Below are 144,179 nucleotides of genomic sequence, written 5' to 3' on the forward strand. Positions count from 1 at the left end.
TCTTAGTTTGTTTTTCAAATCGACCAACATAATCTATTATGTGCCAAGCACTGTGCTATATACTAAAGAATCAACAGTAATCCGGAAAGACTTGGAAACAACTCCTTCTCCCATACTTCTCACTTTAAAGTCCCCTTTTCTGGTCTCTCCTACTGGTCTTGCCTTGGTTAAAGGGACAATCTCAAGTGCTGCACCTTCCAAGTCAAATGAGCAAGGAACCCCCCCCACCTTTTTTTTAATTTTAGAGACAGAGTACACACACAAGCAGGGGAGAGGGGCAGAGGGAGAAAGAATCTTAAGTGGGGTCCACACTCAGCATGAGTGGAGTCCAACACTGGGCTCAATTCCATAACCCTGGTATTATGACCTGAGCCACAATCAAGAGTTGGACCTTCAACTGACTGAGCCACCCAGGTGACGTGGTCAGGAAACATTCTTATTTCAATAGCTCCATATTATGTCTGTTACATTCCCAACCCTCTTCATCTTTGCTCCTAGAGTATATCATCTCCAGCTGAATTCTTGCATCTGGGGAATCTGCCCTTTCCTTCTTCTTTTATTTTTTTTAAGTTTATTTATTTATTTTTGAGAGAGAGAGAGAGAGAGAGAGAACGTGCGCACAAGCGCAGGAGAGACGGAGAGGAGAGACAGAATCCCAAGCAGGCTCCACGCTATCAGCGCAGATCCCAGTGTGGGGCTCGAACTCACCAACTGTGAGATCATGACCTGAGCTGAAACCAAGAGTTGGACACTCAACCAACTGTGCCACCTAGGTGCCCCTGACCCTTCCTTTTAAAACCAATAATCTCTGTGGCCAAGACTGTAGTATGTTTACAAAATGACCACATGTTGGGTATGGAGCACCGCCAAAAGATACCACTACAGACAAGAGAGCCCTCTGAAATCTACTAAATAAAATTTTTGAGAATTTTGCACTTTTCTAAATAAGCAGTCTTTTAATAAAAATATGTTTTAAATTATTTCCAACATTATCCTGAAAATTTCTCGTATACTAAGAATTGTATTTGTTAGTAAAAGAGACCTGAAAAGCACTTTAATTTTTCTGATATAACGAGAAGGCTAGATGTAGGTAGTGGTTGCCCTTGGCCTCCATGGTTGTTTCGACACAATATCTATCATCCAATTAAAAAATGCTAGATAGGGGCGCCTGGGTGGCTCAGTCGGTTAAGCGTCCGACTTCGGCTCAGGTCATGATCTCACGGTCCGTGAGTTCCAGCCCCGCGTTGGGCTCTGTGCTGACAGCTCAGAGCCTGGAGCCTGCTTCAGATTCTGTGTCTCTCTCTCTCTCTGACCCTCCCCCATTCATGCTCTGTCTCTCTCTGTCTCAAAAATAAATAAACATTTAAAAAAAATTAAAAAAAAAAATAAAAAATGCTAGATATGCTCAGAGATAAAGCCAGAAAACAGAACCATGGACAATTCAGATATTAGAGTTGGCAAACAATTTAAAATAGCTTTAAAATAGTTTTAAAATGTTAAAAACAACCAAACTATAAGGAAATGGGTAAGATAAAGAAATTAAACAGAACTGAAATCTGTAAAAAAGAACCAAATAGACAACCTACATCAGTAAATGAGGAAATTAAGAAATGAGGGCACCTGGCTGGCTTAGGCACAAGAACACATGATTCTTGATCTCAGGGCCGTGACTTTGAGCCCCACATTGGATATAGAGATTACCAAATAAATAAACTAAGAAGAAAGAAAGAAAGAAAGAAAGAAAGAAAGAAAGAAAGAAGGAAGGAAGGAAGGAAGGAAGGAAGGAAGGAAGGAAGGAAGGAAATTAAGAGAATTACTGAACTCAGAGGCACCTGGGTGGCTAAATCAGTTAAGTGTCCAACTTCAGCTCAGGTCATGATCTCGTGGTTAGTGGGTTGAAGTCCCACATCGGGCTTTGTGCTGACTGCAGGGAGCCTGCTTCAGATTCTGTATCCCTCTCTCTCTGCCCCCTCCCCCGCTCTCCAAAACAAATAAACATTAAAAAAATTAAAAAGAAAAAAGAATTAATGAACTGAAAGACAAGTCAAAAACAAACAAACAAAAAAATCCACATGAAGTAGAAAAAAAGAACAGAAAGAACAGAAGTGAGTATAAGACAAAAGGGACACAGTCCAAAGATTTACCATATATGTAAGTGGAGTGTCTGAGGAATAAAAGAGATTGGAGAGTAATAATTGTCTGAACTGATTAACTGATTAAAAGCCTCAACAAGAGTTTCAAGCTCAGCAAACCTGAAGAATAATAAATAAAAAGGAAAACACAGAAAACAAAAAGCAAAACCACAACCCGAGAAAAAAGTTTTGAAAGTACCCAGAAGAAAAAATGTTACCAATACCACTGATGAAAATGAGAGGGATAACACAAATGAACAAAATCAAGAATGAAAACGTGAACATCATTATAGATGCCACAGACATTAAAAACATAATAACACTAATAACTTCATGCTCTTAAATTTGAAAGCTTAGATGAAACAAATTCTTTTAAAAATATGCCAAAATGGACAAAACAGACAAAAAACCTGAAACATCTGAAGAGGTAAATTGATTCCACAGTTTAAAATCTTCCTATCAAGAAAAGTTCAGGCCCAGATAGCTTCACCAGTGAATTCTTCCAAATTTAAGGAAAACCTTTAATCTTACACATAGTGAATAGAAAAACACAGGGAACTCTTCTTAATTCATTTTATGAGGCTAATATAAGACTGATATCAAAACAAAGACATAAAATGAAAATTATGGGCCAATATTTCTCATGAACATACATGCAGAAGTTCATTAGCAGATCTAACCCAGTGAAATTGTTAAAAAGTTTAATACTTTATGGGCAAGTAAGATTTATTTCAGGAATGATAGGTTGGTTCAAGGTATGAAACTTAAGATAATTTACCACATTGATAATAATAGTAAAAAAATATCCTCTCGAAGACACAGAAAATGCAATTGCTAAATTCAGCCCCCATTAATGTAAAAATCTTAGCGAATGAGAACTTCCAACTTGATAAATAGCATCTACAGTAGGTGTTCTGTAGATGCTAGATACAAGGACAATATACAAAAAAAAAAAAAAAATTGTACTTCTAGCAATAAACAACTGGAAAAAAAAAATTAAATACCACTGACAATGTCAAATACCCAGGCACAAATATAATAAAAGATGTGCATTGAAAACTACAACAAATTATTGAGAGAAATTAAAGACCTTAACAAATGTAGACATATACTATATTTATTAATTGGAAGATTCAATATTGATAGGATGTCAATTCTCCCCAAATTAACATATAGATTCACAAACAAAACCCCAGCAAGGATTTTTCATTTTTGGTGAGAATTAACAAGTTGATTCTGACATCCAAGGGACTTACAACAGCCAAGACAATCTTAAAAAAGAAAAGAAACAAGGTTGGAGAACTAATACTATAGATTTCAAGACAGTGGCATTGATAAAAAATAAAATAAAATAAAATAGAATTACAGTCCAGAAAGAGGATGACAGTATATATCACCTGATTTATGATAAAAGCCTCTAGCATTTCAGATGTGCAAAGATGGTGTTTTCAATAAATACCATACACAAAAACTAATTCAAGATGGACAACAGATTTAAATATGGATGCTAAATCTATAAGAAAACATAGAGTATCTGCAGGAACTTGAAAATATAAAGATTTCTTTTCAAGATATGAAAAAAGCACTAATCATAAAAAACAAAGGGCTAAAAACCTGCTAGGAAAATGGGAGAAGACATATACATAGGCATAAGAAAGTACTCAAAAATGATGCCATGTTGAAAGGACACAGGAGCTAATTTGGAGTTCCTAATGGCCAAATCTGGGACAATTTGACCAACAAATTATATAACAATAACAATGGATTAAAACTCATAGAACAAAATAAGTATCCATTAGTTAATAAACAAGTAATTGAATAAACACATGAGGAATAATGGACAGCTTTTTACAGAATTTAATAAATATAGAAGGAATGATGGAAAGAGAAAACCACCACTAGGCACACACCACAGTAATAGTTGTTACAGACAAGAATTATCAATGGGTGAAAGTATGATGAGAACAGTATTTTTTTAAGTTTATTTAAGTAATCTCTACCCCTAACATGGGGCTCAAACACATGACCCTGAGATCCAGAGTCACATGGTCTTATGACTGAGCCAGCCAGGCACCCCCATGAGAACAGTAGTTTTGCATAGTCTCTAAAGCATCTCCCCACAAGATACTTATTAACTAAAAAGAGAAAAATAGTTTTACAAGGAAGAAACCTGGCAGATACCATCTCAACCAAGTGATCATAGTTAACATTACCAGTAATGAGATATACTGGTATCATTATATGACACATTGAGAAGAACATAAACACTATTTCTGTGATCTTTTAGCCAAAAATGCATAGTCTAAATTTAACCATGAGGAAAAAGCAGACAAATCCAAATTGAAAGACATTCTACAAGAAAACTGGCCAGGACCCTTCAGAAGTATCAAGGTCATGAAAGATGAAAAGAACTAAAGAACTATGTCTGATGGGAAGAGACAAGACAACTAAATCAATGAAGTATTTTATATTGGGTCCTGGAACAGAAAAGGGCACTGATAGGACAATTAGCAAAATTTAAGTAAGGTTTGTAAATTAGTCAAAAATCTTATTTCTGTGTAAATTTCCTGATTTTCATCATTGCACCATGGGCACCTGAGTGAAGAATACATAGGAATTCGGGGAGCCTGGGTGGCTCAGGCAGTTAAGTGTCCAACTTCAGCTCAGGTCATGATCTTGCAGTTTGTGGGTTTAAGTCTTTCCATCGCTCTCTGCCCCTCCCCCACTTGCACACTCTCTCTCAAAATAAATAATACACTTAAGGGGATGCCTGGGTGGCTCAGTCAGTTAAGCATAGGACTTTGGCTCAGGTCATGATCTCATGATTTGTGGGTTCAAGCCCTGCATCTGGCTCTGTGCTGACAACTGACAGCCTGGAGCCTGCTTCAGATTCTGAATCTTCCTCACCCTCTGTCCCTCCCAGACTCGCGCGTGCTCGCTCTCTCTCTCAAAAATAAATAAGCATTAAAAAAATTAAAAAATAATAAATTTTTAAAAAGAATATATAGGAATTCTTTAAACTACATTTACAATATGAAAATAAAAAGTTGTCTTTAAATGAAGACAAAAAATTTTTAAGGGCAGTGAGTGAAAACACCTGAACAGACACTTTAAAAAACAGGATAACTTCTGGGACGCAGCAAAGGCAGTCATAAGAGGAAAGTATATAGCAATCTAGGCCTTCCTAAAGAAGGTAGAAAGATCCCAGATACACAACCTAACCTTATGCCTTAAAGAGCTGGAAAAAGAACAGGAAATAAAACCCAAAACCAGCAGAAGACAAGAAATAATAAAGATTAGAGCAGAAATTAATGCTATCGAAACCAAAAAAGCAGAACAGATCAATGAAACCAGAAGCTGATTCTTTGAAAGAATTAACAAAATTGATAAACCACTAGCCAGTTTGATCAAAAAGAAAAAGGAAAGGACCCCAAAAAATGACATCAAGAACGAAAGAGGAGCGATCACAACCAACATAGCAGAAATAAAAACAATAAAAAGAGAATACTATGAGCAATTATATGCCAATAAAATGGGCAACCTGGAAGAAATGGACAAATTCCTAGAAACACATATACTACCAAAACTGAAACAGGAAGAGAGAGAGGCAAACCGTAAGAGACTCTTAAAAACTGAGAATAAACTGAGGGTTGGGGCGCCTGGGTGGCGCAGTCGGTTAAGCGTCCGACTTCAGCCAGGTCACGATCTCGCGGTCCGTGAGTTCGAGCCCCGCGTCAGGCTCTGGGCTGATGGCTCGGAGCCTGGAGCCTGTTTCCGATTCTGTGTCTCCCTCTCTCTCTGCCCCTCCCCCGTTCATGCTCTGTCTCTCTCTGTCCCAAAAATAAATAAAAAACGTTGAAAAAAAATTAAAAAAAAACAAACAAACAAACAAAAAAAAACCTGAGGGTTGATGGGGGGTGGGAGGGAGGGGAAAGTGGGTGATGGGCATTGAGGAGGGCACCTGTTAGGATGAGCACTGGGTGTTGCATGCAAACCAATTTCACAATAAATTTCATATTAAAAACTAATAAATAAAACCCAAATGCTATAAACTCTGAAAAAAAAAAAAACCTGAAACAGGAAGAAATAGAAAATTTGAACAGACCCATAACCAGTAAAGAAATCAAATTAGTAATAAAAAACCTCCCAAGAAACAAGAGTCCAGGGCCAGATGGATTTCCAGGGGAATTCTACCAAACATTTATGGAAGAGTTAACAACCTATTCTCTTGAAGCTGTTCCAAATAACAGAAATGGAAGGAAAACTTCCAAACTCATTCTATGAAGTCAGCATTACCTTGATTCCCAAACTAGACAGAGATCCCACTAAAAAGGAGAACTACAGACCAATTTCCCTGATGAACATGGATGCAAAAATCCTCAATAAGATATTAGCCAACCGGATGCAACAATACATTAAAAAAATTATTCACCGTGACCAAGTGGGATTTATACCTGGGACGCAGGGCTGGTTCAATATCCGCAAAACAATTAACGTGATTCATCACATCACTAAAAGAAAGGACAAGAACCATTATGATCCTCTCAATAGGTGCAGAGAAAGCATTTGACAAAATACAGCATTCTTTCTTGATAAAAACCCTCAAGAAAGTAGGGATAGAAGGATTATACTTCGAGGTCATAAAAGCCATATATGAAAGACCCAACACTGATACCACCCTCATTGGGGAAAAACTGAGAGCTTTCCTCCTAAGGTCAGTAACAAGACAGGGATGTCCACTCTCGCCACTGTTATTCAACATAGTATTGGAAGTCTTAGCCTCTGCAATCGGACAATACAAAGAAATAAAAGGCATCCAAATCGGCCAGGAGGAGGTCAAACTTTCACTCTTTGCAGATGACATGATACTGTATATGGAAAACCCTAAAGATTCCACCAAAAAACTGCTAGAACTGATTCATGAAGTGAGCAAAGTTGCAGGATATAAAAATCAATATACAGAAATCAGTTGCATTCCTATACACCAACAATGAAGCAAACGAAACAGAAATCAAGGAATTGATCCCATTTACAGTTGCACCAAAAACCATAAAATACCTAGGAATAAATCTAACCAAAGAGGTGAAAAATCTATACACTGAAAACTATAGAAAACTTATGACAGAAATTGAAGAAGACATAAAAAAATGGAAAAAGATTCCATGCTCCTGGATAGGAAGAACAAACATTGTTAAAATGTCAATACTACCCACAGCAATCTACATATTCAATGCAATCCCTATCAAAATAACACCAGCATTCTTCACAGAGCTAGAACAAACAATCCTAAAGTTTGTATGGAATGTGAAAAGACCCCAAACAGCCAAAGCAATCTTGAAAAAGAAAGCCAAAGCAGGAGGCATCACAATCCCGGACTTCAAGCTATACTACAAAGCTGTAATCATCAAGACAGTATGGTACTGGCACAAGAACAGACACTCAGATCAATGGAACTGAATAGAGAACCCAGAAATGGACCTACAAACATATGGCCAACTAATCTTTGACAAAGCAGGAAAGAATATCCAATGGAATAAAGACTGTCTCTTCAGCAAGTGGTGCTGGGAAAACTGGATAGCGACATGCCAAAGAATGAACCTGGACCACTTTCTTACACCATACACAAAAATAAACTCAAAATGGATGAAAGACCTAAATGTAAGACAGGAAGCCATCAAATTCCTCAAGGAGAAAGCAGGCAAAACCTCTTTGATCTTGCCCGCAGCAACTTCTTACTCAACACATCTCCAGAGGCAAGGGAAACAAAAGCAAAAAGAACTACTGGGACCTCATCAAAATAAAAAGCTTCTGCACAGCGAGGGAAACAATCAGCAAAACTAAAAGGTAACCAACGGAATGGGAGAAGATATTTGCAAATGACATATCAGATAAAGGGTTAGTATCCAAAATCTATAACGAACTTATCAAACTCAACACCCAAAACACAAATAATCCAGTGAAGAAATGGGCAAAAAACATGAATAGATACTTCTCCAAAGAAGATATCCAGATGGCCAACCAACACATGAAAAAATGCTCCACATCACTCATCATCAGGGAAATACAAATCAGAACCACAATGAGATACCATCTTACACCTGTCAGAATGGCTAACATTAACAACTCAGTCAAAAACAGATGTTGGTGAGGATGTGGAGAAAGAGGAACTATCTCTTTTGCACTGCCGGTGGGAATGCAAGCTGGTGCAGCCACTCTGGAAAACAGTATGGAAGTTCCTCAAAAAGTTAAACATAGAAATACCCTACGACCCAGTAATTGCACTAGTAGGTATTTATCCATGGGATACAGGTGTGCTGTTTCGAAGGGACACATGCACCCCAATGTTTATAGCAGCACTATCAACAATAGCCAAAGTATGGAAAGAGCCCAAATGTCCATCGATGGATGAATGGATAAAGAAGATGTGGTATATATATACAATGGAGTATTACTCAGCAATCAAAAAGAATGAAATCTTGCCATTTGCAACTAAATGGATGGAACTGGAGGGTATTATGGTAAGTGAAATTAGTCACAGAAAGACAAAAATCACATGACTTCACTCATATGAGGACTTTAAGAGACAAAACAGATGAACATAAGGGAAGGGAAACAAAATATAAAAACAGGGAGGGGGACAAAACAGAAGAGACTCATAAATATGGAGAACAACCAGAGGGTTACTGGAGGAGGGATGGGCTAAATGGGTAAGGGGCATTAAGGAATCTACTCCTGAAATCATTGTTTCACTGTATGCTAACTAATTTGGATGTAAATTTAAAAAAAAAACAAAAACAAAACAGGATATACAAGGGGCACCTGGGTGGCTCAGTCAGTAAAGCATCCAACTTCAGCTCAGGTCATGATGTTGTGGTTCCTGAGTTAGAGCCCCAAATCTGGCTTACTGCTGTCAGTGCAGAGCCTGCTTTGGATATTCTGTCTCATCTTTCTGCCTCTTTCCAGCTCATGCTCTGTCTCAAAAATAAACAAAGATTTAAAAACAAAAAATAAATTAAAAAAATTAAAAAAAAAAACCTTTGGAAAACACACACACACACACACACACACACACACACACACACACACACACACCAGAATATCCAAATAGCCAATAAACCTGTGAAAAGATGCTGAACATCATTACCCATCAGGGAAACAAATTAAAACTGCGATGAGGAGTGCCTGGGTGGTTAAACAACCAACTTCGGCTCAGGTCATGATCTCACAGCTCGTGAGTTTGAGCCCCGCGTGGGGGCTCTGTGCCCTCAGCAAAGAGCCTGCTTGGAATTCTCACTTTCTCCTCTCTCTCTGCCCCTCCCCTACTTGTGCTTTCTCGCTCTCAAAATAAATAACCTTAAAAAAAAAAAAAAAAAACTGTGATGAAATTCCACTACATAACCACCAGAATAATTAAAAGACTGGCAATCTCAACAGAGCCAATGTGGAGCAACTCTCATACGTTGCTGGATGGATTGGTACAACCACATGAGAAATTGGTAGAATCTATTAAACAAATGCCCACCATATTATCTAGCAATTCCACTCCTAAATATTTAGCCAAGAGAAAAGCATTTACATGTTCACCAAAAACAGAGAATGTTCATAGCAGCAATACAATCTGTAACAGCCAAAAAATGTAAACTATCAAATGTCCATCAACAGTGTAAGCAATTAATACATTGCAATACATCCCCATGTAATGACAACTAAGTACAACTACAGTGGACAACTTGGACGAATCTCAGACATAATGTGGAAGAAGCCAGGCATAAAAGAGCACATGCTATACAATTCCATTCATATGTGAAGTTCAAGAATGGGTAAAATTAATGGCGATAGACTTCTGAACAGTGATTGTGGGAGAAATAACTGGGAAGGGGCATGAGGGAACCTTCTGGGGTGCTGGCCATGTTCTTTAGGTTGCTTTAGGAAATTGTGTTACAGCTGTATACTTAGGATTTGTGCACCTTATGCTCTACCTCCTAAAGATGTTTTTTAAAACTGTGAGAATCATGTTTTGGTAGAAACATGGAGCAATGAGAAGTTTCAAATATTGCTGTGCAAGCATAAATGTGCACACCCACTTAGGTAATTATTTTGGTACTACTGAGTAAAGTGTAGGATATCATATGAGCCAGCAATTCCACTGTCAGGTAGAGAAACTCATGCACATGTATCCGCTGTAAAAGAATGCTGTGGCAGCGCTGTGTATAAAGTCGGAAACTAGAAACAATTCAAACACCCATCATTAATTGGAGGGATGAATAACAAGGGTATACTTCAAAGGATGTAATGCAAAGAAAACAAATGAACCACTACTATATTTAATATGACAATTGTCTAAAACATAGTTGTACAAATAAGCAAAATAAAAGACAAAAGATCATATGATAGCATTTGCAAAAGTTTTAAAACGAGGGAAAACCATAGTATAATATGTAGGTATACAACCTAAGTGAAAAAACCTCATATATTTATCCAGTCACCCAAAACATAATCACACGACCACCACGGGGACAGACAGCTAGCGGTAACCCATAACCAAAGCAACAGGGCCAACACCCTGGGCCTCAACGGTCACATAAGCACAACCACACATTTACCAAGAGGACATTCAGTCACAACCGCACTGACACAGGCACCACACGCCCGCAGATGGTCGCACAGTCACAATCACACTATCCACAGATAAAACCACATAGAATTCACAAGTACCCCCAACTGTACTCTGCAGCACACAGTCACAGAGTCGCACAATCACACGCCCTAACGGGAACAAACACTATTATTACATCTACTGAGTCACAAGCTCCCCACACCTTCACACACAATGCCGCACGTGGTCCCAATCACTCACTCTCTCCCTTTCTCTCTCTCACACACAAACACCACCGAGTCACATCCAATCACACCAGAACAGTCACGAGCTCCCAGACAGTGCTGCACACGGGTAATCACTGGAAGCACACACCACAGGAACAGCTAGTTACAACCACACGGTCATTCACTACATACTACCAGCCAGACACAATCACACAACTTCAATCTTACCTCCTCCGCCGTACAGAGCCGAGCCTCCGGCCCCGCCCTCTCCTAGGGAGCCTCACCCCGGGCCTTCCAAGCTTCCAAAACAGCGGTACCCTCCACAGCGCTGCAACAGTTGTGGGTGCAGACCTGAGGGTACCGCCAGCGCGTGACTTGGAGGCTGAATTCACGCGAGAATCACAACGATGCCGAGGAGTCCTCTGGGAAATGTAGTCAGAAACTTACCTGTGGCAGGCAAGATGGCTCCCGGTCGCCAGAATTTCTGTAAGGGGTTAGCTGAGGCCCTGCTTAAAGGATTGCGCCCCCTCATGGAACCGCGCACCGGAGGCCTCACAAAGGCTGGCACGGCCTTAGGCAGTGGCTTCCAAAAGCTACTCTGACGTGTTTGAAACGGGGTTCCTTCTCTGGCCCACCCTCCTATCCTCAGGAGTTGTACGGACTCAGAAGGAGGGCTAGTTTGGTTTAGGTAAGATAATTCGCACCATTGAGCCTTCTGGGAAATGTAGTTCGGAGCAGGGAGAGCGTTGGATGGACCCTTTGAAATTCGTCTTGATTCTTCACTGCTCGCGCCTGGCTACACTCCAGAGACTTCTTGGGAGGGTCATTGCGCCCAAGGAGTGCGCAGACTTCTTTGGTCGCTTTTTCGGCCTTTGTTCAGGCGGGAGTTTGGCGTGGGGATCCTCTGTGCAAACGAGTTGTGGGATCTGAGCTTCTGAGACTTGAAGCTAGGGTGACCGAAAGGGAGGAGACTGGAAACCTGCAACGGGATTGGGGAGGTCCAAGGGGAGGAATTGCTAAACGTGAAACGGGTTTGGAAACGCCAAAAGGGAGGGGTTTGCGACGTTGCAAAGGGGGCTGGTATTATTCTGTGCTATTGATTTGTGTGTGAAAGTCAGGGCCTGAGGAGAGTGATGGGATGGTGAGTCAGCCTTTGCGGGAAGCAAGTAATGGGATTCCAGGTGTGTGTGATTTAAGGTGTTGAGGGGTCGTGGGGAGAGAGAGAAACAGTACTCAGGATTTTGTGTCTGGGTGTGTAATTGGTAATTTAAATAAATATCATTGTATGACTGGGATTGTATCTTGGAGATAATCTCTGAGCCACAATAATAAAACAGTAACAAGGATAGATTTTCCTAGAATGTGTTTTTTCTTTAAAATATTTTTTAATGTTTATTTATTTTTGACAGAGAGAGAGAGAGAGACAGAGCATGAGTGGGGGAGGGGCAGAGAGAGAGAGAGAGGGAGACAGAATCTGAAACAGGCTCCAGGCTCCGAACGGTCAGCACGGGGCCCCACGCACGGGGCCCCACGCGGGCCTCGAACTCATAACCTGAGCCGAATTCGGACGCTCAACCGACTGAACCACTCAGGCACCCCTGTTTTTTTAAGTATTTTGGTGGGAGAAAGTTTACATAATTGAACTGGTAAGTGAGTTAAAGCCTGACTTTTGGGTAAAACCAGTAGCATTGTTATGGAATTGAAATAAAATTAGCATTGTTCTCTTAAAAGAGAAAGTATTTGAAAAGGACTTTTTTTGTTTATTTATTTTTAAAAATTTTTTTAACGTTTATTCATTTGGGGGAGGGGCAGAAAGAGAGACATACACCTAGAATCCGAAGCAAGCTCCAGGCTCTGAGCTGTCAGCACAGAAGACTGCTTGGGGCCAAACCCATGGACGGGGAGTTTATGACCTGAGCTGAAGTGGACCCTTAAGAGACTCAGCCACCCAGGCGTCCCTGTTGTTTTTGTTTTTGTTTTTTAAATGAACTGCTTGCTCCACTTAAAGTACAGACCTTGGAGACATAGCAGTTCAGTCTTCTGTGTTCTTTTAATGTCCTTGTGATGGGATGTAGGTCTAAAGGAGCTGATTTGTGAAATCCTGGGCTAAGAAATAAAGCATGAAGGTAGTGTGGACCATTGCAATAGCAGAGAAGTAAATTAGTGTCATTCCCATTTTATGAAGAGAAAAACTTGGCTTAGAGAGATCAAGGAATATAAGTTTATAGGTCCTTAAGGAGCCTACTCAGACAAGCTAATTTAGTAATTCCCTCCGCTTACCCTCAGACCAGGTGGATTTTATTAGGTGTAAAAATAGATTGTTCCTAATTGCAAAGATGCTTTATCCAGGTATGTTACTACAGTTACTTTTAACATTATTTTTTGTTTTGCCTTTTAAATATTTGTTTGTTTGTTTGTTTATAGTTTTGAGAGAAACAGTGGGGAAGGGAGAGAGAGAATCCCAAACAGGCTAAGTGCTGTCAGCGCAGAGCCCCCTGCCGGACTGGATCTTACTAACCATGAGAGCATGACCTGATGTGAAATCAAGAGTCAGGTGCTTAACCAACTGAGACACCCAGGCGCCTGTAAACATTTTATTTTTAAGTAATCTACACCCAACATGGGCACAAACTCACAACCCAGAGATCAAGAGTTGTATAGTCCACTGACTAAACCGGCCAGGCACCCAACATAATTTTAAATAAAAAGGAGAATGTAAGGTAGTTGGGTCTAAAATTCCTGTAAGTTTTATATATACAAACAAAAACTTAGAATAGGATAAAATTCTTCAGGATAATCTTAGCAAAAAATAAATCCTATTTAAGAAAAAGTTTAAAACCCTATGAGGATACACAAAAAAAGACTTAAATGAAAAATTATACCATATTCTTGAATAGAAATCCTTTATTATAAAAATGTCATTTAAATTAATTTATGAATGTAACATGATCCCATTGAAAATAATATCTTTCTCTAGATAGGTAGGGGTTATTTTAAAGTTCAAATGGAGGGGCACCTGACTGGCTCATTTGGAAGAGCATGTAACTCTTGATCTCAGGGTCATTAGTTTGAGCCCCATGTTGGGTGTAGAGATTACTTAAATAAGTATTTAAAAAATAAAGGTCAGGGTGTCTGGGTGGCTCATTGGTTAAGCGTCTGACTTCAGCTCAGGTCATGATTTCAACGTTCGTGGGTTTGAGCCCCACATCAGGCTTTATGCGGACAGATAGCTCAGAGCCTGGAGCCTGCTTCGGATTCTGTGTCTCCTCTCTCTCTCTCTCTGCCCCGTACCACTTGTACTCTGTCTCTGTCTCTCTGTCTCTCTCTCTCTCTCTCTCTCTCTCTCAAAAATAACATTAAAAAAAAAAAGTTCAAATGTAAAAACAAAGGCAAGAACAGACAGTCTAATTGGAAGAAAAAAAGCAGTGTGGGGCATATGGGGCTAGTCTTAAAACATATGCTAAGGGGCGCCTGGGTGGCTCAGTCGTTTAAGCGGCCGACTTCGGCTCAGGTCATGATCTCGCGGTCCGTGAGTTCGAGCCCCGCGTCGGGCTCTGTGCTGACAGCTCAGAGCCTGGAGCCTGTTTCAGATTCTGTGTCTCCCTCTCTCTGACCCTCCCCCATTCATGCTCTGTCTCTCTCTGTCTCAAAAATAAAATAAATGTTTAAAAAAAAAAAACATATGCTAAAACTTCAAAATTTAATAATACGGGATTGTCATCTGAATGGACAGACCAGTGGAACAAAATAGAGAATCCAAAAATAGAACTAAATGAAGGATTCTAGTGTATGGTGAATGGGGCATCTCAAATCAGTTGGGAAAAAGATGGACTTTTCAATAAAGGTAATAGGGACAATTTGATAGACTTTCTAGAAAGAAGAGGATGGATTATGCCATGTACTGAATCCAGAATTAATTCCAAATGGGTCAAAATTTAAAATTGAAACAAAAAACTTAAATTACAAAGACTGAAAATTCGAGTGAATTACTTTATACCATGGAGGAGGGAAAGCCTTTCTAAACTTCAAAAACTAAAAATCAAAACATAGAAGATTAATTATCCCTACTACATGAAAAAAAAGTTAAAGTGACGAACTGGAAACATATTTGCATTTTGTGTTACAAACAAATGACTAAGCTCCCTAATGTATAAGGAGCACCAAAAAAAAAAAAAAAAAAAAAAAAAGATTTAAAGAAAGACTAACAACCCAATAAGAATGGAGAAAGAGATTAACAAACAAAACATAGAACATAGTCCCATGTTCTCAAATATGTGAAAATACGCCCAACCTCATTCACAATCAGATAAATTCCATTAGACATATATGGAGATATTTATTCTTATGGACTAGAATGGCAAAAATTCCCCAAAGATGAAAACCTTTATTGTTAGAGGGACTGCAGATTGTTATAAACTTTTTTCTTTTTTTTTTTAATTTTTTTTTTAACATTTATTTTTGAGACAGAGAGAGACAGAGCGTGAACAGGGGAGGGGCAGAGAGAGAGGGAGACACAGAATCTGAAACAGGCTCCAGGCTCTGAGCAGTCAGCACAGAGCCCGACGCGGGGCTCGAACTCACGGACTGTGAGATCATGACCTGAGCCGAAGTCAGACGCTTAACCGACCGAGCCACCCAGGCGCCCCTGTTATAAACTTTTTGAAAGACAATTTGGCAACATCTTTCAAAATTCCAATTGCATTTAACTTTCACTGAGCAATCCCCTCTGGGATTTTATCCTACAGTTATGATGATGTATATCCAATATTATACATATAACAGTCTTCACAATGCAAAATATTGATAATTAGCCATAAATAAGCCATTGAACATGGTGCAACACTATGTAATTGGAGAGAAAACTGAGAACACCGTCTATGGCCTGATACAAAAAGCCTCCGAAATATATTAAATAAAAACAAAAAGAAGATGCAGAACCTTATAATATTCTGCTTTTTGTATAACAAAGGGGAGGAGTGCATATGAATAAATATTTGTGTTTGCATGAAGAACTGAAATTTGCAAAAGAAACTAGTAAAAGTGATTTCTGTGGCAGCCATTGGTGGCAAGAGGGTGGGTAGCGACAAAGAAAGGAGTAATTTTTCACTGGGACATACTCTTTATTTTTTATTTACTTAAAAAGATGTTTATTTATTTTGAGAGAGAGCGTGCTCATGAGCAGGGGAGGGGCAGAGAGAAAAAGGGAGAGAATCCCAAGCAGGCACCACACTGTCCGCGCAGAGCCTGATGCAGGGCTCAATTCCATGAACCATGAGATCATGACCCGAGCCAAAATCAAGAGACAGACATTCAACCAACTGAGCAACCCAGGTGCCCTGGGACATACTCTATACATAAGCTTCATTTATTGTCACCTTTACATGAGAAAGAAGAGTTGACTTCTTCACATTCTTTCCAAAAACATCACAACTGCATTCTTGACAATTTCCTTGGCTTCCTTGAGACCACTCTTTCATTTTTCTAATTCTAATCCTCTGATCACTAAAACAAATAACAACAGCAACAAAAACATCCATGAATTGTTTTTCCACTTGTCTTTTTTATTTTTTCTTTTTATGAAAAAAAAATTTTTTAACGTTTGAGAGAGAAAGAGACAGACCTTGAGCAGCAGAGGGCAGAGAGAGGAGATACAGAATCTGAAGCAGGTTCCAGGCTCTGAGCTGTCAGCACTGAGCCCCCTGTGGAGCTCAAACTCACAAACTGGGAGATCGTGACCTGAGCCAAAGTCTGACGCTTAACTGACTGAGCCACCTAGGTACCCCTTTCCACTTGCCTTTTTAAATTTAGGATTCTGTCATTGACCATCTCCTCTTATGTGTACTTTGTTTTGTTTTGTTTTCTTTTGTTTTTCAGCAACCATATCCATATAATAGCTTTGGCAATATTTACTGGCTCATGAGCATCAAATTTCCATTCTAGGACTATCTTTTTTTTTTTTTTTAATTGTGGCAAATTATACATGAAATTTACCATTTCAACCATTTTTATTTTTTTAAATTTTTTTAAATTTAATTTTTTATTTTTTTTAATTTACATCCAAATTAGTTAGCATATAGTGAAACAATGATTTCAGGAGTAGATTCCTTAATGCTCCTTACCCATTCAGCCTATCTCCCCTCCCCCCAACCCCTCCAGTAACCCTCACTTTGTTCTCTATTTTTATGAGTCTCTTCTGTTTTGTCCCCCTCCCTGTTTTTATATTATTTTTGTTTCCCTTCCCTTATGTTCATCTGTTTTGTCTCTTAAAGTGAAGTCATGTGACTTTTGTCTTTCTCTGACTGACTCATTTCACTTAGCATAATACCCTCCAGTTCCATGCACGTAGTTGCAAATGGCAAGATTTCATTCTTTTTGATTGCCGAGTAATACTCCATTATATATATGTATATACCACATCTTCTTTATCCATTCATCCATCGATGGACATTTGGGCTCTTTCCATACTTTGGCTATTGTTGATATTGCTGCTATAAACATTGGGGTGCATGTGTCCCTTCGAAACAGCACACCTGTATCCCGTGGATAAATGCCTAGTAGTGCAGTTGCTGGGTCGTAAGGTAGTTCTATTTTTAGTTTTTTGAGGAACCTCCATGCTGTTTTCCAGAATGGCTGTGCCAGCTTGCATTCCCATCAACCATTTTTAAATGTACAGTTCAGTGGCATTAGTACATTCACATTATTGTATTAACATCACCACTATCCATCCCCAGAAATCTTTCATCACCCTAAACTTAAACTCTGTACCCATTAAACAATAATCAGCCATCTACCTTCCCTTCATCCCCTTGTAACCACTCTGCTACTTTCTGTCTCTATGAATTTGACTATAGGTTCTGCTCATGTAAATGAAACCATACAATATTTTTTTGTGTCTGGATTATTTAACTTGGCATATAATATTTTAATGGTTCATTCTTGTAGTCTGTATCAGAATTTCATTCATTTTGAAGGCTGAATAATATTTCATTGTACGTTCATATCACATTTTGTTTATCCACTTATCTGTTGAAGGACATTTGAGTTGTTTTCATCTTTTGGTTATTGGGAATAATGCTTCAGTGAACATGGATGTACAGATAAGTTTTTGAAACCCTGCTTTCAGTTCTTTTGTGTGTATACCTAGAAGTGGAAATACTGGATCGTATGATAACTAAGTGTTTAATTTTTTGAGGAACTGCCATACTGTTCTCCTCAATGGCTGCATCATTTTATATTCCTTCTGGCAGTGCGCAAGGATTCCAATTTCTCCATATCCTCACCGACTTTTGTTATATTCTGGGTTTTTTTCTTTAGATAACAGCCATCCTAATGGGTGTGAAGGGTGTCTCATTGTAGTTTCGGTTTGCATTTCTTTGATGACTAATAATGTTAAGCATCTTTTTGTGTACTCATTTTTTAATTGAGTTGTTTGTTTTATTGTATTGAATTATAGTTCTTTATACATTTTGATCAGATACATGATTCACAAATATTTTCTCCCATTCTGTAGATTACCTTTTCACCCTGTTTATAGTATCCTTTTTTGCACAAAAGTTTTTAATTTTGAGGAAGTCCAATTTGTTTGTTTTGTTGCCTATGCTTTTAGTGTCATGTTGAGGAAATCATTGCCAAATTCAGTGTCATGAAGATTTTCCCTCATATTTTCTTTTAATAATTTTATAGTTTTAGTTCTTATGTTTAGGTCTTATATCCCTTTTCAGTTAATTTTTTTATGTGGTGTAAAGTAAGGGTCTAACTTCATTATTTTGCATGTGAATATCCAGTTTTCCCAGCACCATTAGATTATTTCCAAGCTTATGGTAACATATTTGTAATAGATATCCTGGTTGTTTTGAGGGTTCCCAAGATTACCCTAAAGTTTGATGATTCAGTGAAGGCATTACAAGACCCAGAAAAGCTGTTATATTCGTGGTTATGATTTATTACAGTGAAAGGATACAAATTAAAACCAGCAAAGGAAAAATGAGCATAGGGTAGAGTCTGGAGAGAATAGGCATAAGCTTCTGGTTGTTCTCTCCCAGCGGAACTGCACAGAGAACACTTAATTCTCCCAGAAATGGTGTGTAACAGACAGCACATGTTGTTGCCAACTAGGATAACGTGTTGCCAACTAGAATAACGTACTTGAGCCTTGGTGTCCAGAGTTTTTATTGGGGGTTGGTCACATAGGTATGAGCACTCACAATGAATGACCTTAGCTCTTCAGTCTCTAGCCTCCCCCCACCTCCCTCCCAGAGGTCAAACTGATGCAACATAGCTCAAAACTCCAGGCATGCAAAAAACAGGTATTCACCATAAATCACATTGTTAACATAAAATATCTGATGTAGCTTTTAGGTTTCTGAGATTCAAAGACACCCTTATTAGGCAGGATATTCCAAGGGCTCAGAGGCTGTCTCCCAAGAGCTAGTCACAGACCAGTCCTTTTTTTTTTTTTTTTTTTTTTGAAACATGTAAGGTTTGAGCATCCCAAGCATGCTGATGCTTTACTACACTCTTTACTACACACTTGTATAGATAGATTTGCATGTATGTGCTAGTTTATTTATGGTAAATCCCAAAATTGGAAGTGCTGAGCCAGAGGTTAAATGTATTCATAATTTTTTTTAATTTTTTTTATATTTATTTATTTTTGAGAGACAGAGTGAGACAAAGTGGGACTGGGGGAGGGGCAGAGAGAGAGGGAGACACAGGATTGGAAACAGGCTCCAGGCTCTGAGCTGTTAGCACAGAGCGTGACACGGGGCTCGAACCCACAGACTGCGAGATCATGACCCGAGCCAAAGTCAGACGCTCAACCGACTGAGCCACCCAGGCGCCCCTGTATTCATAATTTTTATAGAAAGAGGTGACTTGCTGTTCAAAAATGTTAGCCCAATTTATAGTCCTACAAGAAGATAAACGAAACTGCCTGTTTTATATTCTATAAAGTAGAATATTCAGCAAATAGATATCAACAAATAGATATGGAGTGCTATTATACAATAGGCACTTTTATTCAACAAATAGATATCAAGTGCTAATTATATAGGCACTCAAGATGCATCAACAAATAGATATCAAGTGCTAATTGTACAATAGGCACTCAAGATACATCAGTAAAAAAACCAGAAGTCCCCATCTTCAAGGGGATTTCTATGTAGTGTTGTCAGATAGTAGAGGGTGGAAAGAGACAGTAATCAAATATATAAACTCATATATATATATATATATATATATATATATATATATATATGAAATCAGATGGTAATAAATGGTATAGAAAACAATGAAGCAGAGAAAGCAATAATGAGAGGACAGATGCAACTTTAAATAGAGTTGTCAGGTATGATCTCACTGTGAAGGTCAAATCTGGCAAAGATTTGAAGGGGGAGAAGGGAGAGAAACATGGAAATTTGGGAGAAGACCATTCTAGGCAGAAGAGACAGCTAATACAAAGGCCCTGAAGTGGGGGACTGAACTTAAGGTTAAAGGCACAGCCCTCCAGACTTCCAAGTCTGCCCAAGACCTACATCAACTGCAAGTTTAGGGGTTCCATGGCCACTCTCACTTCAGACCAGCTGGCTACAAATTTTCAGGTCCCTTGGATGCCCTCAATTTTGATAACTCAGGGAACTTGGGAAAACACTGTACTTGTTATTGCAGTTTTATTATAGCAAAAGGATACAAATCAGAACCAGCCAAAAGAGCAAAATCTGGGACTTAGAAGGTCCCAAATGTCAAAGCTTCCATGTCTCCGTGGGTGTATTACCCTCCCAGTATCAATGAGTGGCAATACGTGCATGGAGTATTGCCAATCCAGGAAGCTCACCCAAGCTTCTATGTCCAGAGTTTTTATCAATGCTTCATCACATTGGCATGATTTATTGAATCATTGGCAATGTAAATGAACTCAATTTTCAGCCCTCCTCCACTCCCTAGAGGTTAGGCTGTAGTATGGCTCAAAGCCCTGAATGTCTAATCACACAGTTGGGTCTTTCTGGGGTGGCCAGTCCCCACGCTGAGTCATCTCCTTAGCGTAAACTCTTTTTTTAATGTTTATTTATTTGAGAGAGAGAGCAAGTGGGGGGGTGGGGGAGGAAGAGAGAGGGAGACAGAATAAATCCTAAGCAGGCTTCACACTGTCAGCACAGAGCCCGAGGCAGGGCTCAATCCCATGAACCGTGAGATCATGACCTGGGCTGAAACCAAGAGTTGGACGCTTAACCAACTGAGCCACCCAGGTGCCTCTCCTTAGCATACACTATTGAGGGGTCCACCATAAGTCACCTCATTATCATAATGCATCAGATGTGGCCTGAGGGGGCTTCCATGAACAGAACACTCCTATCATTTGATAAATTCTAAAGGTTTAGAGGTTACCTTCTGGGAGCCCAGACAAAGGCTTTAGGTAAAGTTAATTCTTCACTACACATCCTCTCACTAGTCTTGAGAAGAGTTATGTAGTCAAATGCAACAGGAAAACTAGTAGTTCAGTTTTTTTTTTTTTTTCCTGAAGACATTTCTCAAGTTTTTTTCCTACTACATTCTAAACTTGCTTTTCTTTATACTTGTTAGTTAGCTGTCATCCTAGGATATTATCTTATCATCCCTCTTGGGTATTTTCCTGCATTTCTCTCCTGTGTGGTATTTCTTCTGTCCTTGATGTCATCTCTTCCTTTCTCTTGAGCTACTAAAATTGACCCTTGAACAACACTGATTTGAACTGCATGAGTCCACTTATATGTGGACTTAAAAAATATATATACATTAGAGTACTGTAAATGTATTTTCCTTATGATTTTCTTAATATTTTCTTCAGTTTACCTTATTGTAAGAATACAGTATATAATATACCAAATAAATGTTAATCAACTACTTATGTTATCAATAAGATATGGTCAACAGTTGGCTATTAGTAGTTAAGTTTTGGGGGAGTCAAAAGTTACAGAGGACTTCTGGCTGTGTGAGGCCAACACCCCTAACCCCCACATTGTTCAAGGGTCAACTGCACCTCATTTTTGTGGAATACATCCTCCAGTAATATCCTGGATAAAGTATTTGGGCCTCTGAATGTATAAAAAGTCTTTGTTTTATCTTCTCAGTCGATGAATAATTTGGCTAGATTTACACTTTTAAGTTAAAATTGTTTTCCCTCAGAATTTTGAATGCATTGTACTAAATAGCTTAACATAAACACGGTGTCTATCCTGGGAAGTTTGTGACCTTTGGATACTTGTACTTTTGTATAGGATAGGTTTTTCCCTCTTTGTATTTAGGATGATCTCCTTATCCCCAGAATTAAGAAATTTAATAATGATATGCATTAGTGTGGGTCTTTTTAAAAAAACTGTTTTTGGACACTTGTGTGTTTTTTAATATGGAGACTCACAACGTATAGTTTTAGGAAATTTTCTGGTTTTAGTTCTTCAGTATTTTCTGTAATTTTATTCTCATTCTGGTTGTCTTTATTATTTATTATAAAAAAATTCCAAATATACCCAGAATTAAAGAGAACTATTTTTTGATAATTTTTGAAGCATTTTGTATTTATCCTCTTCTTTTCTTTTTTCTTTTTAAAGTTTATTTATTATTTTTAGTAATCTCTACACCCATTGTGGGGCTTGAACTCATAACCCTGAGATCAAGAGTCGCATGCTCTACTGAGCATGCCAGGGACTCCTATGCTCTTATTTTCTAATCTCCCCCCTACTGTTAGGGTGGCTGGTGACAAGGGTGGCAAGAATTGCACAGAGTGGAGCAAAAAGCAAGACAGAATTTATTCACTGTCCAAGAGAGGAGAAGGGCCAGACATCTAGACAAATGTCAGCCCCAAGTTTCTGTCAAGCTGGGCCTTTTAAAGGGTTCTGAAGTATGTTGAGAGGGTTGTAGGTGGGCCTATGGAAGGTGGGTGTGGGGAGGGGGTCGACTCCTGGCTAGATAGAACAGGAGGTGGCAGGTTTTCAAGGGGCTGGGATGTGGGTTGTGATCAGGCTAGAGAAGAATACATTCTCTGAGAACGTAGGGCCCCCATGACCTAGAAAAACAGAGTTAAGGCCAAATGCTGCACCTGTGAGTTTTGTCTGTAAGTGTGGCTGGGGAGAGGTGGGGGCTTTGAATAGATTGCTTTTACCTACTTTTCTAACTCTGTACTTTTCTGAATTTTTGGAAATTTACTCAACTTTTTTCTTCTTTTTTTTTTTAAACCTTTTATTTATTTCTTTTTTTTTTTCTTTTTCAAGTTTTTATTTCATTTCCAGTTAGTTAACATACAGTGTAATATTAGTTTTAGGTGTCAAATTCAGTGATTCAACACCCAGCCCTCATCACAAGTGCCCTGCTTAATACCTATCACCCATTTAACCCATCCCCTCACCCTATAACCTTCTTTCAAATTGATGATTTTGGGTTGCCTGGGTGGCTCAGTCGGTTAAGTGTTTGACTTTGGCTCAGGTCATTTGTGAGTTTGAGCCCTGCATCAGGCTGTGTGCTGACAGCTCGGAGCCTGGAGCCTGCTTTGGATTCTATGTCTCCATCTCTCTCTGCCCCTCCCCCATTCTCTCTCTCTCTCTCTCTCTCTTCCTCAAAAATAAATAAACATTAAAAAATTAAAAATAAATTGATGATTTCCAAAAATATATTTCTGTATAAGACATGATTATTTTCATTGCTTCATTGCTGCAGTATTTGCTGTTGGCTTTCAGTGTAGTGTTTATTTGTAAAGTTTCTTCTGGTCCTGGCATTATAGATCTAGTTTTCATGTTCAAGGTGTCCCTGAATTATTTTGTGATCATTGACTGTCCTTTCAAATTTAACATGACCTGGGGCACCTGGGTGGCTCAGTCAGTTAAGCTTCCAACTCTTGGTTTCAGCTCAGGTCATGATCTCAGGATTCGTGGTTTCAAGCCCCTCATCAGGCTCTGCACTGACAGTGCGGAGCCTGCTTGGTATTCTCGCTCTCTCTCCCTCTCCCTCTGTCCCTCCCCAGCTTGTGCCCAAGCTCTTTCTTTCTCTCAAAATAAATAAACTTAAAAAAATTTAATATGACCTAAAAAGTTGATTATAACATCTGAGTCCATCATTTGAAAAGGGATGGGAAGGTGATTTAATCCCTGTTTTCATCTGCCAGCTGCTTAGCCTCTTATCCCCAAGTCAGTTGTGACTTAGGTTTCTCTAGATGATAGATACCCTGTATCCTGCCAGAGTGATATTGTGACAGTCATCTTGCTGGGAAGGTTGAGAGACCCACAGCTTTTTTGCATTTTCCCCCCCAGCCACATTCTGTGTATGCTTTGTGAAAAATCAACTTTATTGAGGTATAATTTAAATATAATAAAATGTACCCATTTTAATTGTTCAGAGAGTTTTGTGTATGATTATCTGAGAACTCTTTGCCTAACATAAGGTCAGGAAGTTCTTTTCTGTTTTCTTCTAAAAGTTTTAAAGTTTTGGGGCGCCTGGGTGGCTCAGTCGGTTGAGCGGCTGACTTCGGCTCAGGTCATGATCTCATGGTCCATGGGTTCGAGCCCCACGTCGGGCTCTGTGCTGACAGCTCAGAGCCTGGAACCTGTTTCAGATTCTGTGTCTCCCTCTCTCTGACCCTCCCCCGTTCATGCTCTGTCTCTCTCTGTCTCAAAAATAAATAAATGTTAAAAAAAAAATTTAAAAAAAAAGTTTTAAAGTTTTACATTTTATTTTATTTTTATTTTTTGAAGTTTATTTATTTTGAGAGAAAGAGTGAGTGAGCAGGGAGGGGCAGAGAGAGAGGGCCTGCCCGAGGAGGGGCTCGATCTCATAACCACAAGATTGTGACGAGCCTATATCAAGAATTGGAGGCTTAACCAACTGAACCACCCAGGCACCTCAAGTTTTACATTTTAATTTAGACATATGACCCATTTTTTTAATGTTTATTTATTAATCTTGAGAGAGAGAGAGAGCGAACAGGAGAGGGGCAGAGAGAGCTGGAGAGAGAATCCCAAGCAGGCCTCATTCCCAGCATGGAGCCCCTTGTGGGGCTCGATACGCCCCTAGACATACGATCCATTTTGAGTTAATTCTTCTGTAAGGCTTATGATAAGATTTTTCATTCTTTTTTGTTTTGCATTTGATGTCCAATTGTTCCAACACCATTTGTTGAGAAAAAACTATTTTTTCTATATTTGAATTGCTTTTGCACTTTGGTCAAAAATCATTTGACTATATATAAGTACACTTATGTATTCTAATCTCTAATCTGTTTTGTTTATTTTTACCCCAATACAACACTACCCTTTAAAAATGGATTTACAGGGGCACCTGGGTGGCTCAGTCGGTTAAACGTCTGACATCATTTCCATTTTGATGCCTTTCCTTCTTCTTTTTAATTTAACTGTTTTTTTTTTTTTCTTATGTCACTGGCTAGGACTTCTGGTATGACATTGAATATGACATTGAATACATATCATTGTATTGTTCCTAATCTGGAACAGAAGGCATTCATTCAGTCTCTTACCATGCGTGAGATGGGTCCTCTATCAGTTTATGAAAGGTCATTTCTGTTCTAGCTTGCTGAGAGTTTCAATCATGAATAGACATTAAATTTTGTCAAATGTTTTTTTTTCTCTGCATTAATGGATATGATCATATTTTTTTGGTTTGTTACTATGGTGTATTACATTAATTAGTTTCCATATATTAAACCAGTGTTGCATCCCTGAGATTAAAACCAATTTGCTTTGATGCACTCTATATTGCTGTCTTTGATTTCTAACTTTTTGTTTAGCAGATTTGTGTCTATATTAATAAGAAACATTGGTCTATACTTTTTTGGGTATTGCCTTTGTCTGGTTTTACTTTCCGAGTAATGCTAGCTTTATAAAATGAGTTGGAACATTTGCCCTTCTGTGTTTTTTTTTTTTTTTCTAGAGATTGTGCAGAATTAACATTATATATATCCTTTAAGTATCTGGTAAATTACAACCACAAAACCATCTAGGCTAGAATTTTCTTTCTTGGAATATTTTAAACTATGAATTCAGTTTTTTTCTTTTGTTAATTGAAGTATAGTTGTTATATAACATTGTATAAGCTTAGGGTACATAACATGTTGATTTGGTGTATTCATATGTTGCAGTATAGTTGCCATTGTAGCATTGCTAGCACCTCTATCACATTACATAATTATAATTTTTGTGTGTGTGGTGGGACTAATTAAGATCTCATCTCTTAACAAGTTCGATGTTTATAATACAGCATTGTTGTTCATAATCACTATGCTGTGCACCAGATCTCCAAGATTTATTTATCTACTAGTTGCAACTTTGTACTCTTACACAATATACCTCTTATACCCCATCTCCTAGCTCTTGGTAACCACTATTTTACTCTCTGTTCTTATGATTTTTGGTTTTGGGGGTTTTTGTTTTTTTTAGATTTCACATGGGAGTGATATCATACAGTATTTATCTTTCTCTGTTTTATCTCTTTAGTATAAAATCTTCATAGTCCATCCACATTGTTGCAAATGGCAGGATTTCCTTCTTTCTCATGGCTGAATAACATTCATGTGTGTGCATGTGTGTGTGTGTATCACATCTTCTTTGTCGATTCATTGTTGAAGAGCACTTGGGTTGTTTCCATACCTTGGCTATTGTGAATAATGCTGTAATAAAAATGGGAGTGTACATCTCTCCCATATACTATTTTCATTACCTTTGGGTATATACCCCAAAGTGGAATTTTTGGGTCATATGATAGTTTTATTTTTACTTACTAGTCTATTTATAAGTGTTTATTAATTTTTGAGAGAGGGAGAGAGTGTGTGCATGCACTAGTGGGGGAGGGGCAGAGAAAGAGGGAGAGAGAGGATCCGAAGTGGGCTCTGTGCTGACAGCAGAGAGCCTGATGCAGGGCTCAAACTCATGAACCGTGACATCATAACCTGAGCCAAGTCAGTCGCTTAACTGACTGAGCCACCCAGGGGCCCCTATTTTTTTTTTTTTAATTTTTAAAGTTTATTTCTTTATTTTGTGTGTGAGAGAGAGGAGGAGTAGAGAGAGCAGGAGAGAGAGAGAATCTCAAGCAGACTCCATGCTCTGCTCTGAGCCTGACACAGGGCTTGATCCCTGACTGTGAGATCATGATCTGAGCGAAAATCAAGAGTTGGACACTCAGCTGACTGAGTCACCCAGGCACCCCATGATAGTTATATTTTTAATTTTTTGAGGAAACTGCATTTTGTTTTCCATAGTAGCTGAACAAATTTACATTGCCATCAGCAATATACAAGGGCTCCCTTTCTTCACCTCCTCACTGACTCTTGTTATCCCTTCTTGATGATAACCATTCTAACAGGTGTGAAGTGATATGTTGTGGTTTTGATTTGCCTTTCCCTGATAAGTAGTGATGTTGAGCATGTTTTTATGTACCTGTTAGCCATTTGGATGCCTTCTTTTGAAAAATGTCTGTATAGTTCCTCTGCCCACTTTTTATTTGGATTGTTTGGAGTTTTTTTGCTATTGAGTAGTATTCTTTACATATTTTGGATATTAAACCCCATCCAATAAATATATGACTTGCAAATATTTTCTCCCATTCTGTAGGTTGCTTTTCATTTTGTTGATTATTTCTTTTGCTGTGCTGAAGCTTTTAAGTTCTCTGTGGTCCCACTTACTTACTGATTTTTGCTTATTGCCTTTGCTGTTGGTGTCATATCCAAAAAAATCATTGTTAGACCAATGTTGTGGGACTTCTCTATGTTTTCTTCTAGGAGTCTTATGGTATGATATCTTTTTTTTTTTTTTTAAGTTATTTTCAGGCCTGGATGAGTTGGGTTTTTTTTTTTTTTTAAGTTTATTTATTTTTTGAGAGAGAGAGCATGAGCAGGGGAGGGGGAGAGAAAAGGGGACAGAGGATCCAAAGAAGGCTTTGTGCTGACAGCGGAGAGCTGGTGTGGGGCTTGAACTCACTAACTGTGAGATAATGATCTGAGCCAAAGTCAGATGCTTAACCAGCTGAGCCACCTAGGCACCCCTGGTATGGTGTCTTGTGTTTAAGTCTTCCATCAGTTTCTAGTTAGTTTTTGTGAGTATAACAGGAGTCCCAATTCATTGTTCTGCAGGTGGTTATCCAGTTTTCCCATTACCACTTGTTGAAGAGACTATCCATTTGGTGTTCTTAGTTCTCCTTTTGAATATTAGTTCACTGTATATGTGGGGATTTAATTCTGGGCTCTAATCTGTTCCATTGCTCTGTTTTCTTTTTTGTTTTTTACTCTTTTACTTTATTATTTTATTTTAATTCCAGTATAGTTAACATACAGTGTGATATTAGTTTCAGGTGTGCAATATAGTGATTCAACAATTCCATGCATCACCCAGTGCTCTCCTCAATCCCCATCATCTATTTCCCCCATCCCCCCACCCACTTCCTCTCTGGCAACCATCATTTCTCAATAGTTAAGTCTCTTGCTTGGTTTGTCTCTCTTTCTCTCTTTCTTTTCCTTTGCTCATTTGTTTTGTTTCCTAAATTCCACATATGAGTGAAATCATATGGCATTTGTTTTTCTCTGACTGACTTATTCCACTTAGCATTATAGTTTCTAGCTCCATGTATGTCATTGCAAATGCCAAGATTTCATTCTTTTTTATGGCTGACTAATATATATACCACATTTTCTTCCATTCATCTATAGATGGACACTTAGGATGCATCCATAATTTGATGTTTCTCTCTTTATGCCAGTACCATACTTTTTTATAGCTTTGTAGTATAGTTTAAAATCAAGATGTGTGATGCCTCTGGCTTTTTTCTTTCTCATGTTTGCTGTGGCTATTCAGGGTTTTTTGTGGTTCCATACAAAATTTAGGATTATTTTTTTCTGTCTCTGTGAAAGATGTCACTGGAATTTTGATAGGGATTGCATTGAATGTGTACATGGCTCTGGGTAGTGTGGACATTTTAGCAATATTAATTTTTCCAATCATAAGCATGAGGCATCTTTCTATTTGTATCTTTCTCAATTTCTTTCAACAAAATCTTATAGTTTTCATTGTACGGATCTTTTGCTTCCTTGGTTAAATCTATTCGTAGGTATTTTATTGTTTTCAATGTTATTCTGAATGGAATAGCTTTCCTTGCTTCTATTTCAGATATTTCTATATTTCAGTATATAGAAATGCCACTGATTTCCATATGTTGATTCTATTTATTTTTTATTTTTTTATCTTTTTTGAAAAAATATTTCTTTATTTTGGGGAGACAGAGAGAGTGCAAGCAAGGGAGGGGCAGAGAGAGAGGGAAACACAGAATCTGAAGCAGGCTCCAGGCTCCCAGCTGTCAGCACAGAGCCTGATGTGGGGCTTGAACCCACGAAGTGTAGGATCATGACCTGGGCCGAAGTCGGACGCTCAACCGACAGAGCCACCCAGATGCCCCTATTTTTAATTTTTTTAAAGTTTTAATTAATTTATTTATTTTGAGAGAGAGAAAGGATGAGCGGGGGAGGGGCAGAGAGGGAGGAGAGAGCAAGAATCTGAAGCTGGCTGCACTGTTAGTGCAGAGCCTGATGCAGGGCTTGAACTCATGAACCATGAGATCATGACCTGAGCCAAAGTCAGATGCTTAACCGACTGAGCCACCTATGCACACCATACATTGATTTTATATGCTGCAACTTTACTGAATTCTTTGATGAGTACTAACTCATCAAAGTTTTTTGGTTGAGTACTGGGATTTTTAATATATAAAATGTAATATGCAAATAACAGCTTTACTAGTTCCTTTTTGATTTGGATGCCTTTTATTTCTTTGTTTTGCCTAATTGCTCTAGCTAGGAGTTCCAGTACTATATAGAATAGGAGTGATGAAAGTGAGCATCCTTTCTTTTTCCTGATCTTAGAGAAAAAGCTTTCAATTTTTCATCATTGAGTATAATGTTAGCTGTGGGTTTCCCATATATGACCTTTATTATGTTGAGGTATGTTTCCTCTGTACCCAGTCTATTGAGGATTTTTCTCATGAAAGGACAGTGTACTTTGTCAAATGCTTTTTCTGCATCTACTGAGATGATTGTGTGATTTCTATGTTTCATTGTTTTTTTATTTTTAAAATGTTAATTAATTAATTAATTAATTGAGGGAGAGAGAGAGAGAGAGAGAGAGAGAGAACATGAGCAGGGGACGAACAGAGAGAGAGAGGGAGACAGAGAATCCTAAGCAGGTTCCATGCTATCAGTGCAGAGTCTGATGTGGGGCTCCAACTCACAAACAGTGAGATCATGACCTGAGCCAAAATCAAGAGTCAGATGCTTAACCAACTGAGCCACCCAGGTGCCTCTATCTTTTACTCAATTAATGTGGTGTGTCAGATTTATTATTGACATCTGGATGTTGAATCATCCTTTCATCCCAGTGATAATTTCTCCTTGGTCATGGCTTACAGTCCTTTTTAATGTACTGAGGTCAGTTTACTAATATTTCATTGAGAATTTTTAGATCTATAATCATTGGGGACATTGATACGTAGTTTTATTTTCTTGTAATGTCCTTATTTGGCTTTGGCATCAGGCTAATGCCAGCCTTGTAGAATGAGTTTGGAAGTATTCCCTTTTCTTCAAATTTTTGAGAGATTTTGAGAAGGATTGGCATTAATTCTTCTTTAGTGTTTGGTAGAATTTGCCAGTGAAGCTGTCTGGTCCTAGGGGTTCTGTGTTGGGAGATTTTTGATTACTGATGATAGTAAGTTGTGTGTTTTCTAGAAATGTATCCGTTTCTTCTAGGTTATCTAACTTGTTGGCATATCATTGTTCATAACAGCCTCTTATGATCCTATGTATTTCTGTAATATCAGTTGTAGCATCTCCTCTTTCATTATTGATTCAATTTATTTGAGTCCTCTTTTTATTTATTTTATTTATTTATTTTTAAATGTTTATTCATTTTTTGAGAGAGACAGTGGGGAGGGGCAGAGAGAGAGGGAGACACAGAATCTGAAGCAGTCTCCAGGCTCTGAGCTGTCAGAACAGAGCCTGATGCGGGGCTTGAACTCATGAACCATGAGATTATGACCTGGCCGAAGTCGGACGCTTAACCAACTGAGCCACCCAGGTGCCCCGAGTCGTTTCTCTTTTTAGTCTAGTTAAAAGTTTGTTGATTTTGTTTTCAAAAAGCCAGCACTTATTTTAACTGATCTTTCTATTGTTCTTTTCTGATTTCTATTCTATTTATTCCATTCTGACCTTTATTATTTCCTTCTTTCTGCTAACTTTGGGTTTAATATGTTCTTTTTTTCTGGTTCCTTGAGGTATGAACTTTGGTTGTTTATTTAAGATCTTTCTAATTTCCTAGTATGTTTATTATCATTATAAACTTCCCTCTCAGAACTGCTTTTGCAGCATCTGATAAGAGTTTTGGTTGTTGTATTTCCATATTCATTTGTTTTGAGATTTAAAAAATTTCTCTTTTGATTTGTTCTTTGACCCACTGATTGTTCAGAAGTGTGTTTTTTCATTTCCACATATATGTAGATTTCCCAGCATTTTTCTTGTTGATTTCTTGTTTCATACCATTTTGGTCAGAAAAGATACTTGGTATGATTTCAGTAATCTTAAATTTGCTGAGACTTGTTTGGTTGCCTGTCATATGATCTATCCTGGAGAATGTTCTTTGTGCACTTGAGAAGAACACATATTCTGCCATAGTTAGATGGATTGTTCATTTTTTTTAAAGTTTGTTTGTTTGTTTGTTTGTCTGTTTGTTTTGAGAGAGAGAGAGAGAAAGTGCGAGTCGGGGAGGGGCAGAGAGAAAGGGAGAAAGAGATTCCCAAGCAGCCTCTGCAAATCAGTGTAAAGCCCAACATGGGACTCAAACCCATGAAACATGAGATCAAGACCTGAGCCAAAGTCAGATGTTTAACCGAATGTGCCACCCAGGCACTCCTGGATGGATTGTTCTATGTATGTGTTTTAGGTTCATTTGGTCTAAAGTATGGTTCAATTCCAATGTTTCCGTGTTGATTTTCTATCTGAATGATCCATCCATTGTGAAAAGTGGGTTATTGCTCCCCTACTGTTGTTGGCATTACTGTCTTTCTTTAGATCTGTTAACACTTGCTTCATATATTTAGCTGCTCCCATGTTGGATGCATAAATATTTACACATTTTTAAAAATGTTTATTTATTTTGGAGAAAGAGAACAAGCAGCGAGAGGTGGAGACAGAGGATCCCAGGTGGGCTCTATGCTATCGGTGCAGAGCCCATCTCGGTACTCAAACTCATGAACCGTGAGATCGTTAACATGAGCTGAAATCAAGAGTCGGTAGCTTAACTGACTGAGCCACCCAGATGCCTTATTTACAAATGTTTTATCCTCTTATTGGATTGATCCCTTTATATTATATATTAAGCTTCTTTGTCTGTTACTACAGTCTAAGTCTTAAAGTCTATTTTTCTGATGTAAGTATAGCTTCCCTACCTTTCTTTTGGTTTCCATTTGCATGGAATATCTTTCAGTGTGTATGTCTTATAGCTAGCATATAGTTGGATCTTGCTTTTTTATTCATTCAGCCATTCTATGTCTTTTGCTTGGAGAATTTTGTAATTGTTGATAGGGGCACCTGGGTGGCTTAGTTGGTTAAGCATCCGACTTCAGCTCAGGTCATGATCTTGCGGTTTGTGGGTTTAAACCCCTTGTAGGGCTCTGTGCTGACAGCTCAGAGCCTGGAGCCTGCTTCGGATTCTGTGTCTCCCCCTCTCTCTGCCCCTCCCCCTCTCACACTGTCTCTCAAAAATAAATAAATGTTAAAAAAACCTTTTATTTATAATTTTTTTTAAGTTTATTTATTTATTTTGAGAGAGACAGAGACAGTGCAAGTGGGGGGAGGGGCAGAGAGAGGGAGACAGAATTCCAAGCAGACTCACACTGTCAGCTTAGAGCCCAATGTGGGGCTTGAACTCACAGAACCGTGAGATCATGACCTGAGCCAAAACCAAGACTTGGACACTTAACTGACTGAGCCACCCAGGTGACCCCTCCCCCCGCCCAATTTTTTAAAAATAAAAATAGATAAAATAATTGTTGACAGATTTGGACTTATTGCCATTTGTTAATTTTCTTACTGTTTTATAATTCCTTTGTTCCTTTCTTTTTCTCTTGCTTTAATCCTTTGTGATTTGATGATTTCTGTATGCAAGCCATAGATTACATTATCCTTTGTGTCTCTGCTGTAGGTTTTTGTTTTGTGGTTACCTCAAAGCTTACCTAAACTATCTTGGAGTTATAATAGTGTGTTTTAACTTTTTTTTTCTTTTGAAATATTTATTTTTGACAGAGAGAGGGAGAGTGTGAGCTGGGGAAGGAAGAGAGAGAGGGAGACAGAGGATCCAAAGCAGGTTCTGTGCTAAGAGTAAAGAGCCCAACCTGGGGCTCAAACTCATGAACTGTGAGATCATGACCTGAGCTGAAGTTGGATGCTTAACCTACTGAACCACCTGGGCGCCCCAGTAGTGTGTTTTAACTGATAAAAAATTATGATTGGATTTACATTCTTTTTTTTATAATGTTTCTTTTTCAGAGAGAGACAGAGTATCCGTGGGGGAGGGACAGAGAGAGAGAGGAAGACACAGAATCTGAAGCAATCTCCAGGCTCTAAGCTATCAGCACAAAGCCCCACATAGGGCTTGAACTCATGAACCCGGAGATCATGACCTGAGCCAAAGTTGGACACTTAACCTACTGAGCCACCCAGGCATCCCTGAATTTGCATTCTAAAGCTCTACATTTTTATTCTCTGTCACCATGTTTCATGTTTTTGATACCAGTTTTCATCTTTTCTCCTGTATCTGTTAACTTATTTGTTATAATTATTCATACTAATTCTGTCTTTTAATCTTCATACTAGGTTTATAACCTACTACCATTACAACAATAGATTATTCAGAATTTATGAATATATTTACCTTTACAAGAGAGATTTATACTTTCATGTTTTACTGTTACTAATTAGTGTCCTTTCTTTAATGTTAAAGAAGTCCTTTTAACATTTCATGTAAAGCTGGTATAGTGGTAATGAGCTCCTTCATAATTTGCTTGTCTTCAGAACTCTTTACATTTCCTTCAACTCTGAAGGACAACTTATCTGGGTAGAGTATGCTTTGGTTGATTTTCTTTCTTTCAGCACTTTCAATATATTGGACCACTGTCTCCTTGCTTGTAAAGTTTCTGCTGACAGTCTTAGGGGGGATTCCTTTGTTCATAACAAGCTCTTTTTCTTCTACTGCTTTAAGATTCTCTCCTTGTCTTTAACTTTTGACATTTTAATTATAGTATGTCTTAGTGTGGATTTCTTTGGATTTTTCTTTTTTTGTAACATTCTGGGCATCCTGGATCTGGATGTTTGTTTTTCCCCCATGTTAGGGAATTTTGCAGCTATTATTTCTTTGAAGAAGCTATCTTCCCCTTTCTGTCTCACTGATCTCCTTCTGAAACCTCTAAAATGCAAATATTGGTCTCCTTAATGATGCCCCTTAAATCTCTTATAAATCTTTTAAATTCTTTTTGCTCCTCTGAATGACGGATTCTATTACTCAGTCTTCATTTCACTGATCCTTTCTTCCATTTTACCAAGTCTGCTGTTGAATCCTTCTATTTAATTTTTCAGTTCTATATTTTATTTTTCTAGTCTGTCTTGTCTGTTTGGTACTTTGTTATATTTCCTGTCTCTTCATTCTCACTTTGTTCATGCATTGTTTCCTGAAGTCAATGGGCATCTTTATAACTATTATTTTGAACTTTCTACCAGACAGATCATTTATGTCCTTTTCATTAGGGTGTATTTCTAGGGTTTTTATCTTGCTCTTTTGTTTGAAGCATATTTTTCTCTTCTTCATTTTCCTTTACTTTGTGTTGGTTTCTGTGCATTTGATAAAACAGCCACCTTTCTCAGTCTTGAAGGAGTGACTTTGTTTAAGAGATGAACCATGCTCTTAGCTTTTAAGAAACCATGTTTCTTAAACCTTTGTGCTTTTCCAGGCAGCCTTCTTTGTTCTTAATGGCTCCCAGTTGTTGAGAGTGTGCCAAGACCTATCAGTCACAAAGGGAAGCATCTCAGTCAGCGCCTAGATTTGGGCTGATTGGAAGCCACACCCTCAGCAACAGCTTTTAAAGTATGCAAATATACCTCTTTCAGTGGAAGACTGGGAGATATGTGATTCTGTCTCCTTCCTCTGCACTGAGTCCCAGCCAGATAGCCAGTTAAGAACTGTTCCTTAATTTGCTACTGTCTGTTGAACCAATGAACACAAACCCACTGGCCACCAGAATCAGATTATCAAGGGGTGTGTCCTCTGGACTGCCTCCACCATAGCCAGAGTGTCAGTTGTATGCATAAGTTCCTTTCCTGGAGTCCCCACTGACCTGTGTTGTGGCAGAGGGACAGCATAAAGATTGTGCCTGCTGGTGTTCCTAGTCTCTTGGGAGAACTGTATTTGGCCTCTCGATGTTTGTCAAATTAGAAAACTGCCCCTCAGCTCACAGCTTCTAAGATGACTTAGATAGGCTTCTTTCGTGTTAAGACTGGGAGTTTCAGTCTTCTGCCTCTGTGCTGAGCCTTTGGGGGATAGCCGAGCCTGTTAAGTACTATGTCTTAGTCTGCTATAGCCAGTGGGTCTCATGGACACAGATCCTCATTTGCTTTCAGAGCTAGATATTTTGGGGAACTGTCTCTCAGGTATAAGTCTTTTATTTTTTTTTAATGTTTATTTTTGAGAGAGAGAAAGAGCACCAGCGGGGGAGGAGGAGGGAGAGAGAGAGAGAGAGAGAGAGAGAGAGAGAGAGAGAGAAAGACACAGAATCTAAAGCAGGCTCCAGGCTGTGAGCTGTCAGCCCAGAGCCCAACGTGGGGCTCAAACTCATGAATCGTGAGATATGACCTGAGCCAAAGTCAGACACTTAGCTGACTGAGCCACCCAGGCGCCCCTCAAGTATAAGGCTTTATAGTGGTGTGCCATACATGTGGTCCAAATGCTTTGTTCATTAGGGAGAAGTTGGGATTTGAGTTCTTTCCTGATGGTTTGTAACTGTGCTGGGTGGGGTATTTGCAAAGATTGTGTGTCATCCTCTCCTACCCAAATGGGTAGGAGTAGAAAAATGGATTTTCTCTCATTTGCCTGATGTACAGCAGTCACTCACCTAGTTTCTGGATTTTTTTCAGAGGGAATTATTCCATATGTAGCTGTAGATTTGGTGTGTCTGTGGGAGGTCTTATGTCCTCCTGTTTGCCCTCTTGAACCAGAACCATCTATGATTGGCTTCTTAATCTGAATCTACCTTCTGAGGGAGCTGAATGACTGAGCAGAATGTGACAACTGGAATGGTGGCTTGAGTGTAGCAGGAAGTGCTCATGTATCATTCTCAGTCTTCTTTCATAACAATTCCAACTCTTCCCATCCCACTAATACCCAATAAAAACCATTCCCCAGTGGTTTGAACCATCTTGGGTCCAAGTAGTCATTCATCCCGGTCTGGAAAAACAGATCATGTGTGGCAAGTCTGGATTTTCCTCCTGTCAAAAGTTACTTATGGAAATTACTAAAAGGCAAGAGCATAAAAGCAAAGTTAGTCTGAATATTTATATATCATGTTGTGTGTCATGTGGCATTATATGCTAGGGTTTCTGAAGAGGCCAAATATGTATCACTCCACTTTATGCCTGTGAGTTGTTATTTAACTGAGATTTAAGACAAAGAGTTAAGATGTATGGAGGCCAAATATTACTTTTATTACAGATAAAAGGCAAATTGGAGTATGGTCACTGTGGGGGTCCAAAGAGCTTTCTGACTGGACTCCAGAAATAAATAGACTAGGGGTGCCTGGGTGGCTTAGTCAGTTAAGCATTCAATTCTTGGCTTCAGCTCAGGTCATTATCTCATGGTTTGAGGGATTGAGACCTGTGTTGGGCTCTGTGCTGTCAGCCTGCTTAAGTTTCTCTCCCTTTCTCTCTGCCCCTCCCCGACTTGCATGCGTGTGCTCTCTCCTTCTCAAAAATAAACTTAAAAAAAGAAAAAAAACCATGGGGCACCTGGGTGGCTCAGTTGGTTAAGCATCTGACTTCAGCTCAGGTCATGATCTCACGGTTTGTTGGTTCAAGCTCTGTCTGTTCTGACAGCTCAGAGCCTGGAGCCTGCTTTGGATTCTGTGTCTCCCTCTCTCTCTGCCCCTCCCCTGCTTGCACGCTGTCTCTCTCTCAAAAATAAATAAGCATTAAAAAAAATTAAAATAAACAGACTTACCCGGTGAATCACGACAGTGGCAAGAACAGGCCCTCAATCTCCAGTTTCATGTTTTGACCTAGAGCATTGGGGAATGCATGCTCTATGCAGACAGGCAGATTCCACAGCAGAAGAGAAAAGAGGTAGGGCTAGAGCTGCTCATGCCTCCATCTTCTTCCAAATTACATATTAGTCTGGGTCTAATTTGAAGACAGGAAACTATATAATAATTAAAACGGGAAGTTTAAGGAATTATTAAGCAACAATAATAATGTAACTATTAAGATGGGAAGGGACTCTGAAGGGACTCCAGGGCTGAGGCAGAGTACCCAAGGAAGGACAAACTTAGAAGGGAAAGAATTCACACTTCATCAAAGACTACTAGATGGCAGAGAAGTTTACCAGTTTACCCAGGCCCAGATATGATTCATATTTATCAGGCAGTTAGGTGAGCAGAGCCTGATAGATAGGCATGTAGAGGGAGTTTGGGGCACCACTGTGGACACTACTGGGATCTGGAGCTGTAGAGACCTTTCTCTGCAGGAACCTAACACCTTCTCTGTGAAGAGCTTGGGCCAGAACAGCTCCAGGTAGCTTTGTGGGACAGAGGTTGGTGCTGCCTTGCATGAGTCCCCCAGTGCGCATGTGTAGGGATATAAAGAGTGTAGAGGGAGTAGAGACCTAGCTGGAGTATAGACACATGTTGTTTGAAGATCTCTGCTATGATGTCTCTGATGTGGTCAAGAATGGAGAAAGCACGGTGGCCAAATGCTAGAGAAAGCTGTGCTTCAGAGGCAGTTTGTACTGGAGTAAACTGTGGGGCAAAGCTGTAGAGAAGAGCCTACTGTCAGAAACCTGGACAGGGAGCCACTCCAGAACCAAGGCCAATTCCTTCCTTCTGCAGGTCTCTCCAGCACCCTCTAATCATAAAGCTTAACATTATGCCAGCTGGTAAAAAAATGTTTAAAAAGGAAACATTTGTTTTCACCAATCAAGCAGCAAAAGGTTAATTTGGACCTGAGAGGCAATAAATTCTCTAGCCAACTATTTTGCTCTGCCTCTCCAGGAAAGAAATAAAAAGTTGGGCAGTATTTAGGGAATATAATCTCTCCTCTTGAAAAATAGATGAATGGGAAAGATGCATTCTCCACTAACATTCCCAAGCCTTTCCTTCTGTCAATTCAATGAATATGGCCATAACTCTCTGAAATCAATAGTTTATTACTATAGTTTATTACTATAGTCTGGCCTGCATCTTCTTGAGACCAGTGCTTCCATACTAATCCTTGCCACCAGGGAGATCCTTTTGAACTGTAAATGGACATGTGTAATTTGTCTACAGAAGTCTCTGAAATGGGTCATTAATAGCATACTAATAAAATTAACCCCAAGGTCTTGTTTAACCCAAGTGCCAACAATTCATTTTTTTTAAGTTTCGTTTATTTAAGCAATCTCTACACCCAACATGGGGCTTGAAATTATGACCCCAAGATCAAGAGTCCCTACTGAGCCAGCCAGGCAACCCCCAGCAATTCAGGTGCCAACAATTCAGTGACAAAGATTCTTTGACCAAACTTTAGACTCCTGAACCTTCTCCTAGACCTATCTGTGCAATTATTTATAAAATCAAGATTTAGCAAGAGCCCTCAGTCAGTTTAACTGAATCCTCCACCGTTAATATGTGATCACCCTTGATGTCTGATCAGATTCCTCATCCTCCACCATTGCCCAGGTGCTGTGTGTTCATGCTGGCCTGTCTTCAGCAAGAATCCTGTTTAGTTGGTTTAGCCAGACCCTTACTCCTGGTGTTTCTCTTATAATTTTAACATCCTCTGACCCTCACCGTGCTCCCTGACTATACATTTCCACTTGCCCATGCTTATATTCAGGATTAAGCTTGGTTCAATACTGAGGTCTTTTTTTCCCCTATTGAAATTAGTCCTGAATAAAATCAATTTTTACCACTTTAACTGCTGTTTGGCTTTGTTTTTTCTTTGACATCAGTCTTACATTTTTTTCCACCTCAAATGATGTTCAACTTCATTTACTTGTCTTTTTGATAATAGTCATTCTAAGAGAGGCATGAGGTGATATCAGTGGTTTTGACTTCCATTTCCCTGATGATTAATGATGTTGAGCATCTTTTCATGTACATGTTGGTTATCAGAGGTTTTCTGTATACAATGGGATATTTTTCAGCTATAAAAAAAGAAGGAGGAGCACCTGCGTGGCTCAGTCAGTTAAGTGTCTGACTTTGGCTCAGATCATGATCTCATAGTTTGTGGGTTTGAGCCCTGCATCGGGCTCTGTGCTGACAGCTCAGAGCCTGAGCCTTCTTCGGATTCTGTGTCTCCCTCTCTCTCTGCCCCTCCTGGAGTCATGCTCTGTCTCTCTCTGTCTCTAAAAAATAAATAAACGTTAAAAAATTTAAAAAAATTAAAAAACCAAAATCCTGCCATTTGTGGCAACATGGGTGGACCTTGAGGGCATTATGCTAAGTGAGCTAAGTCAGACAGAGAAGGAAAAATAGCGTTATGATCTCACCTATGAGAAAAACAACAAACAAAACCAATTAAAACCCCCAACTCAGAGAAAACAAATTGGTGGCTGCCTGAGGTGTGGAGTGGAGGCTAGGCAAAATGGATGAAGGCAGTTTAAAGGTACAAACTTCGGTGATAAAGTAAGTCCTGGTGCTATAATGTACAGTGTGGTGACTATAGTTAATAATACTATATTGTATATTTGAAAGTTGCTAAGAGAGTAGATTTAAAAAATTCTCACCACAATGGGGCGCCTGGGTGGCTCAGTCGGTTAAGCGGCCGACTTCGGCTCAGGTCACGATCTCGCACTCTGTGAGTTCGAGCCCCGCGTCGGGCTCTGGTGCTGACAGCTCAGAGCCTGGAGCCTGTTTCAGATTCTGTGTCTCCCTCTCTCTCTGACCCTTCCCCGTTCATGCTCTGTCTCTCCCTGTCTCAAAAATAAATAAACGTTAAAAAAATAAATAAATAAAAAATAAAAAATTCTCACCACAAGAAAAAAGTGTAGCTATGTGTGGTCTTGGATGTTAATTAAATTTATCTTGGTGATCATTTCATAATATATGCAAATATCAAATCATTATGTTGTACACCCAAAACTAATATAATATTATATGTCAATTATATCTCAATAAAAGGGGAAAATGATAAAGAACTAATTATAAAGAACAAATCTGTAAAACTCTTGAAAGAAAATATAGTACAATGCCTTAGAGACTATGGATTAGAAAATATTTCTTAATATCCTAAAAGCAAACATAAAAGATGATTACATTAAAATTTAAAACTATTGGGGCACCTGGGTGGCTCAGTCGGTTGAGTGTCCAACTTTGGCTCAGGTCATGATCTTGTGGTTTGTGAGTTTGAGCCCTGCATCGGGCTCTGTGCTGACAGCTTGGAGGCTGGAGCCTGCTTCTCCTCCTCTCTCTGCCCCTCCCCTGCTCATGCTCTGTCTCTCTGTCTCTCAATAATAAATAAACATTAAAAAATTTTTTTAAACTATTAGGGGGTGCCTGGGTGTCTCAGTTGGTTAAACATCTGACTCTTGATTTTGGCTCAGGTCATGATCTCATGGTTCAGTTCGTGAGTAAGGCAGTTCAAGTGCTGCCTTAGGTTCTGAGCTGACAGCCTGAAGACTGCTTGGGATTCTCTCTCTGCCCCTCCCCTGCTCGTGCATGCATGTACTCTCTCTCTCTCTCAAAATAAATAAAACATAAAAAAATAAAACTATTACGCATCCAAAGAGATCATAGAGTGAAAAAAGTTGTAGTCTGAGAGTAAGTATTGCAGCACATATAAGTCACAAAAGATTAGTATCCAGAGTATATACACAGTTCACACATATTTATTTTTAAATGCAAAAAACAGAAAATGGGTGAAGAGTTATATGAACAGAAAATCCACAGAAGAGGAAACTAGATGGACAATAGGCATTTGAAAAGAAGCTTATCCTCACATATAATAAAGAAAATGCAAATTACTACCACAGTAAGCTACCATTCTACAATCAACATATTTGGGAAACTTAGTCTTTTTTTTTTAAAAGCACATTCTAAAGTTTATTTTTATTTGTTTTTGAGAGAGAGAGAGAGAGATCATGCGTACACACATGTTCGCATGCATGAACAGGGGAAGGGTAGCAAGAGAGGGAGAGAGGGAATCCCAAGGAGGCCCTGTGCAGTCAGTGCAGAGCCTAATGCAAGGCTGATCCCTGCATGATCCCATGAACCATGAGATCATGACCTGAGCTGAAATCAAGAGTAAGACACTTAACTGACTGAGCCACCCAGGCAACCCAGGAAAATTCATGCTAAAACAAGGGTTCGGGGCTCCTGGGTGGCTCAGTCAGTTAAGCATCCTACTTTGGCTCAGGTCATAATCTCACAGCTCTTGAGTTCCAAGCCCACTTTGGGCTCTGTGCTGACAGCTCCGAGGCAAGAAGCCTGCTGTGGATACTGTGTCTCCCTGTCTCTCTGCCCCTCCCCGCCCCCTTAAAAATAAATAAACATTAAAAATTTTTTTTAAAAAGGGTTAGTGAGAACACAGATTGGTGGGGATTCTCATACATTGCCAAGGGATTGTAAATTGGTACAACTACTTTTAATGCAATTTGGAAATATTTCATAAATCTACAAATATGAATACCATTTTTCCTAGTATTCCATTCATGAAGACACCATGAATCACTTGTGAGAAGAGAATAAAAAAGAACAGTAGAAGTCATTGCCATCTTATCCTGGGCAGATAATGGAAATATTTGTCAGATCTGAGATATTGTAGTTCCCTGAAAGATGATTACTGTGAATATTAATACTCAGAGAAAGGTGCAAAAATCATTGCTTCCAAAGTTTATGGACTTTCAAGTATATTAAGAGCTCTTGGAGAGATGACCATGAAAAAGAAAGGTACAGTGATTTGGAAAGAATATAACTAGATCTTCATATCAACAGAAAATGCTGAATTTCAAAATAACTACAAAAATTTCCCCTGACCTATATATAGCTTTTTGTTGTTCAATAAGAGTCCTGACCAGAAATCAGGAGTCCTGGGGATTCATCTTAGACTTCTATCAATTATTGGCAACTCATTTGTCGTGTTTGGAGGTGGGGTATCTACCTCCCTCCCTCTCTCTCTCCCTTCCTTCCTTCCTTCCTCCCTTCCATATTTTTTGAGCACCTTCTGAAGTCCAGAAACTGGGCAAAGAGCAGTGAAATTCAATTGTGAATACACATAAACATGTTTTCTGTTTAGGGAGACATATTTATCAGTCATACAAATACATGTAAATTTTATTGCACTGGAATTAAAACAAAATAAAATTTTCAGAAGTTTCATGTTGCTACATGATTTATATATTTTGATAAGCAGTAAAAATACCATTTTTGCCCTACTTGGGTATCTCAGAGATTACTTGCCTGAGAAACTAACCACCGCGCTGATGAGTCTGCATCAACTAGGTGAAGTGGGTGGGAACTGCTCTTAACTTGGGGATAGCAAATATACAGTTTCTGTTATACAGCCCTTGACCAATTGCACATAGGATATCCTTTGCCTGGTAATGATCTTTTCTCCCTTCTCTGCCCAGTGATGTCACTCTCACCTGTCAAGATTCAGCTTAAATTTCACCTTCTCTGAGAAGCCTCACCAGACATGGCTTTGAAATTTGTCATAGGCTCCTCTGTAGTCCTGCAGATCTTTTCACATGCTTCTGTCCCACAACTTTTATGGTTATCCGACCCAAATCTGTTTCCTGTACTATACTGTGTAAGCCTCAGGGAAGAGCGTATTTTATGTCCACTGGTCAACAACAGGACCTGACTTGATGGGGTCAAGAATCAATGATTTAATGAAAAAAAAAAAAACCAAAACAAAACAGATTAGAGTTTATGCACTCTGTATTTAGGACGTTTGGCAAAGTATATGACTGAGGCTTTTATAAAAACACACAGCTCCTTAAAGGCCTGGGCTGTAAAAAGATGTTCAATAAATGTCCCTATGTTTGCAGATGGGAAAATTGCTGCCCAACTGGCATACTCTTCCTTTTCCCATTTGAAGGATCACTGAAAATAGTTTCCATTTATGACTGAGGGTCTTTATGGAGACAATGCCAAATGAGTGCATTTTGGGTCACAGAATCTGGAATTATTGGAAGATAATTGTACTAGAGTAGGTAAGATTTACTCTTCCTGTACCCTATTTCAAGTTTCCTTAATGTTACTTATATTGTGTTCTTCCCTACATTTGCCTTCATTGTACGCTCTATCTGTATAAAAACATATTCTAGGGGCTTCTGGGTGGCTTAGTTGGTTAAGTGACCGACCCTTGGATTTGGCTCGGGTCATTATCTTACAGTTCATGGGACTGAGCTCCACGTCAGGCTTTGCACTGATTAGCACCATGCCTGCTTAGGATTCTCTCTCTCCATCTCTCTCTGTCCCTCCCCTGCTCACGTACGCACATGTGCTCTCTCTCTCTCTCAGAATAAAAAACTTAGGGGCGCCTGGGTGGCGCAGTCGGTTAAGCGTCCGACTTCAGCCAGGTCATGATCTCGCGGTCCGTGAGTTCGAGCCCCGCGTCAGGCTCTGGGCTGATGGCTCGGAGCCTGGAGCCTGTTTCGGATTCTGTGTCTCCCTCTCTCTCTGCCCCTCCCCCGTTCATGCTCTGTCTCTCTCTGTCCCAAAAATAAATTAAAAACGTTGAAAAAAAAAAAACCTTAAACAAAATCTTCTAATGTTAATTTTTATTTGTGCCTAAGACAAGACTCAGTATTGATCTTTACCTTGTCTGAACAAATATTACTCTTTTAATCGCACAGCTCAGACTGATTTTGTAGGATTATTGCTTTTCAACTTATTGGTATGAGACTTCTCCCCTCACGTACTATGTGATAATTATTATTATTAACATTTACTCATCACATGCTGTCAGGTAATATATTTACATTGTAGTAAAATACACATAACATAAAATGTACCATTTTAACTATTTTTGTACAGTGCAGTGGTGTACATTCACAATGTTGTGTAACTATCACCACTATACATTTCCAAAGCTTTTTCATCATCCCAAACTGAAACTATGTAACTCTGCATCCCCCCTCCTCCTTGTAAGTTATGTTCTAGTTTCCATGTCTATGAATTTGCCTGTACTAGGTACCTCATAGAAGTTGAATCATATTTGTGCTTTTTGTATCTGAATTATTTCGCGTAGCATAAGGTTTTCAAGGTTCATCCATGTTGTATCCATATTCTTTTATAAGGCTAAAAATATGCCATTGTATGTGTTTACTACACTTTGTTTATCCATTCATCTGTCAATGGATGCTTAGGTTGTTTCCACCTTTTAGCCATCATGAATAATGCTGTTATGAAAACAGTTGTACAGATACCTCTTTGAGTCCCTGCTTTCTATTATTTTGTTTATACACCAGAGTGGAATTGCTGGACCATATAGTAATTCCGTGTTTAACAGGAGCCACTGACTTGTTTTCCAGTAATGTACCATTTAACATTCCCTCCAGCAATGGACAAGGGTTCCAATTTCTCCACATCCTTGCCAACACTTATTTTGTGCTTTTTTATAATAGCCAATCTAATGGGTAAATGGTATTTCATTGCAGTTCTGATTCACATATCCCTAAAAACTAGTGCCATTGAGGATCTTTTCACTTGCTTATTGGCCATCTGTATATCTATCTACTTTGGAGAAATGTCTAGATGTTATAGGATTTTTTAAATATATTCTAGATATTAGTATATGCATTGCAAATGTCTTTTCCAGGTTTTTTTTAAGGCTTTATTTTTAAGTAATCTCTACACCCAACATGGGGCTCGAATTAAAACCTCAAGATTGTATGCTTTGCTGACTGAGCCAGCCAGGTACCCCAATTTTTTTGTCTTTTCATTTCACCCTTGATAGTGACCTGTAATACGAACATTTTTAATTTTGATGAAGTCCAGGTTATCTATTTCTTTCTTTAGCTACCTGTGCTTTTGGTGTCATATCCAAACAATTGTTGCCAAATCCAATGTCATGAAGTTTTCACCTATGTTTTCTTCTTAGAGGTTTTTGGTTTGGTTTTTTTTTTTTAATTTTTTTATTTTTATTTTAGAGAAGTGTGTGTGAGTTGGAAAGCAGGGCAGAAGGAGAGAAGGAGAGAATCTCAAGCAGGTTCTATGCTCAGCTTAGAGTCCAACACAGGGCTCAATCCAATGACCCTGGGATCTTGACCTAAGCCAAAACCAAGAGTCGGATGCTCAATGGACTGAGTCACCCAGGTGTCCCCTTCTAAGAGTTTAGGTCTTAAGTTTAAGTCTTTGTTCTATTTTGAGTTAATTTTTATATATGGTGTTAGGTTAGGACCCAACTTCATTCTTTTGTATGTGGATATCCAGTTTTCCCAGCAAATGCATTGAAAAGACTGTCTTTTTCACATTAAATATTCTTGGCACTCTTGTTGCAAATCATTTGACAATATATGCAAAGGTTTGTTTCTAGGCTCTCTACCATAGTCCGTTTGCTATATGCTTGTCCTTATGCTAGTACTATACTGTTTTAATTAATGTAGCTTTGTAGTAAATTTTGAAATCAGGAGCAAGAAATTCTCCATTTTGTTCTTGTTTTTCAGGATTCCTTTGGCTATCCAGGGTCATTGAAATTCTATATGAATTTTAGGATGGGTTTTTCTATTTATATAAAATGCCATTGGAATTTTAATAGGGATTGCTTATTAGTGTCCTGATGTCTGTCCCTTATGCACATTTCTTCATTCTGGTTTTTTTCTGCCCTTTAGACTCAATTTTAATGGTCTTCAAGTTCACTCGTTGTTTTTCTTCTGTCTGCTCAAATCTGATACTGAACCCCTTTAGTAAGTTTTTTTTTTTTTTTTTTTTTTTTTTTTATATCAGCTATTGTATACTACAGGTTCAGAATTTGTTTGGTACTATTTTGTAATTTCTGTTGACATTCTAACTTTGTTCATATGGTTTTCCTGATAGTTTTGTCTATGTTTTTCCCTTAGGTCTTTGACCATATTAAGACAGTTGTTTTGGGACACCTGAGTGGCTCAGTGGGTTGAGCATCTGACCAAAGCTCAGGTCATGATCTCACGGTTTGAGTTCGAGCCCTGCATGAGGCTCTGTGCTGGCAGCTTGGAGCCTGGAGCCTGCTTGAGATTCTGTGTCTCCCTCTCTCTCTCTGCCCCTCCCCTGCTTGTGCTTTGTGTCTCTCTCTCTCAAAAATAACTAAACATTAAAAAATTTTAAATAAAAAGATAGTTGTTTCATTTTTTTAAGTAACCTCTGTGCCCAATGTGGGGACTGAACCCATGACACCAAGATCAAGAGCTGCATGCTTACAGGTATGCTGTAAGACAGTTGTTTTAAAGTCTTTGCCCATAAGTCTGATGACTGGGCTTTCTCAGGGACAATTTCTTTTATTTTGTTCCTTTGAATGAGTCATGTCCAGTTTTTTCAATGCCTTGTGCTCTATGTTGAAAATTGGGCACTGTTATAAAATGTTAATTCTGGAAATTAGATTGTCCCCCTTTCTCCAGGTTCATTATTTTTGATTGTTGAAGACTGTGTAATCTGATACTTTTCTAAACTATTTTTGCATAGACTGTTTCTTGTCACATGTGACCACTTGACTATTTTTCCTTAGTTCAATTTTAGCTTTTTTCTCTATTAATGTAAAATTAACAGATGTAAATAGCATCTATTTATTCATTCTTTAACCAACTCATTTTTTAAATGTTTATTTTTTTTTGAGAGAAAGAGACAGAGCACAAGTGGGGAAGGGGCAGAGAGAGAAAAAGACGCAGAATCTGAAGCAGGCTCTAAGCTCTGAGCTGTCAGCACAGAGGCCAATGCGGGGCTTGAACTCATGAATTGTGAGATCATGACCTGAGCCCAAGTTGGATGCTTAACTGAGCCACCTGGGCACCCCTAACCAATTCATTTGAACAAACAAAAAAGATTTTCCATTTCTCCAACCCCCACTGTCCATACCTCTGGAAACCACCAACCTGTTCTCTTTATTTTAGAGCTTGGTATTTTTTTGGCTTTTTTTTTTTTTTTTTTTTTTTTTTTTTAGATTCCACATATAAGAGAGATCATATGGTATTTGTCTTTCTCTGACTTATTTCACATAGCATAAATGCCCTAAGATCCATCCATGTTGCAACTGGCAAGATTTCATTCTTTTTTATAGCTGAATAAGATTCTGTTGTGTGTATGTATGTATGTATGTGTATACACACATATATCACAATTTCTTTATCTCTTCATCCATCAGTGGAGACTTAGGTTGTTTCTATACCTTGGCTCTTGTAAATAATGCTGCAGTGAACTCAGGGCTGCATATAACTTTTTGAGTTAGTGTTTTTGTTTTCTTAGGATAAATATCCAGAAGGCTAATTGCTGGATCATATGTTACTTGAGTTTATGCTGAATTTCATTATTAATCATCAGGGAAATACAAATCAAACCCACAATGAAATATCACATCATGCCAGTCAGAATGGCTACTTAAAAAAAAAAAAAAAAAAAAAACTAAACTAAAATGTTGGTAGGGATGTGAGAAAGGGAACCCTTGTGCACTGTTGGTGGGAATATAAATTTGTACAGCCACTTATGGAAAACAGTATGGAGGTTTCTAAAAAGAATTTAAAAATTTTTTTATATCTGGACATGATTGCCCCTGAGAGCTCTCTTCCAGATTGCTACAATCTTGTGGGTCTCAGGATGTGATCCCCATTGGTTTTAAAAGTTAGATGTTTCGGAGCTCATCTCTCAGGTGAAGATCCTAAAAGTGGAGTTGCCCGATGTGACATTCAATTCCTTGTTCCCCGTAGAAGCTCCAGGTTTTGAGTTATCTCCCAGTTGTGGGTTGCCACTCTAGGGCTGAGGTTTATGGTGAGATTGTCTCAGCCTCTCCTACATGCTTTGATGTGGTTTTGTTTGCCCAATGTGTAGTTGTCCCTTAGCCAGCCTTTACGTTTTTTTTTGAGGCGATTACTCCATATTGTAGCTGTATGTCAGTGTGTCCTAGGAGGAGGCGAATTCTACTGGTTCTTCCCTATTTTGCCATCTTGAACTGAAACCCATTTTTACCTAGTTTGACAGAGTTTTTTGAATGCTGGGAACTGAAAGAAAAGAACACCACCACACAACCATCATCTTTTGTAGTCTTTGCTGATTGGCTCTGTGTTGGGATACTCCTTTACAATTTATCTAGGATTTCTCTGAATTTAGGGATTATCTGGATGTGAATCTTGTCTTCTCAGGTCTTTCTTTAGTATGCTTCTTGGATGGGCAGGTGTATGCCTTTCTAAATCCCCCATATATACATCTGATTTTGAATACCCTAATTTCCCTGAGTCTTACCCTAGCTTTTCCTTCAGGCTGTGGATTATCTATTGTGTGTCTCTATCCATGTCTTGCCCCAGATTTCTGTGGATTTGTAGTCCACTGTGTCTCTGTCTCTCGAAAATAAACGTTAAAAACAATTTTAAATTAAAATTATAGACCTTATTAATAATGGGAGTTGGAATTTTACTCTCCTAATGAAAAGTGCTTTTTGTTTTACCATTTATTAGGAGCCCAGTAGAATTAAGCAGGAAAGGGATTGTCTTATCTTGGGCATTACAACAAAATACCATAGACTGGGTGGTTTAAACAGACATTTATTTCTTACAGTTATAGAAGCTGGGAAATCCCAAGATCAAAGTGCTGGCAAATCCTGTGAAGGTCCAATTCCTAGTATGTAGACAGCTTCTTTCTGTCTACAGAAAGAAGTCCTGCACTCACAGGACTTGTGTATACAAATGGAAAGAAATCTCTTTATGTTCTTATAATCTCTCTCCCACTTCTTATAAAGGTACTGTTCCCATCATGAGTGTCCCACCTTCATGACCTAATCCAAACCCAATTACTTAGAGCCCCATCTCCAAACACCATCACAATAGAAATCAGGGCTTCAACATATGAATTCTGGGGGGCTACAAACATTTAGTCCATAATAGGGATTTTTCTTATTCACCCAACTAACAAACTTTTTCTATAATATAATATTAAGCAGGGATGGCATTCAGATTACTTTGTTCAGAACCCTCATGCTGAAGGACATGATCATAGTTTGAAGAAATGCAAAGGCACACTACAATTTGGGTCAGGAAGACTTAAAATAAAAAATGTCATTTCTCTCAAAATAAATATATAAATTTAATGTAATTCCAACTATCAAAGAGTTTTTGTATTTTGAGAACACCATCTTCATTTATATAGAAAGAAAACTAGAATAGCCAATAAAACTATGAAAAACAGCGAGGACTTGGTCTAATATGCAGTATCAAAACGCAGTAAGGCTAGTGTTAAATCAGTTTATCAGTTAATATGGTATTAGTATAGAAGAGAAAAATAAATTAGTGAAATGAAAATACAGAATAGGTTTTGGTACAAGTGAAACTACAGGCAGTTTCAGTTGAATGAAGAAAAGATCATATGGTTAAAGGATCACATAACTGAGTCAGTTAAATAGGAAAAGGATGGTACTGGTAAAAACAACAGGCCTTTCCTACTGACCCATGTGTAGAAAGAGAACCTTAGATTTGCCTTCATACCAGTTTCCTTGAAGAAAATACTACTGTAGATTCATTTGTATCCTGTACCTAGATGAGGGAAGAGCTGTGAATTGGCATGAAGACATGGCTAGCCTATATGACTAAGGTATCATAAGTCTTGGGAAAACAAGGTAGCAGCTTCCCTGTGCTTAAGTGGGTTTCAGTCTTACAACTGGGTGTGCCCCATGTGATGGGGGTACACCATGCAGATGCAGTGGTGGGTTATAGTAAGATATCCTGGGTGAGAATGTTGTTTCCCAGGGCTTAGGTGAACTGCACCCATTCTGACCTTTTCTCCCTTCAGCAGTACATAGGTCCTCGAAACTATCTTTGCTTGGGTAGTTGCAGTATTGTAAAGGTGGTTTTGTTGTTGTTGTTGTTGTTGTTTTGATCAGGACAAAGCTAATAATAAACCTAATGCTGGGTTAAAGCCTATTCTGTTTTTTTGATTGCCAGTTCAAATCTGTGATTGCTGTTGGTGGACACTGCAGATTGGTGTCAGAACTATGTGACTGACTGCTGAGTAGATGGGTTATTTTAACAAATTGTGCTTGTATAACTGGAAACCCATCTGGAAGAAAATAACAATGAATCTTCATTTTATAGGACGTTAAAAAATAAATTCTAGATATATTAAATATTTACATATTGAAAAAAGTAAACAATAAACAACTTGCAAGAAAACCTAAGAAAAATTACATATACAATCTAGAGATTAAAGTATCTTTTTAACCAATCCGTAAGCTTAGAAAAAATACATATCGATTACACAGAAATTTAAGATATTTTTATGGAAAAATATTTTTATGACAAAAATTAGGCAAATTCCTAACGTCTAACATATAAAGAGGTCTTCAAAATTGACAGATAAACAATCCTATAGGAAAATGAGCCAACAATGCAAAAGTTTACAAAGCAGCAAATCTAGGAGCAGTTGAGGTGTATGCTCATCAGACAAACATAAATTTAAGTAGTATATTACCATCTATTGCAGGGTTAGAGGAAAGATGTGTTTCTGAAAATGACCGATATTATCTATTAAAATTAAAAAATAGTATATGTCCTTTAATCTAACAATCTTTTGCCTCAGAAATAAAAATATCTGAAATTTAAGGTCTGATTTTAAGAATGTTAAAAAAAAAAAATGTTTACTGTAGGGTTGTTTGTGGTGGCAAATAACTAGCAACAAGTTGAATCAGTAGGGAATATCAGAGTAAATTTACAGTATACAGTATCCCAGGTGTTACTCATCTTACTCTATCTGACTATCATAATCATTGTTGCACCTTGGCACCAACCCACTGCAGGCACCAAAAGGTAATCCTCCTAGTTTGGTCTGAATTAAGAGTTCTAAATTGCTCTGGTGACTTCAAAGCTGTACAAATGGAAGGGCAAAACACTTAAGAAATACAAGGGGAATGTTTAATGAAGAATGGAAGAAAATAGAGGATAATTTAGATTCATGAAAACACATAAACAACCCCTGGAATTTATAATCTTAAAACCAATCTTCAAAACTGCTAATAAGTGGTGTAGTACTATGGTTTTATTAGCATTTCATTATTTTGTATTTAAAAGAAATTGATATATTTGATATATGCCTAAGGTTTAAATATTGCATACTCATTTTTATCACTTCAAAAAGAGCACTAACAACTCTTTATGTGTCAAGTTGTTGTGGAAAGGGATCAAGTAAACAAAAATTGGCAAAAAGATTTGCTTCACATAAAACAATACTGTTTAGGTCTCAGATCTCTTTTAGCACCATTTTCACCAAAGAAACAAACAAACAGGGGATCTATCAATTATATCTGGCAGAATAGAGAATAAAAATGTCTGAGGTTAAAATTGAAGGTAAAATGCAAGAGTTGAAGTTTTATTCAGTGGCATATTTAAAAATTTAAGAGTAACTTGGTTTCTTCATTTTAAAAATCTCAAATTATTAATGCTAATACTAGTTATGTGGACTCTTAAAATTTCTGATGTTTCAGTAAAAACTAGTTCTTAGTAGTATCAAGTCTGTGCCAGTATTATTAAATCATATGATTCTTAAATGTATGTAACCCACTTAACCTGTTGCAGAATCATGCTTTAATTTCTGAGACCACACATATTAGTGATGTGACATGCAAGAGTACATTTAAATAATTTAAGCTACCATCCAATTAAAAAAAATAACTTCTAATAAAGGTATGATTTTAGAAATATTTTCTATAAAATAGTAGCATCTGCCTGGGATTGTGAGTCCATTATTACATGTACTGCATGTACAACTTTCCTACTCCTATCTTTATCTTTTTTAATTTTCAGGAATAGCACAAACAATAGAACACATATATTACCACAACCCAGAGTTAACTAACATTTTGTTATATTTAGTTGGAATCTTTATTTCTTTTTAATGATGGTATTTAGATACAAAACTGAAATATCCTTTAACAACCATGCTTGGTCCCATTTCTTTTCTGCTACCTTTCTTTCTAGAGGCAATCACTTTTGGGAAATGAGTGTGTATCCTTCCAATCCATTCTTCAGTTTTCCATAAAAATGTTCTTCCATAACTAATGCTTAATAATAGTGTTGATTTCATTCAAATTCACAGAGCTAACGATTATAACATATTGATCTCTTCATTTTTTTCACGCCACATGATTTTTCAGGTCTTTCTATTTATATATATAATCTGTTATACTTAACTACTAGAGAATATTCTACTGTGTGCCTATATCACATTGTATTTATCCATTTCACAAGCAACACACGTTTCCAATTTTTTGCTAATGTAATTCATGCTGCAATGAACATAAAGATACATGACTCCCTAACTTAAGTACATGTATCAGTTTCTTGGGTATATGCATATACACTCAAGAGTGTGTGTTCTGGAATCTATTTTAGAAATTCTTTCCTACTGGAGGTTTTAAAAACATTCTCCTATAAAATTCTTATGTTACCAAGTTTTGCTTTTTGCATTCTGGTCTTTACAATACTTTTGGATTTCATAATAAATTCTTTAATGTATTACTATGGCAGAGATCCAATATTTTTTCCACATGAAGAATCAGTTACCCTGAGACCATTTTTTGAATCATCCATAATTCCCCTACCAACTTTTGTTATCATCTCTATCAATTACCAATTCCCCATAAAGGCATGCATGTTTCTGAATACAATATTCTGTCCCAATCTTTGATTTCTATGAATGCATCAAGAACAAATACTTTTGATTACATCTGTAGCAAAAAATTTTTAAAATGACAATTTTGTCTCTTAATTTAAAATCTTTATACCTCTCATATCTTTGTCTTAATGCATCAGGTAGGCCTTCCAGAACCATGCTGCTTAGTGTCCATGACTGGATCCATACTTACTTCAATGAGATTGCTCCTAAAAGTACATCATTAACAATGTTTGCTGTGGGAGTTCTGGGAGCATAGGTTTTTAAACTATGATACTTATTAAAATTGTTAGTATTTAAGTTTTGATTTGTTGAAGTATTTTCCACATTCAAGCCACTTTATTATAAAATGAATTTCTGGTATACCATTAAGTCTGAGTTTTGCTGAAGCTTTTCCTAAATTCAAGGCGTTTATCGAGCTTTAGTGAGTATGAATTCTCTGGTGTCTAATATGATGTGACTTCTGGCTAAAAGCTTTCCCACATTCACTACACTGATAAGGTTTTTCTCCAGTATGGATTCTCATATGTAGAGCAAGAGTTGAGAACTGAGAGAAGGCTTTTCCACATTCATTACAACCATAGGGCTTTTCACCTGTATGGCTTCTCATATGAACAGTAAGAGATGAGCTTTGACAGAAGGCTTTCCCACATATTTTACATTCATAAGGTTTATCCCCCGTATGAATTCTCACATGTACAATAAGTGATGTGATTCGAGAGAAGGCTTTTCCACATTTATTACATTCATAGGGTTTCTCTCCTGTATGAATATTGTGATGTTTAATGAGGTATTGCTTCTGCCTGAAGATTGTTCCACATTCATTACATTTATAGGGTTTCTCTCCAATATGAATTTTCTCATGCTCAGTGAGATTTGATTTGCCACTGAAGGCTTTCCCACATTCTTTACATATATAGGGTTTCTCTCCTGTATGACTTCTCTGGTGTCTAATAAGGCTTGACTTCTGAATGAAAGCTTTCCCACACCCCTTGCATTCATAAGGTTTCTCTCCAGTATGTATTCTTTGATGGATAATCAGGTTTTCTTTCTGGCTAAAGGCTTTTCCACATTCATTACATTTAAAGGGTTTCTTTCCACTGTGGATATTCTGATGTTTAATGAGGTACTGCTTCTGGCTGAAGGCTCTTCCACATTGATTACATTCGAATGGTTTCTCTCCTGTATGGATTTTCTCATGCTCAGTGAGATATGATTTGCCATTGAAGGCTTTTCCACATTCCTTACATGCATAGGGTTTGTTTCCAGTATGATTTCTCTGGCGTTTAATGAGGCTTGACATCTGAATAGAAGCTTTCCCACACTCATAGAGTTTCTCTCCCGTATGATGTTTCTGATGAGAAAGGAAGTTTCTCTTCTGACTGAAGGCTTTTCCACATTTATTACATTTATATGGTTTCTTTCCTCTATGACTTCTCAAATGTAGAGTAAGGGATGAGACTCGAGAGAATACTTTACCACATTCAGTACATTCATGTGATTTTTCTCCAGTATGCATTTTCTTATGCTCTATGAGGTTTTCCTTCAGGCTGAAGGTTTTTCCACATTCATTACATTCATGAGGTTTCTCTCTAGTATGAATTTGATCATGCTGAAGGAGATCTGCTTCAGGCTTCAGGCTTTCCAACATTCTTACCACGCAGATATTTTTTCCAACAAGAATTCTTCAGTATTTCTTGACAATGTGACATAGATGAAAGCTTTTCCACATTCACCAAATTCATAGGTTTCTCTCCAGTATTAATTCTCAGGTATCTAATGAAGCTGAATTTATGATGAAAGACTTACATTGCTTATCCTGAGATTAGACAATTACAGATTGGGATGAAACATATAATATCAATTGTATTCTTAATGGTTCTTTCTTAGCTTCACTTATATTTGAGTATAAATTATGTTCTGAACTCTCTTAAACTGAGTCTCATACATAGAGATGTAGTCGTAAAGAATCAACATCTGTCCTCAAAGGAAATACTTTTCTGTTATGCCCAGGTTTTCTCGGTTTTTTCTAAACTATATTTTCATGGAGAAAGATGAGACTTAACTCTCATGTCTTCCATGATGAGTCTTCATCTATTTATAAATTTCCCAGACCTTTTCTAAAAGGGAATAAAAACAAAATCATCATTGAAAAGAGCTAATAACTGTAAAATATTTAGTGCCTAGCATGTAGTAAATATCCAATAAAGTGGCTATCATCATCATCAACACTAACACTTGTGATTTTTTCCAGTATTTTTAACAAAAATTTTTAAATGTGGTATTGTAAAATAGACTCTTTATTTCAAACCTAGTCCCACAGTAAAAAGAAAGCTTAAATACAAATAACATTCACAGGAACATGTAGTTTAAAATTTTTTTTTTCAACATTTTTTATTTATTTTTGGGACAGAGAGAGACAGAGCATGAACGGGGGAGGGGCAGAGAGAGGGAGACACAGAATCGGAAACAGGCTCCAGGCTCCGAGCCATCAGCCCAGAGCCTGACGCGGGGCTCGAACTCACGGACCGCGAGATCGTGACCTGGCTGAAGTCGGACGCTTAACCGACTGCGCCACCCAGGCGCCCCAGGAACATGTAGTTTAAACTGTTTTTATTTTTATTATTTTTTTAAGTTTATTTATTTTGAGAAAGAGAGGGGGGGAGTGTGCACACGAGCCGGGGAAGGACAGAGAGAAAGGGAAAGAGAGAGGATCCCAAGCAGGCTCTGCACCATCAGCACAGAGCCCAATGTGGGGCTCGAAACCATGAACTGTGAGATCATGACATGAGCCGAAGTCGAGAGTTGGGAGGCTTAACCAACTGAGCCACTCAGGCACCCTGCTCAAACTGTTTTTAAATGTAACTTTTGCATTTTATAAATCAGTAAAATAAAATATAAAGAACAGGTAACAAACAGGATGAAAAAACAAACACATAAGATTGGGAGAGCCTAAGATGAAAGGATAAAAAATAAATAGAATTATTAAAGAGGACATATGGTTAAATAAGATATTTATTCTGTATCTTCCTGAAACTCCATTCAAATGATAGTACGAGGATGAAGGGAATATACTCATAAACACTGCAGAGGTTGAGAAGATACCGGTGGACGAAAAGATTTAGGAAATTTTGAAAGGAAAGCAAATAAAGAACTACAAATTAACAGCAGAATCAAGTGGCTTAAATAAAAAGCCAGCAAAAGAGGATGCTACCTAGAAGCAAGGTAATTTGTGATACAGCTGTCAACACAAAGGCTCTATAACTGGAGTGACTGGGTAAGAGTAGAAGGTGGAACTTATAAAATGATTATAAAAGCAGCAGCTTATGTACCTAATTCTCCTAACTGGAAGGACATAGGAATTTATTATCCAAAGTATAACCAGGAGCCTCCAAACTTAGTGATGATAGGCAAAGTAGATACTGAAAAGAGGGAGTAAAAATTCCTATGTAGAATAGGGTTCCAACCCCTTTCTACTGCTGCTCTTTAGAAATGCTGGTGGTTGGTGGTGTCAAACAATAGATGGGTTGGTTTCTTTTTTCTTTCTTTCTTCCTTCCTTCCTTATTTTTATTTATTCTGAGAGAGAGAGGGAGAAAGAGGGCACACAAGGGGCAGAGAGAGAATCCCAAGCAGGCTCCACATGGACAGCACGGAGCCCCATGCGGGGCTCAAACTCACAAACCATGAGTTCATGACCTGAGCTGAAATCAAATCAGACACTCAACCAACTGAGCCGCCCAGGCACCCAGGGAGGGTTCTTTACTGAAAAAATGAAAAGGTCATGAAAACACTTACAGATATTCACATTTGGAGTCATTTAAAAGAATCATCTAGATATCGGACTAAATGCTGCATAGTGAAGCCCACCATTTTACAAGCCCCAACCACGCACAAAGATTACAATAGTGTTTCTGGTACCTCAATGTTAAATTTTAACATGGAGCTAAAGATCACAAAAAAATGATGAAAGCCCTAATGTGAAAGCTAGATCAAAACAAATAGGAAAAAACAAGGAAAGGAACAAAAGAAACACACAAACAATACTGTAATTAGTATCACAGAAGCACTGAAAACACAGAAATATCAACAGAGTTCTTTTTCTTTTTTTAATTTTTTTTTCATGTTTATTTTTGAGAGCAAGAGAGACAGAGTGTGAATGGGGGAGTGCAGAGAGAGAGAAACACAGCATCTGAAGCAGGCTCCAGGCTCTGAGTTGCCAGCACAGAGCCCGACATGGGGCTCGAACTCATGGACTGAGATATCATGATCTGAGCTGAAGTCGGATGCTTAACCAACTAAGCCACCCAGGCACCCCTATCAACAGAGTTCTATACTGAAGTGCTTTTGCAAATAAGTAATATGTTGAACTAAAAAATTCAACAGCTTAGGGGAAAAAATTCCAGGAAATCTCCCAGAATAATTAAAAAAAAAAAAAAAAAAAAAAAAAGGAAGAATGGAAAGAAGGGAGAAAGAAATAATGATTAGAAAATTAGTGGGTTAGTGGAGGCGTCTAAGAGGTTCAAGATCTCTTAAAGGAGTTCCAGAGAAAATATGAAGAAAAATTAATACAGGAAATTTTCTAAATCCCATCTTTCATGTTAACAAGTTGATCATATATATATTTATATACATATAATATATAAAATTATGTATGTATAAAAGATTTTATTTTCAAAAGATTTTATTTTTATTTTTTTAAATGTAGTTTAGGGGCACCTGGGTGGCTCAGTCGGTTGTGGGTCCAACTTTGGCTCAGGTCATGATCTCACGGTCCATGGGTTCGAGCCCCACATTGGGCTCTGTGCTATCAGTTCAGAGCCTGGAGCTTGCTTTGGAGTCCGTGTTTCCCTCTCTCTCTGCCCCTCCCCGACACATGCTCTGTCTCTCTCTGTCTCTCAAAAAATGAATAAATATTAAAAAAAAATTAAAAAGAAATTAAAAAAGAAAAAAATGTAGTTTAATGTTTATTTATTTTTGAGAGAGAGAGAAAGCACAAGCAGGGGAGGGGCAGAGAGAGAGGGAGACACAGAATCCAAAGCAGGCTCCAGGCTCTGAGCTATCAACACAGAGCCTGATGCAGGGCTCAAACCCATGAACCAGGAGATATGACCTGAGCCGAAGTTGGACCCACAATTGACTGAACCACCCAGGCACCCCAAAAGATTTTATTTTTAAGTAATCTCTACACCCAGAGTGGGGCTTGAACTTACAAACCCGAGATCAAGAGTCGTGCGCCCTACCAACTAAGCCAGCCAGGCACCCCCAAGCTGATAATATTGTAAAATGGTTAAATCAAAAGTAGGTAAAATAGATGTATAAAATGTGAGAATAAACACCAGTTTATTGAGTTGAAAGTGGTTGCCTATGTGGAGGAGGAACTGTGGGTGACGAAGGATGGTGCAAGCATAACTATAATCCTATTTCACTTTTAAAAGCCCCTACGTGTTATACCTGCAGAGATGTCCTTGAAGACCTGAGCCTTTTAACCTGAATTGATCTATAATCGTATAGTAACTATAGATAGTACTCTTTTTATCTAGTCTCAGTTAAGTTTCACATGGCTAAACAGCAAAGTACATATTAATGAAAAAAAGTAAAATAGGCCAGAAAACAGCCATTTTTGCCTTGAAATCTGATTTACTGCAGTGTTTTGATTATTGATACTATCATTTCTAGATATAGAAACTGTCGTTGCCATCAATTTCAGTTTTCATTTGTTTTCTTTCTATCATTATGCCTGAAATGACTGGCACCAAAGCTCTTCTTTTGTGAAGAGCTCTTGTCTTGTCCTCACTCTCAATCCTTTCTTTTATAAATGTTTTCTACTGGCTGCAAATCTTCAATGTTATCCTGATCTGTCCTGTCCCTCTCAAACTTTTATCCTCATTTTCTTTTTCTTTTTTTTTTTTTTTTTAAGATTTTATTTTTAAGTAATCTCTACAACCAACATGGGGCTCAAACTTACAAACCTGAGATCAAGACTTGCATGCATGCCTCCTCATTTTCTTATAAATCATTGTAAGATCTGACTCTAGTAATATACTGTCACTCACATCAATGCTATAATTTCTAAAATTAGAAAACAAAAACCCTCAACCTTTACTGCATGCCATAGGCAAAAATTTACTCAAAATGAATTAAAGACCTCAACATAAGTGTTAAAACTATTTCTTTTATAAAGAAAAAATGGTAGACTTAATCAAAATAAAAAACTAATGCCCTTCAAAAACACAGTTAAAAAAAAGAAAAGCCAGACTGGCAGAAACTGATGAAGGCCTCATATCCAAAATATATAGAACTCCTAAATCTCAGTAAAAAAAGGTAATCTAATTTATAAAATGGGTAAGAGACTAGAAAAGATATTCACAAAATCAGATATATGAATGGCCAATAAGTACATTAGACGTTCATCCAAACTAGTGATCAGAAATGCATATTAAAATCCCAGTGAGATACATTACACACCCATTAAAATGGCTAAAATTAAAAAACTGCCATTCCAAGTGTAAGAATGTGAAGCAACTATCTCTCAAAAAACTGTAGGTGGGAATGAAAAATGATACAGCTACTTTGGAACATAATCTGAGTATTTTATAAAGTTCAATATATACTTATTCTGTGCAGCAATCCCATTTCTAGGCATTTATTCAAGAAAAATGAACATATATGTTGACACAAAGACCTAGTATATGAATGTTCATAATAGTCAAAAATGGAAATAATCTAAATGTCTATCAATGACAAATTATATCCATACTTATAATAATAATCAGCAATAAAAAATGAAATATTCATATACATAACATGAATTAATCTCAAAAATGTAAAACTAAATCAAAGAAATTAAATGCTAAAGATTATGCAGTGAATGACTACATTTATATGAATTCTAGAAATGGCAAGTCCTAGTAACATAAAGCCAATTAGTGATCACCAGGGATGGGGGAGGGGTATGGCTCTACAGCAAAAGGGCACAAAGAACTGTTGATGGATCTGTTCTATATGTTGGTTTTGGTGTTGGTTTTATGACTGTATACAATTACCAAATTTATCAAATAATATACTAAAGGGGTTGACTTTTATGGAAATTATACCTCAATAAAGCTGAAAAAGTAAATCTTTCCACACCTGAAGCTCTACAACAATCACCAGTTATTTGTTAATCATCTTCTTTGTGCTCAAGACTGCAGATAACAAGGGTAAAATACCAGCTTTTGTCTCAATGAGCTTCAATGTAGGTCTTAAACATGAAAGGGAAAAATACAAATGTAAGAGAGCATATACTTAGAATTCAAGTTGCTCTGGAAACTATAATATGCTTTGGGAATAGATGATTAGAGATACTGGGCTAAAAGTGATAATGAAGGGACATTTTAATAAAAATGAAGCCCAAGGGTAAATGATGGATAGGACTTTGATAGATGGCTCACTGCACAATCAAAGACGAAGATGCAAATAATTTCATATATATATGAATGGGGAGGGAAGAAGGGTACAACTGATACTATTTAAAACTGAAATAATAATCACAATTATCAACAGTGTGGGAAAGAGAGGAGGGAGACTAAAAATACACTAAAGTATAAAATATACGTCATTCCTTAGTGAGGAGTAAAGTATAGTACCTGAAGAAATGGAAGACGAAGACTAAGAAAGTTATGAATAAAAGGCAACCAAGAGAATATAACAAAATAATTATAATAAAATATAACAAACTTTCCATTATTTTCAGAAGGAAAGGCATATGTACTCAAGACAAGGAAATCAAAGATCCTATAGTAAAGGATAAAAAAGATGAGGTCAAATTTAAAACAGAACACATAATATTAAATAAAAGAACCAATACTAACCATACTGTTCCTGTCAATAAATACAACTAGAAAAAAAAGAACTATTAAAAGAAAAAGACTATGACAGGCTCATACAGATAATTCTCAGGCTCCAACACACACTTCCTGAATCAAGAAAACCTGCAGGTAAGGCCTAGCAATCTGTATTTAACAAGCCCTCTAGATGATTTTGACACACGCAAAGGTTTAACAACTGACATAATAAAACCTACCTAAACTGTCTGTAAGGTACACATCTAAAACAGGGTGCCTGGGTAGCTCAGTTGGTTAAGTGACTGACTCTTGATTTCAGTTCAGGTCATGATCTCACCGGTTCATGAGACTGAGCCCTACATCAAGCTCTGGCACTGACAGCACAGAGCCTGCTAGGGATTCTCTCTCAGCTCTCTCTCTCTGCCCCTTCCCTGCTTGTGTGCATGTGCACGTGCACTCTCTCTCACTTCTATCTCTCAAAATAAATAAACATTAAAAAAAAACATTAGAAAAAAGGAAATTTTCACTTGTAAAATTCAAATTAAAAAAAAAAATTTAATGTTTATTTTTGATAAAGAGACAGAGCACAAGCAGGGCAGGGGCAGAGAGAGAGAGACAGAGAGAGAGAGAGACAGAATCCAAAGCAGGCTCCAGGTTCCAAGCTGTCAGCATAGAGCCTGATGCTGGGCTCAAACCCACGAACCGTGAGATCATGACCTGAGCTGAAATCGGATGCTTAACTGACTGAGCCACCCAAGCACCCCTCACTTGTAAATTTCAAAATATACTGGCTTGAACAAACACTTTGGTCAAAGATAAAATTAAAATAAATTGCAAAACATTCAGAAAAATTCAAAAACAATGTATATCAGAGCGTATAGAACACATTTGAAAAAAATGCTTGGGTAAGTTTTAACATATATGTTTACATTATTCTAAAAAGAAATAACATAGGGCACCTGGGTGATTTAAACTCGGGTCATGATCCCATGGTTCGTTGAGATCTAGCCCTGCATCAGGCTCTGCAGTGACAGCACAGAGCCTGCTTGGGATTCTCTCTCTCCCTCTCTCTCTCTGCTTCTCCCCTGCTTGTGTGTGTGAGCTCGCTCTCTCAAAATAAATAAATAAGCTTTAAAAAAAATAAAAAGAAATAACAATAAAATAAGCATTCAAACCAAGGAATTACAATAAGGAAAAGTAAATGTAAGAAAAAAAAAAGTACAGATAAGAAAAATTAATTATTACAAACAAAATTTGAAATAATAAATCCACAAGTTAATTCTTAGGGAAAAACTAAAGAGGAATAACAGCAAAATTATAAAAATAAAAAATGATTACTTGGAAATAACCATAGACAGAAAAGGACTATAGAGATTATTCGCTCACCTCCATACAAACAAATTTGAAAACCAAATATTACCTATGAAAACTGAGACCAGAAAAGACAAGAAACCTAAACAGTAAAGTAGATATAGAAAAAAAGAGACCATTGTTATTTTATTACCCTAGTAGATGGTTCAAGATGTGGAATTTACTAAACTTTTACAAATGACAGTAATAACATTTATTTAAAATTTTCCAATTCTTAAATTCATTATATTTGCAAAAGTATGATGTAGAACAGATCAGGACTTAGCCCACTATATTCCTAACTAAAGAAAACACAGAAATGACATCTTGGTAATTAACACATCTTATATATTTTTTTAAAGTTTATTTATTTATTTTGAGGGAGACAGAGATAGCGGAAGTGGGGGAGGGGCAGAGAGACAGTAGAGAGAGAGAATCCCAAGCAGGTTCCGCATGGGCAGCACAGAGCCTGATGCAGGGTTCAAACTCACAAACTACGAGATCATGACCTGACTCGAAACTAAGAGTCAGCTTAGTTTCGAAACTAAGCTGCTTGCTTATCAGACTCAGCCACCCAGGTGCCCCCCCACCCAAATATTTTCAAAATAGAAGTCAAAATACTCTAATCCTAAGGAAACTATTTTTGTGCTATAATGCCTGACTTGAGTAGTTGCAGCAGAGATCCTAGGACCTACAAAACCTGAAGTATTTACTATCTGGACATTTACAGAAAGTTTACTGGCCTCTTGCCCTACAGTGATCATTTCTCCCTTCTCTACTTGGGTGGAACTAGGATGCACTGTTGACCCGTTTCAACCACAACTAAATGATCAACAGAACCTGGAGGAAATCTGGATCATTTAAAGGATCACAAAGACCAAAGCTACCATGCAAATCTTCATTACTCACCACATAACTGTTATGTGACCAGGAAATCAATTCTTATATTCCTTAAACCAGTACATTTTGGGGTTTATTATAGTCACTTAGCTTTACCATGATTGATATACTTTTTAGTCCTGTCTAATGCTTTACAATATCATGTATCTGTAGATACCTACTCAACTTGGACACCGTAGCATGAAAGTAGTAACAGACAATAAGAAAATGAATGGACGAGTTGCACTGAACATGGCCATGTTTCAGTAAAACTCCTTACAAAAATACATAGTAGGATGTAGTTTGCCAACTCCTGCTCTAACACGTCACCATTTTCACAGAATACATTTAAGAGTTTGGTTGACATTTGAGCATTCTGATATATATTTTGAAAATATTTAATCACTAGACTGGACCTCTTTCCTCAACTGATTCACATAACCACTTGCTACTCAAAATCTGCACTTAGATGTCTAATACGGATCTAATTTACCCTGCCCCAAATCAAACCCTTGTTCTCCCAAACCAACTCCCAAATTCTTCTCATCTCGTTAAATAACAACCTTATTTTCTCAGTTGTTCAAGGCTTGAGCTCAACCCTTGAACAACTCTCTCCTAGGTAACACACCCATTATGTTTCCACATCCTCTTGGCTTTATCTTCAAAATACAGTCAGCATCTGGCCATTTCTCATAATTCTCACTAGGACCACCAAAGTCTAAGCCACATTATGTCTTCCCTGTATTATTTAATAGACTCCTCACTATTCTTGCTACTTTTGCCTTTGCCTCTTTATATATCTTCTCTCAACACAGCAACAACAGTATTCTTGTCATAGTCAAATCATGTCATTGTTAAAGCCTCCTTGTATACTCATAAAAACATTTAGAAGAAAGCACATTTAATAGTGGCTGCTTCTGGGGAACAGAAATGGAGAACCGAGGGCCAGGATTGAGGAACCATTCTTTAATTTTCTTAAAAAACTTTCTTGTTGTTGTTTATTTTTGAAAGAAACTGATTGAGCAAGTGGGGGAGGGGCAGACAGAGAGAGAGAGAGAAAGAATCCTAAGCAGGCTTCGAGCTGTCAGTGCAGAGCCTGATGTAGGGCTCAAACTCACAAACTGCGAGATCATGACCTGAGCTGAAACCAAGAGTCGGATGCTTAACCGACTGAACCACCCTGGCGCCCCTTAATTTCCTATTAAGTATATGTATTGGATTTTAAAGATGATAGTATTATTTTTAAAGAGTAACAGAGTGTGAACTAGTAGGAAGTCAGCACTAATTTCCAGCCTGCTATATTGTTAAAAAGCAAGAGAGTGAGAAATGTTGTGCTATGATAGTAGGTAGGAAGGGAATAAGAAATAATAATAAGGGGTAATATTCAACTCTAAGATGGAAGTGGGGAGAAATAAAATGTTAGTGAAAGGGAAAACACAATATTTAGGCTAGAAAATTTATAAAATTGAGACTACAAATGAAGTAAAGAGGCTAGCATCCAGAATAGAGGTTACAGGGGCAAGCAGTCCCCCAAAATCTGAGAAAAAAAAAGAGCACGATCAAGCAAGAGAATCTGGAAATGTTATTTAGGTATCTAAAGAATTCCCAGCAACTGTTACTCCAATGGGCTTATAAAAAAACTTGCCTCAAAAGTTTTTTCAGAGGTCGCAGGTTGAGTAACTATAAGAGGGGCGCCTGGGTGGTTAAGCATCTGACCTTGGCTTAGGTCATGATCTCTGGTTTGAGTTCAAGCCTCACATCAGGCTCTCTGCTGTCCATGTGGAACTGCTTTGGATCCTCTGTCTCCCTCTCTCTGCCCTCCCCATGTGCACACTCTCTCTTTCAAAAACAAGCATTAAAAAAAAAAAGATATATCATAAAAAAATAACAATGAATCTTTATCCCATTCATCCTTCTGGGTTCCTTCTTACTCACCTGGAAAGCACCTCCTTTACATTTCTTCCTCAGTTATTCATTGCTCTTCTTGTTTAAACTGGTGTCTTTAAACTTCTAAACAGTGACACAGGACTTGGACATTACTCTTGAGGGTCAAAGCAGAATCCCATAATTCACGCTGAGACCAAAGGATCCTTAAGGGATTTGATGGGTAAAGGAAGTGCAGTTCCTGGGGATGCACAAGGAAGCTGGTCTATGAAAAAGAACAAAGTAATGATGACCTTTTGGCTTAGAAGCTGGCGCACACACATACACATGAGCACATTGAAAAAGAGCATTTACACTTTGCATCCTCAGCCAAACCCATTATGCCATTTAAAGCCTCCACACATTTCAGGAATGGGAGACAGAATTTAGGTTATTCATTTTTCAGAATTTAGGTTATACAGAGAAATTACAAGACTGAGTTGTTAAAGTTCTACAGAATCACAACCTGTGCAAGTGTCACTTGTGGCCTTGCTCCTGATTAAAGAGTCACAGTTTTGAATATCATTTTCCCCAATAAAAACATTTTTGTCAGGGTGCCTGGGTGGCTAAGTCAGTTAAGTGTTAGACTCTTGATCTCACCTCGGGTCATAATCTCATGGTTTGTGAGATGGAGCCCCACATTGGGCTCTGTGCTGACAGCATGGAGCCTGCTTGGGATTCTCTCTCCCTCTACCTCTGCCTCTCTACTTACCCCCCTCAAAATAAATAAGCATTAAGGGGGAAAAAAAAAAATCTAGGCCTCCAATATGTAATGGAGAATGAATGACAAAAGTCAAAATTACTCAGAAGCTCTTCCCTGACTCAGATATAAGAGGCTTAAAATCTGGCTGGACAGTGTTACTAATTGATGAAACAGGTAATGCAAAGGGGAATGGATGGAGGCAAACCATAGGAGGCGGAGATACCAGAATTAACATTTTGGACACAAAGAGTGTGAAGTTCCGGTGTAGCCTCAAGGTGGAGCTGTCCATTAGCAAATTGGACAGAGCTCAACTACGAATGGACATTTGTTAGTCACCTGTCAAGTGAAGCCACAGCAGTGGAATTTTGTTCTTAGCGGGGGAAAAGAAAAAAAAGATAATTCAGAAACTTAGGAACACTAATAGCTAAGGGACAAACAGAAACATTAAGTCACTAATGGAGCTTTTTTTTTGAGGGGGAGGTTATTCCTTGGTTTTGACTGGAATTATACAAATGAGAGTAGTGTAATGGAAGTCAAGGAAACATTCAAGAATGAGGCAGTGATAAACATCTGGAAAGTAATGGACTGAACACAGAAACTGAATCCCTCCATCCGTTAAAAATGGAAATATACAACACAGGCAAGCAAAACTGTGATTCTTACCCCTGCCCTAACTATTGCATCTCCCTCCTCTGACAACCGTTATTTTCTGGGTAAACTTCAAAAGGTCTTTCATTAACACTAAAGAATAATCTTCATATACATAAAAGTTCCTTCATGCACCTATGAATACATTCTTTTTCCCACCCACTAAAAAAGTAGTATATTGCACCAAACAGGCACACTTTCTTCACAAAATAGCTTGAAGATTTTTAAAACGTAAGATATGTATTTCCATTTGGTCAAGTCTTATTTTGGGTCTTTCATTAACACTAAAGAATAATCTTCATATAGATTTTTATACATTTCTTATTTATTCCTAGGTGTTTTATCTGATTTGTCACTATTGTAATTACTGTCTTCATAACTATTACTGATTACCTTTTTGTATGTACCAAAGTTATTATTTGTGTATATGCATTTTTGTACCATGGTTCTTTTTCATTCTACTGAAAAATATATTAAGCGCGATACAATACTAGAAGGAAGCGTCATTTTAGAAGAAAATTTGTTTCGCTACATTTACAAAGGCCAAGCTTTGGTCTGGGGAAAACCTGGTCAAATTACGAGTCACTGCCATGTCACTGAGAAACAAGAGAATCTTAAATCTGTTACCTGACATCTCTGAACCAAAGACAGGACATCATCCTTCCCAATTCTGTGCTGTCTACACTAGTGGAAACTAGCTCTTAAAGCTCTTCCTTAGTCCAGGGCTTTTCAAATTGGCCTCACCAAAGTTCCTCCAAAGAACTGAGTCAATACATAGGGGGAGTCTAGACATCTAGAAACAAGTTTTCCGGAAATGTTTACTTTAAACAATTGTTAATACTAATTTTGTTTTCTACTGCACAATGAGTCTGCTTTTATATAAAAATCGCTTTAAAAATTACTTATCTCTATATCTTAGCCATTTTCCTTTCTTTCAGAAAAACGGATGCTCCAGAAAGATGCATCTTTATTAATTATTTTAGAAACGAGAAAAGTGAGGTTGAGGTTACTACCCCATAAAGCTCACAATGCCATCCATTCTCACACACTTGGAACCACAGAGTTCTCACACAAGTGGTACCTCTACAACAATCTCATACACTCCGTCATACCCCCACCCCCACCCCGCCGCGGTCCCGCCCCAGTTTCCCCCAGTACCCCTGCCCCCATCCACATAGGCTTTGAACAATGCACGTCATAGAAGGCGATTCCTCCCCTTTAGCCTCTCCAGCCATGTCGCAATCTCCAAGAATCCTCCCCTACAGCCTCCCTGACCAGATTCCGAGCCCAGAAACCCAGGTCCCACGCCCAGATCTGCGCTTCGCGAAGCCGAAACCAAACTCACCGGCAGACAAAGACGACCATGGCGAGCCAGAAAGTCTGCGCCTGCGCACTCCTTGGCTGGTTTAACACTCCCAGAGGTCTCCTGGGCTCCGTCAAGCCCCGGCTCAATACCGGACAGAATCTGTCGGTATTGGCCGGTCCTCTACTTTTCTGACTGCGGACTACATTTCCCATAAGTTTCGGTGGTTCGAGTCAGCTTTTTCGCGCTTTCTTTTCTGCGCCAGAGTTTGTGGGAGTGTCTCCCTGGTGAGGGGAGGAGTGTAAGTAGACCGAGTGTCAGGACTCAGTTTAATACTCGACCTGTGTTAACTTTACCTTTGGGAGAGGGCAGTGGTGTGCCTTGGGTTATAATAAACTCAGTTCAGGCATGCCGGGCTTACTCCAAGTAGGAGCCAAGGGGCAAGGCTACCTACCCCTGGAGCGCCGAAACACTGGGCCGCAATTCATGCCTCAGGGTGGGTAGGGGCGGGGATTTCTTTGGCGGGGTTCGAGCCGGGCGCCATCTTCGTCGCGAGTGTGGCGCTTAACTACATTCCCCAGGAGGCACCGCGTTCGCCGCTCCTTCCCTCAGCGCGGCTGGCAGCTTTGAGCTCAGTTGTGTTTGGACGCTAGCTTGTGGTGGTCTCTTGGGGTTCGGCCGGGCGACTAACACGTTTCAGAGAAGGCCGAGGTTGGACAAAGCCCAGAGCCCCCGGCGTCGGGAGGGAGACCTGAGTATTAAGTCTATTCGGGCAGAAGGGGCTGAGGAGGGGCAGTTGTGAAATTTCGCCACTGTCCCAGTGATATGTGTATGTGTGATTGTGAATATGTGTGATACCGTGTGTGCCGGTGAGGATTAGCTCATTATGCCACTGTGAGTCTGTGTTACTGTGTGTAATACTGTGTATGGATATGGGTTACCTGTGACTGTGTGTCCCCGTAGTGAGTATGCGGTTGTGACTGTGTGACCTTGTATTCCACTTTGTGTACAAGGGTAGAGAGCTTTGTGAATGAGCTCCCGTGGGTATTATGACTGTGGGGAGGGTCGGAAGGTGTTGTGTTTGTGATTGAAGGTGTTACTTTGTGTCTAGTGGTGGATGTGAGACTGTATGAATTTGGGGAGATTTGTGTTGGTGACTGTGTCACACATAGTCATGTGTGGGAGTACAAGACGGCTGTGAGCCTTGACAGTAAAGACCCTGACTCTTCTCTCTGACCCTGAGATTGATTTGCAAGCTCTGATGTGGAGGAGCAAATGGAGCCAGTTGACCTTGTCATCTGGGCCCCAAGAATGGTCTGTTATATCCTTCCCCATCTTGATTCCTCTTCGAGAGAGCTGTCCATTGGAAGAGGAAATACTGGTTGTGATAATGAAAAGTTATGTTAAAGGTGCCTTGGTATTTTCTCTTTATTTCTGAAATGCTTTATTTTTGCTTTTGTTTCCCTTACCTCAGGGGACTTATCTAGAAAAAAATTGCTACAGCAAATGTCAGAGAAATTACTGCCTGTGCTCTTTCCTAGGATTTTTATGGTTTCAGGTCTCACATTTAGGTCTTTAATCCATTTTGAATTTATTTTTGTGTATGCTGTATGAAAGGGGTCCACTTCATTCTTTTGCAAGTTGCTTTCCAGTTTTCCCAACATCATTTGCTGAAGAGACTGTCTTTTTCCCATTGGATATTCCAAAGATTAATTGACCATTCAGTTGTGGATTCATTTCTGGATTTTCTATTCTGTTGATCTATGTATTTGTTTTTGTGCCAGTACCATACTGTTTTGATTCCTGCAGCTTTGTAATAGAATTTGATGTCAGGAATTATGATGCCTCCAGCTTCGCTTTTCTTTTCAAGATTGCTTTGGCCATTCAGGGTCTTTTGTGGTTCCATACAAACTTTAGAATTGTTTGTTCTAGTTCTGTAAAAAAACTGTTGGTATTTTTTTAATGTTTATTTATTTATTTTGAGAGAACATGAGAGAGTGAGGGAGGGGCAGAGAGAGGGAGAGAGAGAATCCCACTGCTCTGCAGCACAGAGCCTGGTGTGGGGCTTGAATTCGCAAACTGTGAGATCATGACCTGAGCCAAAATCAAGAGTTGGATGCTTAACTGACTGAGTCACTCAGGCACCCCACCTGAGTTGGTATCTTGATAGGGATTGCATTAAATGTGTAGATTGTTTTAACTAGTATAGACATTTCAACAATATTTGCTCTTCTAGTCCATGAGCATGGAATGTCTTTCCATTTCTTTTGTCAATTTGTTTCATCAGTGTTTATAACACTTTTATAAAACAGTATTTATAAAACTGTAAGTTTTCGGAGTACAGGTCTTTCACCTCTTTGGTTAGATTTATTCCTAGGTATCTTATTATTTTTGGTGTAATTGTAAATGGGTTTGTTATATTCTCTTTCTGCTGCTTCATTATTGGTGTGTAGAAATGCAGCCTATTTCTGTAGATTGATTTTGTACCCTGCCACTTTACTGAATGTGCTTATCAGTTTTAGCAGTTTTTTGGTGGAGTTTTTGGGTATTCTATATATTGTATCATGTCATCTGTAAATAGTGAAAGTTATACTTCTTCCTGATTTGGATGCCTTTTATTTTTTCTTGTTGTCTGATTGCTGTGGCTAAGACCTCCAGTATTAATGTTGAGTAACAGTGGTGAGAGTGGAAAACCTTGTCTTGTTCGTAACCTTAGGGGAAAGGCTCTCAGTTTTTCCCTACTCAGGATGATGTTAGCTGTGAGTTTTTCATATATGGCCTTTATTATGTTGAGGTATGTTCTCTCTGCTTTGGTGAGTTTTTTTTTTTTTAATTTTTTAACGTTTATTTATTTTTGAGAGACAGAGCATAAGCGGGGGAGGGGCAGAGAGAGAGGGAGACACAGAATCCGAAGCAGGCTCCAGACTCTGAGCTGTCAGCACAGAGCCTGATGCAGGGCTCGAACTCAGACTTCGAGATCATAACCTGAGCCAAAGATGGATGCTTAACTGACTGAGCTACCCAGGTGCCCTTGGTGAGAGTTTTTATCATGAGTGGATGTTGTAGTTTGTTAAGTGCTTTTTCTGCATTTATTTAAATGGTCATATAGTTCTTTTTATTGTTTAAAGTTTATTTTTGAGAGAGAGATCGCACGCACGTGTGTGTGCGTGTGTGTATGTGTCTGTGTGTGGGGGCGGGGGAGGGGCAGAGAGAGAGGGGGGCAGAGGATCCAAAGCGGTCTTGGCGCTGACAGCAGTAAGCCTGATGTGGGCCTCGAACTCTCAAACTGCAAGATCTTGACCTGAGCCAAAGTCAGACAGTCAATCAACCAAGCCACCCAGGCATCCTGAAATGGTCATATGGTTCTTATCTTTTCTCTTATTGGTGTGCTCTATCACGTTGATTGGTTTGCAAATATATAATCACACTTGCAACCCAGGAATAAATCTCACTTCATTATGGTGAATGATTTTTTTAAATGTATTAATGGGTTCTGTTTGCTAGTATTTTATTGTGAATTTTTCCATCTATGGTCATCAGAGATACTGGCCTGTAGTTCTCTTTGTGGTGTCTTTATTTGCTTTTGGTGTCAGGGTATTGATGGCCTCATGGAATGAATTTGGAAGTTTTCCTTCCTCTTCTGATTTTTGGAATAGTTTGAGAAGAATAGGCATTAATTCTTCTTTAAACGTTAGGTAAAATTGGCCTGTGAAGTCATCTGGTCCTGGACTTTTGTTTATTTTGGAGTTTTTTATTACTGATTCAATTTCATTGCTGATAATTGGTCTGTTCAAATTTTCTTCCTGCTTCAGTTTTGGTAGGTTATATGTTTCTAGGAATTTATCCATTACTTCTAGGTTGTCCAATTTGTTGGCATATATTTTTTAATAATATTCTCTTGTATTTTTGTGCCATTTGTTGTTATTTCTCCTCTCTTATTTGTATTTATTTAGGGTCCTTTCTCTTTTTTTTGATAAGTCTGGGTAGATGTTTATCAATTTTATTGATATTTCAAGGAACTAGCTCCTGGTTTCATTGATCTGTTCTGTTTAATTTTCTGTATTATTTACTTCTGCTCTGATCTTGATTATTTCCTTCCTTCTGCTGATTTTAGGTTTTGTTTGTTATTCTTTTTCTAGCTCCTTTAGTTGTATGGTTAGGTTGAAATTTTTCTTGCTTCTTGAGATAGGCCTGTATTGCTATAAACTTGTCTTAGAACTCTTAGAACTGGTTTTGCTGCATCCCAAAAATTTTGAACTGTTTTGTTTTCATTTTCATGTACTTTTTTATTTCTTCTTTTATTTCCTGATTAACCTATCATTATTTAGTAGCATGTTATTTATCCTCCATGTACTTGTGGTCTTTCCAGATTTTTTCTTGTGGTTCACTTTAGTTTCACAGTGTTGTAGTTAGAAAAGATGCATGGTATGACTTCAGTCTTTTGGAATTCGTTGAGGTTTGTTTTTTGGCCTAATATGTGACATATTCTGGAGAATGTTCCATGTGCACTTGAAAAGAATGTGTATTCTGATGTTTTAGGATGGAATGTTCTGAATGTATCTGATACGTCTATTTGGTCCAGTGTGTCATTCAAAGTCCTTGTTGACTTTTTGTTTGGATGATCTTTCCATTGATGTAAGTGGGATGTTAACGTTCCTGCCATCATTGTATTGTAGATTTGTTTCCATGTGTTTATGAACTGCTTTATGTGTTTGGGTGCTTCCATGTTGGGTCTGTAAGTATTTATGATTTATATCATCTTGTTGCATCATTTCCTTTATTGTTATATAGTGGCCTTCTTTGTCTCTTGTTATCCTCTTTGTTTTAAAGTCTATTTTGTCTGATCTAAGTATCGCTATTCCAGTTTTCTTTTGAGATCTATTTGCATGATAAATGTTTCTCCATTCCCTCACTTTCAAACTGCAGGTATCTTTAGGTCTAAAATTAGTCTCTTATAGGCAGCATATAGAGGGGGCTTGTTTTTGTTTTGTTTTGTTTTTATCCCTTCTGTCACCCTCTATCTTTTGATTGGAATATTTACTCTATTTATATTTAAAGTAACTATTGATATGTGTTTATTGCCTTTTTTTTTTTTATCTGTTTTGTAGTTGTTTCTAAAGATTTTCTCTGATTCTTTCTTGTCTTTTACTCTTTCACCGTTTGCTGGTTTACTTTAGTGGTATATTTGTATTTCTCTTTTTCTTTGCATATCTATTAGTGGCTTTTGATTTCTGGTTTCCATTATGTATGTACATAACATCTTGTGCATATAGCAATCTATATTAAGTTAATGGTCATTTAAGTTTGAACCTATTCTTTACTCTTGTCCTCCCCATGTTTTAGGTATATGGTATCACATTGTACTTCCTTTTTGGTGTATGTGTGAGATTCTTGACTGATTTTTTACAGAAATATTCATTTTTAATGCCTTTGTGTTCTCTACCTTCATACTGTCATTTTTAGTCTTTCCTTTCCACTCAAAGAGTACCCTTTAATATTTCTTACAGAGCTTGTTTAGTGGTCATGAATTCCTTTAGTTTTTGTTTGTCTGGGAAACTCTCTTCTTCTATTCTGAATGATTGGCTTGATGGATAGAGTATTCTTGGTTGCACATTTTCCCCATTCAGCCTTTGAATATATCATGCCACTCCTTTCTGGCTTTGCAAGTTTCTGCTGAAAACTCCGCTGATAGCCTTATGGGATTTCCTTTGTATGTAGCTGTCTTCTTTTCTCTTGCTGCTTTTAATATATTTTTTTACCACTGTATTTTGCCAGTATGATTATAACATGCCTTAGTGTGGATCTGCCTTTGTTGATTTTGTTTGGGGTTCTCTTTGCATCCTGGATCTGGATATCTGTTTCCATCCCCAGATTAGGGAAGTTTTTAGTCATCGTTTCTTTTTTTTTTTTTTTTTTTTTTTTTTAATTTTAATTTTTTAAAATTTACATCCAAATTAGCATACAGTGAAACAATGATTTCAGGAGTAGATTCCTTAATGCCCTTACCCATTTAGCCCATCCCCCCTCCCCCAACCCCTCCAGTAACCCTCAGTTTGTTTTCCATATTTAAGAGTCTCTTATGTTTTGTCCCTCTCCCTGTTTTAATATTATTTTTGTTTCCCTTCCCTTATGTTCATCTGTTTTGTCTCTTAAAGTCCTCATATGAGTGAGGTCATATGATATTTGTCTTTCTCTAACTAATTTCACTTAGCATAATACCCTCCAGTTCCATCCACGTAGTCGCAAGTGGCAAGATTTCATTCTTTTTGATTGCTGAGTAATACTCCATTGTATATATATACCACATCTTCTTTATCCATTCATCCATCGATGGACATTTGGGCTCTTTCCATACTTTGGCTGTTGATAGTGCTGCTATAAACATTGGGGTGCATGTGTCCCTTCGAAACATCACACCTGTATCCCGTGGATAAATGCCTAGTAGTGCAATTGCTGGGCCATAGGATAGTTCTATTTTTAGTTTTTTGAGGAACCTCCATACTGTTTTCCAGAATGGCTACACCAGCTTGCATTCCCACCAACAATGCAAAAGAGATCCTCTTTCTCCACATCCTCGCCAACATCTGTTTTTGCCTGAGTTGTTAATGTTAGCCATTCTGACAGGTGTAAGGTGGTATTTCATTGTGGTTTTGATTTGTATTTCCCTGATGATGAGTGATGTTGAGCATTTTTTCATGTGTTGGTTGGCCATATGGATGTCTTCCTTGGAGAAGTGTCTATTCATGTCTTTTGCCCATTTCTTCACTGGATTATTTGTGTTTTGGGTGTTGAGTTTGATAAGTTCGTTATAGATTTTGGATACTAACACTTTATTTGATATGTCATTTGCAAGTATCTTCTCCCATTCTGTCGGTTGCCTTTTGGTTTTGCTGATTGTTTTCTTCACTGTGCAGAAGCTTTTTATTTTGATGAGGTCCCAGTAGTTCATTTTTGCTTTTGTTTCCCTTGCCTCCAGAGACGTGTTGAGTAAGAAGTTGCTGCAGGCAAGATCAAAGAGGTTTTTGCCTGCTTTCTCCTTGGGGATTTTGATGGCTTCCTGTCTTACATTTAGGTCTTCCATCCATTTTGAGTTTATTTTTGTGTATGGTATAAGAAAGTGGTCCTGGTTCATTCTGAACAGCATGTCGCTGTCCAGTTTTCCCAGCACCACTTGCTGAAGAGACTGTCTTTATTCCATTGGATATTCTTTCCTGCTTTGTCAAAGATTAGTTGACCATAAGTTTGTGGGCATTGTTTCTTCAAATAAGTTTTCTTCCCCCTTTTCTCTCTCTTCTGGGACTCCTATAATAGGAATGTTGTTACGCCTGATGGAGTCACTGTGTCCCCTAAGTGTATTCTTAGTTTGCATAATTCTTTTTTCCCTCTTCTGTTCAGCTTGATTAGTTTTCATTACTCTGTTTTCTAGGTCATTAATTTGTTCCTCTGCTTCTGACAGCCTGTTTTTCATTCCATTAAGAATGTTACTCATTTGTTTATTGAGCCCTTTATCTCTGGTGTGGTATTTCTTATACCTGGGTTAATTGTTTCACTGATGTCCTCTACTCTTTTGTCAATTCCAGTGATTATCCTTATGATCATTGCTTTAAATTCTTCAGCAGGCATGTTACTTATATCTGTTTTGTTTAGAACTCCAGCTGTGGCCTTGTTTGTTCTGTGCCCTTGTCATGTTCTTTCATTTGGGACAAATTCCTGTGTCTTCTCATTTTGTCTAAGTCTCTGTGCCTGTTTCTCTGTGTTAGGAAGGTTAGCTATATCTTCTTTGACTGCAATGGCATTATGAAGAAGAGGTCTGTAGTGCCCTGCAGTGTAGTGTCCCTTGTTCCCTAGGGCCTGGTGCTTCTTAGGAGTATCTGCAGTGTGTGCTCCATGAGTTCTGCTGTTGTGTCCTAGCTACTGTATTCTTCAGGCCAGTCATCTGCAGAGACTCTTTTTGCCTGTTGTGGGCAATGATTGGTTCCTCACCTGAATGTGATACTCTTTAACTAGGTGTGCTCTGGTCTGCTTGTGAAATGATACCTGTCACCACTACCACTGAACCTAGGCCTCATAAAGCTCCCAGCTCAGGAGCTGTGGTGTTAGCAAGGGTCTTCTGGGAGAGGGGGAATCACTGTGCTGGGACAGAATCAAGTTGACTGAGAAGGGCTGTTCTTCTGGACTTCATGGTGGGGCGCAGGGCTTGGTATGAGCAACTTAGGTAGAGAGTGTGAATGTTGTTCTGGTTCCTGCAGGTGCTTATGATGAGGGGCGAGGGAGTGAAATGACTCCTGACAGTTTCTTTGTTCCCAGAAGGGTCTCTCCTTGAATGCTGTGGCTACTGCTCTGGGACACTCTTCGAGATGAGCAACTAACCTCCCTAGCTTGTGCCCCAAGCATTCTTCAGTTTGCTGTTTCTGTGCTGTTTGTTTGTGTGCTCTTTGCCCTGACTTTTCTTCAAGAGCAGCCATTTATAACCATGTGTTTAGTAAGAATGGTAAGGTACGTGAACGTGCAACATATATTGTCAACCTGAAAATAAAGATCCACAATGAGAGGCAAATGAGTGTTTACTTGGAATTGAAGAATTACAGTTAGGGAAGCACAGATTCTGCCAGTAACCAGAAAAGTGTCCCACCTGTGAGGTGAAAGCAAGGGGTTTTTACCTGACTTGGATAAAAGGGAAAAAAAGTTAATTGGAACTAACGGGCTGAGCCAATGTGATTACACATTGACCAACTGTTGTCTTGGTGTTAATAAATGAAATTGTTCCTGCGGCACCTTGATGGCTTATTTGGTTGGGCATCTGATTCTTGATTTTGGCTCAGGTCATGATTTCATTATTTTGTAAGTTCCAGGCCCACACTGGGCTCTGTGCTGGCTGCCTGGAGCCTGCTTGGGATTCTCCCTATCTTTTTGCCCCTACCCCTGCTCGTGCTCTGTCTCTCTCAAAATAAATGAATAAACTTAAAAAAATAAATGAAATTGATCCTCCTATGCATTAATTAACTATTCTGTCTTCAGAAAGTCCACAGCCACCAGTTTATTGATCAGGATATCCATTGTCCTGTTGACTTTACCAACAATTGCTTGTAAGACAGTTGCCACTTCTGGGCCAGACCAAGGGTCTTTTTGCCCAGTTTAAGCTTATTAGATCATTAGCCATTTGTTTTAGAAAGGAAAATGGAGCTTCTCTCAAAAATGGAGTCTCTCATATCCAGAAATTTTGTACAATTTCACAATATTAAATGAAAATAGAGGGTTTTAAGTTGTACATATAGGAAAGTTATTTGGTAAAAAATATTTACCTGTAGATGTATGAAATATGTATTAGCGTTTAATAATTTCCATTGTAACTGTGAGGTTTATGAAAGAAGGGATTTATTGTGTTTGTTAAGTCTTCAGTATTTACTACAACAACTAGCACATGGTTGGCACTCATTAGATATTTGATGAAAGAATAGTTAAGTTAGTACTTAATAAGTAATAGCAGTTACTTACTTTCTGGTTGCACAGAACAAACAGGCACAGAATGCCTTATGTTTGTGTTACTCTGTCTAAAAGTACTCTACATTTGTTAGCTCTAACTTATGTGCCAAAGAATATATTAATCCTGTGTTCTTCAAACGGGCTATGAGTTCTTTAGCATTCACAGGACTTTTGATATGGGTGAAAGATACTGTTACTTATGTTTTCTTTAAGGTTTATTTTACTAAATTTCTACACATAATGAATAACATATCAATAATCATCTTTTTAGAGCATTTAAACTTGATTACTAATTTTGATAAGTATAAATTCTTTAAGCTGTTTAAAGTTCAATTATAACATTAGTGAGTGTAATATTTTAATTTATAATAAATGTTATTTGGTCTTCATAGCCTATTCTGGCACTGAGCTCCTAACATCCTTAGAATTTACTAAGTTTAGAGAGCTATGGAGATGTCTTTTGTTATGTTATGAAGCGACACCGTGAAACCCTTAAGTAACCAAAGCAGGGGCTGGTTGCTAGTGGCCCTGATCATGTGATTAGAGGGTTGGAACTTTCAGCACCCCACCCTCCATCCCAACTTCTGTGGAGGGGAGAAGTGCTGGAGGTTGAATTATTTCCCAAAGGCCAGTGATTTAATCAATTGAGGCTATTGTTAAAAAGATTCAACAGAGTCAACTTTACAGATTCAGTTGGCATTATGAAATGATTCATGAATCTGGCAGCATTCCATTGTTGCTGAGCCTGAAATCAGATTCATTTGCCCCATGCACAGTAAGCCCATTTCTGAGTCACCAGGTTTGAAACAGAGAAAGATTTATTGAAGGGCAACCCAATGAGAAGCCCAATAGGTCCCAAATCTCCTTTGTCCTGTTGAGCCTAGGAACAGTTTATATATTAGCAAAGTATGTGGGTTTTAGGGCAGGAAATGTATGGGCCTTGAAACTTCTAGAGAAGGTTTTTTTTTTTTTTAAAGACTTAGTTATTTTTTTTTTAATTTTTTTTTAATGTTTATTTATTTTTGAGACAGAGAGAGACAGAGAATGAACAAGGGAGGGTCAGAGAGAGAGGGAGACACAGAATCTGAAGCAGGCTCCAGACTTTGAGCAGTCAGCACAGAGCCCGACGCGGGGCCCGAACTCACAGACTGTGAGATCATGACCTGAGCTGAAGTCGGCCGCTTAACCGACTGAGCCACCCAGGCGCCCCAAGACTTAGTTATTTTTGAGAGAGAGGGTATAAGCAGGAAAGGGGCACTTAACATTTGATCACGTTCCTTTTTTTTTTTCCTCTTGAATACAAGATCTTTTAAGGTCTACTCTCTTAGCTGCTTTGAAATATATAATACAGTATTATTAACTGTACTCAACTTGCTGTACATTGCCAAGACTTACCTTTTAACTAGGAGCTTGTACCTTTTGACCACCTCTTCCTATTTTCCCCACTCTCTACACCCCACCTCTGGCAACCACCAGTCTGTTCTCTGTATCTATGAGTTTAGGTTTTTTCTTTTTTAGATTCTAGATGTAAGTGGGATGATACAGTAATTGCCTTTCTCTGACTTACTTCACTTAGCACAATGTTCTCAAGGTCCATCCATGTTGTTGTAAATGGCAAAATTTCCTTTTTTTCAAGGCAAAGTAATATTCTATTGTATGTATGTATACACACCCCCCACGCACACTCAATTTGTGTCCATTAATCCACTAACGGACACTTCAATTGTTTCCATGCCTTAGCTATTATAAATACTGCTGCAGTGAACATGGGGTGCAGATATCTTTTCAAGATTATGATTTAATTTCCTTCAATAAATACCTAGAATTGGAATTGCTGGATCATATGGTGGTTCTGTTAAGTCTTTGAGGAAACTGCTATTTTCCATAGTGTTTTTACCAATTTACATTCCCAGTAGTAGTGCAAGAGCATTCCCTTTTCTCCACATCCTCACCAACACTTACTATTTCTTGACTTTTTATAATAGTTATTCTAGCACATGTGGTGATATTTCATTGTGGTTTACATTTGCCTTGATTTGCATTACCATTATGATTAGGTGCCTTTTCATCTTCCTGGATGGCATTTGTATATCTTTGAAAAAATGTCTTCTGAGACCCTCTTAAATTTTTTTTTAATGTTTATTTATTTTTGAGAGAGAAAGAGAAAGACAGAGCATGAGCAGGGGAGGGGCAAAGAGAGAGGGAGACACAGAATCTGAAGCAGGCTCCAGACTCTGAGCTATCAGCAGAGAGCCCGACACAGGACTCGAACCCAACAAACCATGAGATCATGACTTGAGCCAAAGTTGGACATTTAACTGACTGAGCCACCCAGGCGCCCCAAGAGATCCTCTTAAATTTGTAATTGGATCTTTTTTTCTATTGAGTTGTATGAGTTCTTTGTATATTTGGGGTGTTATACATTATTTGCAAATTATAATAATTTTCTCCCATTTTGTAGGTTACCTTTCATTTTGTTGACTTTTTAGTTAGGTGTGGTCTCACTTGTTGAATTTTGCTTTAGGTATCAAATCCAAAAAATCATCGCTAGGAAGGAGGTCTATGAGCTTAGTCTCTATGTTTTCTTATCAGAGTTTTATGGTTTCAGGTCTTATATTCAATTATTTAATCCATTTTGACTTGATTTTTGTGTGTGTTGTTAGTGCCCAGTTTCATTCTTTTCCTTGTGGCCCAATACCTACTGTATATTTTTGCTTCCTTTTTCATAAAATAATTGACTATATATGCATGAGTTTATGTTTGGACTCTCTAGTCTGTTCCATTGGTGTACATGTCTGTTTTTCTTTTAATGTTTGTTTATTTTGAGAGAGAGCGAGAGCACTCGAACAGGGGATGGACAGAGAGGAGAGAGTGAGAATCCCAAGCAGGCTCTCTGAGCCCACGAACTGGGAGATCATGACCTGAGCCAAAATCAAGGGTCAGATGTTCAACCAAGTGAGCCAACCAGGCCCTTTTTTTTTTTTTTTTTTAATTTAGATGTTTATTTATTTTAGAGAGAGAGTCAAAGTGAGAGTGAGGAAGAGACAGAGAGAGAGGGAGACACAGAATTTGAAGCAGGCTCCAAGCTCTGAGCTGTTAGCACAGAGCCCGATATGGGGCTCAAACTCACAACCATGAGATCATGACCTGAGCCAAAGTTGAACACTTAACCAACTCTACTGAGCCACCCAGGCACCCCTTGTTTTGTGTATTTTTTATTTTTTTATTTTTTTTAATGTTTATTTTTGAAGGAGAGAGAGACGGAGTGTGAGTGGGGGAGGGGCAGAGAGAGAGGAAGACACAGAATCCGAAGGAGGCTCCAGGCTCTGAGCTGTCAGCACAGAGCACGACGGGAGGCTCAAACCCTGAAACCGCGAGATCATGACCTGAGCTGAAGTCGGACACTTAACCGACTGAGCCACCCAGGTGCCCCCAGTTTTTTTTTTCTAACGTTTATTTATTTTTGAGACAGAGAGAGACAGAGCATGAATGGGAGAGGGTCAGAGAGAGAGAGGGAGACACAGAATCAGAAACACACAGAATCTGAAACAGGCACAGAGCCTGACTCAGGGCTCGAACTCACAGACCACGAGATCATGACCTGAGCCGAAGTCGGACGCTTAACCAACTGAGCCACCCAGGTGCCCCACCCCTTGTTTTGTTTTTTAAAGTAAGCTCTACGTCCAACGTGGGGCTTGAACTCAAGATCCCAAGATCAAGAGTCACATGCTTTGCTGACTGAGCCAGCCAGGCACCCCAATAACCATTCTGTTTTGATTACTATAGCTTTGTAATACAATTTGAGATCTGGAAGTATAATGCCTCCAGCATTGTTTTTTTTCAAGATGGATTTGGTTATTTGACATCTTCTGTGGTTTCATACAAATTTTAGGATCATTTGTTCTGGTTCTGTGAAAAATGCTGTTGGTATTTTGATAGGAATTGCATTAAATCTGTAGATTGCCTTTTGTAGTATGGACATTTAAGAAATATTTATTCTCCCAACTTGTGAGCATGGAATATCTTACCATTTGTTTGTGTCATCTTCAATTGCTTTCGTCAGTGTTTTATAATTTTCAGAGTACTGGGGCACCTGGGTGGCTCAGTCAGTTAAGCATCTGACTTTGGCTCAGGTCATGATCTTATGGTTCATGAGTTTGAGCCCCACGTCAGGATCTGTGCTAACAGCTCAGAGTCTGCAACCTGCTTCGGATTCTGTGTCTCCCCCTCTCTCTGCCCCTCCCCTGCTCATATTCTGTGTGTCTCTCTCTCTCAAAAATAAATAAACATTAAAAAATTTATAATTTTCAGAGTATAGGTCTTTTACCCTAGTTAATTTATTCCTAGGTGTTTTTTTTTTTAATTTTTTTAATGTTTTACTTATTTTTGAGAGAGAGACAGAGAACGAGCAGGGGAGGGGGAGAGACAGAAGGAGACACAGAATCTGAAACAGGCTCCAGGCTCTGACAGCTCAGAGCCGACGTGGGGCTCGAACTTGTGAACCTCGAGGTCATGACCTGAGCTGAAGTTGGGTGCTTAACCGACTGAGCCACCCAGATACCCCTGTTCCTAGGTATTTTATTTTTGGTGCAATTATAAATTAGATTGTTTTCTTAATTTCTTTCTGCTACCTCATTATTAGTGTATAGAAATACAGTGGATTTCTGTGCATTAATTTTGTATCCTGTGACATTACAGAAGTCATTTGTGAGTTCTGGTAGTTTTTTGATGGAGTCTTTAGAGTTTTCTATATAGTATATCATGTCATCTGCAAATAGTGAAAGTTTTACTTCTTCCTTAACTAATTTGGATGGCTTTTATTTCTTTGTGGTGTCTGATTGTTGTGACTAGGACTTCCAGTATTATCTTGAATAAAAGTGTAAGAGTGGACATTCATGTCTTATTCCTGATCTTGGGGGGAAAGCTCTCAGTTCTTTACCATTGAGTATAATGCTAACTGTGAGTTTTTCATATATGGCCTTTATTGTGTTTTGAGGTACATTTCCTCTAAACCTACTTTGTTGAGGTTTTTATCATGAATGGATGTTGTACTTTGTGAAGTGCTTTTTCTAGGTCTATTGAAAGGATCACATGGTTTTTATCCTTTCTCTTATTGATGTGATGTATCACATTGATTGATTTGTGAATATTGAGCTACCCTTGCAGCCCAAGAATAAATCTTACTTCCTCGTGGTGAATTATTTTTTTTAATGTATTGTTGGATTCAGTTTGCTAATATATTATTGAGGATTTTTATATCTATGCTCATCAGAGATATTGGCCTATAGTTCTCTCTCTCTTTTTTTTTTTTTTTTTTTTTTTGTAGTCTATCTGGCTTTGGTATCAGGGTAATGCTGGCCTCATACAATAAATATGAAAGCTTTCCTGTCTCTTCTTTTTTTCTCTTTTTTTGGGAGGGGGGATAGTCTGAGAGGTATAGGTATTAATTATTTTTAAATGTTTGGTAGAATTTACCTATGTACCTGTCTGGTCGTGGACTTTTGTTTGTCAGGAGTTTTTTGATTACTGATTTAATTTCATTGCTGTTAATTGGTCTGTTCAAATTTTCTGTTTCTTCCTGCTTCAGTTCTGGCAGGCTATATGTTTCTAGGAATTTATCCATTTCTTCTAGGATGTCCAATTTGCTGGCATATAAGTCATAATATTCTCTTATACTGTTTTGTATTTCTGTGGCATTGGTTGTTATTTCTCCCTTTCATTTCTGATTTTGTTTGAGTCCTCTTTTTCTTTTGACCAGCCTGGCTAAAGGTTTATCTATTTTGTTGATCTTTTCAAAGAAACCCTCTTGGTTTCATTAATCTGTTCTATTGGTTTTTTTAGTTTCTATTTCATTTATTTCTGCTGTAATCTTTATCATTTCTTTCACTCTTTCTACTGGCTTTTGGTTTATTTATTCTTTTTCTAGTTCCGCAAGGTGTATGGTTAGGTTCTTAGAGATTTTTCTTGCTTCTTGTGATAGGCCTGTATTTCTTTAAACTTTCCTTTTAGCATAGGTTTTGCCATATCCCAATGATTTTGGCACTGTTGTTTTTTCATTTTCTTTTGTCTCTATGTATATTTTGATTTCCTTTTTGATTTTTTGGTTGACCCATTCATTGTTTAGTAGCATGTTATTTAGCCTCTATGTGTTTGCTTTCTTTCAGCATTTTTTCTTGTGGTTGGTTTCTAGTTTCTGAGCATTGTGGTCAGAAATGATGCATGATATGACTTCAGTCTTTTTGAATTTGTTTCAATTTGTTTTGTGGTCTAACATGTCACCTATTCCAGAGAATGTTCTACATGCCCTTGAAAAGAATGTGTATGGGGCACCTGGGTGGCTCAGTTATTTAAGCGTCAGACTTCAGCTCAGGTCATGATCTCATGGTTCATGAGTTCTAGCCCTGTATCGGGCTCTGTGCTGACAGCTCAGAGCCTGGGCCTGCTTCAGATTCTGTCTCCCTCTCTCTCTGCCTCTCCCCAACTCGTACGCTGTCTCTCTCTGTCAAAAATAAATAAAAACATTTAAAAAATTAAAAAAGAAAATGTGTATTTTGCTATTTTAAGATGGAATGTTATGAATATATCTGTTAGATCCATCTGGTCTAATGTGTCATTCAAAAAACACTGTTTCCTTGTTGATTTTTGTTTAGGTGATCTGTCTGTTGATGTAAGTGGGGTGTTAAAGTTCCATACTATTATCGTATCACTATAGGTTACTTCCTTTATGTTTGTTATTAGCTGTTTTATGTGTGTGTGTGCTTTCATGTTGAATGCATAAATATTTACATTTATTATATCTTCTTTTTGGATTGTTCCCTTTATGGTTGTGTAGTATCCTTTATCTGTTGTTAGAGTCTTTGTTTTAGTGTCTATTTTGTCTATTATAAATATTGCTACTCTAGCTTTCTTTTCAAGGCTGTATGAATTTCACTGCCCTGTGTTTGAATTTACTGATCCTTTCTTCCACCTCATTAGTCTGCTGTTGAACCCTTGTGTTGTATTTTTTAATTCAGTGATTGTATTTTTCATTTCTGTGATTTCTGTGTGGTACTTTCTAATTTGTCTCTTTGTTGAAACACTCACTCTGTTCATGCATCATTTCCTGATCTTATTGAGCATCTTTATGACCATTATTTTGTAGAAATAAAGTTTTTTTTTAACATTTATTTTTTTTTGAGGGACAGAGCATGAATGGGGGAGGGGCAGAGTGAGAGGGAGACAGAGAATCAGAAGCAGGCTCCAGGCTCTGAGCTGTCAGCACAGAGCCCGATGTGGGGCTCGAACTCATGAACCGCGAGATTATGACCTGAGCTGAAGTCGGGCACTTAATTGACTGAGCCACCCAGGCATCCCTGGAAGCAATTTTTTTTTTTTTTTAAGTTTTAGACTTACAGAAAAATTCCAAGAGTACAGAATTTCCACACATCTTTCTCCCAGTCTGCGTAATACTAATATATTGCATTATCATAGTATAGTGATCAAAAATGGACATTAACATTGGCCTAATACTATCAATTAAAGTACAGGCTTTGATTTCACCAGGTTTTCTCCACTAATGTCTCAAAGATCAAATTCCTGCATTGTATTTAGTTCTAAATTTCCTTAGTCTCCTCCAATCTTTTGAGTTTTTCAGTCTTTCCTTGCCACTCATGACCTTGAAAAGTCATGGTTTCCTGGAGTATTGGGTAAGTTATTATATAGAAGGTTCTTCATTTTGTTTGTCTATAGCTTCCTCATGATTATGTTATGGTTATGCTTTTTTTTTTTTTTTTTAGTGGCAATACTACTCATGTGGTGTGCCCTTCTTATTAGTGCCTGATGTTTTACTGCCGGTGATCATTTGGTTAAGGTAATATATGGAATGTTTTCTCCTTTTAATTATGTATTTGGGATTCGTTGGTATAATTTTAATGGCCTGTTTCTCTTTACATTTTCACCTTCAAATTTTAGTATCCATCAATGAATTTTGTATATGATTATTACTGTTATTACAGTGATTTCCTATTTCCCTCATTCATTTAATAATTCATTTAATAATTATTATTCATTAATATTATTAATTATTCATTTAATAATTAATTTAATAATTTAAAAAAGGATTCTATTATATTTCATGGTTCACTGCAGCAATAAACAAGATAGGTCTGGAACATTCTCTCTTATTAGGGGGGAAAACAAGTTTCTAAGTAGGCTAGGGAAGATGTGGAAAAGATAAAGGACAAAATGAATATGGAAAGGAATGAGCATCAAAACGAAGTAGCAAAAAAATAGTTAATAGCAATAATTACATTATGGTTTATTGTACTAGCAGTCTGTGAAATAACAGGAGTTCATTACACAGTTCAAAGAAAAACATTAATGGAATGTTACCAAAATATAGCTGTAATACAAATAAGGGAGGCATAATAAGGATATGTTGAATTTATTAAATTTTCATTTTTAATGATTTTGAAAAGTAAATGCCAAGATACATGGTTATTTAAGTGTATACATAAGGATTAGATAGCTTATTGTTTTAATTGTTCAAGCTAGCAAAAAAATAATAATAAAATAAAAATACACAAAGGAGTATATTGGCAAGTAGTTCTGGAGTATTACACCAACAAGAGAGAAACTAATCAGTATTGATTGGAACTCAGAATAACCAAGTAAAATGAGATGAAAGAGCAAATCAGCAGTGTGGTCACATAATAGCTCAGTAAGTAGAACAAACTATTAATAATTATAATAGAGTTGAAATATTTTAAAGATACGAAATAGTACATATCCTAATAAGAATAACAATAGGGACTCCTTGTCTTATTTTATAGTATATGAAATATCTACCAAGTATATATTTTTTAAAACTGCTAATTTATTTTTTTCTATAAAGTTGAGATTTTTTAAAGTTTATTTATTTATTTTGAGAGAGAGAGCAGGGGAGCAGCAGAAAGGGAAAGACAGAAACCCAAGCAGGCTCTGCACTCTCAGCGAGGAGCCAGACGTGGGGCTTGAACCCATGAACCATGAGATCATGACCTGAGCTGAGATCAAGAGTTGGACATGTAACCAACTAAGCCACCCAGGCACCCCTAAAACTGCTCATTTAAGTAAAACACTAATTAGAAATATTTAAAGAAAATAGCCCAATATATCTCATAAGAAAATGGCTTAATTACTATTGCTGGTCATGCAAAACTTTAAAGAGTCCAGAAATTCTGGGGAAGACCAATTTAAAAAATTAAAATCTAATGAATAATAGTGACAAAAATGTATCGAAACAATAGGTAAATTCTTATAAAAATCTAATAACCAGTGGCTCATAATGAACATTATTTGCATAACCCAGTCAACTGTTCTGATTCACAAAAGAGATGATGGACACTTAATCTCTGTCACTAATTTTTTTTCTTTCTTCTTTTACTTTTCCTTTCCTTGATAAAATCAAAGTTCTGTTGATTGTTAAGCTGCCAAAACCCAGCAAGGCAACACAGAAGAAGTACAAATACACAAACCCAGTTGGAGTCATGGTAGTAGTAGAGTTCTAAATCCTCTAAAGGTGAGTTTACCAAGTTTATAATCATTGCAATAGTTGTAGATTTTCCCCTCCTTTAATAAATCTGAGACAGATAAGATTGGCTTAGTAAATTTTATGAAATATTTAAAGTGCCCCTTTGGATTCTCATTGGTACTGTCTAGAGGTAAAAAGAAAAGGCTTTTCTAAAGGAATTGTATTGTGGTAGGAATTTAGGCAAGTCTGTCATGTCAAAACAGAAATTTTAAAAGAAATCAATCATTTAATGACAATGGAAAGGAGATTACACATCTACTACTAAAGTTAGAATAGAAAATGAAACATACATTTACACAAATACCATGCACAGACACAAGACTTTAAAACCACATAGTATCTGACTGGAAGTTTTAACTCTCTGGAGGAAGAAAATTACACTATATAAACAAACAAAAAATTAGAATGCAAAATATTTATTTGAAGAATATTACAAATTAGTAAGCCAAAAACAATGAATATACAAAAGAACAGAAACACAAACACCAAAAGTAATTGTAAACAAAACATGCCTGGAAAAGAAATTCATGTGAAATTAGTTAAGAATTAGTGAAACACATTTTCCACATATATCAGAAATGAATAGGGGCCATCCTACCTAAATGGATATTCAGAAGGTTAACTGACAGGAGAAATATTTGGCAGTATCTAACAAAACAAAGTATATACACCACTGAGTGATTGTACTAAATAGAGTGGCCAGAAAGTCTGGAAGCAGTAAGAGCAACATAATCACCTTGATTACTTATTATAATGCATCAATTTTCCCAGTGAAACTCAGAAACCAAACTTTTGTACATGTCTTTCATTCAAAAGACTTCTTACCAGTATAATTTTTTTGATATCACGTAAGGTGCTTACCCACACTAAAGGCATTCCCGCATTCCTCACATTCATAGGGCTTCTTACCAGTATGAATTCTCTGATGTTTTGTAAAGGATGAACTATGTCTAAAGGCTTTCCCACATGCTTTGCATTCATAAGGTTTCTCTCCAGTGTGAATTCTCTGATGTTCAGTAAGGGCTGAACTATGTCTAAAAGCCTTCCCACATACCTTACATTCATAAGGTTTCTCACCACTGTGAATCCTCTGATGTTGAATAAGTGCTGACGTAAGTCTAAAGAACTTTCCACACTCTTTACATTCATAAGGTTTCTGACCACTGTGAATTCTCTGATGTCGAGTAAGTTCACTACCTACTCCAAAAGCTTTCCCACATTCCTTACATTTATAGGGTTTCTCACCAGTATGAATTCTCTGATGTCTAGTCAGGGATGAACTGTTTCTAAAGACTTTTCCACATGCCTTGCATTCATAGGGTTTCTTTCCAGTATGAATTCTCTGATGTCGAGCCAGTTCTCTACATACCCCAAAGGTTTTTCCACATTCTTTACATGCATAAGGTTTCTCACCTGTATGAATTCGCTGATGTTCAATAAGCTGTGAACTAATTCTAAAGACCTTCTCACATTGTATACATTTGTACGGTTTCTCACCAGTATGAATTCTCTGATGTTCAGTTAGCTGTGAATGGAATCTAAAGTCCTTGCCACATTCCATACATTTGTAAGGTTTCTCATCAGTATGGATTTTCTGGTGTCGAGCAAGTTGTGCATGCACTCTAAAGGATTTCCCACAGAAAGTGCATTCATAGGCTTTCTCACCATCATGAATTATTTTTAGTGGAGTTATTTCTTCAACTCTTCTAATGGTCCTTTTAAATTCCTTACATTTATAGCACTTCTGATCATCATGCATTTTCTGGTGTATACTAAGGTCTTCATAAAAACTAAATGGATTCCTATATTCCATATATTTACAAGGTTTTACACCGGTATGAATGTTCAGTTGTAGGGTATGTGGGTCATCTCCAAAGGTTTTCCAATATGCATTACACGGATATGTTTTCTCACCAGTATGTATTCTCTCATATTCATCAAAACTTAAGTCACAGCTAAGGACTTTCTCATATTCCTTATATTCATAGGGTTTCTTGCTTTCATGAATTCTCTGATGTGATATAAGAGATTTATGATGTTTATAATTTGGCACTTTTTCAGAGCTGATTTTCATTTGGCTGAAATATCCCACTTCAGGTCTTTGTACTTCAGTCTTGCTTTTGCTTTGCCAGTCATTTCTGAAAATGGAGCTCTCCAAACCAATGAATTTACCTTCTGTTACTTTCCACTGAAAACCATTATTTTCAATAATGTCCTTTCCATTAAATAAATACTTTGTGTCATACTTGGACTCCAAATCTGAAAGAGAGGGGAAAAGAATTTTTTTCATGTGGTATAAAAATGAAACATTTATACAATGCAGAGGAGAAAAATTGTAAATATAAACAATGCGAGTGAATGATTAAAGTATTGTAATGAAGTTTTAAGAAAGATCAGAGAATGATGAAAGCATAATATAAGATTGTGAGGTTTGTGATAAGGGAAACAGATTAAGTCAGTGTCTGACATGTAGGTGTTGATCATCATCTAGTAAGCTTGTCAAGTACTAATGTTCGGAAACAAGTCCAGATAAACTGACCAACATCAATAGATGTAGAACTAGTTATCATATAGAGATAATGCTGATGTGGATCATGATTTGATCGTCTATACACACTAATAATTTTGTATGTTTTTTTAAACAATAGAATCCAAATACTTTAGTGGATACCAAGGTGCTTGTAAGATCTCATTTTAATCCATTATCCCCTTTCACATAATCTTTTTTTCACCTCTTACAGCAAACCAAATTTACACCCACAGGATATTTCATTTCTCAAGAAATGCATTCTTTATACACCACCCACATTTCATTGTCTGGGTCTAAAAGTTTATATCCTCAGAAAGGATATACTGATTGTAAGTTCATATTTATGTTTCTGTTCTAATATCTGGTTGCTTGCCTTCACATTATTTTTTTCAATTCTGTATTCAGTAATTTTCTGTTACATTGTTTAACCTTAGTCCTTAAATTCCAAAAGGACAAATGTAGTCATTACGTGCCACTGAATAACAAACCCCAAGGACATACACATTGAAAATTACAGGGAAATAAAATCACTGGATGAAAGGAATCTAAATAAGACAAAAAGGAAATATTACAAATATTACAAATATCCACTGGGTAATACAGTGGATCATCAAAGTAATGGGGCACCTGGGTGGCTCAGTTGATTAAACATCTGACTGCAGCTCAGGTCATGATATCACAGTTTGTGAGTTCAGGCCCCACGTTGGGCTTTGTGCTGACAGCTCATAGCCTGGAGCCTGCTTCGGATTTTGTGTCTCCCTCTCTCTGCTCCTCCCCAACTTGTGCTGTCTCACTCAAAAATAAATAAACAAGCATTTAAAAAATAATAATTTTGTATGTATAAGAATAATGTAGTAGTTTTAGTATGTCTCCATGCCTTTTAACCCTCACATTGTACTGTAGTGATTTGTACACACACACAGACACACACACACACACACACAGTGTTTATGAATGTTTTCTAATTGACTCTACTTGCACTGTCTCCATCACTGCTGTTAATTCCCTGCTATGCAGAACGATGATATTCTTCATGTGTCAATAGAAATGAGGAATTTTATTTACTTTTCTTCATTAGCTTTTTCTAAATTTTTAAAATGTTTATCTTAGAGAGAGAGAGAGACAGAGCACGAGCAAGGGAGGGAGGGTAGAGAGAGAGAGAGGGAGACACAGAATCCGAAACAGGCTCTAAGCTCTGCATTGACAGCGCAGAGCCCGACATGGGGCTCAAACTCATGAACCGTGAGATCATGACCCGAGCTGAAGTTGGATGCCTAATAGACTGAGCCAACCAGGTGCCCCTTCGTTAGCTTTTTCATTATCACTCATCTATCCTACAGAAATCCTAATCTATATTTAAATGTTTTCCTTCATGCTCTTTCCCAGGTATTCCTTTCCATTTTCCTGTACTCAGAACCAACGATGTTATATTCTGCACAGCAGTATCAGAATATTTTTGATACTATAGTAGGTATATATCATACCATATAAGGCTTATACAATTCTGAAAAGGGGAATAAGCTAACAGAATGATGTGGAAAAGGTGGTACAGGTGGGCAAGAGTGGAAGGCACTTTGTAACAGAGGATCTGTTGGACATTGGCTGGAGACTGGCAATCAGATGAGAGGATAAACCTGAGGAAAATCCAAAGTGAATGATAAACATTACATAATACAGGGCAGAAATAATTTCCTGTGACTGAATTATGTTATATGTAACAAAGGTATAATAATACAGTCATTATTGGATTAGGATAGTAAAATCATAAATGAATGCCAGTATCAGTAAATCAAAAAGCCGTTCTACCTAGAAATGAAACGATGGGGCACCTGGGTGGCTCAGCTGGTTCAGTGTCTGACTTCATCTCAGGTCACGATCTCACAGTTTGTGAGTTCAAGCCCTGTGTCGGGCTCCATGCTGACAGCTCAGAGCCCACAGCCTGCTTTGGATTCTGTGTTTCCCTCTCTCTCTGCCCCTTCCCTGCTCACGCTCTCTCTCAAAAATAAAGAAACATTAAAAAATGAAAGAAAAGACCACCAAATGTGGAAATGTAATTGAAATTAAAACAATTTTCAGAGAATGATCACATTGAAAATGCAGTTGACCGGTGAAACCAGGGTTAGGGCCCCCGTGCCCTGCACAATCAAAAATCCTCATATAACTTTGACTCCTCCCAAACTTAACTATTAATAGCCTACTATTGACTGGAAGCCTTTCCAATAACAAATAGCTAACACATAGTTTATATATTGTATGTATTATATTCTGTATTCATAAAGAAAATGTTAAGAAAATCATAAGAGAAAATACATTTACAGTATTCTATTACCTTCATCAAAAAGTTCACACAGAAGTACACCAACATAGTTCAAACCTCTGTTGTTGAAGGGTCAACTCTATTACATATTAAAACCTATGGAGGTCGTTAGTCACACAAAAAGTAAGGATTTACCTGCTTTTGACACTAATAAGCTGTATAACCTTGGGATAACTGCCTAAATACTCTTTGTCTTATCAAAATAATACAAGTGCTATTCATGTCATCAGGTTATTTAGAAATTAAAAGAGCCCATATATTAAAATTCCTTAGAATAGGGCCTGGTACATGGCAAGAACTATGTAATCTGACAGGAAAACAAGTAGCTTTCTAAAACATTAAAAGATCCTTGCTATAATACTGACAATGTTAAATGCAAAGTTCTTCAACCACAAAACAGGTATAATATAATGCATATGGCAGGCAATGAACATAAATTCTGTTTATCCATCTAAGATATAAATTACACAGATTCTTCTAATAATTGTAATGACTCAGGACATGGTTTCTTAGCTGTTCTTCAAGAAGGTGTGATAATAACAAAGCATTTATAGCAATGCTGACTTTAATCACAGTACAATAGCTCTCTCAAAGGATATACTATATGTGTTCTAAAATTCAAAATAAACTCCCTGGGTATCAGGGAAAGTAGAAATATGAAGGGACTGAGAGAATACAAACATGAAGAATGATGGATGTGCTTCATGGAGGTGTCATCTCCAACACAATGTTCAACCCATGCCTTTGGAAACAAAGAGATGTACCCATTTTCTTTCAAAAGATAGTCTTGGGTTTACTGACAAGCAACTCTATGATAGAATAGAGCAGCTGATAGAATAGAGCATATTCTAAATTATATGAAGCAGATAAATTTACCCAGTGAGACCAAGTTGCTATAGTTCTCCATCATCACATCCCAATATAAGTCCCTCTGAGCTGAATCCAGATATTCCCATTCCTCTTGAGAGAAGCTGATGACCACATCCCTGAAAGTCACCAATTCCTGAAACAAAAAACCATATATAAATGAAATATTTTTGAGAAAAAGAATTGCATTATGGTAAGCCAGTTAGTAAACTAGTAGGCAAGGGTGGGTAGAATGTTATGGTATGGGAGTAAGGAAATTAGCGCTCCCAAACAGGACTATCTACATATCTTTAAAGAATCTATTTGACTCAGAGAATATCTTCCTGCATATTATGGAATTTCTTAATTCCATAAGCATGTTAAGCATGTCTGGAAATAAAATGAGCTGCATGAATTAATAAAGGTGAGTTTCTATATTGTTTCTCTGTAAAGGAAAAGTATCTAACTTAGAAAATGGGATGTGAACACTAATTTATAATTTCTTGCAGCCCTAAGTTCAACACTGTGTTAAGTATTATTTAACATGATATGATCAGAACTTTTGCTTCTAATGACAAACCATTTAATAAGTACTTTTTAGTGGCTACAGAATAGTCTTACTTGGTGAAAAAATATCAGGCTTAATTGTATTTAGACATTTACAGTGGATAAGGTGTTCTTCAATTCTGGGAGTCTACAATCATCTATGTATGATGGAGATCAGTGAAAATCAAATCCAGTCTACCTGGAAACTCCAGTCTCCAGAAGTACAGAATTTTCCCATATGTAATCAAATGGATACATCTGATCTTTATCCAAGAATATGAAAAAGTATGGTAAATTCCTCCATCTAGGTATTCCATTTCTACTCTATAGTTGCTGTTAACAAAAGACTTAACAAATAAGAATGTTGAGAATTATTTGGAGAATAGATAGGCACACGAGTTATACTGTTATGTTTGGTTCCAACTCTCACTAGAAAGTGAAAAACTATGGGAATGTGGGGCAGGCCCTATTTGGTACGAAGATTCAGAAAAAGGAAATGTTCACAAAGGAGACAGATTCAGCAACTTACATGGTCCATGCTTAGAACTGTAAGGAATTGGTCCGGGAATTCCATTTCTGCCATGACAGCATGAGGAGCTCCGATGACATGCTCCCTGTCAAAACTAATGAAAATTATATATAAAAATATATAGCAAATAAAGAAACATTTGTTCAGGAAAATCTACCAAAACTTATAAGCTGAGAGTCTGCAGTATCTGAACCAAACCTGCACCCTTCCTTGTTCATCACATCTTAGTGAGAAAGATACTCCATTCCAAATTGGTACAATCAAGGACACAGGCTTCCTCACCAATTGTCAACCTGTGTTCCCAGTCAGGTGGCTGTCTTCCTGGGAAGAGCAGGATACCAACGTTTCTCATCCTGCCCTCAGCTACCCAATGCTCAGGGAAATGCAGCTAAGGGACATAGATTTTCTTCTGTTTGCTTCCAAACACAAAATGTAATATGTACCTTGGGTGTGGCCCTGGTGAGAATACTGGGGTTCCAGTTGTCTGTCTTGAATCTTGGGGTAGGATTTCCATGCCAACAGATCTTGGCAAACTGAAACCTCTGGCTGCTGCACTCACCCTCTCCCCACCTACAAAGCACCCAGCTCCTAAAAGCAGAAGTGTGACTCAGAGAGAAGCATGCCACTGTCCCTAACCCAAGAACAAGGTCTGTGGCTTGGTGATTTTGTCCAGAGGGAGAAGCTGGCCACAGACAAGAGAGTTCCATATGTGTCTCCATAGGAAATGACCTCATCTGTAACTGTAGAAAAGTTCAAGCCTAAGGACATTCTCAAAAACAGTGAGGTTTTACTAAAAGACTATTAGGAGAAGATTGAAAGATTCGCTGGAGATATATGAACTACAGGCTGGCTAGTTTCCCAGAAAGAATTAGACACTTACAGAGCTGTTCCTTTTGTCAGAACAAATCCCAGATACTGACTTGATTACATTGGTCTGTGAGGCAATATATACTTCACAGCATTGTTGAAAGCAGAAATCATGATTTCTGCAGCTTAACGGCTGGGAGATACTCAAAAGACAGACCTGTGGAAACCACTGTCATCCAAGGGTGACTGTGGTAATAATCAAGGCTGTACCCTAAAGGAGCAATATCACAGATTTTCAGTGTGGGCTGGGGAAGACAGATTGCACTTAAACTAGCTAGTCACTAAAGAAAACAAGCAAATAACAAGTCTGGTGGTGGGGAGCACTAGTAGGGGAAACAGACAAAAATACCAGATATGTTACAATTATCTAAAATTTCTACTTTCTATAAAGAAAAAGTCCAAAGTAATAGGAAAATGGCCCATCAACAAAACAGAAACTGCCTGCAAGAACACCAAATTTAACAAATACTTCAAAGTAGCCATAAATATATTCAGATAAACAAAAGAACCTATACTTACATAAAGGTATGGTCACAGTGTCACATCAATATCAATAAAGAAAAGCTATTTAATACCACATGGGAATCCTACACTTGAAAAGTATTGTAATATGAAATGAAAATTTCACTAGAGCAACTCAATATTAGATATAAACTGGCAGAAGAAAATACTGGCAAACTTAAATATTGTGCAATCTAACAGGAAAAACAAATGGAAAAGAGACTTAGAAAACCTGGATGCAAGCATACCTACATATATAATGGGTATATGAGAAGAGAGAAAAGGATCATTTTAACATTGTCCAATAACAATGAAAAGTTCTCAAAGTTACATTTTTTACATCCAGGAAGCTCAACACACCCAGCAGGATCAAGGCACAGAGATCTACAAATAGACACAACATGGTAAAAACGGTGAAATGTGAAAGAGAAATTTGGTGGTTGTTTTTTTGTTGTTTTGTTTTGTTTTTTAAGTCAGCTCTAGGCCCAATGTGGCATTTGAACTCATGACCCTGAGACAAGAGCCCCTCTTGATCTACCAACTAAGCCAGCCAGGTGCCCGCTGAAAGAGAAATATGAAAGCAGCAAGAAGAAAATGAGTTGTTACTTACAAGTGAGCTCCAGTAAGAATAATTAATGACCTCTCCTCAGAAATAACAGAGACCAGAATGTAAACCAAGACTCAAAAACTTCAACCAGGAATGCTATAATAAGCAAAACTATTTTTTGAAAGTGAAGATGAAATAGAAACTGGGAGAATTAATTGCTAGCAGACCTATCTTAATACTGAAAGGAGTTCTTCAAGCAGAAAGCAAATGATTCGAGGCAGTAATATATATCCACATGAAAAGATAAAGAGGGGTGACTGGGTGGCTCAGTGGGTTAAGTGTCCAGTTTCAGCTCAGGTCATGATCTCACAGTTTGGGAGTTTGAGCCTCGCATCAGGCTCAGCTCAGAGCCTGGAGCCAGCGTTAGATTCTGTGTCTCCCCTTTCTCTGCCCATCCCCAGCTCATGCTCCCTCTCTCCTCTCTCTCTCAAAAATAAATGAACATTTAAAAACAAAATTTTTTTAAAAAGAAAAGATAAAGAGCACCAGGAAAGGTAATTATTTGATAATCAAAGACAGTATACATGTATATTTTTTCTCTCTTAGTTAACTGATTTAAATATCAACTATATGAAATAACATGTTTTATTAGGCCTACAATATATAAAAGTATAATTGGGGAGGGGCCAAGATGGCAGAACAACATGGAAGTTTTTTTTGCATTTCGTATCCATGAAATACAGCCATATCAACACTAAACCATCTTGCACACGTAAAAACTGATTGGAGAAGTAACACAACAATCTACACAACCTGAGCCAGAGAACAACCACATTCACTGGTGCTGGAACAAGGACGTTAAGGGTGAAGCCTGGTGCCAGATGTGTGTTGTGATTTTCCATATCCCTGAAATGCTGCTACAAGATCATGTGAACTTTTTCTGGGATGGGCTGGCACCCAGCCACAGTCTCTGGGCATCAGCAGCAGCATGGTCCCACAAACGTTCCCGGGTGCGACTGGCACCTGGCCATTACTTGGTGAGACCCTCCCCCAGGTCTGTGCAGGTCAAAGCCACAGTCTCTCAGAAGTGAGGGGAAACACAGCCACAACTGAGAAAAAAACGCAGAAGGGGAGGTACAGCCTGGCAATCTGACAGCTTGGTCATGGACAATGTAAAACTAGGGAGTGGATGGAAGCTGAAGACAAAGGACGGGTGCACAATTGCTGATCGGGGAGAACAGAGTTCCGATACTAGAGAGTGGGTATCTGGGTGGTGCCATCTTCACCTCTCCTGCGCATGTGCATACACACCTCTAAGTGCCAAAACAATCCACCCCAGTAAGCTAAGCAGTGCCATCTAGTGGAGAACGGAGCCATTACACTAAGCCCTGCCCAACTGGACCAACCTGGCTCTTAAGGAACACCACAAGTCTCTCCGCCTGCTCAGTTTACAGACTATAAAGTGCTTCATAGTTTGACTTCTAGGGGAAAATGATGTAATTTCAATCGTATTTCAGTCTGTTCGCTGGTCCATCTATTCAACTTTTTTTTCTTTTTGTGAATACAGAAAGAAATTTATTTTTATTGTCAATTTTTAACATTTTTCTTTATTTTTTTCTACTATATTTACTTTTGTAAACTTTTAAAATTTTATTTTACTTCTATCATTTCATTTTATTATATTTCATTGTATTCATTTTTCAAATTTTCAAACATTTTCCTTTTACTTTTTCTTTTTTTTCGTCTTTCCCTTCTTTCTCTAATCTGTCAAGCACCTTTCAACAAGCAGACCAAAATAGACCTAAGATCATAGCATAATTTATTTGATTTTTTGTGTGTTGCTTTTAATATTTTTATTTTAATATTTTCCCCCTTATTCTGTTTCTTCCTTCAAAATGATGAAATGCAGGAATTCACCCCAAAAGAAACAGCAGGAAGAAATAACAGCCAGGGACTTAACACAGATACAAGGAAGATGTCTGAACCAGAATTTAGAATCGCGATAATAAGAATACTAGCTGGGGTTGAAAATAGATTAGAATCCCTTTCTGCAGAGATAAAAGAAATAAAAGCTAGTCAGGACGAAATAAAAAATGTTATAACTGAGCTGCAATCTCGAATGGATGCCACAATGGCAAGGATGGATGAGGCAGAGCAGCAAATCGGCAATATAGAGGACGAACTTATGGAGACTAATGAAGCAGAAAAAAAGAGGGAGACTAAGGCAAAAGAGCACAATTTAAGAATTAGAGAAATCAATGACTCATTAAAAAGGAACAACATCAGAGTCATAGGAGTCCCAGAAGATGAAGAGAGAAAAAGGGGGTAGAAGGGTTATGTGAGCAAATCCTAGCGGAAAACTTTCCCAACCTGGGGAAAGACACAGATACCAAAATCCAGGGAGCACAGAGGACTCCCATTTGATTCAACAAAAACCGACTGTCAACAAGGCATATCATAGTCAAATTCACAAAATACTCAGGCAGGAAAGAATCATGAAAGCAGCAAGGGAAAAAAGTCCTCAACTTACAAGGAAAGGGAAGACAGATCAGGTTTGTAGCAGACCTATCCACAGTAACTTCACAGACCAGAAAGGAGTGGCAGGATATATTCAATGTGCTGAATCATAAAATATGCAGCCAAGAATTCTTAATCCACCAAGGCTGTCATTCAAAACAGAAGGAGAGATAAAAAGTTTCCCAAACAAAAATTAAGAGTTCATGACTACTAAACCAACCCTGTAAGAAATTTTAAGGGATACTGAGGGAAGACAAGACAAAAAAACAAAAACAAAACAAAACACCAAAAGCAACAAAGACTAGAAAGGACCAGAGAACACCACCAGAAACTCCAACTCTACAGGCAACATAATGGCAATAAACTCATATCTTTCAGTACTCAACTCATCAATGGACTAAGTGCTCCAATCAAAAGACATAGGGTAACAGAATAGATAAGAAAACAAGATCCATCTATATGCTGTTTACGAGAGACCCACTCTAGACCTAAAGACACCTGCAAATTGAAAGTAAGGGGATGGAGAACCATCTATCATCCTAATGGTCGCCAAAAGAAAGCCGGAGTAGCTATACTTACATCAGACAATCTACACTTTAAAATAAAGACTAAAACAAGAGATGAAGAAGGGCATTATATAATTAAGGGGTCTATACACCAAGACCTAACACTTGTAAACGTTTATGCTCCAAATGTGGGAGCACCCAAATATATAAATCAATCACAAACATAAACTCCTTGATAATACCATAATAGTAGGGGACTTGCAACATCCCACTTACAACAATGGACAGATCATCTAAACAGAAAATCAACAAGGAAACAATGGCTTTGAATGACACACTGGACCAGATAGACTTAAGAGATAGATTCAGAGCATTTCATCCTAAAGCACAGGAACACACATTCTTCTCCAGTGCACATGGAACGTTCTCCAGAATAGATCACATACTGGGACACAAATCAGCCTCAAAAAGTACAAAAAGATCAAGATCATACTGTGCATATTTTCAGACCACAATGCTATGAAACTCGAAATCAACCACAAGAAAAACTTTGGAAAGATAACAAATACTTGGAGACTAAAGAACATCCTACTAAAGAATGAATGGGCTAACTAAGAAGTTAAAGAGGAAATTAAAAAGTACATGGAAGCCAATGAAAATGATAACACAACAGCCCAAAACCAGGTGACACAGCAAAGGTGGTCATAAGAGGAAAGTATATAGCAATCCAGGCCTTCCTAAAGAAGGAAGAAAGATCTCAGATACACAACCTAACTTTACACCTTAAAGAGCTGGAAAAAGAATAGCAAATAAAACCCAAAACCAGCAGAAGACAGGAACTAATAAAGATTAGAGCAGAACTCAATGCTATCAAAACCAAAAAACAGAAGAACAGATCAATGAAACCAGAAACTGGTTCTTTGAAAGAATTAACAAAAATTGATAAACCCCTAGCCAGTATGATCAAAAAGAAAAAGGAAAGGACCCAAATAAATAAAATCAAGAATGAAAGAGGAGAGATCACAACCAACGCAGCAGAAATAAAAACAATAATAAGAGAATATTATGAGCAATTATACACCAGTAAAATGGGCAATCCGGAAGAAATGGACAAACACCTAGAAACATATAAACTACCAAAACTGAAACAGGAAGACATAGAAAATTTGAACAGACCCATAACCCATAACCAGAAATCGACTTAGTAATCAAAAATCTCCCAAAACCAAGAGTCCAGGGCCAGATGGCTTTCCAGGGTAATTTTACCAAACATTTAAGGAAGAGTTAACACCTATTCTCTTGAAGCTGTTCCAAAAAATAGAAATGGAAGGAAAACTTCCAAATTTGCCAGTGCTGAATCCAGCATTACCTTGATTCCAAAACCAGACAAAACCCCACTAAAAGGAGAACTATAGACCAATTTCCCTAATGAACATGGGTGCAAAAATCCTCAACAAGATATTAGCCAACCAGATCCAACAATACATTAAAAAAAATTATTCACCGTGACCAAGTGGGATTTATACCTGGGATGCAGGGCTGGTTCAATATCCGCAAAACAATTAACATGATTCATCACATCACTAAAAGAAAGGACAACAACCATATGATCCTCTCAATAGATGCAGAGAAAGCATTTGACAAAATACAGCATCCTTTCTTGATAAAAACCCTCAAGAAAGTAGGGATAGAAGGATCATACTTCGAGGTCATAAAAGCCATATATGAAAGACCCAACACTGATATCACCCTCATTGGGGAAAAACTGAGAGCTTTCCTCCTAAGGTCAGTAACAAGACAGGGATGTCCACTCTCGCCATTATTCAACATAGTATTGGAAGTCTTAGCTTAAGCACTCAGACAACACAAGGAAATAAAAGGCATCCAAATTGGCCAGGAGGAGGTCAAACTTTCACTCTTTGCAGATGACATGATACTGTATATGGAAAACCCTAAAGATTCCACAAAAAAAAATGCTAGAACTGATTCATGAAGTCAGCAGAGTTGCAGGATATAAAATCAATGTACAGAAATCAGTTACATTCCTATACACCAATAATGAAGCAAACGAAACAGAAATCAAGGAATCAATCCCATTTACAGTTGCACCAAAAGCCATAAAATACCTAGGAATAAATCTAACCAAAGAGGTGAAAAATCTATATGCTGAAAACTATAGAAAGCTTATGACAGAAATTGAAGAAGACACAAAAAAATGGAAAAAGATTCCATGCTCCTGGATAGGAAGAACAAATATTGTTAAAATGTCAATACTACCCAAAGCAATCTACATACATATTCAATGCAATCTCTATCGAAATAACATCAGCATTCTTCACCGAGCTAGAACAAACAATCCTAAAATTTGTATAGAAACAGAAAAGGTCCCAAATAGCCAAAGCAATCTTGAAAAAGAAAGCCAAAGCAGGAGGCGTCACAATCCCGGACTTCAAACTGTATTACAAAGCTGTAATCATCAAGACAGTATGATACTGGCACAAGAACTGACACTCAGATCAATGGAACAGAATAGAGAACCCAGAAATGGACCTACAAACATATGGCCAACTAATCTTTGACAAAGCAGGAAAGAATATCCACTGGAATAAAGACACTCTCTTCAGCAAGTGGTGCTGGGAAAACTGGACAGCGACATGCAGAAGAATTAACCTGGACCACTTTCTTACACCATACACAAAAATAAACTCAAAATGGATGAAAGACCTAAATGTAAGACAGGAAGCCATCAAAATCCTCAAGGAGAAATCAGGCAAAAACCTCTTTGACCTTGGCCGCAGCAACTTTTGACTCAACATGTCTCTGGAGGCAAGGGAAACAAAAGCAAAAATGAACTACTGGGACCTCATCAAAATAAAAAGCTTCTGCACAGGGAAGGAAACTGTCAGCAAAACTAAAAGGTAACCAACGGAATGGGAGAAGATATTTGCAAATGACATATCAGATAAAGGGTTAGTATCCAAAATCTTTAAAGAACCTACCAAACTCAATACCCAAAACACAAATAATCCAGTGAAGAAATGGGCAAAAGACACGTATAGACACTTCTCCAAAGAAGACATCCAGATGGCTGATCAACACGTGAAAAAATGCTCAACATCATTCATCATCAGGGAAATACAAATCAGAACCACAATGAGATACCACCTGTCAGAATGGCTAATATTAACAACTCAGGCAACAGCAGATGTTGGTGAGGATGTGGAGAAAGAATATCTCTCTTTTGCACCGCTGGTGGGAATGCAAGCTGGTGCAGCCACTCTGGAAAACAATATGGAGTTTCCTCAAAAAATTAAACATAGAACTACCGTATGACCCAGCAATTACACTACTAGGTATTTATCCAAGGGATACAGTTGTGCTGTTTTGAAGGGGCAGAGGCACCCCCATGTTTATAGCAGCACTTTCAACAATAGCCAAAGTACGGAAAGAACCCAAATGCCCATCGATGGATGAATGGATAAGGAAGATTTGGTATGTGTATATATATGTGTGTATATACACACATATACATATACGTATATATGTGTGTGTGTATATATGTATATACACACACATACATGTATATATATACACACATACATACACGTATATACATATATGTACATACATATATATACATATATAATGGAGTATTACTCGGCAATCAAAAAGAATGAAATCTTGCCTTTTGCAACTACATGGATGGAACTGGAGGGCATTATGCTAAGTGAAATTAGTCAGAGAAAGACAAAAATCATATGACTTCACTCATATGAGGACTTTAAGGTACAAAACAGATAAACATAAGGGAAGGGAGCAAAAATAATATAAAAGCAGGGAGGGGGGAAAAACCATAAGAGACTCTTAAATATGGAGAACAAACAGAGGGTTATTGGAGGGGTTTTGGGAGGGGGGATGGGCTAAATGGGTAAGGGGCATTAAGGAATCTACTCCTGAAATCATTGTTGCATTATCTGCTAACTAATTTGGATGTAAATTAAAAATAAATAAGAAAGGAAAAAATAAAAATAAAAGTATAATTTGTACTTCTATAACACAAAGGAGGTGGGTAGCAAAGCTATACTGGGTAAGTAACTGAATACAGATGGTACTTTGAATCCACAGCATCAAATGTAGAAAATCAAAAACAATAAGGGGCACCTGGCTGGCTGAGCTGGCAGAGCATGTGACTCTTGAGCTTGGGATCATGAGTTCAAGCCCCCCATTGGGTGCAGAGGTTACTTAAAAAAAAAAAAGATAAATAAAATTAATATAACAAATGCTATATATGTATATAAGATTTCTTTTGTTCTGCTTTTTAAAAGACAACATTTCTATATCTCATTGGAATTTAGTATATACTGGAAGCTGTACACTGGAAGCTGTACACATTATATACTGGAAGCTCTGGATCAACCATTAAAAATATTTGCAAATCGGGGCGCCTGGGTGGCGCAGTCGGTTAAGCGTCCGACTTCAGCCAGGTCACGATCTCGCGGTCCGTGAGTTCGAGCCCCGCGTCAGGCTCTGGGCTGATGGCTCAGAGCCTGGAGCCTGTTTCCGATTCTGTGTCTCCCTCTCTCTCTGCCCCTCCCCTGTTCATGCTCTGTCTCTCTCTGTCCCAAAAATAAATTAAAAAAAAAAAAAATTTGCAAATCATTTATCTCATAAGGGGTTAAATACCCAAAATATATAAAGGATTCCTACAACTCAGTATAAAAAAATACACAATCCAATTAAAATACGGGCAGAGGATCTGAATACATATTTTCTCCCAAAATACAAGAGGCAAACAAATAAATGAAATGGTGCTCCATATCATTAATCATCAGAGAAATGCAAATCAAAACCACAATGAGATACTGATTTACACCTGTTAGAATGGCTATTATCAAAAAGAAAAGGAGTAACAAGTGTTGGAAAGTTGTGGAGGAAAGGGAAACCTACACTATTGAGAATGTAAATGGGTGCAGCAGTTATGGAAAACACTATGGAGGTTCCTTAATAAAGTAAACATAGAACTATTGTATGATCTAGCAATTCCACCTCTGGATATTTATCTGAAGGAAATGAAATCTCTCAAAAAGATTTCTGCACACTCTAGGTTCACTGCAACATTATTTACAATACACAAGGCATGGAAACAACTAAATGTTCATTGATGGGTGGAATGTTAGAGAAAATTTGGTGTGTATACACAATGGAATGTTATTTTGCCATAAAAAACTAAGGAAATCCTGCCATTTGCAACTACATGAATTGACCTTGAGAGGATTATGCTAGGGGAAGTCAGTCAGAGAAAGACAAATACTGAATGATCTCACTTATATCTGGAATTAGATTTAAAAACAAAATACCTCACAAATACAACACATTGGTAGCTTCCATCGGTGTGGGGGTAAGTGGAAGAGTGGGTGGGCGAAATGGGTGAAAGTGGTCAAGGAAGGTACAAATTCCCAGTTATAAAGTAAGTCAAGGGGATATTAATGTACAGCATAGTAATTATACTTAATGATGCAGCGTATGTTTGAAAGTGGCTAAGATGTTAAATCTTAAAAGTTCTCATCAGAAGGAAAAAAGTTAACAGAAGAAGGTGATGGATGTTAACTAAATTTATTTCAGTAATCATTTTGTAATATATACATATATTAAATCATGTATACCAGAAGTAATTGTATGTCAATTATATCTCAATAAAACTAAGTGAATTAAGAACAGTGGTGAAGGCAACTAAAAGGCAAAAATATATAACCCAATAGAATTGCATTTTTTTGTTTGTTGTTCCTCCTTTTTTGTAATACGTTTAAAGACCTGCATAAAACATAATTATAAACCTATTTAAAGGGTACACTGTATAAAGATATAATCTAGGACAAAAGCAACTTTAAAAGGGAGAACTTGAGCAGTTACAGGGGCAAAGTTTTTCTATTAAAGCTAAATAGGCGTACAGTGAAGGTTTGACTCAGCGGGTCTGAAATGTTTAAAGCTTTGCCTATTCCAAACAAAAGTGAAGGTCCTTTACTAGCTCCTGGTAGATTACCTGGCATGTAATGATTTTAATCTGTATGCTGTCATTGGCGGGGGGGGGGTGGGTGGGGGGGGGGGGAGGGGCCAAAAACTGAGTACAACAGTTTTTCTGACTTTTTAAAAAAAGGTTTGTTTATTGGGCACCTGGGTGGCTCAGCTGGTTAAGTGTCCAACTTCAGCTCTAGTCATGATCTCACAGCTCATGAGTTTGAGCCCCACATCAGTCTCTCTATTGTCAGCACAGAGCCTTTGTGGTATCTTCTGTCTCCCTCTCTTTCTGCCCCTCCCTGCTCATGCACTCACTCTCTCTCTCTCAAAAATAAACCTTTTTAAAAAGAAAAAACTCATGCAAAAAAATGTTTATTTTGAGAGAGAAAGAGAAATTGGGGGGGGGGGGGAGGTGGGCCGAGAAAGGGAGAGAATCCCAAGCAGGCTCCATGCTTTTAGCGCAGAGCCCCCTGAAGGGCTCTATCCCACAAATCATGAGATCATGACCTGAGCTGACATCAAGAATTGGGACATTTAACTGAGCCACCCAGATGCCCCAAATTTTTTTTTTACTTTTGTGAGTCCTTCTAGAAAATCACTGAACCGGAGAGTGATTTTGGGACCCCTGAATAAAGTTAGTTTTATTTCAAACTAGTTCATCACAAATGCAAATTTTTAATTGAAATCTACAGGATAAATGCTAATAAAATGATTAAATTGTATAATGAATAGGACATATAAAAGGAGTCAAATGGTAAACTACAAAAAAAAGTCAGTGGAACAGAAAGGAAGTCATTAATTAGGGACAGAAAAGCACAGAAGAGGGGCACCTGGATGGCTCAGTCAGTTAAGCATCCAATTTCAGCTCAGGTCATGATCTCACAGCCCATGGGTTCGAGCCCCACATTGGGCTCTGCTGACAGCTGAGAGCCTGGAGCCTGCTTTGGATTCTGTGTCTCCCTCTCTCTCTGTCCCTCCCTCGCTCTCTCTCTCTCTCAAAAATAAATAAACATTAGAAAAATTAAAAAAAAAAACATAGAAGACACAGTATATATAGAAAACAAGTAGAAAAGTCCTCCTCAGTTATTACTTTACATGCAAATGTATTAGAATCTTCAACTAAAATGCAGAGATTGGCAGAATGGCTAGAAAATACAGTGCAACTGTAGTCAGTCTACAACAAACTGATGACAAATCCAAACATATAAATAGGCTGAAAATAGGATATAAAAATGTGTTGCATACCAGTAGTCCTCAAAGAGTTGGAAGCCTACATGAGACCAAATAGGCTTAAAAGAGACAAGAGACAAAGGAACATCTTCTATGTCGATAAAAGGGGTCAGCCCACCAAGAAAATACAACTACTATGAATATATATGCCTTAAAGCCCAAAATATATGAAGCAACAATTGACAGGATTGAGGGGAGGAATAGAAAGTTCTACAATATAGTTTGAGACTTTAATAAACCAACTCCAATAATGGATAGAAAGACTAGGCAAAAGATAATTTGGAAATAGGAGAGTACAGCAACACTATAAATCAATTGGATATCCCAGACATACACCAAAAACAACACCAAATACCAGAATACATATTCTCAAGTACAAATGAAAAATGGTCTAGAATAGATGTTAGGCCATAAAAGAAAACACAACACAATGGAATATTAGCCATCAAAAGGAAACAATTACTGATACCTGTTACATCATGTGAAATTTGAAAACATGCTAACTGGAAGAGGCCAGACACAAATGCCTTTCAATTATTCTATTGTTGTCCCATTTATATGAATATTAATCCATTTATTTGAAATACCTAAAATAGATAAAACTTTAGATTTTGAAAAATTCGTTGTTGCAAGGGGTTGAGGGAGAGGCAGTGAAGAGTGATTATTTACGGGGTACAGACTTCCCTTTCGGGATGATGAAAAATTCTGCAATTAGATGGTAAAGGTTGCACATTGTGGATTTACTTAATATCACTGAATTGTATACTGTAAGATGATTAAATAGCAAATCCTGTTATGTATATTTTCACAATTAACTGACAGAAATAGAGAAAGACAATTCAGCAAAAATGGCCACAGACGTCAATATCCCACGCTCATAATGGATAGAACAATTAGGAAAAAAGGTCAAGGAAACAAAAATCTATAACCAACACTATAAACCACTTAGACTTAACAGACATTTATAAAACACTTCACCCAACAATAGCAAAATATACATTCTTTTCAAATGCACATGGAATATTTTCCACAAGAAACTATATGCTAGGCTAGAACAGAAAACTTAATAAATTAAAAAAAAAACAATAAAAAACAGTTTGTCTATCCATAATGTAGTTAGAAATAAATAACGGAAAAATGGGAAACTCAAAAACATGGAATTTAAACAAAACACTCCTAGGGGCGCCTGGGTGGCTCAGTAGGTTAAGCGTCCGACTCAAGCTCAGGTCATGATCTCACTGTCTGTGAGTTCGAGCCTGGGCTCTGTGCTGACAGCTCAGAGCCTGGAGCCTGCTTCGGATTCTGTGTCTCCCTCTCTCTCTGCCCCTCCCCCATCATGCTCTGTCTCTGTCTCTGAAAAATGGATAAAGCTTAAAAAAATTTTTTTAAACAAAATACTCCTAAATAATCAATATATTAAAAATGAAAAAGGAAGGGCACCTGGGTGTCTCAGTCAGTTGGGCGTCCAACTTCAGTTCGGATCATGATCTCACAGTCCATGAGTTTGAACCCTGCATTGGGCCCTGTGCTGACAGCTCAGAGCCTGGAGCCTGCTTCAGATTCTGTGTGTGTGTCTCTCTCTCTGCCTCTCCCCTGCTCATGCTCTCTGTCTCTAAAATAAATAAAAAAACATTAAAAAAAATTTTTTTAATGAAAAAGGAAACTAGAAAACAATTTGTGAATAATAAATGAAGACAACATATCAAAACTTATGACATGCAATTAATGATTAGAGGAAAGCTTTTAAAGTTTAAAGTGCCTGTAATTAAAAGTAAATATCTAGGTCAAATTTAACCTCCCTCCTTAAGTCACTGTAAAAAGAAGAGTAAACATATCATATATGAAAAATATCCAAAAATAAATGAAACTAAAATCTGGTTCTATGAAAAGTGGGTTTTTTTATTAAAAATTTTTTAAAATGTTTATTTTTGAGTGGGGGGGGGAGGGGCAGAGAGAGAGGAAGACACAGAATCTGAAGCAGGCTCCAGGCTCTCAGATGTCAGCACAGAGCCTGACACAGGGCTTGAACCCACAAACCGCAAGATCGTGACCTGACCAAAGTCGGATGCTTAACCAACCTAGCCACCCAGGCGCCCCTGGTTCTATGAAAAGTTTTTAAAAGTTCACAAATGTTTAGATGATCAAGAATGACCAGAGAGAACGAAGACTCCTATTACCACAATCATAAGTGAAAGAGGGGACAGTACTACCAACCTTACAGAAATAAAAATTGATTACAAAGGAATAGGATGAACAATTGTACAACAAGAAATCGGGAAGCCCATGGGGCGCCTGGGTGGCTCAACTGGTTCAGTGTTCAACTCTTGGTTTCCACTCAGGTCATGATCTCATGGTGCATGGGATTGGGCTCCCGTGTCAGGGCTCTGTGCTGACAGCATGGAGCCTGCTTGGGATTTCTCTCTCTCTCTCTCTCTCTCTCTCTCTCTCAATCTCTCTTTCTCCCTCTGCCTCTCCTCTGCTCATGCACTCTCTATCTCTCTCTCAAAATAAATAAACATTTAAAAAAATCAGAAAACTCAGATGAATTGAATAAACTCATACAAAGGCACAAACTTCCAAATCTCATGGAGGTAGAATATTTGAATAATATTCTAACAAATAAGTAAATGAATTAGTTATTTTAAAAACTACCCATAAAGAAAAGCCTAGGTCAGCACAGCTTCACAGTTAAAGTCTACCAAACCAAGCAGAATACTAATTCTTTACAAACTCTTGAAGTAAAAAGGAGGGAAAACTTCCTAATTTTATGAACCCAAAATTAACCTGATAGCTACATCAGAAAAAGACATTACAAAAAAGGGCAACTATCACTAATACCTTTTATGAATATGGATACAAAAAATCTAAACAAAACACTAGTAATCTGAATCTAGGAACATATAAAAAGAACTATATACCTTGACCAAGTGGGATTTTTCCGTGGAATTCAAAATTAGATGGTTAATCTAATGTAACATATCGGAATAATAAAAAATAGGAGCACATGGGTGGTTCAGTCAATTAAGCGTCTGACTCTAGATTTTGGCTCAGGTCATGATCTCACCATTCATGGGTTCAAGCCCTACCTCAGGCTCTGCACTGACAGTGCTGAGCCTGCTTGGGATTCTCTCTCTGCCTTTTTCTCTGCCTCTTCCCCACTCACGTGCTCTGTTTTTCTCTCTCTCTCTCTCAAAATAAATAAAACTTAAAAAAATAAAAAATAAACTACATGACCATCTTCATTCATGAAGAGAAAGCATTTACAAAATCCAACACCCTTTCATGACAAAAGAGAGTGAACGTATGAATAGAAGGGAACTATCTCCACAGGATAAAATTGACAGCTACCATTAGATTTAGTGATGCTTACCCCTGATGTTGGAAGAGGACAAGTCTATACCTTATTGCCTCTTCTAATCAACAGTGTTCTACAGATCTAGCTGGGACAAATAGGAAATATCAATAAAGGCACCCATAGTGGAAAGAAGGAAGGAAAATGATCTCCATTTATAGATGGCATGACCTTATATACAGAAAATCCAAAAATTTGACTATAACACTATTAGAATGGAGCAAGATTGCAGGATGCAAATAAATATGCAAAAATAAAATATTTTTATACATATGCAATAACAATCTGAAATAAGTAATTCCATTTATAATAGTATCCAAATTAATAAAATATTTAACAAAAATTCAAACTGTATACTTTAAAAAATACAAAATACTAATGAAAGAACTTAAGGTAATTAAGTGAAGATCATCCCATGTTTATGAACCAGGCTACTCAATAATAAGATCACGATATTCTCCAAAGTGATCTAAACGTTATGCAACTCCTGTCAGAGTCCCAACTGGCTTCTTTGTAGAAACTGACATGCTGACTTCTAAATTCATATGAAATTGCAAGTAATTCAGAATAACCAAATCAGTTAGGGGGGGGGGAAAAAAAACCCTGAAAAACTAACATTTACCAATCTAAAAGTTAGAGATATACAATAATCAAAGCAGTTGGACACTGGCATAAGGTTAGATGTATCTACTGTTTTGTTTTTTGTTTTTTGTTTTTTTTTTTTTAGAGAGCACAGGCAGGGGAGAAGGGCAGAGGGAGAGAGAGAATCCCAAGCAGGTCCCACACCCAGCATGGAGCCGATTCGGGGCTCGGCTCAATCCCCACAGTCCTGTGATCATGACTCAAGCCAAAATCAAGTCGGACACAACTAAGCCACCAGGCGCCCCATAAGGTTAGATATATCAATCAACAGAATAGAACTGATTGGAAATTAAATCCATGTATCTCTCTGGTCCATTGATTTTTCTTTTTTATTTTGAGAGAGAGCGAGTAGGGAGGGGCAGAGAGAGAGAAGGAGAGGATCCCAAGTAGGCTCCATGCTGTCAGCACAGAGCCTGATGTGGGGCTCAAACTCACAAACTGTGAGATAATGACCTGAGCGGAACCCAGGAGTCAGATGCTTAACCTACTGAGCCACCCAGGCGCCCCTCTGGTCAAATAAGTTTTGACAAGAGTGCAAAGACCTTTTAGTGGAGAAAGGACAGTCTTTTTAACAAATGATGATAGGAAAACTGGATAGCTACATACAAAAGAATGAAATTAGACCCTTTCCTCACAATATATACAAAGATGAACTAAAAACTGATCAATGACCCAACTGTAAGGCATGCAAATATAAAACCTATAGAAGAAAATACAGGAGTAAATCATCATGACCTTAAATTTGGCAAAGGATTCTCAGCACACCAAAAGCACAAACAAGGAGAGAAAAATGGAAAAATTGGGCTTCATCAAAATTGAAATTTTCAAAGAACATTCCCGGTAAAACTGAAAACACAATCTACAGAATAGGAGAAAATATTTATAAATGATATATTTGATAAGGGTTTAATAGCCACATTATGTAAAGATGCCCACAACTAAAGAACAAAAAGACATCTGGTAACAGATTTCAATAGACATTTCTCCAAAGAAGATATAGAAATATCAATAAGCATGTGGAGGAAAAATATGCCAAAAGTCGTGATCAGGGAAATGCATATAAAAACCATAACAGGGGCACCTGGGTGGCTCAGTCGGCTTTGCGACTCACCTTGGCTCAGGTCATGATCTCACAGTCCGTGAGTTCGAGCCCCATGTCGGGCTCTGTGCTGACAGCTCTGAGCCTGGAGCCTGCTTCGGATTCTGTGTCTCCCTCTCTCTCTGACCCTCCCCCGTTCATGCTCTCTCTCTGTCTCAAAAATAAATAAACATTTAAAAAATAAATAAATAAATTTAATGAGAGGGGTGCCTGGGCAGCTCAGTAGGTTGAGCGTCTGACTTCGGCTCAGGTCATGATCTCGCGGTCTGTGAGTTCAAGCCCAGCGTCGGGCTCTGTGCTGACAGCTCTGAGCCTGGAGCCTGCTTCGGATTCTGTGTCTCCCTCTCTCTCTGACCCTCCCCCGTTCATGCTCTGTCTCTCTCTGTCTCAAAAATAAATAAACATTTAAAAAATAAATAAATAAATTTAATGAGAGGGGTGCCTGGGCAGCTCAGTAGGTTGAGCGTCTGACTTCGGCTCAGGTCATGATCTCGCGGTCTGTGAGTTCAAGCCCAGCGTCGGGCTCTGTGCTGACAGCTCAGAGCCTGGAGCCTACTTCTGACTCTGTTTCTCCCTCTCTCTCTGCCCTCCCCTGCTCATGCTCTGTCTCTCTCTCTCTGTCAAAAACAAATAAACATTAAAAAAATTTTTTTAATAAAAAATTATTTTAAAAAAATTTAATGAGAGAGAGCAAGAGCAAGTGCTGGGGGGTTGAGGGACAGAGAGAGAGGGAGACAGAAGATCTGAACTGGGCTCTGTGCTGGCAGCAGAGTCCCATGTGAGGTTCAAACTCATGAACTGCAAGATCATGACTTGAGCTAAAGTCAGATGCTCAACTGACTGAGCCACACAGGTGCCCCTATTAATTTATTTTGAAAGACAGCATGTGTGTGCAAGGTGGGTAGGGGCAGAGAGGGAGAGGGAATCCTAAGCAGGCTCTGCACTGTTACTGCAGAGCCCAATGCAGGGCTCAATCTCACAAACTGTGAGATCATGACCTGAGGTGATATCAATAGTCAGACACTCAACCAGCTGAGCCACCCAGATGCTCCAATGGGATGATTCATTTAAAATGCTAAAAGGGCATCAGCTGGCTCAGTCCATAGAACATGCGACTCTTGATCTTGGGGTCGTAAATTCAAGCACCACGTTGGCCACAGAGATTACTTAAAAAAAAAAAGTTAAAATGCTAAAAGAAACACTGTCAACTGAGAACTTTATATGTGGCAAAATTGTCCTTTAGAAAATGGGGGGGGGGGGGAGTAAAAAAAAAAGTTTAAAAAAGTGGGGGAGAAATTAAGACTTCCCTGATAAAGGAAAACTGAGAGTTCATTTTCACTAGACATTCTCTACAAAAATCCCAAAGGGAGACTTTCAAGTTGAAAGGAAGCCAGACAGTAACTCAAACCCATATGGAGATATAAAAAACTCCCGTAGAGGAAAATACATAGGGAAAATATAAAAGCCATTATTTTTGTAATTTTGGTTTAACTCCACTTTTTGTTTTCTACAGATATAAAAGATAAATGAATAAAAAATAGTTATATATACATTAATGGGTACACAGTACATAAAAATGTTAATTCATGGGACACCTGGCTGGCTCAGTTGGTGGAACATCCAACTCCTGATCTCATGGTCATGAGTTCAAGCCCCATGTTGGGCATAGAGCCTATTAAAAAAAAAAAAGTTGGGGTGCTTGGGTGGCTCAGTCGGTTAAGCGTCCGACTTCGGCTCAGGTCATGATCTCGCGGTCCGTGGGTTCGAGCCCCGCGTCGGGCTCTGTGCTGACAGCTCGGAGCCTGGAGCATGTTTCGGAATCTGTGTCTCCCTCTCTCTCAGACCCTCTCCCGCTCATGCTCTGTCTCTCTCTGTCTCAAAAATAAATAAACGTTTAAAAAAAAAATTAAAAAAAAAAGTTACCTCATGACTTAATCTAAAGTCAATGAAAGTGGAACTGAAAAGCAGAGTTTTTGTATGTGAACAAAGTTGATGTCAATTTAAAATAGATTGTTATATAACTTTAGGATATATACTTCCCAAGGTAACCACAAACAGGATACTATAGAACATACCCAAAAGGGAATCAAAGAGTGTCACTATCGGTACAGAGTTTCAGTTTAGAAGATGAGAAAGTTCTGGAGATAGGTGGTGATGGTTGCATAGCCATGTAAGTGTATTTAATGCCACTGAATTTTAACCTTAAAAATGTTTAATATACTAAATCTTATTTAAATATATTTTAGCAGAGTAAAATACTACAGTGAGATACTACTTCATACCTACTAGGATACCTACAAAGAAAAAGTCAGGTACTAACAGGTGTTGGGGGGATGTGGATAAATCAGAACCCTCATATGCTGCTGATTGGAATTAAAAATAGTGTGACTGCTTTGGAAAACAGTCTAGCAATTTTTCAAAATGTTCAAAATGGAGTTACCATATGATACAGCAATTCAACTGGTAGGCATATAGAAGAGAAACGAAGATGTATATCTACACAAAAACTTGAACATGAATATTCTTTGCGGACTACTCATAAGAATCAAAAGGTAGAGGAGTGCCTGGGTGGCTCATTATTTAAGCCTCCAACTGTTAATGACACACATGCCCATCAAAAAATAGGACAGATGTGCCTGGATGGCTCAGTCAGTAGAGCATGTGACTTTTGATCTTGGAGTCATGAGTTGAACCCCATTTTGGGCATAGAGATTAGTTAAAAAAAAAGTAGAGCAAAATAAAATAGGATTTATTCTTATTATGGGAGATTACCTAATGATAAAATAGTACAAACACAGATGATTCTCACAAATGCGAAATTAAGCAAAACAGGCCAGATAAAAATGTACACAATATTATGTAAAATCACATATCAACTTCTTTTATATGAATCTAATTAAAATCAATCTATCATAATAGTGGTAAGAACAGTGGTTACCTTTGTTGAGGGTAGGGAGGGGTGAGTTGGTAATGACTAGAAGGAAATACGTTTTTCTTGATTAGGAAAATGGTTAAATGGGTATATATACATGTTAAAATGTGATGGTTAAATGGGTATGTATACATGTTAAAAACAAACTAGAATGTTGTTTGCATGATTTGCAGTAATTTATGTTTCAGTTAGAAAAAATATATAAAACACATGCATAGATAAGGTGGCAGAGGTGAGTTTGGAATTCACATTCTTCTCACTACAAAGTAAGTTCTAACTCTGGTTCTTGCCTGTGTAGTGCAGAATTACTTCATTATGGAATGAAATCTGAGCATGAGTAATTTGCTGGAAAGTTAGAAATAATGTATAACCTACCAAAATACACTAAAGCATAAAGGTTAGTAAATAATTCCATTCACCTCCATGGATATCACTTGGGTGCAATAAAAATTATCTTAGTAGACCTGGAGTACACAGACTCTGCACTTTCCAAAGAAAGGAATGGCCCGTGGCCAGCTACTGTGAGATAAGCTGGGAGCCCTTAGAATATCCTCCCTTTAAAAGCTTTTTTTGAGGGACACCTGGGTGGTTCAGTTGGTTAAGTGACTCTTGATTTCAGCTCAGGTCATGATCTCACAGTTCCTGAGTTCGAGCCTCATGTCGGGCTCTGTGCTGATGGTGTGGGGCCTGCCTGGGATTCTCTCTCCTCTCTCTCTGCCCTTCCCCTGCTCACTCACTCTCTCTCTCTCAAAAATAAATAAGTAAACTTAAAAAATAATAAAAGCTTTTTTGAGCTATGCCAAATAGTCTATGCTAACAATGTGACTTTTGGTAAACTGTTTTGTTGCCAGGGGCCCTCTGTAGGGGCTTGAAATTGAGTAGGTAAGGGTAAATCACATAGTTACTCCATGGCTATATTTCATTTGTTTGTTTGTTTCCCGTGGCTGTTTCTGATCCTCAATAAAAACTCTGGACCCAAAGCTCAGGTGAGCTTCCATGGCTCAGTTCACATGTGTTCTTACAAATTGTTGCTGGGAGAATTAAGCACTGTTTATGTGAGTCCAATGGAAGCTCACATCTAGTTTTTTCCTGCTCTTCATCCTATGTGACTTTTCTCTTTGCTGATTTTAATCCTATGTGACTTTTCTCTTTGCTGATTTTAAATTATATCCTTTCATAACCACCATTTTCTTTAATTCTGTAAGTCCTAGCACATCATCAAATTTGAAGATGTTTTTGGGGAACTCTGACAAATCATGGCTTTAGTGTAAATTGATCAAAACCTTATAGCCTTGGGTTTGTGTCCATTATATCCCTTTTCAACAACTACAAAGGGACATTGTCTGATTTCTTTAATAATCTTTACCATACCCTACCATAGTTTTAGTCCTATTCATAGTATATATTTACATGGTCTGTTATAAACAAGTTAAGGGATAGAAGCTATGTCTCTTTAAGTTACATGAACAATACTGGCATACTTTAGGCACTTAATTACATGTTACATGAACAATATTGGCAAATTGTAGGCACTTAATATCTGATGTTTGACTTAGAAATGCAAATTCTAGAAATTCTTCCTTAAGAAACAGATATAAGGGTGCCTGGGTGGATCAGTTGTTGAGCATCCACCTTCAGCTCAGGTCATGATCTCACAGTTTGTGAGTTCGAGGCCCACATCAGGCTTGCTGCTGTCAGTATAGAGCCTGTTTCGGATCTTCTGTCTCTCCTCTCTCTCTCTCTGCCCCTCCCTCACTTACGCTCTCTCTCCCTCAAAAAAACATTTAAAAAAAGAAAAGAAACGTATAAAAGCAGGGATGCCTGGCTGGCTCAGTCGGTAGAGCATGTGACTCTTGATCTTGGGATTGTGAGTTCAAGCCCCATGTTGGGCATGGAGCCTACTTTAAAAAAAAAAAGAAAAGAGGGGCGCCTGAGTGGCTCAGTCGGCTGAGCGTCCGACTTTGGCTCAGGTCATGATCTCACGGTCCATGAGTTCGAGCCACGTGTTGGGCTCTGTGACGACAGCATAGAGCCTGGAGCCTGCTTTGAATTCTGTGTCTCCCTCTCTCTCTGCTCCTCCCCCGCTCATGCTCTGTCTCTCTCTCTCTCTCCTTCAAAAATAAATTTTAAAAAGCATTAAAAAGAAAAGAAACATATGAATGCAGATAAAATTCTATTATAAAGATCCACATATACTACAAAATAGTTTATGATCATTCTGAATATCTAATAGTAGGCAATAAAGGTTAAATAAAGTATGGTGAGCTGTAGGTTGTCAATATCTGCAGTATTTGCCCTTGATCCATATTAAATGTTGATGAAAAAAATTTGATGAATTAGTGAGACAATCAGATTTAAAAAATGATCAGAGGTTGTATACTATCATAATAAAGAACATAGAATCTGTCATCCAAAATTCAGTTCATTAACCTTATTTTTGGTTGTTACTAACTGTGTAACTTTTTACTACATTACTTAACTGACTTTATTTCCTCATCAGTAAAATGGGAAAAACAACAGTGACCTACCTCAAAGTGTTGCTGTATGTATCAAATGAAATAAAACACATAAAGCACTTTCAGTGGCATAACAATGATACCAAGTAAAAGTTGCCTATTAATTAATGAACTTGTAAAGAATATTTCATGTATCTTGTTTCATTATTTTTGAAAATTCCCTATGTTCTCCTTTTTCTTACAGTGAAATTTGAGATTCTCAGGTCTGTTTTTCCATGTCATGTTAACTTATTTCAGTGTCCAACCTTCAGATTACAGTTCTTCCTCATTAATAATATTTGTCACAAAGATTCTCAAAAAGCATAGGAGGACAAATATTCTTGCCCTCCACATAAAGCTGCACACATATAACTAGTTCAAAGAATCTTATCTAACAAGCGACAGCTTGAGCCTAATAATAAAAGGCTCAATCTTGTTCCCATATCCAACACAGGAGTTATATGCATATTTACTTCTGTGTTTGTAAATATGTCCTTTCAAGTATAATGTGTATGATGAGGTCTTGTATGAAACTTGGATCTCCCAGATCATTCCTAGGTCTTATGAAAGAAATCACAATCTCTAAAAAATATGAAATTCTGAATAGCAGTCTTACTAGTTTTATTATGCTCCTCTGATAATTGAAATTACAAAAGTTTTGAATATTTAGATGTGCCAGATCACATGGTGACCACTACCACTATCTACTTATAACTACATGTCTAGAAGTATCATAAAACTGTAACTTTATCTCTTTTAAAAATGTGGCAAATTCATGGGCCAAATTTCTTTTTTTTTTTTTATGTTTATTTATTTTTGAGAGAGAAGGAGAGAGCGCAGTAATGGGGAAGGAGTAGTGAGAAGCAGGACAGAGGATCCAAAGCAGGCTGGCAGCACGGAGCATGACACAGGGCTCAAACTCATGAACTGTGAGATCATGACCTGAGCTAAAGTCAGACACTTAACTGACTGAGCCACTCAGGTACCCTCACGGGCCAAATTTCTTGTTGGCAGAAGCAAAATAAAAAACATACTCAAATGCATAAATCTTCCAAAAATAGCAAACTGAATTCAACAATACATTAAAAAGATCATATACCATGATCAAGTGAAATTTATTCCAGGAATGCTAGGATGTTTCCATATCCACAAGTCAATCAATTGACACACAATGAAGGATTAACAAAATTAAGGGTAAAAGGACAAAAAATTAAGGATAAAAATCATATGACCATCCCAATAGATCCAGAAAAAGCATTTGACAAAATTCAACATCAATTAGTTAAAAACTAAACAAAGTGGGCATTGAGGGAACATACCTCAACATAATAAGGTCATATATGACAAGCACAAAGCTAAGATCATACTCAGTGGGAACATCTGAAAGCTTTTCCTCCAAGATCAGAAACAAGAAAGGATGCCCACTCTTACCACTTTTGTTCAACATCAGAAGTCCTAGCCAGAGCAATTAGGTAAGAAAAAAAATTAAAGGCCTCCAAAACAGAAAGGAAGAAGTCAAACTGTCACTATTTGCAGGTGACATTCTATTATTATTTATAAAATTTCTTTCTGATCATTAATTATTAGCATATAGAAATGCAACTGATTTTGCATTTTGTATCCTGCACCTTTACTGAATTTGTTTATTAGTTCTAAGAGGTTGTTTTGGTGTAATCTTTAAACAACCCCATTTACAATTGCATCAAAAATAATAAAAAAACATAGGAATAAATTTAACCAAAGAGGTGAAGGACCTGTACACTGAAAACTATAAGACAATGCTGAAAGAAAGTGAGGAAGACACAGATAAATAGAAACATAATCCATGCTCATAGACTGGAAGAATTAAATACTGTTAAAACATCTAGACTACCACAAAAGATTTATAAATTCAATGCATCCCTATCAAAATTTCAATGACATTTTTCAGAGAAATGCAACAAACAACCCTAAAATATGTATGGAACCACAAAAGACCCTGAAGAGTGAAAGGAATCTTGAGAAACAAAGCTGGAAGCATCATGCATTTTTATTTAAAAAAAATTTTTTTTAATGTTTATTTATTTTTGAGACAGAGAGAGACAGAGCATGAACGGGGGAGGGGCAGAGAGAGAGGGAGACACAGAATCGGAAGCAGGCTCCAGGCTCTGAGCCATCAGCCCAGAGCCCGACGCGGGGCTCGAACTCACGGACCGCGAGATCGTGACCCGGGCTGAAGTCGGACGCTTAACCGACTGAGCCACCCAGGCGCCCCTATTTTAAACTGTATTACAAAGCTATAGTGATCAAAACAGTTATGATATTAATATTTAAAAAAAGACACATTAGTCAGTGGAATAGAACAAGGAGCCCAGAAAGAAACCCACATATAAATAGTCAATTTATGACAAAAGAGCCAAGAACATACAGTATTCATGACACAGTGTTGGAAAAACCGGACAACTACATGCAAAAGAATGAAATTGGAACATATTTTACACCATACACAAAAATGAACTCAAAATGGATTAAGGAGTTGAACATAAGACTTGAAACCATGAAGTTCCTAAAAGAAAACATAGTAAACTCCTTGACAATGGTCTGGGCAATGATTTTTGGATTGGACACCAAAAGCAACAAAAACAAAAATAAACAAGTGGGACTACAGCAAATTAAAATGCCTCTGCACAACAAAGGAAACCATCAACAAAATGAAAAGGTAACCTACTGAATGGGAAAAAAGAATTGCAAGTCATACATCTGATAAGAGGTTAATATCCAAAGTATATAAAGAACTGCTTCAACTCAACAGCCAAAAAACAATCTGATTAAAAATGGGTAGAGAGTCTGAATAGATATTTTCCAAAGAAGACATGCAGGTGGCCAATATACATGAAAAGTTGTTTACCACCACTAATCATCAGGGAAATACAAATCAAAACCACAATGACACATCACTTCACACCTCCTAGAATGGCTACTATCCAAAAGACAAGAAATAACAAGTGTTGGGAAGGATGAGGAGAAAAGGAAATCTATTCTTGTGCACTGCTGGTGGAAATGTATATTGGTGCAGTTGCTATGGAAAACGGTATGGAGGTTCCTCAAAAAGTTAAAAACAGAACTACCATATGATCCAACAATTTCACTTCTGGATATTTATCTGATGGAAACTTGAACATTAACTCAAAAAGATATATATAGATACCCCCATGTTCACGCAGCCTGGGTGTGGAGCCTGCTTAAGATTCTCTCTCTCCCTCTTCCTCTGCCCTTCCCCTGCTCAAGTGCGTGTGCAGAAGACACAAATTGACATTTTTCCAAAGAAGACACCCAGATGGCTAAAAGACACATGAAAAATGCTCAACATTACTCATCATCAAGGAAATATAAGTCAAAACCATGATGAGATACCACCTCACACCTGTCAGAATGGCTAAAACTAACAACTCAGGAAACAGATGTTGGTGAGGATGTGGAGAAAGGGGAACCCTCTTACTGGTGGGAATGCAATCTCATGCAATCACTGTGGAAGCTCCTCAAAAGGGTAAAAATAAAACTACCTTATGACCCAACAATTGCACTACTAGGTATTTATCCAAAGGATACCAAAATGCTGATTCGAAGGGGCACATGCACTCCAATGTTTATAGCAGCAACAAAAATAGCCAAACTATGGAAAGAGCCCAAGGGTCCATGGACTGATGAATGGATAAAGAAGATGTAGTATTGACAGTGGAATATTACTCAGCCATCAAAGAAATAGAAATCTTCCCATTTGCAATGACATATGGGATGAACATATGGGAAGGGGGAAAAAAAAGAGAGAGGGAAGCAAACCATAACAGACTCTTGATAGAAAACAAACTGAGGATTGATGGAGGGAGGGAGGTGGGGGATGGGCTAGATGGGTGATGAGTATTAAGGAGGGCACTTGTTATGATGAGCACTGGGTGTTGTATGTAAGTGATGAATCACTAAATTCTACTCCTGAAACCATTATTACACTATGTTAACTAACTAGGATTAAATTTTTTTTCCATTTCATTTATTTTAGAGAGAGAGAGTGGGAGACAGCACGCACGTGAGTGGGTGAGAAGGAAGAGGGAGAGAGAGAGAGAGAAAGAGAGAGAGAGAGAGAGAGAGAGAGAATCTCAAGCTGACTCCACGCTCAGTGAAGAGCCCAACACAGTGTATGATCCCACAACTTTGGGATCATGACCTAAGCTGAAATCAAGAGTCTGACATTCAACCAGCTGAGCCACCCAGGCACCCCTTAACTAACTAGAATTTAAATAAAAATGAGGGAGCACTTGGGTGGCTCAGTCAATATAGCGCCTGACTCTTGGTTTCAGCTTAGGTTATGATCTCATGGGTTCACAGGCTTGAGACCCATGTCAGGCACATGGTGACAGCAGGGAGCCTGCTTGGGATTCTTTCTCTCTCCCTCTCTCTCCGCCCTTCCCCTGCTCGAGTGTGTGCGCACACTCTCTCTCTCCCAAAATAAATAAATAAACTTAAAAAAAAAGAAAGAAATACATATAAATAAGCAATTTGGAAAAAGAAAACAAAGTAAGTTCTATTCTAGGACATTAGCAAATCTGATTTTCAAAGATTCCTTTTAAATCTCATCAAAATTAATTTTATATCTTTTTAAAAAAATTTTTTTACACTTATTTTTGAGAGACAGAGTGAGACAAAGCGAGAGTGGGGGAGGCAGAGAGAGAGAGGGAGACACAGAATCCGAAGCAGGCTCCAGGCTCAGAGCTGTCAGCACAGAGCCCGACGTGGGGCTCGAACCCACAAACCGTGAGATCATGACCTGAGCCAAAGTTAGACACTTAACCGACTGAGCCACCCAGGTGCCCCAATTTTATGTCTTTATTCTTGATTTTTAGAAAATTTATGGTGGATACTTAGACTCTTTACATAACCATAATTTCATTTGTTTCCTGAGGATTTGATAAATGCAAGGCTGTTATTAAGTGTTCTAGGGCTGTGCCCAGATAAATATATTCAATCCTCATAAAAAACCCATAAGGCATTGATATCATTATCTACATTTTACAACATAAAATTGTAAAACATAAAGATTAATAACTATTGACCTCCTTGAAATGTAGCTAGAGTGAACAAGGAACTGAAATTTTGTTTTAATTGTTAAAGATTTTTTTTAATGTTTACTTATTTTTGAGAGAGATAGAGAGAGAACAGGGGGAGGGGCACAGAGAGAGAGGGAGACACAGAACTGGAAGCAGGCTCCAGGTCTGAGCTGTCAGCACAAAGCCTGATGCAGGGCTCTAACTCACAAACCATAAGATCATGACCTGAGCTGAAGTTGCACGCTTAACTGACTGAGCCACCTAGGCGCTGCTGTTTTAATTTTTAAATACAAAAGTGATATAAAATGTTTTCCAATTAAACACAACTTTACAGTTTGGGTATAACTACATTTTTTTTTCAATATATGAAATTTATTGTCAAATTGGTTTCCATACAACACCCAGTGCTCCTCCCAAAAGGTGCCCTCCTAAATACCCATCACCCACCCTCCCCTCCCTCCCACCCCCCATCAACCCTAAGTTTGTTCTTAGTTTTTAAGAGTCTCTTATGCTTTGGCTCTCTCCCACTCTAACCTCTTTTTTTTTCCTTCCCCTCCCTCATGGGTTTCTGTTAAGTTTCTCAGGATCCACATAAGGAAATACATTTCACCATAACCACTGAAAATTTAGCATCCAAACTGAAAAGTGCTATAACAATATGTATCAGATTTTGAAAACTCAGTATGAAGCTAGGAATGTAAAATATTTCCATTTATTTATATTATTACATGTTGAAATAATATTTTAGATATATTGGTTAATGGATATTATACTTAATTTCAACTGTTTCCTTTTACTTTCTAAATTGTGTACAAAAGAAATTTTTAAATTACACAAGTGGCTTGCATTATATTACCTTTAGATTCAAATACCGTTATATTATGCAGCCTCTCACAGTATGTGGTCTGAAAAAGTCATACTGCCAAATCTCAAGACTTAGTTCTCACCACTCCAAGAGATTGGATTCTCAGGAAAAACTCCCTGCCCTTGTTCACACAGACCTCTCTTCACAAACTCCAATCATATTCCTACTCCTAAAATGTCTTACTGACTAAAATCAATGAAACCATTTCCTACCTTCCTTTGTTTGAAAATCAAGTCTGTGAATAAAATCAAAGGTGTCTGGTGTGTTATTCTACCTAACCACCAGTCTCTTCCTTGACAAAACACACTCTAAAGTCCTTAGTTTATCCTCGAAGAGCTCAACTAGTTCTATTTCTGTACCATCTTTAGGAAAGAAAAGAGCACATGAGGAAACTGAATAATTACCAATATGTATGTGAATATTAACTGGGAAGGAAAAGGAAAAGCACTGGAAAAGAAGGGGACCCATCCCTATGGTCCTGTTATTAACTGGGAAGGGGCAACCACCTAGGGATCAGGTAAATGGATGGGTCACAATTAGGTCATACAATCTAGAAGGAAAGCAAATATTTTATGTTCTGTAAAGCAAATATATATGACAGAACAAAAAGTAAACACGAACTGACCTTGAACGCGCTGTTAAGTAGCAACACTCTCCTCTACTTCAGGAGGCTTCTCTTGCAGAACTACAAGACCAAGAAGGGACCCTTGAGGTTCTGGACAGGCTAAACAACACACTGTCCACCATCAGACATGACCCATGACCCACCACAAATATATCTAGATGGAATAAGAGATAAATAGAATACTGCTGACTTTTAACAGTGTCACGGGAAAAGGCCATACCTATAAACAGCGCTGGAATCTAAGTTCACAGCAGTTTCTAGGGGGCACAGTGTGGTTCTGAAAGCAATGACTTCCCCTCTGATGTCTATTTCTTTATAGATAGATCAAACTGGCTCTAAGATGTAAGAACAGAGGAGAATCCAGGGAAACACTTCCAAGTAACCATGGAACCTACAGTGGACCCTGGGTGGGCAACACTCACTTCCCCAATATCCCCTCTGTGTGAAACACTCCTAAGGTTTACTGGGGAAATTTTAAAAAATCCTACCCACTGCGTTCAAACTTACAGTCGGTTACAACCCAGCTGTCACAGGATCACTCGGTTACAGTATCAGACACCTTTCGTCACCGTAGACTGTGTACTGACAGTCCCACTAGCCTCATCGTATACCAGTCTGGGCACTCCAGGGCTTGTCACACACACTCTCACTCACACGCATGCAGGCGTGTGCACTAACAGTTCACAACGAACTTGTCACAGACAATAACGCCCGAAACCACCGTCGTGCGAGGTTCACGCAAACACCGGGACAAGGCTCCTGGCTCCACATGCCTTACCCGCGCCCCGGGAGCTTAGGACCTCCATACCGCGAGCTCCTCCCGCAACCCAACCTGGACCACCTTAACTCACCAGGCATAACCCAATAACCACGAAGATACCGGAAGCGGAACCAAAAGTCGAAGTCCATTCGTGGCCCTGGGGCCTGTGGGAAATGTAGTCCAACACAAAAAAATGTCCTGGTTTTCGAGCGCGGCAGAGTACAACCGCCTGAACGCCACGTCACGCCCCCAAAACCCCTGAGAGTTCCGGGTGGGCTGATCTTTCGTCCTCCGCGGAAGGTTGCCGCTGGCGGTTCTTAAAACATGAAAGAGCCGGGTGATGGTTTTGTGGGAGCGAGAGGTCTTTGCATGAACTAGAGCCCAAGCCGAGAAAGTAATCGGAAACCTGGGCAGGGAGGAAAGTAAAGGGAAGCGAAGCCTGCCAGAGGCGGGGCAAGGAGGAAAACGGAGGCAGCCTGAGTGTGGGAAGACCGGGAGAGAACCGGAAACCCTAACCCAGGAGCGTTGAGGGAATCGGATCCAGGTTGAGGAGAGCCCGGGAGGCAATCGAATCCGTGCTGAGGGATGTCGGGCCGAGAAGGGCTGAGGAGGGTACTGCAGTTCGGGCGGGAAGGCTGAAGTGAGAAACGGGAGCCGGTGCCTGTCGAGGTTTCTCTTCACTCAGGCCTGTGTGTGCGGGACCCCGTGGTCATGAACCAGAGATGACGAGTTTTGTCAGTTTTTGCCCCTTGAGAAAGCCCCAGCACCCAGAATGGCGTCTGGCACATAGACGCTGGGTGTGTGTATGCCTGCCCTGGTGCGTATTTTATACCATCGCTGCCAGGAAGTTCTCTCGTGTCCTTTTCCAGTCTCACAGCATAGACAAAGTTGTTTGTTTTTTTTTTTAAGTTTGTTTTTGAGAGAGAGAGAGAGCGAGCGCGAGCGGCGTAGGGGCAGAGAGAAAGAGGAGACACAGAATCCTTAGCAGGCTCCAGGTTCTGAGCTGTCAGCACAGAGCCCCACGGGGCGGGGGGGGGGGGGCTCGAATTCACATACCATGAGATCATGACCTGAGGCGAATTGGGAGGCTTCGCCTAGATGCCCCCGCAATAGTTCTGATATACATGCCCACATTTTAGTTCTGTCAGTTCTGCAATTCTCTTTTTCACATCCTAGTTTTGTAAGGTTTATTAATGTGAAGTTCATTATTTTCATTTCTGAACAACATTCAATTGTGTGAATATGTCACAATTTGTGTATGCATTTTTCTCTTGGTGAACATTTGTTGTATTTCCAGGTTTTACATATTATGTATAAAGCTGGCATGTTTTCATTTCTCCTGGGGTAATACCTAGAAGAAAAACAAGCGGGGTAATAGTTCAGTTTATATTTAACTGTCTAGGAAGTTGATAAACCTTGCAGAATAATTAGTTGTTAGTGACTTGTGTTTGAGGCTCTATGTAACTGTGGAGTAAGTGGTTTTCGAGTTTGATTTGCTGTCTTGTATGGAATTATGAGATGGACTTAGCGGAGTTATGAATGTGATGTAAGATCCTATGGGATTGTGGCTTTGTGAAGTGGGTGAGACATAGGAGACCCAATGAGTATGTACCAACTCTTATTGATCGTGATTTTGTGTACTTACTCCACGCCATGGTGACTATTAAATTAGATCACTATGTAAGTGGTATTGACTACTGAGAAACACTATGTATCTAGTAAGGTATGTGTCATTTTGATTCTGCTTATGGAATTATGACTGTTTCTAATCAAGTAAAATAGCAGTATAGAGATATCCAAAGGAAATGAAAACAGGGTATCAAAGAAATCTGCATTCCCATATTCACTGTAGCATTCTTCACAATAGCCAAGACATGGAATCAACCAAAGTGTCCATTGATGGATGAATGAATAAAGAAAAAGTGGTGTATATATACACAAAGGAGTATTTATTCAGCCTTTAAAATGAAGTAAATCTGAGGAGGCTGGATGGCTCCATCAGTTAAGCGACCGACTTCAGCCCAGGTCACGGTCTCACAGTTTGTGGGTTGGAGCCCTGCATTGGGCTCTATGCTGACAGCTGGGTGCTTGGAGTCTGCTTCGCATTCTGTGTCTCCCTCTCTCTCTGCCCCTCCCCAACTTGTGCTCTGTCTCTCTCTCTGTCTCTCAAAAATAAATAAACGTTAAAAAAATTTTTTTAATGAAGTAAATCCTACCATTTGTGACCACCTGGATGGACCTTGAGGGCATATGCTAAGTGTCTTCTCTGGAAAGACAAATATTGTACGATCTCTCTTATATGCAGAATCTTTTTTAAAAAAAGTCATTGAAATAGTAGAATGGTGGTTGCCAAGGGGTTACGAGGGTAGGAGAAATGGAGAAATGTTGGTCAAAGGATACAAAAGATAAGTTCTGGAGAATCTAAGGTACAGTGTGGTGACTACAATGAACAATACTGTGTATTATGTATTTGAAAGTTGTTAAGAGATTAGATCTTAAATGTTATCACCACAAAACCAAAAAAGATAATTATATGAGAGGATGGAGGTGTTAACTATATGGTGACAGTCATTTCATAGTGTATACATGTATCACATCATAACATGGTACACATTAAACTTACACATTATTTTTTAAAAAAAGAATTGGAAAGTAGGAGGTAAAATTACAGGTGATAGGATTATATACCTGGAATGCCATATTAACTAATTCTAATGTGTTGAAATGACCAGGATTCAATAGGTAGCACGCAAGAAAAATACTTCTTATCTCTGTACTTCTTTTAACAGATTCGAGGGATCCCCCTACCCCCCGTTCCTAGATGAAATCATGGGTGATTTAATAACTTCTCAGACATTCTGAGTCAAGGAAAAGTATCTGAAATACTCCTCATCACAAAGTCAGTCTTATTTTCTAATAAAAATATTTACTATAAAAATCAATATTTGAAAGTTCATATAAAGGAAAATTTTTTTTCCATATGACTGGAGCCTATAGCGTAGAAAAATACATAATCAGTTTCTCCTCTATTACTCAAACCTTTATTATTGAGTAGTTAATATTTAACAATGATTTTTTTTTAATTTTTTTAATGTTTATTTATTTTTGAGACAGAGAGAGACAGAGCACGAATGGGGGAGGGGCAGAGAGAGAGGGAGACACAGAATCGGAAGCAGGCTCCAGGCTCTGAGCCATCAGCCCAGAGCCTGACGCGGGGCTCGAACTCATGAACCGTGAGATCGTGACCTGAGCTGAAGTCGGACGCTCAACCAACTGAGCCACCCAGGCGCCCCAACAATGATTTTTTTTTAATGTGGAGGATGTTTATTTTTTTAATGTTTATTTATTTTTGAGAAAGAGAGGGAGAACATGCAGGGAAGGGAAGAGAGAGGCGGGTACAGAGGATCCGAAGCAGGCTCTGTGCTCACAGCAGAGAGCCCAATGTGGGGCTCGAACTCATGAACCGGGAGATCATCACCTGAGCTAAAGTTGGACACTTAACCGATTTAGCAACCCAGGTGCCCCTAACATAATGATTCTTTTTTTTAATGTTTATGTATTTATTTTGAGAGAGTGTGGGAGAGGGGCAGAGAGAGAGGAGAAAAGTGAGAATTCCAAGTAGGCTCCATGCTGTCAGTGCAGAGCCAAATGTGGGGTTTGAACTCACGAACCGTGAGATCATGACCTGAGCTGAAATCAAGAGTCCAATGCACTTAACTGACTGAGCCACCCAGGCATCCCTAACATTATGATTCTTAATACTTAATAGTAAATGTTTACTGCTGAACTAGGCAGATTTAACCAAGTTATTATGGAAACATTTAAGGGAAGTGGGATTTTACATGGCTACTTTTGCCTCTCTTCTCTCTCCCTTTTCACTTTTCTAACAAAGTATCCAAAAGAATAAAGGTCCTCTTTTGCAAATCTTAAAGAAATGCCTCAGGTGAGATGTTGTTTCTTCTCTCTTTTCTGAAATATTCTTTTCCTCTCTAGCATTTATGAGCATTTTCCTATCTTGAAGCTTCCTGGAGATAGTATTCCCTTTCAAGAAACTGGTCATTTCCTTTTATTCTCACCAGATAAACCTCTGCCTTCTCCAAGTTCTTCTAATTTTAAATACTGTTCACTTATTGAGTATTTCACTCAGCATCTCCTTTCTCATGCCCACAAACATACATTCTCTTGAATTAAGTAACTACATATTCCTTGAATGAACCAATCTTACCTAGACAGTGATTTGATGTCTAAGTAGTGAGTGTGTAGGAGAGCCCATACAAGGGAAAGACTTCATCATGTCCACAGACCTTGGTTTTTCAGTAAAGGTGGAGGTAAAATCAGATTACAATATTAATATATGCATTATTATTATATTTTATTATTAATATGTATCGCTACTGTATTAATATGTATTATTATTGTGTACATATTAATACATGTATTAATAATATGTTAATATATGGTGAGAAGGGAGGTCCCATATCACAGTGTCCTTCTTCCTCTCCAGCTCACCCTTCTGGATCATGTTTCTCCTCTCCCATGTAGTCATATGCCAGGAATGCCTTGTCCCGTTTATATGCCTCCACTCTATAATAGGCACCAAAAGTATAGAAGTAACCTATGGTTGAAAGAGCAGATGGGAAAGCCTGCTTTCTATACACAAAGCACTGGAGAAGAGAAAGGACAAGAGGAGCGGGTCCATGATGACAAGAACCTACGGATAGAATAGACCTTGAATCTCAGTAAAAGAAGGAATAGTGTCCGAAGCCTTCCTTTGGACATAAATTCAATACTATCCACCCTTTTCTTTCATAGACTCACTGGAGAATTTCTAAAGGATGTACATTGGCAAGAAGTAAGTTAAACCTGGAAAGACTGAATGAGATAAAATCGGTAACTGTTGGAAAATCTAAGCATATACTAAACAATAATTATTAATTTTAATGGCATTTCAAAACAAATTAGATTAAAATCACCAGATAACAATAGAAAAAAAGTACTTAAAGCATTCTAAAGTGTTTCTGGAGATACCCACTAATTACAAATCAAAGATACAAGTTAAAAATTTAAGGGTACCCTATAAAAGAAATAGAATAGTTTTTAATCCAGTAGAAAGGGAGAATAAAGAAAACATGATCCAACAGAAATCAAAGTGTAGCATAAGAAGTATAAGCTTGATTAAAAAGAAACTGGGGAGATGGGATATGGAGCTAAAAGGAGGCCTGGCAACAGCTCTTGGAAGATGAAGACTCAGTAGAATAGCATGTCACTTGTTGAGGCTAAAGTGCAGTGTCCTTGCCTTTCTTAGTCTGTGTATTTGGAAAAATAAACCCAAATGCTGACTGCAGAGAAGACGACGAAAGAGAATTGGTTACATATTCAGGCTTTTCACCTTCCACTCCCTGCCTTCCCATTACTGCCAGTTTGGAGGTTTATGGGGCTAAAGGATGAATATGAAGTTTTTGTATAATTTTGGGCTACCTCCTGGCCAGCAGATATTCCCAGATTCAAGCTTATGTGGAGACAGTCAGTTACAGGATAATGTTCATGAGTTTTGGGGTCAAACAGATCTAGATTCCAGTCTCCACGTGCACCATTTTTAGTTGTATCACTATTTTTAGTTTAATATCACTGAGACTCATTCTCTTCAGATAAAGTATGAAGATAGACATGCCAGTGCTCTACCTACCATGTCTAAACGAAGGGATATTTACAAAGTATACAAAGGAGTTTATAAAGAATATAAAGTGCTTACAATGTAGTCATTCAGAAAATTAGTGTTTTTCCACTTGTATGTCACAAAACTAAAATTAAAAATAGCTGGAAAACTGTATAGCATAAGGCAACTATGCACACCCAAAGAGATTAATATGAATTCCTGCTAATTGATTAACTACTTTTAATCACATTGACATGCCCCCTTTGTTTATTCTTTAGCAGTGGCAACATGGGAGGTTGAGTTTTGGTGGGTAGTGAGAGCCTGGATCCTCACTGGATCTATCACTGGATATGATGGTTAATAATACACAGCTCAGTTCCCAACTATGTCAGTAACTATGGATCTGTAAACAACATCTTACATTTACCCTATGTCTTCTGAGTATCAGTATATATGGTTTCTTAATTTACATGCCACATTGTTTAGGATGCTCAGATGTTCATCATGAGGCAGAAGAGGTAACAGTGAGAAATTAGGCAAAGACAGGATTGTGCAAGATGGAAAGTGAAATGTCATCCTGATTGCAAAACATTATATGCTCTGCATTACATTGTGTCTTAACAAAGTTATCTTCTGCAGGGGCACCTTGGGTGGCTCCGTTGGTTAAGCATTTGACTCTTGGTTTCAGCTCAGGTCATGATCTCACAGTTCATGAGATGGAGCCCCATGTTGGGCTCTGAGCTGACAGCACTGATGCTGCTTGGGATTTTCTCTGCTCCTCCCCCCACTCACACATGTGCATGTGCTCTTTCTCTCAAAATAAGCATTTATTTATTATTTTTAAATGTTTATTTTTGAGGCGGGGGGCGGGGGACACAGAATCCGAAGCAGGCTCCAGGCTCTGGGCTGTCAGTGCAGAGCTCTACGTGGGGCTCGAACACACAAACTGACATCATCTGATCTGAAGTCAGACGCTTAACTGACTGAGCCACCCAGGTGCCCCCAAATAAATAAACGTTTTTAAAAATTATCTTGTGCACTTTCCATTTCCTTATATTTTGAGCTTTCCAGTCCTGTTTTGTATTACAATGCAAACAAGTTAATGTCTTAACCTAAGAAGGGAGACCTACCTAATGAACAGTAGTAAAAAATAATCTTAGAAAAATAGGAAGGCCATGTCCTCCCTCTCCCTGTGGAGCTGCAGAGGAATTAATACCATTCTTTGTCATAAAATTTATTTCAAAGAAACTGATATAATAAAGCGTTAAATTGAGAACATTAAATGAATATTAGCCTCGCTCTCCTGTCCCTTACTTTCTAAATCTGTAAACCTACTTAGTTATTTATTTCATTATTTGCTGCCCAGGTAATAATGTTTAAACTGTCATCTGTGTTTTATTGAAAGCCATAAACAGTTAAAATATTTTTATGTTAAGGGAATTCTGTTTACTTTCTTTATGCATAAAGGTATAATAAAATCCCAGGACCTTTAGCCAACAGCGAAATGGAAAGCAAAATAATAAGATACTACACACAAGGATGTGCTAGAATCAAATATAAAGGTAATGAGTATTGGCAAGGACATGGGGAAATCAAAATTCATACACAACTAGACAATATAAAATGGTGCAGTTACTGTGGAAAAGAATCTGGCAGTTCCTCAAATGGGTAAACATAGATCCACAATTCCACCCCCATGTATATAATCAAGAGAAATGAAAATACATGTCCACATAAAACATGTACATATGTTCACAGCAGCATTATTCATAACAGCCAAAACATGGAAACAATGTCCATCAACTGATGAATGGATAAACAAAATGTGGCATACCCATACAATGTAACATTATTCAACAATAAAAAGAAATGAAAAGGATACGTGCTATAACTTGAATCTTCAAAACTTTATGGTAAATAAAAGAAACTAGTCACAAAGTACCACATGTTGTATAATCCCTTTTACAGGAGATATCCAGGAAAGGTAAATATGTAGACAAAATGAATTAATGTTTGCTTAGTGCTGGAGCATATTAAGGGGTACTTAACTAATAAGGTCAGTTGATATTTTTCATACCTATGTATACAGTGTATACAAATTTTATATGAAAAAGCCCTAAAATACAGTAAAATAATGAGAGGTTGCAAAGTATTCATGAGACCAAACATTCAAAACTACTTCCCCTTCTCTTGCTCTCTTTTTCCCACCAACTAGGAGTGACAGTACCTAGAGCTGCAATAGGTCAGCCCTTCTATATTCCCGGTTTGCCTATTCCTCCCTCTTTAATTTCCACATTGAGGCAGGAAAGAAAGTGATGCAATATACAACAGATATTCTATCATAAAGCCCAAATGAATGTTGTACTTTTGAACAAGTTTTAAACCATGAGGCCAAACAGTAGTTTCCCAGAATCAAACCTTGTATCCTTTTTACTTTTAAAAAACATCTTTAATTTTTTTTTTTTCTTTTTTGGTCCATTTACACCCTTAACTGGTCTTTGTAGCCATGGAATATCTCAAGCCCTACTTCTATCTTTTCTTGAGGATATCCTTCTCCTCTGACATTTTCCTAAGCAGATGAATGCAGAAATAACAATATATTATCTAAAATGTCTTATTTGCCAACAGAAAATTTATAAGACATGCAAAGAAACTACAGAATATGACTCCTGCTTTGGCAAAAAGAAAAAGAGACTGCCTAATAGAGCAACCAGATGTCAGATTTAACAAAGACTTCAAAGAAGCCATTATAAATATATTCAAAGAACAAAAGGGAATCATGATTAAAGAAATAGTGGCAATGCTACATCAAGTAAGGTGTGGCGATAAAGATAGAAAAAAAATTTTGAGTAGGCTCCATCCCAGTGTGGGGTGTGAATTCACAACCTTGAGATCAAGAGTCACATGCTGTACCAACTAAGCCAGCCAAGTACCGCAAAGATAGAAAATGGAAATCCTAGAATTGAAAATTTCATTAGAAGGGTTCAAAAGATTTGAATTAGCAGAAGAAAGAATTAGCAAACTTGAAGATAGGTCATTAGTGAGTATACAGGTTGAAGCACAGAAAAAATAATAAGGAAAAATGAACAGAGAAATGTGGGGCACTAGTGAAGTGCACCATTATATGCATAATGGGAATACCAAAATGAACAGAGAGGTTTCGGAAAAAAAGCATTTAAAAAATTAAAAACTTCCCAAATTTATTGACAATAATAATGAGAGTTTAGCTGAGCTATTATTATTAGCTATTATTTACTATTATCATTAGCTAAACTAATATTGCTGCTTTGGCATAGATTTCGTTTGGTTAAGTGTCTTGCCAAAATCTTCAACTGACAGTAACCCCCTCATATAAGCACATACCCTAGGTAGCAGCCTGCAGAGTCACAGCAAATGAAAGTTCCTGATATGATTTCCCAACAGCCTTCTGATCAAGTCTCCTCAGGCTACCAGCATCTGTATGTGCCCCTTAGATAAGACTCCTGTGGGAGTCTTACTAAAATACTATTCTTTTGGTTTGTATTGACCAATCCAGCCCCAGCCCAGGAACCATAAAGCACTCCACTGTAATAAAGCCATGTGCCCCATGTTGTACTTTCTCTGTCTGCACTCTGCCTTGACCTTCCCATCTGGCCTCTTGTGTACTTCCTCCAAGACATGTAATGCACTTCTCTATTTCAATTTCTCCTGTGTTCTGTTGTTGAACCATGACTCCCCATCCAGCAGTCTGTGCTCCAGTAAACAAATGTTCATTTAATAGTCATCATAATTTATGTGTCCATGAAGTTCGACAAATTCAAAGTAGTAGAAACACAAAGGAATCCACCAACATATCAGGGTAAAAATGCTGAAAACAAAGCAAAGAAAACATCTTTAAAGCACCAAGAGAAAAAGAACTCATCACTTAAAATGGAGCCCCAACTAGATTAATGGCTGACTTCACATCAGAAACAATGGAGGCCAGAAGGGAGTGGGGAGACAAATTCCAAGTCCTGAAAGACAAATGCCTTTTAACCAAGAATCCTACACCCAGCCAGAGTGGCTTTAAAAAATGAAAGCTAGGGGCACCTGGGTGGCCCAGTCAGTTGAGTATTCAGCTCAGGTCATGATCTCAGTTCGTGAGTTCAAGCCCCGCATTGGGCTCTGTGCTGACAGCTCAGGGCCTGGAGCCTGCTTCACATTCTGTGTCTACCTCTCTCTGTCCCTCCCCTGCTTGTGCTCTCACTCTCTCTCTTTCTCTCTCTCTCTCTCAAAAGTAAATAAAAATTAAAAGGGTTTTTTTTTTTTAAATTAAGGCTAAATAAAGCCTTGTTTATTCCAAGATAAACAACTGGAGGCTTTGTCACCAGCTTTAAGAGATTACTAAAGTAATTTCTTCAAGCTGAAAGCAAATGACCCCTAATTGTAATTTTGATATACATTAAAAACAGCACCTGTAAAAGTAACTATGTAATTATAAAATACAATACAAATGCACATTTTTCTACTTTATTGTCTTATGTTAAAAGCATTTCTATAAAACATGTAAATAATGTGTTGGAAAAATAATTTAAAATGTTAATATGTAATATTACTATACTGGTAACAGCACAAAAGAACAAAAGAGGTGGGAGGAAACAATGCTGCTGTAGTAGGGAGATAAGGAAATGAGCCCAGATGGTTACTCAAAACCACAGGAACAAATAAGAACCAGAATAATAAGAAAATACAACAAAATCTATAAATCTATACATATTCTATTAGCTTTAAAACACAATTATAGAAAGTAATGATCATAGCAAGGTATTGTAGAGTTGTAACACAGATGTAGTATGTATAGATATAGACACAGATGTAGTAAAACAATAATACATCAAAAATGGAGAAAAGAGAATAAACCCATAGGGAGTCTAACATTTCTGTCTTATTGGATTTAAGTTAGCATAAATCTGAAACTGCTTCTGATAAGCTCCAGAACAAGATTTATGTAATCAAAAACTAAATAACTAGGGGCGCCTGCGTGGCTCAGTCGGTTGAGCGTCCAACTTCGGCTCAGGTCATGATCTCATGGTTCGTGAGTTCGAGCCCCACGTCGGGCTCTGTGATGACAGCTCGGAGCCTGGAGCCTGCTTCAGATTGTGTGTGTCCTTCTCTCTCTGCCCCTCCCCACTCATGCTCTGTCTCTCTCTCTCTCTCTGTCAAAAATAAACATTAAAAAATTTTTTTAAATAAAAAAAACTAAATAACTAAAACAATATAGCAAGAAGTCACTGGATACATTAAAAGATTAGAAAGTATTCACTTAAAGGATGTGGTAAGTTAGAAATAGAGGAAGAAAAAGGACATAATAGACATAGAAACCAAATGTACAATGGCAGACAAGAATCCAACCTTGTTACCACCATTCATCTAACTGGGGAGCTTTTTAAAAAGAGAGAAGAAACAGCAGCAGACACATTCCTGCTGGCCTGGAAAAAAAAAATCATACAACCATGTTGTGAGCTATGGTTGGGGCTATGTGGCTAGTACCTCAGGGTGGCCTCTAGGAGATGAAAATGACACTGAGTCAACAGCCAGCAAGAAAATGGGAACTTAGGGCACCTGGATGACTCAGTTAAGCATCTGACTCCTGATCTCAGCTCAGGTCATGATCTCACAGCTTGTGAGATCGAGCCCCATGTTGGGCTCTGTGCTGACAGTGCAGTGCCTGCTTGGGAATCTCTCTGTCCCTCTCTCTCTGCCCCTACCCTGTACATGCTCTCTCAAAATAAATAAATTTAAAAAAAAAAACAACATAATTTTAAAATGGGACCTCAGTCACAAACCTGAAGGGAACTGAATTGTGCCAACAACCCAAGTGAGATTGGAAGAGAATCTCTACCTCCAGATGAAATCACAGCCCCAACAAGCACTGGTTTTCAGCCTTCTGAGAACCCATATATATATACTATCCCCAGACTTCTGACAGACTGAAACAAAAATGAGTATTATCAAGCTAAATTTGTGGTAATTTCTTGTGCAGCAGTAGAAAATAAATACATTATCCAATCATTGAACTATTGGCCATCCTTGTCAGAAAGGTGGATCACAAACAGTTCACATTCACTTGGGATGGAGATTTTGTGTCTTAAAAATTTTTTTTAATGTTTATTTATTTTTGAGAGAGAGAGACAGCTCAAGCGGGAGAGGGGCAGAGAGAGAGGGAGACACAGAATCTGAAGCAGGTTCCAGGCTCTGAGCTATCAGCACAGAGCCCGACATGGGGCTCGAACCCACAAACTATGAGATCATGACTTGAGGACGATCTCAAAGTTGGACGCTTAACCAACTGAGCCACCCAGGTGCCCCTGGATATTACACATTTTTATTCTGGCTCTACAACTAAGTTATTTTAGCTTCCTTCTGTCATATTTCAAAGAGATCTGGACGAGTTGGACATCCCACAGACTACATACTGGTCCACTACATGACTGAAATCATCCTAATCAGACTGGTTTAGCAAGAGATAGTAACCAGATTGGAGGGTTTGGTAAAACACAACAAAACAGATAAATATTATGAAGATTAAAATGTCACCACAGCAGTGATAATATTGGGGGTATAGTGGTTTGAGGCATTCCAGAATATTCCCTCTGAAATAATGGATACAGTATTGCATCTTGCACTTCCCACCATCAAGAAGCATTAATGACTGGTTGGCCTCTTTGAATTTTACATGTGGCAGATTCCACAACCAAGGAAACTCCACAATAGAAAACATGCAATGTAGACCTCTCTGGTTCTGGAGCATGCCATGCCGTCTTCAGAGAAGAACTATAAAACTTTTGAAAACATTAAGAAACAGCAAACATGACCATGATCCACCAGCTTCTTAATGAAATTTTTAGTCCTCAACAAAAACTAGTATCATCTATGGACAGATTCTTTACTTTTTCTTCACAATTGGCTGCCTTTTCTTTTTCTTGCCTGATTGCTCTAGCTAGAAGTTCTTTTTTTTTTTTTTTTTCTCTAGCTAGAACTTCTAATACTGTGCTGAATAGAAAGGACAAAAATGGGCATCTTAATATTCCTCCTGATCTTACAAGGAAAGCTTTCAGTCTTTCACTATTGAATATGATGTTAGCAGCAGGTTCTTCATATAATGGTCCTTACCATGTTGAGGAAGTTTCCTTCTGCTTTTAATTTAATTATGGTTTTGTTTTGTTTTTTAACCATGAAATGGTGTTGAATTTTGCCATATGCTTTCTCTGCATCAAATGAGGTAATCATGTATTTTCCCACATTCTATCATGTGGTATATTTGGTTTTCACATAATGAACAATCCTTGTATGTTTTGAATAAAAACCACTTGTTCATGGTGTACAATCCTTTTAATATCCTGCCAAATTTGATTTGCTAGTATTTTTATGACAGATTTTACAATATTCCTAAGGATATCACTCTATAGTTTTCCTTTTTTGTAGTGTCTTTGTCCTGGCTCTTTGACAAATCAAGGTAATGCTGGCTTCATCAAATGAACTAGGAAGGATTTCCTCCTTGATTTTTCTGAAAGAGTTTGAAAAGGACTAGTGTGAACTCTTCTTTGGTAGAATTCATCAGTGAAGCCATTTGGTCCTAAGCTTTTCTTTTTTGAAAAGTTTTTGATTACTGATTCAATCTCCTTGCTGGTTATAGTGCTATTCATATTTTGTATTTCTTCATGAGTCCTATTTGGTGGATTGGGTGTTTCTAGGATTTTGTCCATTACATCTAGGTGATCTAATTTGGTGTTATACAACTTTATAGCATTCTATTACAATAGTATTTATTTTTGTAAAATCAATAGTAATGTTCCACTTCCTATTGTTTTTAGTAATTTGAGTAACATCTTTTTCTTAGTCAATATAATGGTTTTGGGGGCACCTGCGTGGCTCAGTTGGTTAAGCATCCAACTCTTCTTGATTTCAGCTCAGGTCATCATCTCATGGTTCATGGGTTTGAGCCCCGTGTTGGGCTCTGTGCTGACAGTGGGGAGCCTGCTTGGGGTTCCCTGTCTCCCTCTCTCTCTGCCCCTCCCCACTCCTCTCTCTCAAAAATAAAATAAACACCATATATGTATATTGTTTTCCTATTTCTATTTCATTTATCTTTGCTCTAATCTTTATTATTTCCTTCCTTCTGCTATTTTGGGTTTACTTTGTTCTTTTTCTGGTTCCTTAAGGTGTTAAAGTTAAGTTGGTGATTTGAGATATTTAAAAAAAAATTTTTAATGTTTATTTATTTTTGAGAGATAGAGCACAAGCAGGGGATGGGTGGAGAGAGAGAGAGACACAGAATCCAAAGCAGCCTCCAGGCTGTGAGCTGTCAGCACGGACCCCAATGCGGGGCTCAAACTCACAAACTGTGAGATCATGACCTGAGCTGAAATTGGACGTTCAACCAACTGAGCCACCCAGGCGCCCCTGAGATCTTTTCAATATATGTGTATGTTTCCCATTGTATGCTTTGTCATAGTAATAATTTTATATAATTATTAGAAATGAAATATAATTATAAATAATTATATATATTAAAATTTGGAGTATTCTGTTTTCCTTTTCTTACATCCCAAAGTATTTTCTAATTTCCCTTGTGATTTCTTCCTTGACCCATTGGTTGTTTAAGACTGGGTTAATTTTTATATATTTGTGAATTTTCAAACTTTCCCTTTGTTACTGATTTCTAGCTTCTTTCTGTTGTATGATTATAAACGTTAAAAATGTATTAAGACTTAATGTGGCCTAATATATGGTCTATCTTGGAGGTTGTTTAATATGCACTGGAGAAAAATGTGTAATATCCTGTGGCAGGTAGAGTGTTCTGTATATGTCTGTTAGGTCTAATATACTGTTACCAAAATTCTGTTTCTTTATTAATCATCTGTAGGATTGTTCTGTCCATGAGTGGAAGTGGATATTGATGTCTCCAATTATTATTACAGAAAGCTCTATTTCTCTTCAGCTCTCTCAATGTTTCTGTCACATATTATGGGGCTTTGTTGTTTGGTGCATATAGATTTATGTTTGTTATATCTTCTTAATTTACTCTTTTATCAATATATAATGAAATTCTTGTCTTTTAACAATTCTTTTTTTATTTTTTTGAGAGAGAGCAAGAAGGCACAAGCGAGCAAGGGACAGAGAGAGAGAAGAGGAGCTCTCCAGAAGCAGGGTTCGAGCTCATCCGAAGCAGGGTTCGTGCTCACCTGAAGCGGGGCTTGAGCTCACCCGAAGCAGGGCTCAAGCTCACCCTATGCGGGACTTGAACTCATGAGCCATGAGATCATGACCTGAGCCAAAGTCAGATACCTAACCGACTGAGCCACCCAGATGCCTATCTTGTAACAATTCTTAAATTAAAATGTATTTTGATTGATTTAGTAAAGGGACACCTTCTACCTTTTACTATTTGCATGGAATGTCTTTTTCTGTCGTTCATTTTTAACTTATTTGTGTCTTTTTTCTTTTTATTATTGTAAAATATGCATAAAAGTTACCTTTTCTACATTTCTAAGGAGTAACTGACAAATATAATTATATATACTTAGAGGGTACAATGTGATGATTTGATATGCATATACATTATAGGATGATTATGAATATAACACATCCATCACCTCACATAGTTAATATAGTTAACTCTAAAATTTACCATTTTAAGTGTATAATTGTAACATTAAATACATTCACATTTTTGTACAACCACCATCCATCTCAAAAACTCAAGAAAATCCATACCCATTTAACAAGAACTCCACATTCCCCTCTCCCTCAATCCCTAACAACTATCATTCTATTTTCTATCTCTATGAATTTGACTACTCTAAACACCTCGTATAAGAGACATACAATATTTGTCCTTTTGTGACTGGCTTATTTCACTTAGTATAATGTCTTCAATAATACTCCATTATTTACCACATTAGTCAAAAATGTGTATAAACATTCTTAGTGGACTCTTGAGTTGCTTCAACTTTTTCACTACTGTCAAGAATGCTTTACAAACGTGGGTATACAAATATCTGTTTGTGTCCCTGCTTTCAGTTCTTTTCAGTATATAATCAGAAGTGGAATTACTAGATCAGGTGGTAATTCTGTGTTTAACTTTTTGAGGAAATGTCAAATGTCAGTTTTTCCCAGTGGCTGCACCATTTTATATTTCCTCCAGCAATGCTTCCAATTTCTCTGCATCCTAATCAACACTCATTTTGTTTTGCCTTAAAAAAAAAATCATTCTAATGGGTGTGAGGTGGTAACTCAGTGTGGTTTTCACTTACATTTTTTTTTTTAATGTTTATTTTTGAGAGAGACAAAGACAGAATGCGAATGGGTTAGGGGCAGAGAGAGAGGGAGACACAGAATCCGAAGCAGGCTCCAGGCTCTGAGCTGTCAGCACAGAGCCTGATGGGGGGCTCAAACTTACGAGCTGTGTGATCATGACCTGAGCCAAAGTTGGACGCTCAACTGACTGAGCCACCCAGGTGCCCCTTTCACTTACATTTAATAGTGATGTTGAGCAGCTTTTCATGTGCTTATTGCCCAGAAAACTATTCAAGTTCTTTGCCCATTGTTAAATTGGGTTGTTTTTTGTTGATGAGTTGTAGAAATTTTTTAAATATTCTTTAAATATCTTTTATTAGATACAATTTGCAAATATTTCTCCCACTCCATGGTTTGCATTTTTACTGTTGATAGTATGAAACTGTTGATACCGTGAAACACTTTGACACACAAAAGCTTTTAATTTTCATTTAGTCCAATTTATATATTTTTCTTTTGTTACCTATGCTTTTAGTGTCATATCCAAAAAGCATTGGCAGATCATGTGTCATGAAGACTCTTCCTATATTTTCTTCTAAGAGTTTTACAGTTTTACTATATATGTAAAGGTCTTTGAGTTACTCTTTATATATGGTATCAAGATATTGAGTTTTCCAAACACTGTTTGTTGAAAAGACTAATGAAAAACGTGGAGCTTCCTAGTGTGCCATTTTGCTGCTGTTACTCCACATCACATCATTGTAATCTCCTTTTCTGCCTTCTGACACTTTTTAAGGACTCTTATGCATCTGGATAATCCAGGATAATTTCTCTATCTTAAAACCAACTCATAGAAAATTTGGTTTTATCTGTAAACTTAATTCTCCTTTGCCATGTAATGTAACATATGCACATGTTTCAGAGATTAGGACACTGACAATTTGGGGAGGCCATTTCCTGTCTACCACAATAGTATTCCCTATTTGTCTTTTCAGTAGTTGCAGCATCTGCAACTACTCCTTTTCATTCCTGATATTGAAGATTTGTGTCTTCTCACTTTTTACCTTTGGTAGTCTTGGTAGAGGATGATCAGTTTTATTGAAAAAAAATTTTTTTAAGTCTACTTATTTATTGTGAGAGACAGAGAAAGATCATGAGCAGGGGAAGGGCAGAGAGAGGGGGAGAGAGAGAATCCCAAGCAGGCTCTGTGCTGTCAGCACAGAGTCCAACATGGGGCTTGATCTCATGAACTGTGAGATCATGACCTGAGCTAAGATCAAGTCAGATGCTTAACCAACTGAGCCACTCAGGCACCTGCCAAATTTTTTTTGGAAGAACCAACTTTTGGTTTATTCATTGTTCAATTAATTCGGGTTTCAATTTCTTCAATTTCCACTCCTGTTATTATTTCCTACCATCCTTTGGCTTTAAGTTTATTTTATTCATCTTTTTCTGTTTTTGTTTTTGTTTTGAGATAGGGACTCAGATAATTGTGATAAGACTTTTCTACTTTTCTAACATAAGCATTTAGCATTATAAACTTCTTAGCATGCTTTGCTGCACACCACAAATTTTGAAATTTAGTATTTTCATTTTTATTGTTTTACATATTTTTAAATTTCCTCTTTGTCTTAACTCAGATTGCTATAACAAAATACCATGAACTGGGTACCTTAAACAACATTTACTTCTGTTCAGTAAGCTGGAAGTCCAAGATTAAAGTGTCAGCAGATTTATTTCCTGGTGAGGACACTCTTTCCAGGCTTATAGGTGGCCACCTTCTCACTGTGTCCTCACATGAAGGAGAGAATAAGGTCTAGTTTTTTCCTCTTTTTATAAAGAGGAATCCTATCTAATCACTAATCCTATCATGAGCACCCACAATTGTAATATCATTTATCTTCCAAAGGCTTCTCCTTCACATACCATCACATTAGGGGCTTAGGGCTTCACAATGAATTCTGGAAAATAACATTCCACCACTGGGCCCCCCCAAAATTCATGTACTTCTCACACGCAAAATAACATTCATCCCATCCCAACAGCCTTCAAAGTCTAAACTTGTTCTAACATTGACTCTAAAATGTAAAGTCCAAAGCCTCATCTAAATATCACCTAAATCAGATATAGGTGATACTTGAGGTATGATTCATCCTGAGGCAAAATTCCTCTCCAGCTGTGAACCCATGAGACCACGTAAATTATGAGCTTCCAAAATGCAATTTTGGAACAGAGATAGATGTTCCCATTCCAAGAGGGACAAATCAGAAAAAAAGAGGGACAGGTCCCAAGCAAGTCCAAAACTTAGCAAGGCAAATACCATTACATCTTAAGGCCTCACAGTAATTCTCTTTGGCTCAATGTCCCACCTCCTAGATCCACTGAGACAGCAGCCCTGCCTCTGTATCTCTGTCAGATGGAGGTCATGCCAAGAGTCTGCCAGGTGGGGATTACTCTCCCAAGGCTCTAGGCAACAGCGCCCCCAAGGCTCCAGCTAGCTACCAGCTAGCCAGTTGAAATCAAGGTAATGCTCCCTGCTTTTGAAACAGAGGAGGCAGTCCTAATTCATGATCTCTGAATCACCTTTGGGATCATTCTTCGTTGTCTTGAAGAATAGCATTTGCAACCAAATAGCTCTATGGTGTAGTCTTGCAGGATCTACAAAGCCAGACAGCCTTTCCTCATTTCCTCTCATCTCTCTCCCCTTTAAAAAAAAAAAAAAAAAAAAAAAAAAGTTTTTTTTTTTAATGTTTATTTATTTTTGAGAGAGACAAAGTGTGAGTGGGGGAGGAGCAGACAGTGGGAGACAGAATCCAAGGCGGGCTCCAGGCTCTGAGTGGTCAGCACAGAGCCCAGCACGGGGCTTGAACTCATGACCTGAGCCAAACTCTGACGCTTACCATCTGAGCCACTCAGGCGCCCCCACCTCTTTCTCCCCTTTAAACTGTTAGTGTTTCTACTGTAGTGGCTTCATGCCCATACTGATCTCCTTTTCAAATGGTTGTTGGACCATATCTTGTGTTCTCTTCAGAACAAGCTGTTTAATTTTTTGCAACATCGATGGAATGAGATTTTCCCAAAACTTTAACTACTGTTTTTTTGGGGTTTTTTTGCTTAAGAATTCTGTACTCCCACCAGTGGTGCACAAATACTCTAATTTCTCCACCTCCTCACCAACAGTTGTTTTTTTTCTTGTCCATCTGTTTACTCTTAACTTAGCTATATTGCTTGAAGAGTTTCTTGTAGACTACATCACACTGGTCATTAAAAAAAAATCCATATCATTTACATTTAATATACTTACTGATGTTAAGATTTAAATCTGCCATCTTATTATTTGTTCTGTTGCTCTCTACTGTTTTTTATTTCTATTTCCCCTCTCCTGCCTTTGTTGTGGGTTTTTTGAACACTTAATAATACTCCATTTCATATATTTGTATTGTTTATATTTCTTTGTATAATCTTATTTAGTGATGGCACTAGGTAGGGAATATGATTTACATGCCCATCGCAGTCTACTGATATCAACATTATTACTTCATGCAAAAAATAAAGATCTTAACATGACCTAGGTATCTTTAACCTCCCCCACATACTGTTATAATCATCTTAAATATTACCTCTCTGTACAGTGAGAGTCACATCAAACTATTTAATCATTTTAACTTTAAATGCCAATTTTTAAAACTCAAGAGTTGTCTGTTACTTTATTTTTATTTATTATTTTTATCTGTTTACCTCTTTCAATGCTTTCTTCATCCCAAGTGTTCCATATTTCTTCCTGTTATCATTTCTTACTGTTTGAAGAACTTCCTTTAGCAGTTCTATTAAAGAAAGTCTGCTGACAAATTCTCATAATTCTCTTCGTCTTCATTCCTGAATGATATCCTGACACAGAATTCTGGGTTGGAAGCTCTTTTCCTTCTGAACTTCTTTCTGTCCTCCAAAGCATCTGATGGCTGCTCTCAAGATTTTGTTTTTACTTCTTAGAAATTTTTTCTTTTTTTTTTTTAACTTTTTAAAAATGTTATTTATTTATTTATTTTCAACGTTTTTTATTTATTTTTGGGACAGAGAGAGACAGAGCATGAACAGGTGAGGGGCAGAGAGAGAGGGAGACACAGAATCGGAAACAGGCTCCAGGCTCCGAGCCATCAGCCCAGAGCCTGACGTGCGGCTCGAACCCACGGACCGCGAGATCGTGACCTGGCTGAAGTCGGACGCTTAACCGACTGCGCCACCCAGGCGCCCCAATGTTTGTTTATTTTTGAGAGAGAGACAGAGTGTGAGTAGGGGAGGAGCAGAGAGAGAGGGAGACACAGAATCCGAAGCAGGCTCCAGGCTCTGAGCTGTCAGCACAGAGCCTGATGTGGGGCTCGAACTCACAAACCGCGAGATCATGACCTGAGCTGAAGTCAGATGCTTACCGACTGAGCCACCCAGGCGCCCCAGAAATTTTACTTCTTATGACATATCCGGACAATTAAGAACACTCTTAAAGCAAAGGGAAAATAGGAAATCTCAGTAAAGAAACATGATATTAAAGAAAGAGCCAAATGGAAATTTTAGAACTGAAAAATACAATAACCAAAATTTAAAACTCACCAAATGGGCTCAATAGCCAAATGGAGATTATAGAGGAGAGAATCCGGCAAACTTGAAGGTGGAGCAATAGAAATGATCTGATCTGAACAGAGATAAAAAGCTGTTTTCTGTTGTTTTATTTTTAATGAAATGGGAGGTGGGGGCGGTGGGGTAGATAAAA

At 38.0% G+C, this 144,179-nt stretch overlaps 2 protein-coding genes and 3 long non-coding RNA genes across 8 annotated transcripts in view; 2 read left to right on the top strand and 3 right to left on the bottom strand.

Moving 5' to 3' along the window:
* LOC125916171 (zinc finger protein 82 homolog) overlaps positions 1-11,270 on the bottom strand; it is a 69,175-nt gene extending 57,905 nt beyond the window's left edge. The window contains exon 1 of the mRNA XM_049622335.1: positions 11,184-11,270. The gene's annotated coding sequence lies outside the window, so the exon portion shown is untranslated. The remainder of the gene's footprint in view (positions 1-11,183) is intronic.
* A 36,554-nt stretch (positions 11,271-47,824) lies between these two features.
* ZNF260 (zinc finger protein 260) lies at positions 47,825-101,943 on the bottom strand. 2 transcript variants are annotated; one of them, XM_049622141.1, is made up of 5 exons: positions 93,468-101,943; positions 92,423-92,549; positions 87,567-88,958; positions 67,854-67,861; positions 47,826-54,579 (listed from the first exon to the last, which is right to left on the bottom strand). In XM_049622141.1, exons 1-5 carry the CDS (start codon positions 93,519-93,521, stop codon positions 53,458-53,460), a joined length of 2,703 nt encoding a protein of 900 aa, XP_049478098.1. In that variant the 5' UTR covers positions 93,522-101,943; the 3' UTR covers positions 47,826-53,457. The 2 variants fall into 2 exon arrangements, with proteins under 2 accessions (XP_049478097.1, XP_049478098.1); XM_049622140.1 differs by lacking the exons at positions 67,854-67,861; positions 87,567-88,958; positions 92,423-92,549; positions 93,468-101,943 and adding exons at positions 65,025-65,238; positions 67,709-67,798 and having other exon boundaries at positions 47,825-55,156.
* LOC125916007 (uncharacterized) lies at positions 67,889-86,965 on the top strand. Its single transcript, XR_007455809.1, has 2 exons — positions 67,889-67,967; positions 84,925-86,965. It is a non-coding gene; the product is annotated as an uncharacterized LOC125916007 (long non-coding RNA).
* A 22,294-nt stretch (positions 101,944-124,237) lies between the features above and the next one.
* On the top strand, positions 124,238-138,573 carry LOC125916013 (uncharacterized). The gene is made up of 2 exons (XR_007455816.1): positions 124,238-124,318; positions 138,262-138,573. It is a non-coding gene; the product is annotated as an uncharacterized LOC125916013 (long non-coding RNA).
* The window catches only part of LOC125916004 (uncharacterized), a 27,006-nt gene continuing 21,077 nt past the window's right edge, over positions 138,251-144,179 (bottom strand). The window contains exons 4-5 of one of the 3 annotated variants that reach the window (XR_007455805.1): positions 144,020-144,179; positions 138,251-142,118 (exon numbers count right to left, since the gene is read on the bottom strand). The exon at positions 144,020-144,179 is cut by the window's right edge and continues 25 nt beyond it. This is a non-coding gene — a long non-coding RNA (uncharacterized LOC125916004). Of the gene's footprint in view, positions 142,119-143,477 lie in introns of those variants that run through there. The other 2 variants (XR_007455807.1, XR_007455806.1) reach the window with 2 other exon arrangements.

Source organism: Panthera uncia (genome assembly GCF_023721935.1).
Source record: "Panthera uncia isolate 11264 chromosome E2 unlocalized genomic scaffold, Puncia_PCG_1.0 HiC_scaffold_19, whole genome shotgun sequence".
Taxonomy (NCBI): domain Eukaryota; kingdom Metazoa; phylum Chordata; class Mammalia; order Carnivora; family Felidae; genus Panthera; species Panthera uncia.

What these genes read in the sequence shown, in the direction of transcription:
- ZNF260 (XM_049622141.1), bottom strand. Translation starts at nt 93,521, where the DNA reads ATGGCAGAAATGGAATTCCCGGACCAATTCCTTACAGTTCTAAGCATG. An exon ending in CAGTTCTAAGCATGGACCAT is followed by an intron (nt 92,550 to 93,467) that starts GTAAGTTGCTGA and finishes TTTTTGTTTCAG; the next exon opens with GAATTGGTGACTTTCAGGGA. An exon ending in TAGCAACTTGGTCTCACTGG is followed by an intron (nt 88,959 to 92,422) that starts GTAAATTTATCT and finishes CCTCTCTTTCAG; the next exon opens with ATTTGGAGTCCAAGTATGAC.